This window comes from Myxocyprinus asiaticus, chromosome 27 (assembly GCF_019703515.2).
Source record: "Myxocyprinus asiaticus isolate MX2 ecotype Aquarium Trade chromosome 27, UBuf_Myxa_2, whole genome shotgun sequence".
In the NCBI taxonomy this organism is placed as follows: domain Eukaryota; kingdom Metazoa; phylum Chordata; class Actinopteri; order Cypriniformes; family Catostomidae; genus Myxocyprinus; species Myxocyprinus asiaticus.
The window spans coordinates 36,242,779-36,386,158 of record NC_059370.1 but is presented as its reverse complement, the minus strand read 5'-3'; the positions used below and the strand labels follow the sequence as shown (position 1 = coordinate 36,386,158).

General features: G+C 38.2%; 8 protein-coding genes across 16 annotated transcripts; 3 read left to right on the top strand and 5 right to left on the bottom strand.

Annotated features, from left to right (window-relative positions):
- Positions 1-4,090: 4,090 nt before the first annotated feature.
- Positions 4,091-18,677, bottom strand: LOC127417926 (lysine-specific demethylase 2A-like). Of its 2 annotated transcripts, none has more exons than XM_051658191.1 (23): positions 18,516-18,677; positions 17,579-17,617; positions 16,924-17,062; positions 16,029-16,107; positions 15,851-15,897; positions 15,562-15,740; positions 15,380-15,486; positions 15,121-15,214; positions 14,551-14,704; positions 13,397-13,512; positions 13,181-13,307; positions 12,798-13,066; positions 11,448-11,525; positions 11,100-11,366; positions 10,891-11,022; positions 10,734-10,814; positions 10,006-10,269; positions 9,067-9,099; positions 8,066-8,949; positions 6,307-6,470; positions 6,078-6,224; positions 5,735-5,947; positions 4,091-5,044 (listed from the first exon to the last, which is right to left on the bottom strand). In XM_051658191.1, the coding sequence occupies exons 2-23, from the start codon at positions 17,612-17,614 to the stop codon at positions 4,863-4,865; spliced, it is 3,792 nt and encodes a 1,263-aa protein (XP_051514151.1). In that variant the 5' UTR covers positions 17,615-17,617; positions 18,516-18,677; the 3' UTR covers positions 4,091-4,862. The 2 variants fall into 2 exon arrangements, with proteins under 2 accessions (XP_051514151.1, XP_051514152.1); XM_051658192.1 differs by having other exon boundaries at positions 8,066-8,919.
- Positions 18,678-19,103: 426 nt separating this feature from the next.
- LOC127417931 (syntaxin-3-like) lies at positions 19,104-43,860 on the bottom strand. 2 transcript variants are annotated; one of them, XM_051658206.1, is made up of 12 exons: positions 43,427-43,860; positions 36,312-36,386; positions 36,098-36,197; positions 34,375-34,449; positions 34,134-34,204; positions 33,941-34,049; positions 32,977-33,050; positions 30,524-30,658; positions 28,706-28,816; positions 27,605-27,684; positions 21,496-25,773; positions 19,104-20,439 (listed from the first exon to the last, which is right to left on the bottom strand). In XM_051658206.1, the coding sequence occupies exons 1-11, from the start codon at positions 43,454-43,456 to the stop codon at positions 25,767-25,769; spliced, it is 867 nt and encodes a 288-aa protein (XP_051514166.1). In that variant the 5' UTR covers positions 43,457-43,860; the 3' UTR covers positions 19,104-20,439; positions 21,496-25,766. The 2 variants fall into 2 exon arrangements, with proteins under 2 accessions (XP_051514166.1, XP_051514167.1); XM_051658207.1 differs by lacking the exon at positions 27,605-27,684.
- A 4,687-nt stretch (positions 43,861-48,547) lies between these two features.
- LOC127418228 (GTP-binding nuclear protein Ran) lies at positions 48,548-52,048 on the bottom strand. Its single transcript, XM_051658696.1, has 7 exons — positions 51,950-52,048; positions 51,119-51,183; positions 49,906-49,990; positions 49,643-49,768; positions 49,349-49,536; positions 49,024-49,194; positions 48,548-48,910 (listed from the first exon to the last, which is right to left on the bottom strand). The coding sequence occupies exons 2-7, from the start codon at positions 51,149-51,151 to the stop codon at positions 48,866-48,868; spliced, it is 648 nt and encodes a 215-aa protein (XP_051514656.1). The 5' UTR covers positions 51,152-51,183; positions 51,950-52,048; the 3' UTR covers positions 48,548-48,865.
- Positions 52,049-53,225: 1,177 nt separating this feature from the next.
- On the top strand, positions 53,226-64,140 carry LOC127417928 (uncharacterized). The gene is made up of 10 exons (XM_051658199.1): positions 53,226-53,262; positions 53,611-53,723; positions 56,066-56,162; positions 56,357-56,464; positions 56,559-56,725; positions 56,857-56,971; positions 57,743-57,808; positions 58,200-58,389; positions 60,032-60,192; positions 60,276-64,140. The coding sequence occupies exons 2-10, from the start codon at positions 53,611-53,613 to the stop codon at positions 63,435-63,437; spliced, it is 4,179 nt and encodes a 1,392-aa protein (XP_051514159.1). The 5' UTR covers positions 53,226-53,262; the 3' UTR covers positions 63,438-64,140.
- Positions 64,141-64,277: 137 nt separating this feature from the next.
- LOC127417929 (uncharacterized) lies at positions 64,278-84,471 on the top strand. Of its 2 annotated transcripts, XM_051658201.1 has the most exons (6): positions 64,278-69,737; positions 69,838-70,630; positions 72,162-72,298; positions 72,585-73,143; positions 74,580-74,816; positions 84,264-84,471. In XM_051658201.1, the coding sequence occupies exons 2-6, from the start codon at positions 69,848-69,850 to the stop codon at positions 84,450-84,452; spliced, it is 1,905 nt and encodes a 634-aa protein (XP_051514161.1). In that variant the 5' UTR covers positions 64,278-69,737; positions 69,838-69,847; the 3' UTR covers positions 84,453-84,471. The 2 variants fall into 2 exon arrangements, with proteins under 2 accessions (XP_051514161.1, XP_051514160.1); XM_051658200.1 differs by having other exon boundaries at positions 64,278-70,630.
- Positions 84,472-85,000: 529 nt separating this feature from the next.
- LOC127417930 (P2X purinoceptor 3-like) lies at positions 85,001-90,749 on the bottom strand. Of its 3 annotated transcripts, none has more exons than XM_051658204.1 (13): positions 90,495-90,749; positions 89,061-89,196; positions 88,903-88,974; positions 88,736-88,805; positions 88,545-88,653; positions 88,141-88,218; positions 87,827-87,968; positions 86,952-87,088; positions 86,778-86,871; positions 86,632-86,697; positions 86,398-86,475; positions 86,157-86,273; positions 85,001-85,123 (listed from the first exon to the last, which is right to left on the bottom strand). In XM_051658204.1, exons 1-12 carry the CDS (start codon positions 90,626-90,628, stop codon positions 86,190-86,192), a joined length of 1,200 nt encoding a protein of 399 aa, XP_051514164.1. In that variant the 5' UTR covers positions 90,629-90,749; the 3' UTR covers positions 85,001-85,123; positions 86,157-86,189. The 3 variants fall into 3 exon arrangements, with proteins under 3 accessions (XP_051514164.1, XP_051514165.1, XP_051514163.1); XM_051658205.1 differs by having other exon boundaries at positions 85,014-85,123; positions 86,119-86,273; positions 86,349-86,475; XM_051658203.1 differs by having other exon boundaries at positions 85,014-85,123; positions 86,119-86,273.
- A 5,651-nt stretch (positions 90,750-96,400) lies between these two features.
- Positions 96,401-112,013, bottom strand: LOC127418135 (FACT complex subunit SSRP1-like). Of its 3 annotated transcripts, none has more exons than XM_051658528.1 (18): positions 111,967-112,013; positions 111,155-111,210; positions 110,500-110,685; positions 109,500-109,605; positions 108,974-109,167; positions 108,789-108,889; positions 107,487-107,616; positions 107,026-107,129; positions 106,778-106,906; positions 104,555-104,776; positions 104,306-104,378; positions 103,852-103,981; positions 103,689-103,734; positions 102,737-102,872; positions 99,930-100,097; positions 97,370-97,464; positions 97,123-97,282; positions 96,401-96,907 (listed from the first exon to the last, which is right to left on the bottom strand). In XM_051658528.1, exons 2-18 carry the CDS (start codon positions 111,206-111,208, stop codon positions 96,833-96,835), a joined length of 2,109 nt encoding a protein of 702 aa, XP_051514488.1. In that variant the 5' UTR covers positions 111,209-111,210; positions 111,967-112,013; the 3' UTR covers positions 96,401-96,832. The 3 variants fall into 3 exon arrangements, with proteins under 3 accessions (XP_051514488.1, XP_051514487.1, XP_051514489.1); XM_051658527.1 differs by having other exon boundaries at positions 111,870-112,007; XM_051658529.1 differs by lacking the exon at positions 96,401-96,907 and adding an exon at positions 97,577-97,632 and having other exon boundaries at positions 97,135-97,282; positions 111,870-112,007.
- A 2,284-nt stretch (positions 112,014-114,297) lies between these two features.
- On the top strand, positions 114,298-137,208 carry LOC127418232 (uncharacterized). Of its 2 annotated transcripts, XM_051658700.1 has the most exons (4): positions 114,298-114,637; positions 125,308-125,468; positions 126,492-127,531; positions 128,967-137,208. In XM_051658700.1, the coding sequence occupies exons 1-3, from the start codon at positions 114,622-114,624 to the stop codon at positions 127,494-127,496; spliced, it is 1,182 nt and encodes a 393-aa protein (XP_051514660.1). In that variant the 5' UTR covers positions 114,298-114,621; the 3' UTR covers positions 127,497-127,531; positions 128,967-137,208. The 2 variants fall into 2 exon arrangements, with proteins under 2 accessions (XP_051514660.1, XP_051514659.1); XM_051658699.1 differs by having other exon boundaries at positions 126,492-137,208.
- Positions 137,209-143,380: the final 6,172 nt, after the last annotated feature.

The following is a 143,380-nucleotide window of genomic DNA, read 5'->3' as shown; positions in this document are numbered from 1 at the left end:
TGCTGAATGTCTAAACTCATCTGAGATCAATCAGCATCATGTGCTGAATTTATGAACTCATCTGAGATCAATCAGCATCATGTGCTGAATTTATGAACTCATCTGAGATCAATCAGCATCATGTGCTGAATTTATGAACTCATCTGAAATCATTCAGCATCCTGAGCTGAATTTATGAACTCATCTGAGATCAGACAGCATCCTGAGCTGAATTTATGAACTCATCTGAGATCAGACAGCATCATGAGCTGAATGTATAATCTCACCTGAGATCAGACAGCATCATGTGCTGAATTTATGAACTCATCTGAGATCAGCCAGCATCCTGAGCTGAATTTATGAACTCATCTGAGATCAGACAGCATCATTTGCTGAATGTCTAAACTCATCTGAGATCAATCAGCATCATGTGCTGAATTTATGAACTCATCTGAGATCAATCAGCATCATGTGCTGAATTTATGAACTCATCTGAGATCAATCAGCATCCTGAGCTGAATTTATGAACTCATCTGAGATCAGACAGCATCCTGAGCTGAATTTATGAACTCATCTGAGATCAGACAGCATCATTTGCTGAATGTCTAAACTCATCTGAGATCAATCAGCATCATTTGCTGAAGTTATGAACTCATCTGAGATCAATCAGCATCATGTGCTGAATTTATGAACTCATCTGAGATCAGACAGCATCCTGAGCTGAATTTATGAACTCATCTGAGATCAGACAGCATCATGAGCTGAATTTATAAACTCACCTGAGATCAATCAGCATCATATGCTGAAATTATGAACTCATCTGAGATCAGACAGCATCATGAGCTGAATTTATGAACTCATCTGAGATCAGACAGCATCATGTGCTGAATTTATGAACTCACCTGAGATCAATCAGCATCATGTGCTGAATTTATGAACTCACCTGAGATCAGACAGCATCATTTGCTGAATGTCTAAACTCACCTGAGATCAGACAGCATCATGAGCTGAATGTATAATCTCACCTGAGATCAGAGAGCATCATGAGCTGAATGTATAAACTCACCTGAGATCAGACAGCATCCTGAGCTGAAGTTATGAACTCATCTGAGATCAGACAGCATCATTTGCTGAATGTCTAAACTCATCTGAGATTAATCAGCATCATGTGCTGAATTTATGAACTCATCTGAGATCAATCAGCATCCTGAGCTGAATTTTTGAACTCATCTGAGATCAGACAGCATCCTGAGCTGAATTTATGAACTCATCTGAGATCAGACAGCATCATGAGCTGAATTTATGAACTCATCTGAGATCAGACAGCATCATGTGCTGAATTTATGAACTCATCTGAGATCAGACAGCATCCTGAGCTGAATTTATGAACTCATCTGAGATCAGACAGCATCCTGAGCTGAATTTATGAACTCACCTGAGATCAGACAGCATCATTTGCTGAATGTATAAACTCACCTGAGATCAGACAGCATCATGATCTGAATGTATAATCTCACCTGAGATCAGACAGCAGCATGAGCTGAATTTATGAACTCACCTGAGATCAGACAGCATCATTTGCTGAATGTATAAACTCACCTGAGATCAGACAGCATCATGAGCTGAATGTATAATCTCACCTGAGATCAGACAGCATCATGAGCTGAATGTATAAACTCACCTGAGATCAGACAGCATCCTGAGCTGAATTTATGAACTCACCTGAGATCAGACAGCATCATTTGCTGAATGTATAAACTCACCTGAGATCAGACAGCATCATGAGCTGAATGTATAATCTCACCTGAGATCAGACAGCATCATGAGCTGAATGTATAAACTCACCTGAGATCAGACAGCATCCTGAGCTGAATTTATGAACTCACCTGAGATCAGACAGCATCATTTGCTGAATGTATAAACTCACCTGAGATCAGACAGCATCATGAGCTGAATGTATAATCTCACCTGAGATCAGACAGCAGCATGAGCTGAATTTATAAACTCAACTGAGATCAGACAGAATCATGTACTGAATTTATAAACTCACCTAAGATCAATCAGCATCATGTGCTGAATTTATGAACTCATCTGAGATCAGACAGCATCCTGAGCTGAATTTATGAACTCACCTGAGATCAGACAGCATCATGAGCTGAATTTATGAACTCATCTGAGATCAGACAGCATTATGTGCTGAATTTATGAACTCATCTGAGATCAGACAGCATCATGAGCTGAATTTATCAACTCACCTGATATCAGACAGCATCATGAGCTGAATTTATAAACTCACCTGAGATCAATCAGCATCATGTGCTGAATTTATGAACTCATCTGAGATCAGACAGCATTATGTGCTGAATTTATGAACTCATCTGAGATCAGACAGCATCATGAGCTGAATTTATCAACTCACCTGATATCAGACAGCATCATGAGCTGAATTTATAAACTCACCTGAGATCAATCAGCATCATGTGCTGAATTTATGAACTCATCTGAGATCAGACAGCATCATGAGCTGAATTTAAAAACTCACCTGAGATAAGACAGCATCATGTGCTGAATTTATGAACTCATCTGAGATCAATCAGCATCATGAGCTGAATTTATCAACTCACCTGATATCAGACAGCATCATGAGCTGAATTTATAAACTCACCTGAGATCAATCAGCACCATGAGCTTAATTTATGAACTCATCTGAGATCAGACAGCATCATGAGCTGAATGTGTAATCTCACTTTAGATCAATCAGCATCATGTGCTGAATTTATGAACTCATCTGAGATCAATCAGCATCATGAGCTGAATTTATAAACTCACCTGAGATCAAACAGCATCCTGAGCTGAATGTATAAACTCACCTGAAATCAAACAGCATCATGAACTGAATTTATTAACTCACCTGGACCAGACAGCATCATGAGCTGAATTTATGATCTCACCTGAAATCAGACAGCATAGTGAGCTGAATGTATAAACTCACCTGAGATCAGACAGCATCATGTGCTGAATTTATTAACTCACCTGGACCAGACAGCATCATTTGCTGAATTTATGAACTCATCTGAGATTAGACAGCATCATGAGCTGAATTTATAAACTCACCTGAGATCAGACGGCATCATGTGCTGAAATTATAAACTCGCCTGAGATCAGACAGAATTATGTGCTGAATTTTTAAAATCATCTGTGATCAGACAGCATCATGAGCTGAATTTATGAACTCATCTGAGACCAGACAGCATCATGTGCTGAATTTATGAACTCACCTGAGATCAAACAGCATCCTGAGCTGAATTTATAAACTCACCTGAAATCAAACAGCAGCATGTGCTGAATTTATGAACTCACCTGAGATCAAACAGCATCATGTGCTGAATTTATAAACTCAACTGAGATCAGAGAGCATCATGTGCTGAATTTATGAACTCATCTGAGATCAGACAGAATCATGTGCTGAATTTATAAACTCACCTGAGATCAAACAGCATCATGTGCTGAATTTATGAACTCACCTGAGATCAGACAGCAGCATGTGCTGAATTTATGAACTCATCCGAGATCAGACAGTATCATGAGCTGAATTTATAAACTCACCTGAGATCAAACAGCATCATGTGCTGAATTTATGAACTCACCTGAGATCAGACAGCAGCATGTGCTGAATTTATGAACTCACCTGAGATCAGAGAGCATCAGGTGCTGAATTTATGAACTCACCTGAGATCAGAGAGCATCAGGTGCTGAATTTATGAACTCATCCGAGATCAGACAGTATCATGAGCTGAATTTATAAACTCACCTGAGTTCAGACAATTATGTGCTGAATTTATGAACTCATCTGAGATCAGACAGCATCATGAGCTGAATTTATAACCTGATACATCCAAATCAAATATGATTACATGATTGTCAAATGACTTTTCTCAGTGTAGACTGGATAGCTACCCACCATACTAACCCAGGGCAGCTTGGTCTTGAAAGTCACTAAACAAATTAACTTGTATCTAATCGATAAGAATCCAATTAAACAACTGCATATCTTAACATCTTCACAAGCCTAAAAACAAGCTAACTCAATTCAAATGATCTCAAGCTCATATTTGTGTTATAATTTGTTTTATTATTTTCTTGGAAAAACAAAAACAAAACAAAAAGTGAAAAAGGTTCTGAAAATAATTATAATGCTACAGATCTTTTTTCTGCCGTACTACAGGAGAGGAATACATTTACACAACGGTGTTTATATATTTATATATCTATATTCTTCAGATATTAAGGAGGGAGAGGAATCAAAAATAAAAAGGTATTCCTCTTTTTAAATAATGTTTTAGGTAAGGGGATGAGTGAATTTGAATGAAATGCAATGCAACACCTCTGCACTTCTGAGGATAAATGAATCTGTGTCAGGATTTGGAGAATGGATTAGAGTACTGGACAAGAGTAGGAGCACAGAGAGGGCAAAGGTTTTTTAAAGGCAGACATTAGGCTGCTCCGAAATAGAAAACAACTGTAGAGGAATAGCACCTGTTGATCTCATAATAGAAGAGCCAATGGCATTACAAGCCTGAGAACTGATCTGATTGCCAATTGCAGTGTATTTAGGTGTACATAAAAAAAGGGAAATGGTTATCTACAAAAAAAAAAAAAAAAAAGGATACTCCTCACCCAGACCTATTTATACATAAGCCCCAACCTGTATGCTTTGAGCTCCTCCCTCCTAGTCTTCTATACATGAAACCTGGTTCTCTGTCAAACAAAGAATCTCACTACAGACAGAACCCATCACACACTTATGGACTCTGCATTCTCTCTCAGACACACGTCACACTAATATTCACAACGTCTCTTTCTCTCCCTGAGGAGGGTGGGTTTTACGATATCCTCTGGATGAGCTTGTCATCCGATAGGCAGTAGAGGGCATTAACAGACAGCTCAGAGATAAAGCTTTCGCATGCCTGCCGTGAAACCCCTTTGCAGTCACGGAGGTCCAGTACAGAAAGACAGGACAAACGCCGTAAATACACCAAACATTTGTCTGAAAGGCGACTGCAACCTGAAAAAGACATGAAACAAGGAAACAATTTTAGGACTTAGGTATTTTAAAAATGTTTAAGAACAAAATACATTCATGAACAAAAGAGAACATGTATGTGTTTAAGTCACTTCAAAACAGCATTCACATCCGATTTTACATTTTCCTAAATGAATCCATTTCAACATGAGAAAATAGGGCAGGACTTGCTTTTATCCATTGGGAATTTATTGGACTGTGAAAAGTGGCCGTTCCATACCAGAACAGAATATGTTCTGAATGTGTTCAGAATATTATAATTTTTAATCTTTTATTTATGTCTTTAGCAAGGTTTGAAATTAACTTTTTTTTCACCAGCCACTGTGGCAAGTAGTGTTACAAGGTCACTAGCCACTCAGCATTTTCACTAGCCAAAATCCCCCACTCCACAAAAGCTGATTAAAAAAAAAAAAAATGGAGACTGTAACTGCATGCATTTGTTTGGACATTTTATTTGAATGAGAATTATATTCATTCAGCTGGACACAAGCCTAGTGATTAAAGTCACATTTAGTATATCTGAAGGCAAACAGGAGTAGGATAGAACAGGAGGATACATTTGTCAATAATTTGTTCCTAATTCATGGAAGTTTAAAATGTGATTCTGGGTCAATGCGACTCTAAATGATGGAGCAAATCACACATTTTATTTCCAGGATTGTGTTTGCTTACCTGCCAAGTTGAGGTGTGTGAGTGTGTTGCGTGTGGAGGACCCCACAGCACTGAGGAGGTTTAGAGCACCATCAGTGATGGGACAATGCGAGAGCTCCAGGCGTGTTAGCAGAGGCATGTGTCTGATGATCAGCCTCAGTGTGGCTTCAGTCACCTCCAGTCCACACAGCCACAAACACTGCATGTTCTTTAGCTGGGAACGGTTATCACTGCCTACAGACACAAACACATTGGTACAGGATACAAATAATACAGAGAAAAGATTTACAATCAAAACCAGAATAACATCAGTCTTTAGAGTATCACTACATTAAGACACAGTTCACAATGATGTGCATAATACCAGGTGGATTCAGCAGCTCCCTGATTTGTGAGTCTTTGACGCCATCAGCCCAGCGCAGATCTAAAGAGCGCAGTAAAGGACAGCTGGGAGAGCTCAGTGCTGACACTGTTGACCAACTGCACCCTGATAGCACCAGATCTTTAAGCCCTGTCAGAGAACCCCCAGTACGTAATATTATGTATTGTACTTTCTATTAAAACAGAAAGAGTGGTAATGTGAGAAGACGCACCTGGTAGCCGGTTGATGAGCCAGCTGAGCTGTTTCTTAGAAATTTTGGCCCAGGAGAGGTCCAATGTGACAGGCTGCCGTTTGATGATGCCTGTGAGGGCCTGTGGACTTATAGAACGACATCGGCTCAAACTGATCCGCGTCCATAAACGCTTGTCGCAGCCCCTATAACATGAGCAAATTAGAATAAACACAAATTCTTCATTCCAACACCTAGTGTGCTATATCTATAGACATCACTTTACAACATCATAGGCATGATTCTGAGGCAACAACATATGTATCCTTTGTGCTGAAGACAATCCCATAATTTATTGCTGTGACATACACTCACTGAGCACTTTATTAGGAACACTATATTAATACTTAAAACAGCCTCAAATCTTTGAGACATGGATTCAAGATGTTGGAAACATTCCTTTGAGATTCTGGTCCATGTTGACATGACTGCATCACACAATTTCTGCAGATTTGTCAGCTGCACATTCATGCTGCAAATCTTCCGTTCTACCACATCCAAAAGGTTTTCTATCAGATTCAGATCCGGTGACTGGGAAGGCCACTGAAGAAAAGTGAACTCATTGTCATGTTCATGAAACCAGTTTGAGATGACTTTTGCTTTGTGACATGGTGCATTATCATGCTGGAAGTACCTATTAGATGATGGGTAAATTGTGGCCATGAAGGGATGCACATGGTCAGCAACAATCCTCAAATAGGCTGTGGCATTCAAGTGATGATTGCTTGGTAATAATGGGCCCAAAGTGAGCCATGAAAACATTCCCCGCACCATTACACCACCGCCACCAGGCAGGTTGGGTCCATGGATTCATGCTGTTGGTGCCAAATTCTGATCCTGCCATCTGTGTGCCTCAGTAGATATCGAGATTCATTAGACCAGGCTACATTTTTCCAGTCTTAAACAGTCCAGTTTTGGTGAGCCTGTGCCCACTGTAGCCTCAGTTTCTGTTCTTGGCTGACAGAACCCGACATGGTCTTCTGCTGTTCTAGACCATCCTCGTCAAGGTTAGACCTGTTTTGCATTCGGAGATGCTATTCTGCACACTACAATTGTACAGAGGGGTTATCTGAACTACCATAGCCTTTCTGTCAGCTTGAACCAGTCTGGCCATTCTCCGTTGACCTCTCTCATCAACAAAGCATTTCCATCCACAGAACTGCTGCTCACTGGATGTTTTTGGCACCATTCCGAGTAAACTCTAGAGACTGTTGTGCGGGAAAATCCCAGGAGATAAGCAGTTACAGAAATACTCAAACCAGCCTGTCTGGCACCAACAATCATGCCACAGTCGAAATCACTGAGATCACATTTATACAGTATATATATATATATATATATATATATATATATATATATATATATATATATATATATATATATATCTCATTCAATACCAAATGGTAATTTAGATATACATATATTTCATTCAATACTAAAAGGAAAGCGATAAGAAAAGTTCAATCCAATTTAAAATGAATAATTATGCCCATTATTGTGTGTGCCATACAGCTTTTTGCTTAGAGTACAATGCCAAAATCTATTGGAACCACGTGTGGAACACAACACACTTTATACAGCTTATGACCTTTATACAGCGTATGACCTTTCATTTCAGTTAGGATGCTGCCTTAAAAGGCAGCCACCTATGTAGGCAGTAGACAGCTCACTAGGTTTCAGAACAGAGCCACAGTATGATGTAGCCAAGGAACTAGCAAATGTGTGGTTATCATGCACTCACCATTTGTACCAGCTCTTGCAAACTGCCATGCAAACGCATAGCTCTGAACGAGTCAAGTAGCGGAAAACAGACACCCACACCTCTCTCTCCCAGCCTGGCTCGTTCCCTCCATTCAGCTCGGTTGAGGTATGTAAGGTGGAACTGGTGCAGGAATTTGAGGATTTCTTGCTCTCAGATCGAGTCTTTTTCCCAAATCTCTCTTGTGTTAGGAGATGAGGGGAATCTTTTAAGTTAGATCTCAGAGTCTGAACCACGTCTGAGTGTTTGGAAGTACTCCTTGTCAGTATCTGTGACTTGTTCAAGTGTGATCTCTCTGCATTCGGATTAGCACTGTCTGTGTGAGGGGCGCCGTTTCGCAGTGGGGGACGGAGCAGGGATTTGTGGTTTTGGGGAAGGCTTCTAGAGGACAAGTTGGCTTCCAATTTAGGTACAATGGCACTGGGGTCGCGCCTACCCCTTGATGGCTGTAAAGTCACTGTGATGCATGACCCCTGGCCTCTGACGTCATTGTTTAGTACCACAGAAGTCTCCGACTGAGTCGTTTCACCAAACTCACTGCCGCCCTCACTCTCCCCGTTTTGCTGACCATCACCGTTCTCTTCTTCCCCTGCTTTCCCCCCTCGTCTCTGCGGACGGTTCTCTTTGCCATCACATTGTCCATTCTCCTTCCTCTCCTCCTGTTCTTCTTCCATGGAGTCATCCCTTTCTACCTCAGTCTCCATCCTTTCTCTTAGACCTCCACCTCTCCCACCACCTCGGAGTCGTACTCCTCTTCCTCGACAGGAGGACGTGCCTCTGCCACGGAAGATGCTTCTGTCGGGCTCTGCTCTCTTCTTCAGACCAGAACGCAGAAGCTTTGGAGAAAAAGTGACAGGTGCACGAGTCTGAGAATCAGAAACAGACAGATAGACAGAAGCAAAAATACAGGCGAGCATGATGACAGCATGGTTACAGAAGCGCTGAGATGAGGGAAGCAGATGTTATAGGATGAAATCACTCACTGACTGGAGGATTTTGTTCCTCTCCAATTTTATCTGCAACAGAAAATAACAGTACATCAGTCTGGCAAGAAACAGTATATTAGTATAAAGTCTGTTCCACACTGCAGCTTATTCTGACCAAGAACTGCACACTTAAAGGAATAGTCCCCCCAATAATTATGTTTCTCATCATTTACTCACACTCATTCCGTTCCAAACTCAAATGACTTTCTTTTGCAGAACAAAAACTGAGATTTTTTGAATAATGTTTTTTGTTTTGTTTGGGGGTTTCCCCCCCATTGAATGCAAGTCAATGGGGTCCAAAATAACTGGGCTCCATAAAGCACATAAAGGCAGCATAAAGTAATCCATCCAATCTGAGTGGTTTACTCCACATCTTCTGAAGCAATACAATCAACTGTGGTTTGAAACAGACCAACATTTAAGTCCTTAATATAAATCTTGACATCCGATCCAATTGGAACACAGCGCAAGCTTCAAGAAAGGAATGCTTTAACGCTGCACACAGGTGCCAGGTACTCAATCCCGGTATTGTTATACATCAATAAGCAAAAATGTTTCATTTTGTGTTTAACGTGAACCCTGATTAGTGGACCACTAATATGGAATTTTTAATGAGCAATGCAGGGTGGCAGATGTGTAATTCCAATATGTATGATAAAGTGATGGCGAATAAAATGTAGACAAAATTGCTCAATTAAAACAAACATTTCTTTTACAATATTTAATGAAAATCGCACCAATAATGCTTGAAAATATGTGATCAACTGACAAGGCTGTCAACAGATTTTGAAACTGACACTATGGCGGAATGACCACTTCAGTTTATCAGCTAATCTCAAAATAGCCAAATTTCAGCAGATTAATCAGCATGGCCAATAAATAGTGTTTTATTACCAACCTCGACTTCATCAGATTGGAACATCTAAAATGCTTTACCCTTTTCCTGAGCTGTAACTCCAGTGCTCCTGCTCTCTTTCTGTTCTGCTGGTGTTGCAGCAGGAGTTTCTGGGAAGGGGGTGGCTGGCGTCTGGAGCGGGTCAGAAGCGGGGAATGGGGGGAAAGGGGTGGCCGACCTCTGCGCCGTATACGAAAGCCCCCTACTCCAATCCCCTCTCTGTGCGCTCGCTTAGCTGGAGTGCCAGAAGAGAGACTGCTGTTGGACACGATGCTCTCTGTCTCCTCCTCACTACTACAGGAAGACTTTAGGAAAAAGCACAAAATCATCAAATTATTAATCACCAGATCCAATTATAAGCTGAGGGGTGGCTCATCATGTGGTACACAGTGTAATAGATTTTAAAAGACAACATTACGAAGCATTTACAATGGATTTAACATGCATAATGAGACATTATCAAGTGAAACTGAACGCTCAGCTGTAAATAAATTAGGGCGAGACTCAATTTCATTGGCTCACAAGTAGGCTACAATATTATTGGCTAATATTATTTGTACCTGGCCACAAGGCATTGGTTAAGCCAAGAGAAAAGTAATTTAATAGACACAGAAAGTCCCCATTTTGATGAAAAATTATAAACAATGTTTTTAAGAATAAATGTGCACTTATTAATGGTGCACAATAAGACATTAAGAAAATAAACAGGGTCACATCTGATTTCATGTTGTCTTTATATGGACAGCTGTAGGGTGAAAAGGGTGCATACCTCAGTTTTCTTGCCCTGGACACAATTTGGACACTCCCAACAACTAGGAAGGTCTTTATTGATAACACCTTCACCTGGCACCTACAATATACACATATGGCATTACTAACAGTACTATAACAGCTAATTCCACTGGTAGTTAGACACATACATGTACCTTTATACATTCTGGATGAGTGATCTGAGCACATTCAGAGCATTCCATAAGCGTTTGGACGGTCTTAGAGTCTTCAGACTCCTGATAGCCTTCCTTGCATATGGCACATACTGCAGTGAGAGGTAGCGCCGGCTAGGTACAGAACATGCGAGTGAGATACATTGTGCACAAAAACGTAAACGCGCACAGACACAGTTGAAGACACTTACTGCAAGACACTGGCGGAGAACACAGCTCTTCTTGAGCCTGCCTGGTCCTCCAAACTTCCTCATGTCCCTACAGTAGTTGCAGTCACCACACTCAGTACGCAGACAGGCCTCGCAGCGCTTGCAGCGCACACGCCTGCGTCTCAGAGCTGAGATGGAGGAAGAAGGCTTCACAGGCCGAGGGACCGGCGGCAAAATGGGGGCTGAGCCGGGACTGCGGGGGCGGTACAGCAGGGACGGGGAAGGAGGTGGTGGCTGATACCACGAGGGCTGCAGAGAGAAGTGCACGTGTGTTTACATGCTAAACATCAATGCTAGTAAGGATGGAGGTCACAGAACATGTGTGCTTACCCTTTTAGGCCATTTGACAATTGGTTTTCCAGTGTAAGACAATTTGGGGTTATCGTTGGCATGCTCCTCTAGCAAATTCTATTGGGGCACATAGAAAGAAAGAGAAAATTAGCACTTACATATTATTGACTGATGGTACATTTTCTAATAACATCCTCTATTCCATTACAACTGCCTACAAGTTAAGGATTACTTATAGCAAAATGCACTAAATATAGCATTGTACTAATGCGATAAAAGTAAAAAAAAAAAAAATTTGGTTTCTGCTTGCCTGTGCAAACTGGTCACCATGTTGCTATGGAGTTCTGAGTGTTTTTAACATGTTGCTTTGTGGTTGCTATGGTGTTCTGGATGCTTGCTTACTGGCAAGTCAAAAGAGCTCTCAATAGATTTTTTTTTGTCAGATGAAAACCATAAGATCTATAATTTAAAGTAATAGCAATCCTACCCTTGAGCCTCAAAATGTAAAGTTTCATTCATGTCTGTAGCACAAACGTTGCTGAGAGTTACACGCTGACGTTTAATACTTAGGATTAGGGGTTTGTTTAAATCACTAACATTTTGTGTAAGCAATAGTAAAAGTGATGCTTGTTTTAGCAAGCACCACTAATATTTTGCATTGACATTAAAGGGTTAGTTCACCCAAAAATGAAAATTCTCTTATCACTTACTCACCCTCATGCCATCCAAGATGTGTATGACTTTTTTGGTCATCTGCTGAACTCAAATTAAGATTTTTAGAAAAAAAATGTATAGCTCTGTAGGTCCATACAACACAAGTTAATGGGTGCCAACATTTTGAAGCTCCAAAATCCACACATGGGCAACATAAAAGTAATCCAGATGATTCTGGTGGTTAAATCCATGTCTTCAGAAGATATGATAGGTGTGGGGGAGAAACAGATCAATATTTAAGTACTTTTTTACTATAAATTCTCCTCCCTGCTCAGTCAATTTCCACTTCACTGTCACTTTTCCATTCTTCTTCTTGTGTTTTTGGTGATTCACATTCTTTGTGCACATCGGTCATTACTGGGCAGGTAGGAGAATTTATGATAAAAATGACTGTGGATTTTGGCACCCATTCACTTGCATTGTGAGGACCTACAGAGCTTAAATATTCTTCTAAAAATCTTAATTTGTGTTCTGCAGAAAAAATAACGTCATACACATCTTGAGAAATGAGAATTTTCATTTTTGGGTGAATTATACCTTTAATGTCAATGATGGGTACATTTTGCAAATGGCATTCCCATTCCATAATAAAATTAAAAACAGAAGTGTTTCATAAATAAAATTAATTCAATGAGCTCACACAAACAAAATAATGTAATTATATAACTATTATACCCTTATATCGCTGAGCAGTGCTGGAGCATTTCTGATGCCAGCAGGAACACATTTCTTGTGAGCTGGCAGATCCTCCAACTTCCACACTAATGCCCAAAGTCCCTCCAGCTCAAAGGGGGTCAGGTGAACTTTCACCCCTGGATGGGCAGGAGGGGTGGGTGCTGCCTCTTCCTCAGCCTCATCCTTCACCTCTTCATCCTCCTCATCTTCTCCATTGCTTGTATGGCCATTGAATCCTTCTTGTTTCATCACATCCTCTTTCGTCAGCCCTGTGAATAACAAATAACAAATCAGAAGTGATGATGTGATTATGGTTGTACTGATGTTACTGTTCATGTACAGATTCACGGTTATATGTGAATACAGTGTTCATGTGCACTGACCAATGCCCAGCGAGTGCTTCTGGAACTCCGGTGTGAGGTGAGAGGTGTTGGTCAGACAGTACAGGTAACGCTCCAACACATACCAGCACATTTCAAAGTAAAAAGGGTAGCGGAACTTCGCAGGGACCTGCACAGATAAACCATAGAGAGCAAAAAAAACGTTTGTAACAAATGGACAGCAGTGGAAAATCAAAGTGTTTGTATGAGTGCACTCACCCGTGTGCGGTCCTCAATGTTGTAAATGTTGAGCTGCATGGGAATGTTAAAGCTGTGCAGAAAATTACCTCCAAACACCAAAGTATCCTGTGGAGTGTACACAGCGTGGATCCACCCTACACACACACACACACACACACACACACACACACACACCTCTTTAACACAAGAAAACTGGCTATTTTACCCAAAATGTGTGTGTGTCATGCATATTTATGCTCATTAGAGTATCGCATCATTCCTCTCACATCACCTGTATTGAACTCAGTTGTGCGTCGAGTCTCCCGTGTGCTGCACGTGAGGAGTGCTATTTGAATTATGCACGAAGATGCCGCCTATTTTACATAGGCGGCATACATTCCAAATCGCTCTCTTATTAGGCATCATTTCAGTAAGGATGCTGCCATAGAAGACAGCTGCCTATGTAGGCAGGAGACAGCGAGGCAGCTCACTACGTTTTGGAACAGACCCAATATGTTCTGTTTAAGTGTCGAAGTAGGAAATATACATTTTAGATTTCAACATTCACTTTGCAAATAGAATTGAATAGAAGAACAAGGAGCCCTACAACAGATGGTATGGCCCCCACAGAGACCGGATCTCATCATTATTGAGTCAGTCTCGGATTACAAGAAGAGACAGAAGCAATTAAGACAGCCTATGAGATAGAAGAACAGTGGCAAGTTCTCCAAGAAGCTTGGAACATCCTATCTGCCAACAACCATGACTGCGCAGCAACCATCCAACCAACAGGCCAACTATTATTCTTAACTGACATGTCAGGTACTATATTTTCTGGGAGAAGGATGCCACTTAATAAAAGCGTTTACTAAAATAATGGTTTAATGAAGAAAGATTGTGTTCTAATATTTTTAAGTAGTTACAGTTATGTAGTTAAAGCAATAAGACACTTGAGGTTGTGCTATATTGAGTACAGTCATGGGTAAAGGGTTTGCTGTGCATCATTGCTAACACCAGACGTTAACTATGATTACATTCACAGTATAGCACGGCTTATTCCGCATTTATATATGATGCATAAACACATTATAATGACAAATAACCTTCCTCTCCAGATATCAGTCTTCGCCACAGCAAAACTCATATGGGCTGAACACTAAAAATGCCATCATTACTAATAAATACATGCATACCTGAGGGGATCATGAATGTGTAGCCATCCTTCAGTTCAATCCGTTGGCACGCGGTGGCTTTATCACCGAGAAAGATGTCACCCTGTTTCCCTGACAACACCCAGTTCTCATAGAGCTCCAGGTTCTGAGGAGTGGGCGGGATCAGCCAGAACACCTTAGAACATTCAGCACAAAGACAGGTAATTATCAAATACCAAAGGGACAGATCAGTACAAAGGCTCAGAACGTTTATTAATCTCTCAATTACAGATATCAACAGGATTTGAGAGGGAGTGGCTGATCCTAAACCTCACTCTTACAGCAATTACAGTTCAGCTAGTGAAAGATCATGAAAATGAGAATGTTGATCTGAAGTTTAAAGATTTAAGAAAGCATAAATCTCCGGCTATGCTCGCAGCTTACTGCCGTTAGAAACGTTTTTTGCTGCCTAATGCATTCCGTTTCATTTACTATTTTTAATAACAGTTTTAAGTAGGAAATAAACTAGTATTCCATTCCAAACAAAGCCTCACACTACACTGTCAGCACACACTAGGCTACATAGTTCTGTATCTTTAAGACAGCACTCACCTTTCCTCCCTTGAGGATGTGATACCAGACTGATGTGCCACCAAAGTCTATGTGGAAATCTGTGAAGCATCCCTCGACACTCATCAGACAATACCTGAAAACACACACACACGACTGGTTTTAACTTGATAGGCCAAGCTTACATTGCCTTAGCATTTGTAAAAAAAAATAAAAAATAATAAAAAAAAAAAAAAAACACCCCAAAAAATTAAGCAAACGAAAGTTTAAAAATGCATACAAAAGAAAACATGCAACTCACTTCTGTACTTTTGGGTACTTCATATCAATGATGGCATTGGTGGAGTCTCTCTGTCTTTCTTTAAGATGCCTTGGCCACATGTTGTCTACCCAGTCAATCATATCAACCTACCACAAACGCAAACCAATACATAAATAAACTCTCCTTTGCAGACACAAAAATACTTATGTGTTTGTACGTACCGAGGCTGGTCTCTTGACTAGATGCTCTAGTTTTGTGTGGCTGAACTCAAGGCTAATGACATTATACAGCTTCTCCCTCTCCGATGCGGGCGTCTCGTAGTATCGTCTCCACTGTCCCATTGACATCTCGATGCCTTTTTGAGTGTTCACATCCATCACGTCAATCATCCTGCGACTGCCTATCAAAAGAGGGGAATATTAGTAGCCATCACAGATCATGAAACTGAGAATTGGCAGCAACGTACAAAGCGTGAGAATGAGACAGAGGAACTGAAATTGTTCTTCTTACCCACAAACAATTTCACATCACTGACACTGAAGTCTGGGTCAGGCATCCTAAAAGACACAGAGAGATCATGCAAAGAAAGATAAGTTTTAGTTAAGGTAAATGTAGTCTGATAAAGGGGAACAAACAGTAGTAGGAAATGGCATAATGAAAGGAAATGGCATAATGAAAGGGGCCATACTTAATGCCAAGCCCGTCTGTTTTCTTAAAGATAATGGGGTCCCGGAGTCCCTCCTGTTGAATGTACTCCAAGGTAAAGTCTGCAGAGAAAGCCATACGCAGTCAACTTGTATCTCTGAATAGGTCAGTCAGGACTACTTTTTTGCAATGCAAATTGTTTTAAAGCAACTTTACAGAAAAGTGTGTTGCAACCTCCATTAAGCAAGCTAAAGTGACAGTGGCTGACACTAACTAAGAAAAACTCTGCAAGATATTTAGTTTGGATGAGGAAGAAACCTTGGGAGGAACCAAAACTCAGCATGGGAGTACTATGGCTGGCACGTTTAAATAAATGCCCATATGTCAAATATTAAGTGCATGGAGGCCTGAACTTTGAAGCTCCAAAAATCACTTAAAGGCAGCATAAAAGTAATCCATATGACCCCAGTGGTTAAATCCATGTCTTCAGAAGTGATATGATAGGTGATGGTGAGAAACTGATCAATATTTAAGTCCTTTTTTACTGTAAATCTCCATTTTCACATTCTTCGAGCATTTCACCACCAAGTATTAAAAAAAAAAGAAAAAAGACTCAAATATTGATCTCTTTCTCACCCACACCTATCATATAGCTTCTGAAGACATGGATTAAACCACTGGAGTCAAATGGATTACTTTTAGGCTGCCTTTAGGCCCTTTTTGGAGCTTGAAAGTTTTGGTCACCATTCACTTACATTGTGAGGACCAACAGAGCTGAAATATCCTTCTAAAAATCTTCATTTGTGTTCTGCAGAAGAAAGTAAGTCATACACATCTGGGATGGCATGAGGGTGAGTAAATGATGAGAGAATTTTCATTTTTGGGTGAACTATCCCTTTAAGTCAGTGCTGGACTTGAACAGCAGGTTTCACACAAACCTTTTCCATCCATAATTTTGACCAGATCTGAACTGTATCGATCACTTTGGAGTTTCTCGTCAAGGTCAAAGGACCTCTTTCCCTCGATCTCATCATCAGAAATGCCATCATCCTGGTAACGTCGCCGTGTGCCGGTACGCTGAAAGCACAGCACAGGTTGAGCAAATGGGAAACTAGACGAACAATAACTTCTTTGGCATAGAATAGTATACTTAAGTATACCATGTGCACTGTTTTTGAGCTTGAAGAGCCTAACTTACATAAATGGGCAACCTGGGTTAAATGTACTATATGTCTGGTTCCACGCCTTATATAGCGACAACCACAGTATTAATTATAGTATTGCGGTGTTAAAGAACACTTTTGAAGTAAATATGAAAAGTCAACTTATTTTACAGCTGCTGTGGCACAGCCAGTCTGATAACGATGTACAAATACATGAGAAAAAGATTCTGAGTTTAGATAGCCTCTTCCCATACAGCCGTGTTCACTGAAATGTCAACAAACGACCCGCTGCGGTGTGACGTCATGACTAGATCGCCAGCTGTTGGCATTGTGGCGACATTACAGTTCCACTAAAAAAAATACTGGATTAAATCATCCTTCCACACCAGTTTGGTTTGCAAAATACGTGTTGTTTAAAATAGAAACTCACCAGGCGTTTGCTGTAACGGGAACTCTCCTCTTCCATGCCCTAAAAATTAAGGGATACATAAATGGTTCTTGCAGACTCTTGTGATAAGTGACATCAGGTTTAGAGATTATAGCGGCACTAATGAGACAGCTAAAATCAGCTTTATTTGACAGGGAGATCACTGAAGGACCACCAACCCTTGAGAACCATTAATATCTTAACTTAATAAAGTTTACATTTCCCACTGGGGTAAAATGGGTTATATAGAATACAGGGGAAATGTTATTTCTATCCAGTCTAAACAGACAAATATAGTCATCGAGACTACAACTGATACATAATAAAAGTATATTGGTTTAAATCAATTGACAGGCGCATTATAATACAGGCGCATCCCAATAAGCCCATGATAAAAATAAAAAAATAAAAGCTATGTAGGCAGCTGACGTGGTTTGAGAACACGATCAATTTGAACCGTTAGTAGAATGAAATCAGACAACAGAGCCCGTTTAAATGCTCCTTTCATCCCATTCCTATGACTATAAATCAGAAACAAACTACACATTTTAAATGCCAAACAGTCGAACATCTTTCTGCGTGATAAAAATTAATTACCGATTAAGTAAATAAACACTGAAGGAGTGCGTAACTGACAGATAAGTGACATTTATTGCAGTTAAAGCTCCTCTGGTCTGATGCTGCTCGCCTGAGTGAACGCTGAGCTACTTTGGGCCTGTGAACCAATCAAATTAACGTATTTAATTTTACATTTAGGTTTACATTCACCACAAGAGTCAGTTTGAACTGTTCAGTTAGTAGAATGAATTCAGGGGGTTTAAAGTACAAAATACAAGCCCCTGACAGTGGAGGCTAACCTGCTAATCCACTAGCATTTCCATTGACAACCACTAACCCGTTGGCCTGCTAGAAACAAAACAAAAAGACCTTTAAACAATACCTAGGCTTAAACTTTCGCTCTCTTCTGATAGTGTCGCGTCGCTGAGGTATTAGACTTAAAAATCCCTATTGAACTGAAAATTCATCCTTTGCAATGGTGCCGCTCCTCACTTGATATTCTTATTTTTGTACGTTAAAGTTAAATCAATCCGCTTTCATCCGCCATTTTCAGATTGTCATGATACACACACACACACCACTACGATCTACTCCTAAGACACGCCCCTGAATGGAGCACCCAATGAGTGAGCGGGAATTCAAATTAGATGGGCGTTGATTGGATCGAAGCGATGCCGCTCAAAAGGGAGGTTTTTTTTTTTTTTTTTATCGTTCACGCCTCTTCTTCGTTCATTATGATATGGGATCCAATAATGTTCGGATTGTTGCTTTTAACGGGCAGTTTGTTGGCTGTCTATGACAGCCTATTACAGGCAAGAATATTTTTTATTAAACTATAAACCTATCAACGTACACAACTGAACTCAGAAAACTCATTATTGGTTTATTATTCAAGGACGCTCTCTGAAAACAGAATTTAAAAGACTAAACTGACTCAAAATGTACAAATTAGCAGGTTGAACAGCAAAAGGAAAAAAGAAAAGTTTTCTGATTTTAATGTCTGATTTTAATACATTACATAACACACGAAAACCTGATAAAGCCACACAAACTACACTACGCAAACATCCTTTCTGAAACGATTTGTAATTTACTACAATTAAAAACACTGCTTACAAATGAATAGCAACACCAGAACATACACATCATACAAACAGCATTACATCCGAAAATAATAAAAAAAAATTACGCATTTCAATTTCATAACAAAATTCCATCAAATTGAATTGAGTAACCTTTAATAAAATAAAATTAAATAAAAAACTAAATATTTTAAGTTCAATTAAAATTTAATGTTGTTAACTATTACACAATTACACTATATGAGTTATGAAACTGTAATGCGTAAATCTTAAAAATAGGCTAAAATATTTTTTTTGAGTGTACAACCAAACAATATTTTTTATTAGATAGCCTACGTAATATCAATAGAGAAATACGAGTGAGTGGTACAGAAATACGTCTAAGAGAAAAACTATCCCAGAAGGAAGAAAAAGACATAAAAAATTAATAATAATAATAATAATAATAATAAAAACATGGGTCTTCACTCCTGTTTTTAATAAATGCCCAGAATTTGAGATCCTTGAGAAATAAACACCATTACTGTAAGTGCTGATGTGCAGCTGTGGTTGTGCGGTAGGGGGTGCTGGTCTTCAGATTCAGTCATGTAGAAGAGGGTCTGTGTAGGGGGTCTGTCTGGTTAAAGGTGCACTCAGTAATTCTAATCCAATACACTTTTTGTCAGATTCTGCAAATATCTCCTCACAGTCTGCTAGCTGTCTATTCTGTGGGTGGGCTGAAAAAAAAAATCTAATATTTGTACACAGCCCTGGCTCTGTAAATGGGACAAAAACAAAGTGGAACAGACCGATCCATACAAGTCAAGGGCTAGGAGCCGTGACAACATTGGCGAGGGTTTTCAGCGGTGGAGAGACCTCCGAGAGGTAAAAGGCTTGAAGACGGATGCAGAAGTTGCTATTTTTCTTCTCGATAGGTGAGTAACATAAATTTTGCTATGTTTCACAGAACCCATATATGCTGTTGTTTTGAAGTTAGATTTAGTAGCAGGAGAGATGTGAGTGTCTGGAGCTGGTGTGCGTAAAACCGCCTCGCGTGCATGAATTTGGGGAGCAGAGCTTCCAAAGGAGCACTGAAGGGAGGGGAGTGTTTGTTTTGGCAGCTGAGTTAGTGTTTCTCAGGAATCGCTGAGTGCACCTTTAAAGCACACAAACAAAAATAAATAAAAAACTCTTTTGAAGATGGAACCAAAGGAGAACGCGGGGTGGCCTTGGGGTCATTTCAACCTGAAAGACAGTAGAACAGTGAACATTTGAGGTGAAAATACAGAGCACACCAAAATATTTGCAGGGTTCCCACACTTTCTGACAAATACAGTTACATGATTTTTCCATATCCTCTCCTTCATCATTTATAATTACTAGATGAGCAAATAGTAATAATCTCATATACGCTGCTGGGTTAACTTTAACTCTACAAAAGCACTTACAAAGGGCAATAGCAAGAAAATTATATACTGTATTTTAGAGTGAAACAAAAATAGAAAAATGTATATTTGCTATATACATTTCCATGAAGATTTTACACAATCTCTTGAATTTTCCAGCTGTGGCAGGCAAAAACGTACAATTTCCTAATATTTCCAGGATTGCCATTTGCGAACCCTACATTTTTAAAGGGACAGTTCACCCAAAAATTGAAAATTCTCTCATCATTTACTCACCCTCATGCCATCCCAGATGTGTATGACTTTCTTTCTTCTGCAGAACACAAATGAAGATTTTTAGAAGGATATTTCAGCTCTGTTGGTCCATACAATGCAAGTCAACAGGGTCCAAAACTTTGAAGCTCAAAAAGTACATAAAGGCAGCACAAAAGGAATCCATATAACGACTCCAGTGGTTAAATCCATGTCTTCAGAAGCGATATGATAGGTGTGGTTGAGAAACAGATCAATATTTAAGTCATTTTTTTACTATAAAACTCCACTTTCAAACAGCCCTCCTAAGTGCGCTTCTCTCCTAAGCATTCTTCTTTGTGTATATCGCCACCTACTGGACAGGGAGGAGAATTTATTGTGAACAAGGTGTCAGGACCTTAATATTGATCTGTTTCTCACCCACACCTATCATATCGCTTCTGATGACATGGATTTAACCACTGGAGGTTTACGTCCTTTTTTGAGCTTCAAAGGTTTGGACTATACATCTGGGATGGCATGAGGGTGAGTAAATTATGCGAGAATTTTCATTTTGGGTGAACTATCCCTTTAATATCATGATTCAAAATGTAAAAAATAAAAAATGTAAATACTACATACTGTATTTCACTTGAATGCTTACCATTAAGAAAAGAAGCTGTAAAGGTAAGAAAAGACAACAATCCCCAGAACTGCACAGCAAAGCATGATCATCATTTTCTTCTACAGAGGGAAAGAGGGAATAATGGAGAGAGTGGCGATATAAATATCAAGAAAGAGCAGGAAAAATTTAGAGATTGCACATAGGAAAGAGACAGAAATACATGCAAGTAAATGTAACTGTTAGTGGACCAACAATCTCTATAATTTTATTATCTCTTGTGATTAGTTTCTCATGCAGCACATCTAAGACGATCATGCATAACTCCTTCAAACTGACAAAAGGGGGAAAGAGGAATAAAACAAAGCAAAAGTCTGGGTTTAAGGACTGTGTGTATGTGTTTCTGTGTTTAAGACAAAGAGAGGACTCACTTACCATCGGTACCGCACATGGTCAAGGATTCAGATTCTACATGTTTGTCTGTCATCATGTTTGTCATTGACTAAAAATGCAAACTTAACAAGTTCTACTGTTAGTTGTTCCTCATAACAAAATTCTGCTTTTCAAGTAGAGAAACATGTACAGATTCCAAGCCTGCTGAAATTATCTCAATGTGACAATATTTTTAACTCACACTGTGTGAGTATAGGACCGTTCAAGACCAAACAAGTTATAAGTGCTTATGTAAGAATTGTCAACACCTGGGCCTACTGTCTTAAACTACCCTCACATTAAACAGTTGCTTTGTGTACAGGGTCAATAATGTAATGTCATCCAGAAAAGATGGCAAAAGCCACAGCAAAATGCCAGAGTTAAAAATTCTGCCCTTCGTCAATTCCAAAACATCCATTCATGATTAATTCTCAGAAAACAGTGCCATTTGTGTGATGAGTGTCTACATGACTTAGTATATGATTAACAGGATAATGAAAAGTTCAGAATCCAATCAAAATTACTATATTATTACAGTATCCTTAAAATGACTTGCTGTTCACTCTGTTCAGTGTCTAAAGCAAAATGACTTTTTTAAAAATGTTTTTCTAGGAACTATCTTGCAATGTGCATTTTCCCTTTCATCACCATTTTATTTCAATGATTTATATAGTATAAAAAATCTAATTCTAACATAATTTGGTTTTTATTGCAATTTAAATATATATACAGTGGTGGCCAAAAATATTGGCATCCTTGGTAAATATGAGAAAAGAAGGCTGTGAAAAATATATCCTTATTGTTTATCATTTTGGTCTTTCATTCAAAATATTCACAAAAAGCTACCCTCAAATAGATATCAAACAATTCCAAACACAACACAAGTTTTATCACAAAACAAATATTTTTGTCAAATATATGTGTGGCACAATTGTTGGCACCCTTTTATTCAATACTTTGTGCAACCTCCTGTTGCCAAGATAACTGAGTCTTCTCCTATAATGCCTAATGAGGTTGGAGAACACCTGGCAAGGGATCTGAGACCATTCCTCCGTACAGAATCTCTCCAGATCCTTCAAATTCAGAGGTCCATGTTGGTGGACTCTCCTCTTCAGTTAACCACACAGGTTTTCTATGGGGTTCAGGTCAGGGGACTGGGATGGCCATGGCAGAACCTTGATTTTAGGTCAATCAACTATTTTTGTGTTGATTTCGATATGTGTCTTGGATCATTGTCCTGCTGGAATATCCAACCACAGGCCATTTAAGCTTTCTGGCTAAGGTTTTAATTTTTTTATCTGTTGGTGTTTGATAGAGTCCATGATGCCATGTATCCGAACAAGATGTCCAAGATGTCTGGCTTAAAAACAGCCCCACAACATTAAAGATCCACCACCATATTTAACCATGGGCATGAGGTACTTTTCCATATAGCTACCTCTCTGTGTGCACCAAACTCATCTCTGGTGTTTACTGCCAAAAAGCTCTATTTTTGTTTCGTCTGACCATAGAACCTGGTCCCATTTGAAGTTCTAGTAGTGTCTTGCAAACTGAAGATGCTTGAGTTTGTTTTTGGATGAGAGCCCTCCCAAACAACTTGTTGTGAAGTAGGAGATGTCCGATTGTAGTTTTGGAGACTTTCTGACCCCAAGACCCAACTAATTCCTGCAATTCTCCAGCTGTGATCCTTGGAGAATTTTTGGCCACTCAAACCATCCTCCTCACCGTGCATGGAAACTATATAGACACATGTCCTCTTTCAGGCTGATTCGTAATATCTCCAGTTGATTGGCACTTCTTAATTCTTAATGCTTTAGCTGTTTTCTTATAGCCACTTCCCATTTTGTGAAGCTCAACAACCTTTTTCTTCACATCATAACTTTATTCTTTGGTCATACCCATTGTGATGAATGACTAAGAGAATTTGGCCTGTGTGTTACCTCATATTTATTTCCATGTGAAACAGGAAGTCACGGCTGAACAATTTCATGTTCCTTGTCACCCAGGTGTACTAAAAAAATATAAAATATGAATGGGAATATACTTCAGATATATTTTACTCGTAAGAATTTCTAGGGGTGCCAATAATTGTGGCAAACATGTTTTGAAAAAAATATTTATTTAATTATGAGATTTTCCCCCCCTTTCTTCAATTAAAGATTAGATTTTTGTGAATATTTTGAATTAAAGATCAAAAGGATAAACAATAAAGACATTTTTCACAGCCTTCTTTGCTCATATTTACCAAGGGTGCCAATATTTTTGGCCACAACTGTAAAATATGTATTTTATGAGAAACTGCAAAATTAGTTTTTGTACCTTCATGTTTAACCCAGTTATGCTTTGACATTTCCCTTTTGAAAAGTTGGTTTGATCTTTATGACATCATATTTAAAGGAGTGACAACATAATTTGTTTGACCACATAGTTCAAATAGTGTTAAGTTTCTCTTAAAGTATTTATCAGTATTTGATTCTGTTTACACATTGGGCTTGTCAAGCTCAATAGGTTCAATTGTTATGCAAAAAATCATAGTGGTCGATTTTTTTACAGAAAAAAATATTGTTCTTGGCACAAAGCATGTTTTGCAAGAGATGGGTCATGAGTCGTAACTGTATATTTTTTCCAATGGCAATATGTGATTTATTGCAAGGCATGCCGAAACTGAGCGATAATGCGAAAATGTTGTCAGTTAGCAAATTCAAAATACAAGCGTACTGTTATAGGGTTGAAATAATGTAGTATTTTAGGGGTAGTAACACCAAATAACTGTTGGTATTCGCAAGGCTGTAACCACATATTTGGTATTAGGGGTAATGGTTAAAAATGGCCATTGAAAAACCCAAATACTGTGTGACAAGGAGGGTGTGGCGGGTGTCCATCGTCACAGCCCAGCCACGCCCTCCTCCTCGTCACATACTGTAAATTGACATCCAATCTGAATATGTGGCGGATGAGTCCCCCTATGGTGGTCCCCAATGTCTACGATTATTACGATCCTAATACAAAAGAAATTATAATTCATAAAGTTACTATTTTAGCACAGATGGCACCATAGCTAAGAATAGCGATCCATCCTTCCATCCATTTCACTTATATTTAAAACATATTTACAAAATATAAAATTTTATTTATTAATTTGGTTAAATCTGGTTTTCACATACAGTGGTTTATCACATTAAAAAAAAACATAAATCCATCATTACTCTGAAATCAGTCTCAGTCTTCCATTCTGGATGACCCATCAATGCTTAGCTTACTCCATTCGGTTCATTTCACAGGGTCTCAGAATAAAAGCTGAAATCATCAGTCTCTGAGCTCTTTTGATCAAAAACAGTTCAGTATAGCTCAACCTGCAGATGTTGCCATGTGTCTTAATAGACTACTGTACAGCACAAAAAAAAAAAAAAAAACAACAACAAAAAAAACACTTATGCATGAAATATTTCCCTTTGTAAGTCTTCAGTTGTTATTCTGTGCTCATTCATTTGTCTGTTTATTTAAAATGTTCCCTTCAAACGCCCTTTCTGGCATGTAGTACAAGTTCCTTAAATATTCCCGTTACATCCTTAGAAAAAAACAGTAGCCATTTCCTTAACCATCACTAAGGTTCCAATAGAGTGGTTTCCCATTGGTTTATGCTGATGAGGGGAGGAGCCACAGATGTATGGGGTGGAGCATTTGTCGTCTTCTTGATTCCAAGGAAAAAGGAGGAGGATGCCAAAGACAGAGGAAGATGATAAATCGTAATAATGGAGAGTTTGTGTGTAGTCACAGAGGAGATGGAGTGCTGATGGAGAGGTTATTATCTTATATAACCTGCGTGATGATGATAATAATGATGATGACGAGTACAATGACACCAATCACACCCAGTATGATCAACTTCTGCAAGAGGCAAAACAGAACAAGAGTTTAAAGAAAATCTCCCCCAAGAAAGGAATATCCATCATCATCCACTCACCGCCATGTTGTTCCAAACCCATACGGTTTGTTTTCTTCACATTATCAGTGAATATGACTTAAATTTTGGACACAAAGTTATGTAATGGCTTTGGAAGACTTGGAATGTAGCACATGAGTCACATGAATTATAATGGTAATTTTATTGACAGCCACTAGTCCCTGTTTATTTTCAATGGCAAAGTAGCCTGTAAATATCTAAATAATAAGCTAAATATCTTCTTTTGTGTTCGGTTGGAATGACATGAGTGTGATTAAATTATTTTTAATTTGTAGGTGAATTATTCTTGTAAAGGGGTCATGACATGAGTAATTAAATTGTCCTTGATCTGATGACATATAAGAGGTCTTTGTACTATAAAAATCTATTTCAAGTTTCAGAACTCAAAACTTCCTCCTCACTGCAAGAAGAGCATTTGTTGTAACCAAGCTGCCAAAATGACTCATTCGCTACTTCCTCCACATTGTGATGTCACACTGCGGTAGATATTTGCATCTGATCGCCTCCACAACAATACATCAATGCCTACTTTAACTTATCACCTCTGTAGCCCCACCCAGTTTCAGTGAGCAGTGAGATGGCAATGAGAGAACAGGGGCATGTTCAATCTCAAAACGGTGTGCACCGTTTTGCTACGGTTTCCGGGTTGAACGACACGTTTCCTCGAAATGGTGTGAAACGGTGTGCAATGGTGAGAAACGGTGTGCAACGGGCTTTGAGGTATGTTTTCTCTCATTTGGTGGGTGTGTCAGAGGTGTTACCCAATCAGCAGCGACGTGTACATAAAACCCGCCGTATTAAAAATGCAATGTGCACAATGGATCCAACTAAAGTCCTTTACAAATGTGTCCACTGCAGCTTGGTGTATGCAACAATTGAAGACATTAGAAGAAATGTTTGCCTTGTCATCCTGAAATGCGAGGCAAATGTTGGATCACCATAATTAGGAACCACAGTTTCCACATATCCCTTCACTCGATTGGGATATTCTCTGCTATTCTGGACGGCAAGGGCAGTGACTGTAACATCGAGCGTATTTTGTAGTATTAAACACGTATTTAAACCGATTTCATCAGGCCCTGAATATTCTTCGAAAAGAAGAATGCAAAGAGTGGCCTTCTCAGCTGCCAAAGTTGCAACGCTTGCGTGACACAAAAGGGTGTTCAACGCACCACTGTTTCCATTTAAATAAACATTTTGCTATGTTTTGTCGGGGCTGAACGTGCCCCAAGTCAGTCAAGAGCAGAGAGCCAATCGTAACAGTGGGTGTTTACTGTCAAGTCTTAAAGGAGAAGCACCAAAACCGAGTGTTTCTGACAAGAGGGTCAGAACGAAGGTGGAAAATGATCATGTTTTACCAATCAATACATGACTGTTTTTTGTGCAAAAACAAATATTAGAAGTGAACCTCACAGAACGTTATAATATAATAAAAAAGACATGTCATGACCTCTTTAACTAAAGCCCTTTACCATAAGAACAAACAGAGAAACAGAGCCCGACAGAACTATTAAAGCCTGAAAGAACACAGAGAACATTAAACATTAAAATTAAACCTACAACTGAACCAATAGATCAAAATAGTGATACGGAAATCCCAAATCCCCAACCAAAACCAGGCTTTGCGACCGAGAAGATGTACAGGAGAGGTAAACAAAAAGCCCAGTCACCAAAACTATATATCTGCATAATAAACACCCAGTTCCCGAACCGTGCACACTTTCTTCTGAAATGTACCCACCAGAGACTCCTTACCTTAGACCTACAGATAAACCCACTATCAAAGCAATAATTGCCAAAATCACCAAAACCACAGACACTATAATAATTGTTTTCTGTGAAGAAACAAACATAAACACAGTTATTAGCATCTACTATAACATTCCACTGACAAATAAATAACCTACTCCAGAGAGAGAAAAAAAAAAAGACACAAGCCTAGTGCAAGAAAATATTTTTCATTTTTATCCATCTTTCAAAACTATACATGATATTGCATTTCTAGAATAGATTTACTTTTCTACAAAAGTAGTGCTGAATATTTGGAAAGAAAGAAAGAAAGAAAGATAGATAGATAGATAGATAGATATACTGCACTATCGTCAAAATTATGTTCATCAGGCGTTCATTAAAGTCATCAAGAAACGGGATTTCCAACCCAAGCCACTTCTGTATTGTAATGGATTTACCATTTGAAATTGACTGGATAAATATTATTTTATATTATTTTTATTTTGGGAAGCTCAGGCCTAATGGTTAGAGCACATGATTTGACACATAGTCAGGGTGCTCATGTGGCTACAGTGGTTTGAATCCAACTCACACCATTACCCATTCCCCTCTCTTCTCTCCATCATTTCCTGTCCTTTTTCTACTATATGCATCATTACAAGAGGCAAAAGGCCAAATATGGAGGCTGGCTGTCGAAAACTCTAAAGTTTCAGGGATTAGTAATAATGACTACGTTTGTTTGGTGTATGCATGCCACTGTGTGATGTCATCAGGTTTGGACAGTAAAAGGAGAGGCTGTAGGAATGGGTTGGGGCAGAGGGGTGTGGCCTGACATTTATCATGAACTCACACGCCGGGCTTCTTGTTGATATTTAGCAGCCTTTTTAGTGTCAGCTACCGCCCGCTCCACAAAACCCACAGATTGGTCCATGTTGCTCTCAATCCTCTCAATTATACCACCCTAAAAATGGGTTTTTGGGTGAAGTATGGTTGAATAGAGAGAGAAAGAGAACGAAAGAAGAGAGAGAGAGAGAGAGGCAGGTAGGGGAGGGGAAAAAAAGAAACAGCAGAAGCCAGAGACAGTGTTATAGTGATATCAGATTGAATGGCTTGAGAGGTCCATACCTTCCGGGCTTTGCTCTGATACCTGACTGCTTTCTTGGTTTCAGTCTTAGCTGCTTCAATGTGATCAACTGCTTTGCCCACATTCACCTCAATGTTATCAACCATGTTCCCCTGAAACAAACAAACATGCAAGTCCTAGATGAGTAAAAACCTTTTAAACTCAAACAATGAAAACGCAGAAATATAAATCTCTACAAAATAAATGTACATGTACACCCAAGCACATCGTCTACACACACATATACAGAATTCAGATGCTCTATAGAACAGAGAATCGTTTAAAAAGGAGTTTAAAATAAAAATACCACAATCTTACCTCTCAGTTTTTCCCCATAGCAAGCAGTTTATGAACAAAATAATGGTGGGTTGGTCAGTAATGTATAGTGTGATCATTCAGGTGGAATTATTTATCAGGTCACGTGATCATTTTAGCTCTGTTCAGAAACCTAAAGAGCTGCCTCGCTGTTGTCTACTTAGGCAGCTACCTTCTAAGGAACCATCCTAACTGAACTAGAACCTCAAGAGACTTATCTGAATGCTCTACATGGGATGCAACTCCATGAGGCTCCATACAGGAAGCGCACTAGAGACTCAATGTGGGCTAACTGTTCCAAAGGCATCTGATGTTAGCATGTTGCTAAGCTAACGACCTGATACTATCAAATAAGGATAAAAAACAAGATAGTCCTCCTATTATATGATTACATTTAACCTTTCGCTTGACACTGCCAACCATCTTAAATGAAAATGTCTACTGAATTAAAGTCACTTACAATTCAGGGATTACTTTTTACACAAAGAATACATATAATGCTACCTTAGATTTTAACCACAATTTTGCTGCATAGTTTTGTTTGGAACAACCTATGCTTTGGGAGAATACTTAAAATGTTGCCTAATGGGGGCCTGGGTAGCTCAGTGGTAAAAACGCTGGCTACCACCCCTGGAGTTCACTAGTTCTCTAGTTCAAATCCCAGGGCGTGCTGAGTGACTACAGCCAGGTCTCCTAAGCAACAAAATTGGCCCGGTTGCTAGGGAGGGTAGAGTCACATGGGTAACCTGCTCGTGGTTGCTATAATGTGGTTCGTTCTCGGTGGTGTGCGTGGTGAGTTGAGCGTGGATGCCGCAGTGGGTAGCATGAAGCCTCCACACGTGCTATGTCTCCGTGGCAATGCACTCAACAAGCCAGGTGATAAGATGCGTGGGTTGACGATCTCAGACATGGAGGCAGCTGGGATTCCTCCTCCACCACCCAGATTGAGGCAAATCACTATGCCACCACGAGGACTTAAAAGCACACTGGGAATTGGGCATTCCAGATTGAAAAAAAAAAAAAAAAAAAAATTGCCTAATGATGCTTAAAACATAGCATAGGTAAGCAGCTCACTAGGTTTTGGAAGAGAGTTATTATGTTTTATTTCTTCTAGATAAAATTTGAAATGGAGTGGGTGTAGTCGGTGACCAAATAATGCAAATGAATGGAAAAAGAAAATGAGGCAGATAGGGAGATGAAAAGGTCAGAGAGGGAAAACAATATGGTACATTACAGAGCACTCACATGTGAAAACCAGGGCCTGATAGGAAGCCACTCCGACAACTTGCACATGGTTTAGCAACCAAGGGCCAATAGAATGAGTTTGAACAAAGAGAGGTGGCTATGGGCCAAAGAAAAAGAGAGACAGAGAAAGAGAAGAAAAGGCAGAAAGACAATGAGGGGGAAAGGTTAGAAAATACTGACAGCATGAAAACACTGATGGAGCTTTAAAGGATGGAGTAAATATGGACAAACAGATGAGTGTGATGGAAGGTGGAGTGTACCTGGCTCTCCACCAGCATGGCGATGTCCACAAACATGTCATGCAGCTCCTTTATGCTGCTCTCCAGACGGACAATGTCTTTGTGACGTGCTTCAATCTCACTCAACGCTTGTTTAGAGATCCCTGAATCCACAATCTACAACAAAAAACAAAATTTTTATGATAACTACCAATATGCAGGATGCTTCTTTCATATTCAGCTAAGATTTGGGGACTCTGAGGTGTATTGCTCCAATAAGGTAGGACAGACATGTTCACAAGTCTCTGGTGTGGAGTCCAAGCCAGATCTTAAATTTCTTTTGCAAATAATTTTCTACTTAGATGCATGTTAGTTTTACAAGTCTTGTTTCAGGACAATTAAATTAATCTATTCTACAGGGGTCATCATTTCACAGAGTCTTTTTTGTCAAAATAATCCATACTGAAATGTGCTGCACAAAGTGCTGAGGTTGGACTAAAAAGATCAAGGGGCAGCTTTGTTTCAATAAATGGCCTTTATGGACTAAGAAGGAAGTTTTCAGTTCTAAAACCTACTGTACAGTATGTTTACATGGCACACTGAACACTTTTATTTCATTAAAAAGGGAAGTATAATTTTTTATGATTTCCTTGTTTTTATATCATATTATGTGGATTTCCTTGTCGTATTTCAATCGAAACCTGATTCAACATAAAAAAAAGGTTTTTAGGTAGGTAAAGATAGGTTGGTAAAGGTAAAGACACAATGCAAAGTGTAATTTACTGGGGGCACTTATTATAAAGAAAATAAGGTAACACTTTCCAAAAAGGTTATATTCGTTAACATTAGTTAACTACATTATTTAACATGAACTAACAATAAACAGTACTTTTAAAACACTTTTTAATCTTAATTAACGTTAATTTCGTTTTTTTTTTTTTTTTTCCTTTTTCACCCAATTTGGAATGCCTAATTCCCAATGCGCTTTTAAGACCTCGAGGTCGCGTAGTGATTTGCCTCAATCCGGATGGTGGAGGACAAATCCCAGCTGCCTCCGCGTCTGAGACCGCCAACCCGCACATCTTATCACATAGCTTGTTGAGCATGTCGCCAGGAGGCTTCACGCCATCCACCGCGGCATCCATGCTCAACTCACCACATGCCCCACCGAGAACAAACCACATTATAGTGACCATGAGGAGGTTACCCTCCTTAGCAACCGGGCTAATTTGGTTGCTTAGGAAACCTGGCTGGAGTTACTCAGCACGCCCTGGGATTTGAACTATTGAACTCCAGGGGTGGTAGCCAGCGTCTTTTACCACTGAGCTACCCAGGCCCCCTGATTAATGTTAATATCTAAATTTGGTAATACATTTTTTACATTAACTAATGTTAATATACACAAACTTTAATGTACTATAAACTAACCTTAACTAACAATGAACAATAGAATATTTAGAAATGAACATAAACCAAGATTAATTAATAGTGTAAAAATATTGTGCATTGTTAGTTCGTGATACCTAATAGATTTACTAATGCTTACAAATAGAACCTAATTGTAAAGTGTTACTGAAATTATGATGGTTTTGCTTTTGATTGGCCATAGATGTCATGATGCATGCTGTACTTGTCCAGACGTGAATATCTTTATTAAAACTGCTTTGGAGTTCATTCGCAAAGGAAAGTGTATCAAAAAGTGCTTGAGAAACTGAACAGACATCTGAACAGTGTAGCTATATACTGAGCAAGTATTTCTCCTTGGAAATCTACTGACTTCTCGAAACTCAGTGAAGTCTCCAGTCTGAATGTCAAGTCAAATATTACGTCATGTTAAGTGAACCTTGGACTTACACTCACCGACCACTTTATTAGGAACACTATGGTCTTAATAAAGTGCCTGACATGATCTTCTGCTAGTCTAGTCAATGATCCGCCTCAAGGTTCGACGTGTTTTGCATTCTGAGATACTATTCTACTCACTACAATTGTACAGAGTGATTATCTGAGTTACCGTAGCCTTTCTGTCAGCTTGAACCAGTCTGACCATTCTCTGTTGACCTCTCATCAACAAGGCATTGCCGTCCGCAGAACTACACTCACTGGATGTTTTTTGGTTTTGGCACCATTCGAAGTAAATTCTAGAGACTGTTGCGCATGAAAATCCCAGGAGATCAGCAGTTACAGAAATACTCAAACCAGCACGTCTGGTACCAACAATCATGCCACGCTCCAAATCATTGAGATCACATTTTTCCCCATTCTGATGGTTGATGTGAACATTAACTGAAGCTCCTGACCTGTATCTGCATGATTTTATGCACTGCACTGCTGCCACACGACTGGCTGATTAGATAATCACATGAATAAATAGGTGTACAGGTGTTCCTAATAAAGTGCTCGTTGAGTGTAAGTTTCTATGTATGGCTTAGGATACTGTGGCCACACACACACACACACACACACACACACATACACACAGACAGACACATTACCCCTGCTGTGAAAACGGCAGCGTTCCCTCCCTCCAGCATCTCCTCCAGCTCTTCATCAGTTGTGGCTTTACCAGCTAGAGAGAGAAGCAGAAAAGGTCAAAAACAGAAAAGGGGAATAGTACAGCGACTGTTTAACATGCTTCAACCGCAAGCCTGAGAAAGAAATGTGTTACTATGCACACTGTAGGAGGCTGGCACATTGTGTCGCATGTCATTCAGAAATGAATTAAGAATGCCTTTTAAATTCCAATTCAATTCATGAATTGAGATAGTAAAAGGATGCTGAATCGCACTTTGAATTTATACTTAAGGAAGTACAAAATTCAAAGAAATTAATATATAGGCTTTACCGCTGCAAGAGTCATTTTTAATAATACACACTACATACAGTTTACTACATACATATATTAATAATAATGATCAATATTTGAAATGGCAATTTATTTATATATTTACACATTTTATAAATTATTTTATAAATTATTAATATGTACTTATATATAATATTTTCTTATATTTCATAATATTTAATTAATTAATGTAATATCATTTAATACATTTCTTTTTTTAATAAATTAAACAAAATGTCAGATTTTTTTTTTTTTTTTTTTGGACTATGGTAAAAGAATATATTTCCCAGAATGCTCAAATTTACCTAAAAATCGTCAAAAGTGAGCTAATCAACTTGTGTTCTACATACAGTATCAGGAAGGGAATAAAGATAATTAGTCAAGAATGAATGACGTACTTATGCTTTGTCATTTATACACCACACACGGTTGTACTGGACTAATAAAATTCCTCTGTTGTGACAGTGTTGAATAAATATAAATCATCTTCCTGTCATTCCAATTTAAATTCCATTTCATCCTGCAGGGCGTTGCCAATTGAATTCAAATTCCAGCTTATGAATTTCAAATGCCAGAAGTGAGTGTGCGGGTGTGTATATTTATCAGACACTTACTGATCTCTAATTGTCTCTGAATGCGACCTTTGCTTTTCTCTCTGAAGTCCACCTGAGCTTCATTGTATTTGGTCATCACATCAACAAACTTCCTTGAAAGAACAGCATGCTGGCGGGGGACAACATGAGGGCAGAGTTAATAGAGCGTCTAAGTGCGTGTGCGTGTAAGTGACCAGCTAGGATGTTGACTCACCTGTGATTTGCGTATTCTCATGTCAGCTGATACTCTTTCCATTTCTTCAGTCTCAAGATTTCTTTCAATGGCTAAAAGTACACAATGTAAACATTGCTTTAATAAAGGTGGATATGGAAGATATGTAAATCACACCATTCTGGGTCAGCAGTATTTGAACAGCAGTAACTTTGTGTCCTATTTTATTGACCTACATTGAGAAAACTACAAAGCAGCCATGTTTATGAGTAAGGAAACTTACTCTTCAGTTTGTTCCGAGCATTGTTGGCCATTTTCTTGATTTCATTAGTTAGTGCCTCCAAATCATCCTGGGTTTCTGTTAACAGAGAAGAAAACAGAAGCTGAGAAAATGTATAACAGTGAATAAAGGAAGAAGAGATTAGAATAGCACTATTTTGTATGTGTTGAAGTCAACATGAAAAGGCATTCACAACCCATTTCAATATAACTCTTTTTTCAACTGTACATCTTTGCCATTGCAGACTCTAGGCACAATCATGATTTCAAGCTCGATTACACTTCCTAGTACTTGACGTATACGCAGAGCTCTAGATGGTGCTAGGAATCAAGCTTAAAATCATGACCTCCAAAGAGACTGCTTATGTCAATATTTATAGTGAAAAAAATAGTTATATTTTGGACTGTTCTCACTCAAAATTGATTGGATCGCTTCAGAAGACATGGATTACAATGGATATCTCCATTAAATTATATTCGTGTGTGTTCCACGGAAGAAAGTCAAGTTTGAGATGACATGAGAGTGAGTAAATGATGAGAGAATTATTATTTCTGGGCAAACTCTTCCTTTAAAGGTGCAGTATGTAAGATTCAGAAACTCTTGTTATTAATGACACCTGTGGCCGTTAAGTGAGCTGCAGCCAGCTGTTGCTCGTGCTCACGCTCATGCACACACTCCATAGGGACGCGAGCGCGCGAGCATCGGTCAAAACAATGACGTAACGTACAAAGAGACTGAACGTGATTCACCGGCATCATGCTGACAGATGAGGTAGCATAATTACAATTACACAGTTATGATTGTTTTACTACAAACTTTGAGATTAAACTAAAACTACTTATCAGCTAACATAGCATACTGATACACACAGCTACATACTACCGAACTATACCAGTCAGTTTACTGTTGCACTGTTATGTTGCACTATTGTATGTTTTGTATGTCATATGTTGTACTACGATCAAGAAACCAGCGTATTTGCTTAAATTTATCCTGTATACATGACTTTTAGTATAAAGAGAAGATCGTTGAAATTATTTGGAAGTTACAAAGCAAGGTAGTTTGCAATTCGTCAGTGTTAGCAGGCAAGATAAAGTTAGATAAAATTACACAGATCAATCCTTATGGTACTATATCTCACATGCTTTGCAGTTATGTAAGCTTACCTGTCTAATAATAAGAACGCCAATTCAGGGTCGGTTTTGAACGAATGTCCCTCCAGGAATCAAATGCCCTGCAGATGTTCACTCTAGTTTTCGCTCGACCATGATCACGTTCCCGCTTAGCCAGACGGAATTCAGTAGAAGGCTCTCAGGAACGTGCATAAACGTCACATCCTTTGGATTTTCCCGGCAAAACCGACCCGCTCCCTTCGCATGAAAATGAGTCTACAGGCTTTAATAGGCAACCTAGGAAGTCCGGGAAGGACTCATTTTTTAAGTTGCATTACAAGCCATTCACACATTGGCAAAAAAAAAAAGGATATTACATGAAAATTGTTACATACTGCACCTTTAAGCAGAAGTCAAAATTACGACATGACTCTCAGCTTGTCAACTTCACCCGTTACTCAGCCCATACTCTGGTATTAGAGTTAGACCAGTCAGTAGAAATGAATTAAAATGGTATGTTGTAAACTGGGTTACACAATGTGCAATATGCCCACAATTAGTGTACATCTGCATGTGTGTGTGTGTGTGTGTGTGTGTGTGTGTGTGTGTCTTACTCTGGTCTGATGTTGGGGCAGACAGAATAACTGAGTAAAGTTTCTTCACTTCGGCCACATTCTCATCAATCTTATCAATGCTGTTCCTGATGTCTTCAATCTGAAACAAAGAAACAAAGTCACTCGAACATGCACAAACATGACAATGACACATTCATTCAAAGCACATCAGATGTATTGACACAAACACATTGTGATATATTATAGGGCGTGCCTGGGTGAAGAACTCGTCCATGAAAGCAGGGTTGTCCACGGCAAGTTCGACATCATCATCATCATGATCGCATGTCTGCAAGACACAATGAAAAGCGTGCTGTATATCAGAATTTTTTTTGTAGACCAGATGCAAGTAGAGGAACCCTGAAGAGCAACAAACAGGGGCTATGACGTCATTAATGTGATGTAGTACATTGACTACTTGATTTTGAATGAAAAATTAAATAATAAGGTTGTAAAGACTTTTAAACCCTTGTGATTACACAATGGTAACTGATACATTGACTGGTTATATAGTTGCGAATTACTGCCTTCCTCTTCCAGCTACAGAACTGGCTGGCCTCTGCTGACAAGGCAGAATGTAAGCTGCCCTGAAACGGTTGTAAATACTGGTGTATTTGCAGACTGTCAAATTAGGTTTGTCTTATAATGTATGTATGGTCCTAGAAAGTGGATCTATCTGAGGTGTTTAATTGGAAATGTTACAAATGCCAACCTGGCTTGCACAGCATGAATAGTGGCAAGCACACACAGAGGTTTGCCCTGTGATGTTTTATAAGGAACATGTGGAGACCAGTGGCCTGTTTTCCCTTTCAGTAATTGTTTTACTGTTAAATGATGGATATTTGACGCACTAGCACTCAAACACAGAAACACTCTATCATAAAGCATAGCTTTGCGCGTGACAACTTTATAACTCAAATTCGAGTTTGGAGATACAAGGGTTGAAGTCAAGGATTTCACTAGAGTCATCAGACTTGTGGTTCTGTCACTCTCACACACAATGCACTGGAGTGCCAGATACACACAAGCACACAACCACCAACATACATAAACACACTTTTATCACTGTGAAACGCTATATGTAGCCTGAGGGCAAAGCATTTTCTCTCATTCAGCATTTCTGAGGAATCAAATGACACATTAAACCCTGTGAACATTTTTTACCATGGTAACCATAGTTTCCACCACAATGCCATATTTACTACAGTTAAATGTGTCATGTTTAATGTATTTGCTTTGATGACAGTTTTACTGTAGTAACAACAAAATGTTTACATTTCTGAAGAAAATGTAAGTGGTGCTTGGTCGTGCATAAGTCGACTTCACAATGCTAGGGTGTTGTGGGTGGTTGCCAGGGCGTTTCTATGCAGTGCTAGTGTTCTGAGTGGTTGTATGCATACTGTAGATATACATACGTAGAAGCCTCATTTGGCTGGTAAGGATACATCAACCGTGGCACCATCTTGGAACAGTCAACAAGGAGAGCTGTTTAAATGCAAATGAATGAAGAAGACTGCTGCATAAACTGCTTATGTGTGGAAAAACGTCATCATGTAATGAACTGACTGACTGGGTGCTAATATTCAGTATGTTTGCCATGATATGTTCATTTTTAGAGGATTTTATTTGCAGTTTGCTATTAATGATGGTATTTTGGTGGAATTTATGGCTATTGGCTACCATGGTAAATGTTTGAAAGGGACAGTCAGCTAAGGAAGACAACATGAATTGAGGCTGCATAGAGTAAACAAGCAAATTTTCTTTGAATGACAAAGGTTGAACTGTTCCAGGCAAAATGTAATATTACCCATCCAGCTAACAAAGAGTTCTGGTCTCTTTTCAAGTTTATTTGAAGACTTAACAATGTGTTGCCAACTCAACAGGTTTTTTGTGAATGTCAAAGGCACTAGCTGTGAGCTGAGGTAAGGAGATGAGCCTACAAGAGACTTCCAGCCAAGTTTGGAAACATGAGTTCAAGAGAGAGAGAGTGTGTGTGTCTCACACTGGGCATAAGTGTAGTGAATCCATGTTAATGGATAGACCTTTTGTGAGCTCAGAGGTTGTAAATCAATGGTTTATACTTCTTTTGAAGCCATAAGTCTACATTTTTTCAGCCTTATTATATAATATTCTTAGCAGAATATGATGCACAGCGAATGAAAGAATCGAGTCAGTTTCCCTACCCTCTCAAAGTACTTATATGTTTGTATATAACTGAATATTTGGCAATACAATTTTGATATAGTGTGCCCTACTTCCATATATCAACTTCAAATAAATAGTTTAATATTTTTCCATTATTGTGAATTACAATGCTTCATAGTAAAGCACTGAGTATGCAGACTGGTCCCTTTAAAAAGGATAAAAAAAAGAAAATAATGGAATACACACAATATAAACATGCATATCAAAACAGTATTAATAATAAAGCAAGATACAAAAGTAAAATGTATCATCTCAATAATTTTCTGAAGTAACATGTTTTAAGATTGGTTTTAAAAATACTAATAGTTGGTGCTGCCTCTCTAATATCAAAAGGTAGCGAGTTCTGCAATTTTGGAGCAAAAGAACAAGAAAACCTGTCCCCCATAGAATGAAAACAAGTCTGAGGGACAGCTGAGAGACAGGATTTGGAGAAGCAGAGATCTTGTTTTGTGGAACAAAAAAATAAAAAGCTCAGACAGATACTGAATTGGAAAATGAATGGGGAAAATACTGCCGGAACCAAGAAGGCTGAAAAAGTGGACGGGCACTGTTGTGCTCTATTGTTACTATCGACTGTAAAATCATTGTTCAATATCATGTGCTTCATCTCATGTACATTTCAATTAAAAATGTACAGGTCAGGGAGAGCAAAGTGCTTGTTGTCTTAAACCAATGACAACATCGCATGCACATTCAGCAAAATTCATGAGACAACAAACACTCATTAAATACCTTAAGATGTCACATACATGCCTCTACACTTAGTATATGATACACAACAACGATAACAATCAACTAACTGCTATTTGTTTGTTTACTTACCAAAAAAAAAAAAAAAAATATATATATATATATATATATATATATATATATATATATATATATATATAATAATAGAAAAGCTGCTTTGAGATGCATATTTGTGTTCCTGAAATATGTAAGTTGTTAGAACTTCAGAATAGTAAGTAAGCCAAAAGTACATTTTTGGTTGTTTTTCAGCATTATATAATTGAAAAAGAATATTTTTTTACAATATAGAAACTGACAGCTATTAGATATCTACACTGTTTTTCAATGTGTAGCTAATATGAAATGTCCTTTGATTAAGTAAGAGCCATAATGGATGACAAATGTGTTTTAAATGGTGAAAAAAGGTCTTGAAAATCAATTACAAGGGAATTTTGACACTAGTGATTGGTAGTACATGGTTAAAGGGATAGTTCACCCAAAAATTCTCTCATCATTTACTCACCCTCATGCCATCCCAGATGTGTATGACATACTTTCTTCAGCAGAATACAAACAAAGATTTTTAAAAGAATATCTCAGCTCTGTAGGTCCTCACAATGCAAGTGAATGGTGATCAGACCTTTGTAGCTCCAAAAATCACATAAAAGAAACAGAAGTAATCCATATGACTTTTTAAATCCATGTCTTCTGAAGAGATATAATAAGTGTGGGTAAGAAACAGATAAAAATGTAAGTCCTTTTTTTTTCTCTCTCTCTCTAAATCTCCACTTTCACTTTTACATCTGCAAGTCACATATGGTGCCTGTTTAGTTTCACTTTCACACATGAAAGTGAAATTTAATGTGAGATTCAGGGTAAAAAAGGACTTAAATATTGTTTTTCACACACACCTATTATATAGATATAGATATAGATATGGATTTAACCACTGGAGGCTTATGGATTACTTTTATGTTTCCGTTTTTGGAGCTACAAAGGTCTGATCACCATTCATGTGCATTGTATGGACCTACAGAGCTGAGATATTTTTCTAAAGTCTTTTTGTGTTCTGTTGAAGAAAGGAAGTCATACACATCTGGGACGGCATGAAGTTGAGCAAATGATAGGAGAACTACTATGAGAACTTTGATGTTGTTACCATAATCATAGTAACTGGGATGGTCACCATGGTTAATATTTGTAACAGGAGTTCCCAGAAAGGGTAAAATTTTTTTTTTTTAAATAAATACATTTTAAAGTGTCGCACTCACACAGTTCCCTCTCAGCTGTTCCATGTCCCACAGTTCCTTTAGCGCTCCAAGAAGAGCACTGTGTGTGTGTGTGTGTGTGTGCGTGCTTACCCTGTACTACTCTATATACACAGAAAGAAGTGTAGAACAGCAGCCACACCAAGTTAAACATTACAGAGGATACAGAGAGAGATAGAAACAACTAATTTATTTGAGGGATTCACACGGAAGATGTATTTCTCTTAAAAGGATTTCCTACACTGAATTGGGTCACATGCGGACATGTTCCAAGCAACTATTATTAGTGTTTGCTGAGGCAGGCATCACTTTTCCTATTGCTTACACTAAGGGTTTGGGATTTGAACAAAGTCCTCACCCTAAGTATACTTCATTGTGTAATTCATCCATTTGTGCTGCAGACATGAAAAATAAGATTTTTCACCTAGCATACAAATAAATAGCTTACAAAATCCCATAGGCTTACATTAAATGCGGGACCTGAACCATATAGGGACCAGAACATCATAAACTGGGTTTCCATCCACGTACCTTTTTGTGCAATTGGGGATATCGCATAAAAACTGCTGAATGGAAACACCAAGATGCAAATACAATTTCCAAAATGTGCATAAAAAAATATTAGGAATACAAGAAGTGCATCAAAAAAGTAATGTGACTGAGTAATTTATTTATAACTGGACTAACCAGCGGACCAATCATCGCATCTGAAATGTTGCTCTGGTCATCCTGAAATAACGGTTTTCCTGAAAAGCCAAAGCCAGCAAAGAGTTTACAACTTGGATGGAAACATAGCTGCAGAGTCTTGGGGTGAGCTCTTTTGACTTGGACCAGCAAGCAAACCCCTAGCAACCACCCAGAACATCATACCAACCACCTAGCAATACCCTAACAATCACCCAAACATCCCAACATTTTGGCGACACACGAAGCTTTGCACATGAAAGCATAATTCACAATTTCTTCAGAAAATGTAAAAATCTAGTCTTATTTCCGTTACTCTACAATAACGAAGATTAAAGGAGCACGCAGAGGACACAGAAACCGAGCTAGTAAGAGCGATTTTTTTGTATGCAAAACAGCACGGAAACACGACTCTGACAAATGTAAATAAGGTTCAGTCATGAACACACACGCTCCCAAGTTCCTCTTACCAACCCATAGTTGCCTGCCAGGGTGCCTCAGGTGACAGAATCAACAAAGGAAATATTTGACTGGGACAGAGTCATCACCACAGCAACAAATCCTCACTGATGACCCTGCCCATATGAGCTGACACCACTGCAAACACACCCGAATAAACTGTGGGAGACTTCAAACGGCACACCCGTTATCTCACCCGTCGCCCACTAACCTTACAGTACTGCTGTGGTCCCATGATACAGTGATGTTATCTGATGGTAATTTTATAGTGCTTTGATATATACTCATGAACCATGGTATTTACTTGGTACTACAAGGTACTTCAAAGAATACCATGGTAGTGCCATGGTACACGTCCAAAACACATGGAAATGGTAATTTTTGGTGCTTTTTAGTTACAAAATGAACTTTTGTATTTGAAGAATACCATGTTACTTCCATGGAACATGTCCAAAAAGCATGGTCATACCCTGGTGCTTTTTGTTCGTATACAGAATGAATGGCAAAGTCCACTTTGATCTGTTATGAAGTTACTATATTCCATGGTACTACCATGGTAACATTAAAGTACCATGGTGTGTTTTTGTTAGTGTGGCTACAGCATGACTAGCAAAGTCTACCAGTACTTTAAAGGAATATTCTGGGTTCAGTACAAGTTAAGCTCAATCGAGAACATTTGTTGCATAATGTTGATTTTCATTTCGACTAGTCTCTCCTTTACTTCAAAAAAGCAAAACTCTTGGTTACAGTGAGACACTTACAATGGAAGTGAATGGGGCCAGTTTTTGGAGAATTTAAAGGCAGAAATATGAGGCTCATCATTTTATAAAAGCACTGGCATTAATTTTTCTGTTAAAACTAGTGTATTATTTGAGCTGTAAAATTGTTTAAATCGCTGTTTACCAGGGTTACAGGGTTTACGGTGTTATGCCGTCACTGCAACGACTTGTAAAATTGGATATAAATAGACACAGAAATGCTTAGCAAGCAATTTTATCACACTAAAATCATGTTAACACACATACTGTTTACGTCTTATGGCTATACTTTTGAAACAGCAAGTATTTTAACATTTATGGATTGGCCCCATTCACTTCCACTGTAAGTGCCTCAATGTAACCCAGATTTGTGTTTTTTGGGGGTTTTTTTGGAAAAGGAGGGACAAATCGAAATTACTTTTTTTGTGGTAATCAACATTATGCCACAAATGCTATCGACTGAGCTTGACTTGTATTGAACCCAGAATATTTCTTTAATCTATTATATCAATACTAATTTGTATTCCATGGTACTTCAGAGAATACTCTGATAATACCACTGTACATTTCCAAGAAAAAAAAAACATAGTAGTACCATGGTAGCTTTTTGTTAGTGTAGCAACAGAAAAATCTAGCAAATTTGGTCTACTTCAGTCTACATTTGAGTCGTGAGCATATACAGTATGTTGTCACATGATGTAAGATATAGATCAACATCTTCATCATACTCTCACCCCCATCACCCAACTGTCCAGTGGCTTGAGGCCCTAGTCAGGTGACCACATCAGCTGTGCACTCTCCCCTCTTCACTCCTCGAGAGGTGATACCATATCTAATATAGCACTGTTGGATATTCATTAACAGACTTCTGCTATTTTAACTTTACCAGTAGACTATTATTATTCACCTGGGGTGTAACTCTAATAGTTGTGAGCAGAAGTGTTAGGTGTAAAAGTTACAAGTGTGTTTTTGTTAGATAAACTCTATTACGTACTGTCCTTCCCATACACCTCGACTCCAAACTGGGTTGAATACACGCTCATTCCAGACCGAACTCGTCTTGCGTTAAACAAAATACATTTAAAAAAAAAAGAGCTAGACGCAGCGCGACGGATAGAACGGAACGCAGGATGCGTCTAAAAACGCAAAAGAACAATCGAAATACGCGTTCTGTGTGAACGGCCCCTTATGCGTTTCCAAAACAAGAAATATAACCCCACACTTACCGCTTTTAGTTGTTCCAATCGGTCCTTCATCTTAAAATATGATCGTTGACACTATCTAACAATAAAATAAATAGCAAATATGAAGAAAAAAAAACTCTAGTTGAATTAGGATTTGTTCTGTAAAAGTATCAAGCCCGGCTGGGCAGCGGATCCCGCAGTCGTGAGGTCGTCTGGATGTGCTCTCCCAAACTCTAAGATCGGCGAATTCCTGCTCAAACGAGACCTGTTATTCCCCGAATGGTCCATGCAATATGGCTGCTCTTCGCCAAACCAGTAGTTTTTTTTCTCTCCCCTAAATCTATCCGCTCAGAGGATTAAAACTACAGTTGTGTTCAGTCTGTTTAATCTGTCTTCCTCCCTCTCCCTTCTGGTTATAATCGGTTTGAAAAGAGCTGTTCCCACAAGCGTGCTCTCGGGCTGGCTCTCTCTCTCACTCTCACTCTCTCTCTCTCTCTCTCTCTCTCTCTCTCTCTCTCTCCTTGAGCTACCCACCGTCACGCCCTGGGTGTGTGACTTACACATATTTATTCGTCTGAACTTAATAATAACTTTTTTTTTTTTTAAGTTACCTGTTGAACTTGCATCCAACTAGTAATAACTGTCTTTGCTTGTAACTATTCATTATTCCAAATGTTCAGTTTTACTGATGCATACTGTACATGCATACATAAATACTCTTATACAACTTTTATACAGTCACTTCAATCACCTAAGTAATATATATATATATATATATATATATATATATATATATATATATATATATATATATATATATATATACATACATATACAGGGTTGGGGAGTAACGGAATACATGTAACGGGATTACGTATTTAAAATACAAAATATAAGTAACTATTCCACTACAGTTACAGTTTAAATCATTGGTATTTAGAATACAGTTACATTCAAAAAGTATTTTGATTACTGAAGAGATTACTTTGCATTTTATTGTGATTTGTTTCATTTAATATTTAGTCCTTTCAGATGGAAAACATTTATACATATAAATGATGCGATCCAAAGTGCATTTGAACAGCGGTGAAACACTTTCTTATGATGTGTTACATTCATACGAGCAGACAGAGAAGTAAGTTTGAAGTCTGGAGCAGAAGAAATAGAAATAAACCTTGTATAAATTGTCAGCTTTACGCTAAGCTAAAATGCTATTTCTAGCCATTTTACATGCACATTACCAGGCACGATCACATTTTGTTTATTGAGAAAATTCACATGGATCATAATTAATTTTTTTCTTGTAAGACCTTTGATATTAGGGCAAAAATTGTTTTCTTGATAATAATTTTTGTATTGTTTTCCTGTAAAAAATATTTAAAAATCCTTAAAACAAGAACAGTTTGATTTATCTTGTTTTAGAAACAACACTGCATAAGATATTTAGGTTTTTCAGAGAATGTATTTTCAACATGTGTATTTTGTCTTAATGTACTGGCAGAGTTTTTATAGTCAAAACAAGTGAAAAAATCTACCAGTGCTGAAGAAGTAATCCAAAGTATTGGGTTTGGTACTTGAGTAATCTAACAGAATACGTTACAAATTACATTTTACAGCATGTATTCTGTAATCTGTAGTGGAATACATTCCAAAAGTAACACTCCCAACCCTGTATATATATATATATATATATATATATATATATATATATATATATATATATATAATACTCTCATTATATATATATATATATATATATATATATATATATATATATATATATATATATATATAATACATTTTCATTTTTGGGTGAACCAATCCTTTCAGAATTAAAGATAAAATAAACCTACCAATAAAAAAACAGAAATAAATTAAAAGTTAGTTGTTTTCTTTTTAACATTATTGTCTGAATAATAGGCTATTATCAATATTAATATTGATGCACACAGCTTAGAGGAAACATTGCTAGTAACTATTTATTAGATATTAGATAATTTTTCTTTGGATACTTACTATTGTTAACGTCAACATATAGCTAATTTGCCAATAATCCTATGGGACCCTGTGGTTCAGATATCACCTGCTTCTGATTGCTGTTGTCACTTATATATTTTCCAATTATACTAGTAACTGTGCAATATATGTTCGTGCTTGCTGTATTCTTTAGTCACTAGTAATACCCCCAATCAAATAAAGTCTTTTGGATAAAAACTGCTGCTTTTGTAACTCACACACAGTGAAAGTCAAAGATCAATGAATATAGCCCACTTCACCACACATGAAGCACGAGAGCTGATATTCATTAACCCTCTCTCCTCTATGAACACTAAGCAAATAAGGAAGCAGCGTAATGATGCAACATCAGGTTTGTGTGCGAGTCGAGAGAGAGAGAGAATTGTCATTGACGAGAAGAGTTATCATTCTTATCACCAGTGAAGTCGCTCGAAATGTGACGGGTCTAAAACAAAAACGACACAATGTTTTTAGAGAATGACACTGGGGTTTGTGTAACACTGACTGAAGCCCTTCCTCTCAGAGTAATGTAATATGAGATAAATTACTATGCTCTGCCCTCTGGTGACTGCAATTCAGTATTAGTCAGAGGGAATTGCTCTTTGTCTGAAATGGTGTGAAAATGTCAGTTATCACATTACTGTCAATGAGGAAAATCTAAATTAATAATAATATCTATGTATCTATCTAACTATCTATCTACAGTTGAAGTCAGAAGTTTACATACACCTTATCCAGATAAATTTTGTCACAATTCCTGACATTTAATTGTAGAAAACATTCCCTGTCTTTGGTCAGTTAGGATCACTACTTCATTTTAAGAATGTGAAATGTCAGAATAGTAGAGAGAATTATTTATTTCAGCTTTAGTTTCTTTCATCACATTCCCAGTGGGTCAGAAGTTTACATACACTTTGTTAGTATTTGGTAGCATTGCCTTTAAATTGTTTAACTTGGGTCAAATGTTTTGGGTAGCCTTCCACAAGCTTCTCGCAAGAAGTTGTGATGTAACGGAGTCAGGTTTGTAGGCCTCCTTGCTTGCACATGCTTTTTCAATTCTGGCCACAAATTTTCTATCAGATTGAGGTCAGGGCTTTGTGATGGCCACTCCAATACCTAGACTTTGTTGTCCTTAAGCCATTTTGCCACAACTTTGGAGGTATGCTTTGGGTCATTGTCCATTTGGAAGACCCATTTGCGACCGAGCTTCAACTTCCTGGCTGATGTCTTGAGATGTTGCTTCAATATATCCACATGAGTTTCCTTCCTCATGATGCCATCTATTTTGTGAAATGCACCAGTCCCTCCTGCAGAAAAGCACCCCCACAACATGATGCTGCCACCCCCATGCGTCACGGTTGGGATGATGTTCTTCGGCTTGCAAGCCTCACCCTTTTTCCTCCAAACATAATGATGGTCATAATGGCCAAAAAGTTATCTTTTTTGTTTCATCACACCAGAGGACATTTCTCCAAAAAGTAAGAGCTTTGCTCCCATGTGCACTTGCAAACTGTAGTCTGGCTTTTTTATGGCAGTTTTGGAGCATTGGCTTCTTCCTTGCTGAGTAGCCTTTCAGGTTATGTCGAAATAGGACTCGTTTTACTGTGGATATAGATACTTGCCTACCCGTTTCCTCCAGCATGAAGGTAGCCCTTAAAATACATCCACAGGTACACCACAAATTCAGTACACCTCCTATCAGAAGCTAACTGGCTAATTGTGTAAAGGCTTGACATCATTTTCTGGAATTTTCCAAGCTGCTTAAAGGCACAATTAACTTAGTGTATGGAAACTTCTGACCCAATGAAATTGTGATATAGTCAACTAAAAGTGAAACAATCTGTCTGTAAACAATTGCTGGAAAAATTAATGGTGTCATACACAAAGCAGATGTCCTAAACAATTTGACAAAACTATAGTTTGCTAATATTAAATATGTGGAACGGTTAAAAAAATGAGTTTTAATGACTAAGTGTATGTAAACTTCTGACTTCAACTGTATATGTATATATATATATATATATATATATTTTATGGTATATCTAGTTAATTTAGTATAATTAAAGGGTTAGTTCACCCAAAATTTAAAATTCTCTAATAATTCACTCACCCTCATTCCATCCCAGATGTGTATGACTTTTTTTCATCTGCTGAACACAAAGATTTTTAGAAGAATATTTCAGCTCTGTAGGTTCATACAAGGCAAGTAAGTGGGTGCCAACATTTTGAAGCTCCAAAATCCACAGAGCCAGATATAAAAGTACTTCAGATGACTCTGGTGGTTAAATCCATATCTTCTGAAGCAATATGTAGGTGTGAGAGAAACTGATCAATATTTAAATCCTTTTCCTTCACTTTCTCCTCCTGTTTTTGGTGATTCACATTCTTTGTGCATTCCACCCCTACTGGGCTGGGAGAATTTATGATAAAAAAAAAAAATGACTTAAATATTAATCTGTTTCTCACCCATACCTATCATATTGTGTCTGCACACGTGGATTTAACCACTGGAGTCATATGGATTACTTTTATGCTCCCTTTATGTGGATTTCTGAGCATCAAAATTTTGGCATCCATTCACTTGCATTGTATGGACCTACAGAGCTGAAATATTCTTCTAAAAATCTTCATTTGTGTTCTGCAGAAGAAAGACAGACACGTCTAGGATGCGAGTAAATCGAGAGAATTTTCATTTTTGGGTGAACTAAATAAAATCAGGCTAAAAAAAAATTAACACAATTAATCATGCCCCCTGATGCATACGTAAATTCCGTAATAAAAGTATGGATTTTCCTACCAGCAATTCAAGCTTTAAGTACGTGTGTTTTTACAAGCTGCGTTAAGTTTTTTTTTGTGACATTTTAATCTAGTGGTTAAATCCTTGTCTTTTTAAGCAATATTGTAGGTATTACTATAGGTGTAGTTGAGAAACAGATAAGTCCTTTTTACTATAAATATCCACCTTTGACAAATTTTTGGGTGAACTATCCCTTTTAGTTTAAATTCGAGGCAAAGCATTAACAATAGAAACACTTGCAGTAAAATAATCATTGAGTAGCCAACCACAAAGCTTTAAATCACTTTCAACCATATAGCACTATAACAGTTATTCAAGGTGCATGTTGGGATGAAAAAGGCTGAGCAAGGTTTGTTATATTGACAATGTTTTTATTCCAAGAATTTCTCTAAGCACTTAAAGCCTTACATAGAGAAGTAAGCACTGGGACACTCAACCTGCTCTCACACCTTTGAGTGAGAGTCAAAGTGTAGTCATGAATGTGTTTGGTGGCAATATTTAGCATGTCTACAATGAAATGAACCACACAACTTTACTCAAATTCAAACACAAAACCAAAATTGAAAAATAAAAATATTCTGTTGGAGTTTACAGTAAAAGGGGTAGGGGAGGAACTATCACCAGGAAACCCCAGTGACATTAACATAAGGAGGTCAGAGGCTAACAGGTTAAAGGTCGTCATCTTCATCTGGGAGAGCTGTTTCTGATGCCACCTAGAAGAGGAAAAACCAACTCAGCACAGATGCAATAGCAGCAATTGAGAACAGTTAAACAATAGCACTATGTATGGAATCTCTGACTGTGCACATAAAGACAATGCACTTACTTTCAGGTCGTGCTCATACTGTGCAGCAAGCGTCGGGTCCATAGCAATTTCAGGTGGGGCAAGGGCAGGCATCTCAACAAACTCCAGGTTTGGATCACCAATCAGCTTCCGTGCAAGCCACAGGAAGGGTTTCTCGAAGTTATAATTACTCTTTGCAGAGATGTCATAGTACTGAGAAAGTGAGGGAAAGACCAATAGAAATGTCACAACACCGGAGCATGAGGGGCGATTCAAGCGCCAATCTAAGCAGCAGATGAAATGCAATTTGGTTTTTGGAAATTGTTTCTTCACTCTTGATTTATCTATGAATTTAAGTCTAACATACCTGTAAATTCTTCTTACGATGGAACACAATGCTCTTTGCTTTCACCTTCCTGTCCTTGATGTCCACTTTATTACCACACAGCACAATGGGAATGTTCTCGCACACACGAACCAAGTCACGATGCCAGTTGGGCACATTTTTATAGGTCACTCGAGAAGTTACATCAAACATGATGATTGCACACTGAGCTAGAGAGAGAGACAAACTTATGTCACACTACTGCAGTAAGGAGAGACCCACTGAAGAAAAGATTATGCACAATTAGGCCCACAAGTGTATGAAAAACCAGCATACCCTGGATGTAGTATCCATCTCTCAGGCCTCCGAACTTCTCCTGTCCAGCTGTGTCCCATACATTATATTTGATGGCACCTCTGTTGGTGTGGAAGACCAGTGGATGTACCTCAACTCCAAGTGTGGCTAAGAAAGAAAAACATTTTCAAAGGTGCTTTGTGCTCGTTGTGGTGACAGATGCACCAAAGCCACACATTCCTTGTGCCAATGTGGCATCAAAAAATGCTCTATAATTCTAAGCAAGGCTCCAAAATAAAACTTACCAACATATTTCTTTTCAAACTCTCCAGTCAAGTGTCTCTTTACAAAGGTGGTTTTCCCCGTACCTCCATCTCCTACCAGGACCAGCTGTGGACAGAAAGGACAGCTTGCATGAGTGCATAAACACTTGACAATGACTATCAAATAACCAGTATTATTGTGGTAAAAGTAGTAGTTCACCCAAAAATTATAAATCTCATCTTTTACTCACCTTTACGCCATCTCAAACCCGTTTGACTTTATTCTGCAGATCACAAACAAAGATTTTTTTAAGGACATATGATGCGTTTTTGTCCATTCAATGCAAGTCAAGGGAGTCCAAAACTTTCAAGCTCAAAAAAGGACAAAGCATAAAAGAAAATCCATATGACTCAAGTGGTTAAATCCATGTCTTCTGAAGTGATACGGTTTTGGTTGAGTGATACCAAAACATCACTCCTTTTTAGTACGAATCTTGACATCTGTACACTGCTCAGCGCATTCATGAGGAGTTTCATTTAGGTCTGATCACCACCCAAAACTGATCGTTCACTTCAAAAGGCATGGATTAAACCACTGGAGTCGTATGAATTACTTTTATACTGCCTTAATGTACTTTAGGAGCTTAAAAGAGTTGGACCCCATTGTCTTGCATTGTATGGACAAAAACGCCTCATATCTCCGTCAAAACGTATTTCTTTGCAATGCGATGAAGATTTAGACGATGTTAGTGTTAGTAAATGAGGAGAATTTTCATTTTTGGGTGAACTATCCCTTTAACAAGACATGTCAAGCAATGTAATGTAGCATGACATTATTTATACTTCTTGTCTACATTTTTCTTAATATTGTAATGTATTCCATAGTTTACCATAGATGCTATTGGAGTATTCATACTTATGTAATAGAGCAAAAAAGGCATCTCAAATGGTGAACAATAAATCATGACCAGGTACTAAAGATAAAAATATTCTCCCTTTACATATAAATTCTAAGCTAAAATGCTGACATAAAGTTAATGTCCTTGTAGTTTCGTTAATTACCCAACAATCATGCCCACATAATGTTGCTATGTATTTGTCAATGAAAACAATTCACTTATCTAACCAGGAAAGTCTGTTTGTTCACTTCCAAACAATTCAGCAGGCAAATTCCTTGTACAAAATAAATCTGTATGTGCATGCTGACATTAAACAGTATACTCTGAATTTTATTTTAAGAGACAGTGACTCTTACCTTAAACTGAACTTGTGGTTCGTTCTCTGCCATTGCTGTGTGTTTGTCTTTGTGCTGCAGTCACTCTGCGGGAAGAGATGGCGGGACGGTTAGTAACATCACAAAAAGGCCGCACCACTTCCTAATAAAGGCCGTGTTTATAAAACCCATCTGAAAACGTTAATTTTCACCAACACAAACACTCAAAATAGCTTATAAACCTCTAAACAAACAGAGTTGTTCGTGAATGAAAGACTAAGGAGTCCAAATAAAAAGGATGCGCGCGAACACACGAGGCCGCTGCTTCCGAAAGAATCTTCAACTTCTTCAAAACACTAATTAAGACACTAGAGTGATAGCAGCAGTTAGAAGCGTCGTCACAATTACACAGCGCGCCAATTATTATGATGTCGCGTGCCCACTTTTCCAGTTCAGACTGGAACAAAACCCGTTCAGAACTCAAAGCTAGCTTGCGCTAACAGGCTCAACTGATGTAAACCATCACAAGGCCTCAAACAGGCCTAATCGCGTGTAAATAAATGGATCATATAACAGGCTGGGAGAAATCACGAAAAAACAACGGAAGTACACCGAGAGTGAAACAATGAGTAAGGGCTTTCCCGCGACCACCGCGCGCCAGCTAGCTCACAAGCAATCCAACTCTCCATGGCGCTGCGACAGAGCCATGCCATGATGAAAACAGTCATAACACATCGACTCTAAATAAAGCCTGCTTAACTTACAACTTCAACAGTATATAACAGTTTTAAGATGGGTTTCGCCCCCCTCTAAAGAGTATATCTTTGTAAAATGAGTTTAAGAATGTGATGTGCAGACTCGCTGCGTACACACCGGTGTTGTAATGAAAGAGGAAAAGAGCAAATGGCTGCGCCCGCGCGGGACTCAGCATGTGTCACATAAACGCTTCCGCCCCTACCACGTGACCCACAGAGCGCCACGCGAGAAGTGCGCCACGTGTGGCAGTATGTCACAATTTACAGTTATCTAGGTATGAAATATTACCGGCGTATGAAATGTTTCTATTCGTTTCTTTTTTGTATTCTCTCTTCAGTCATTATTAGTTATTTGTTTTATTAGATTCAAACGGTGTGCCGCTATTTTACATGACATGTTTAATTAAATATGACAAGCAATTTAAACACAAGCAGTACAAATGCAAACTAAAAGTAAGAAATAAAAGGGCACGACGAACATATCTTACATTAATTTAACAATGGCACCGTTTTTCTGGCTTTTTTGAAAATTTAATAGTCTCAAAATAAAACAAGGGATGTTTGGAAATGAGCAAAATTGGGATTTTTTTATATAAATCTTTCTTTTTGAAATGTCATATTAATCTGAGTAAAGTAAAGCAGTGTGGCATGCTATATATCATCCAAAACCATCTTATGTTTTATAATTACTGTATAATTGTACATGTATTTTCGTGACCTTTTATATTAATTGAGAGATAACATGTATACAATCCATGTCACACTGCACATAGTTGAACTGAAAAGTTGATTAAAAAATTGTGAAAAACTAGGAAAATGGTGACCAGTTCCAGCACCTAAAATATATACTTTCCCATACACATACAGTACATTTAAATTAACCTAAAAAATATTGATGTTGAAAACAATATCCCATGTTTGTGAGTCTCTTTTACTCTTAGTTCCTCATGATTGGTTAATGGTTAAGTAATGATTAAGTAATGATTATCAAAATTTTCATAATAAAAAAGGATCTGCCCAGCCCATTCCTCCACACACACACACACACACACACACACACAGGTTTGTTTCACTATATAAATGAGGACATCTCATAGACTTCTATTGATTTCATAGCAGGCTAATTATATTTTCTATCCCCTAAACCTAACCCTCACAGAAACCTATGCACATCAGTAGATTTAAAGCTAAACAATATTTGACCGATTAATGGGCCTTTTTTACTAGTGAGGACCACCTAAAATGTCCTCACTAGTGGGTTTTCAACAAGTTTCACAATATAAGTGAGGACATTTTCAAAAGTTTGGCACTCCCAAATATAGTGAAACCTGTATACACACACACACACACACACACTTTACAGCGGAAGTCATTTTCTCAGTTGTCGTCCCTCCCATCATAGGACAACTGCACCTTTCAGTTGGTGTGAAGGTAACTTTCGCTGTATTGACCTCTATCTCACAATTTATGATGTTTTATTTTTTTTTATATATATCTGATAAATATATAATGCTAAATCTGTGATTAATGTGTATTTGCACACAGGTTTGGGGCCAGCTCATTGTCAATTTGATACATTCTACACATTGTGCCCAAACTGTGTCAAGCGTATTGTGTCATGTAAAACACTAGCCTGAATTTTCAGTTAAAATGTAATTGTTTCTGGTATTGAAATGAGAAGGATGTAAAAGTCCATTTATTTACCAACATGTTTATGGATGTTGGTAAATAAATATGACATCATGCTTATAGATGTATCTCTTTCTCTCATACATATAGATGTCTGATAAGACAGACCATAGTGAGGATGAAGAAAGGAAATCTGTGTTGGGAGTCACAGTTGTAGAGACCAACCGTTTTGGGTTCATTCTTGGGAATGGTGAAATTGACAGGTCAGTGTCCATTCATTCACATCATCCATCACACTGTATGTGCTCAAGAGTTAGTTTGGAAGATGTAATCAGTGTTTGTGACACTATTTGTGTCCTGTAAGCATCAGTTGAACTGATTTGTCTGACCATCTGTTGTCAAAAAATCTTTATAAGACATATTGGACCACATTATGTGATCTATTAATTAGTAATACAGATATCTACAGTATACTTTCTAGTATACATAACTGTTACCTTCCATACCTCTGACTCTCAATTTTTTAGTCTCAACATCCTGTCGTGTAACCATAGTGATATCTGAGCTGTCACAGTGTGGTTTCCTGTTTTCTGCATGTTTGCCTCTTATGACACCCATGCATTGCACTCATATGGAGACTCTTTTAACAAAAGTGAATTAGGAAGTAGAGTAGAGGTGTGTGATTCTCTGCTTCATTGGAAAATATTAATGTCACTGACAGTTACCATCACTTTGCACTACCTACTATAGTAGCAGTAATATACTGTAGTGCAGGGTCAGAAATTAAGGGGGCTCAGGGCAAAAATTCCACAAAATATGACAAAAATGCCCCCCAAATTCAAAATGTGGGGTCAAAAAATGCCCTCCTTATGAATTTTTTATTTTTATTTTTTTAACATCTGATATAGTTCTAATTTGACCTAATTATGCATATCATGGCATAATATATGAATTGATTTAATTCTTAGTGTAAGAGTTAATTAATTCTCAATTCATATTATTAATTAGTGTAATTTGCATTACTGCATAATTTAAATTGGAGTATTTGACATAAACGGATGAGGGACAGTTTATTTTAAATGGCTAGAAAAAATATGCCCTCATAAAGGAAAAAATGCCCCTGAAAATCAAATCCAGGGGGCAAATATTGCTCCTTATTCTAAAAAGTAATTTCTGACACTGCTGTAGTATGCAACAGTATTATGGCTATCCAGAGGAAAATTTTAGTTCTCAGAAGTTGCTACTTCAGAGCTCAGGAGACTCAATAGAGGTCTCAGTTATGTTTCACTGAAGGATCAACTTTTTCTTAGATGGTTCTCCTACAATTTCTTTAGAGAAATAATAATAGAGACAAATGAGATGATTGTTGACATACACTAAGAAGAGTATATATGCAAGTGAATGAAAAGTAGAGTAGGGTATAACAGGGCTAAAGGCTCTGCAGGGTAAAAGGCTTCATTGACTTTATTTTCTCACAAAACACTAAATAGCAACAAATGTACCACAGCACTTTCCTAAAAACCTGTTTTTCACTATACACTGGGAAATTTTCCTGTTCCATGAGATCATTGCGTGTGGTGTATATAGGTTGATTTTGAGGCAATTTGATTTAATTTTTTATTATTTTTTTAAATGTTGCAAATTTATGTAGCTATTGTAAATTCCTGAAATTAACATTTCTTTTGAGACAAAATACCTATTTATCATTTTCACTTTTGTTTGTGGTCATTAACTAATTTTTCAATAACTGTCCAATAAGTGAAAGATAGTATTTGGGGTAAAAAGCCCCCCATTGCAGGGGCTAAAGGCCCCTATTAAACACATTGTTTTTCTTAAGTGAGGGGAATAGATCTGTTATGAAAAATGTTCAAAGTGGGCTCACATTGACTCATCCATTCATAATAAACATTAGTTTGTTTATAGAATACTTGAGATGTAATAAAGTGCCAACTGTGTTTGAAATTAACAGGAAATGGTTGAGTTTTTTTCTGAAGTAGTTATTTTGAGTAAGCATCATCTTAATTTGTTACTCAAAAAAGCATCTTGCTGTCTCAAAATTGTTTGCATTTGTTGACAAATTGTGCACTATAACTATTGCCCTGGTATCTACACGATATCACTTTAAACCCCCTAGGGGCATTTTACCCCAAGTGTGGGGTAAAAGGCTCCCTCACCACCTTTTTTTTTTTTTTTACTGAATTTTAATCGAAACAACCTTCTGTTGTTATTTCTTTTCACACAAATCATGTTGCTCCATCCATTTTAAAAAAGAATATATAAATTTTTTTTGTCCTTGATACATTTTGTGACCAGAAAAAGCCAAATTTCCTTATATATTTGAGATAAAATACAAATAATTGTTTCCGTTTATTCATGCAATTGCAGACTTTGGTATATTGGCAGATCTGAGCACATTTAAAGACATTGTTGAAATCTCTTTTAAAATGCTAGAGGAGACATGAAAGTCTTCATTTGCTTTCCATTTAATCTTATCAATGTCTAACTGAAACTCAAATTAAATATTAAACAGTTCTCATTTGTGATTTTTCTTTCCTTTATGAGTAAATAAAGTAATGTAGTATTGCTGGTTGTGTGTTGTTGACAGTGATGGTCCCTGTCCTGAGTTAGTGAGACATCGAGAGACGAAATGGCTTAGCCTCATAAAACAATGGGAGCAGGTGATGGAGAAAAAAAGCAGCAAGGTGTGTACATGCATGTAAAATTGCATATTGTTTTGCATTTAGGGCTAAGTAATTGTTTTAGAAATGGCAAATTAAATAAATCCTTATTCTTTAATCTCATCATTTTTTGTTTTCCAGAAGGCCAGAGGAGGTTATAAATACGTAATATCTGAAAGAATTGGGGAACATTGCTCATCTCTCTTCTTATGTCTCAGGTCAAAAGTCAGTGCCAGAAGGGCATCCCAGCATCGGTCAGGGCTAAGTGCTGGCCACTGCTCTGCGGTGCTATGGACAGAATGAAGAAAAATGTAAAACTGTACGAAGTGAGTGAATAACAATAGGCCATTGCAGCATGCTTTTTTTTTATTTATTTTTTTTTACATTCTTACATTATGTACTGTGTCCCTTCTGTTTTAGCGTCTAGTTGAAGCTCCAGATCAGCAAGGATGGACTGACATCATCAAAAGGGACACAGACAGACAATTTCCCTTCCATGAGATGTTCCATTCCAAAGATGGCCATGGGTACCCGAAGCTCTTCTTTCCTTTAGAGATCCTGTTTTGGTCTTTCCTCCTCTCTTTGCAGTGAGATTTGACATTAAACAGAATAATTTGTGTTGTTGAGGAATACAATAAGCTTTGTAACATTATAATTCAAGAATACATCACGAAGCCGCATATACTGCTAACTGTCTCGTCTGTTTTCTGATGCACAGTCAGAAGGACCTGCTGCAGGTTCTAAAAGCATACACGCAGTACCGACCAGAAGAGGGCTACTGTCAGGCACAGGGTCCAGTAGCAGCTGTACTCCTGATGAACATGCCCGCTGAGGTACCTGTCTATAATAATGACTAAAGTAAATAGATCTATTATAACACAGGTTAAACAACTGAATAATACCCCAAAAAGTGGCTGTGATTTTTCGTGGATCTGCCTCATTTTTGGTCCTGGAACAATATTCTTATCAACCAATCAAGTTTAAGGGTTAGGGTTGGAGCTTGAACAACATTCTTATGAACCTATCATTTCCATCTGATTTCAGGGTTAGTTAATGGTTAGGAATAGGGTAAGGACTATGTTTGAAATGATGTTGATACAGGAACACGTCCTTATTGGCCAAGTCATGGTCACTGAATCTTAGCATATTGTTTAATGCACAGTGAACACTGAATACTACCTGCTTTTTTTTTTTTTGCAAGTAGTTTTACACATATGTGAAACCACATGCATTGTGTAATGATAAACATTTAAAACAGTAGTATGTTATATTGTTGTTGTGTGAGCTCTTGGTCATGGCGTCTAGTTAAATTGGCTTTTTAAATTAAATTTAGCAAAAAATGTCTTTACTCTTGGCAGTCTGATCAAGTAATGAAAATGGTAAAATCACAACCGATAACGCTACATGTTAATTTGTCACACACTGGAAATAAAAAGCCAAGTTGAGCATATTGCATTGTTGGATGTAAGCAGTTTTCTGTGTATTATACGTTCAGAAAATTTGCAAAGAGTACATAGTATACATAATGTTGAAATAGTAAGAGTACAATGGAAGTATGATATTCTGAACATAGCCTAATGCTGGATATTCCTTTTCTATTTTAGGAGGCGTTCTGGTGTTTGGTGCAGATTAGTGAACTCTACCTTCCTGGCTACTACAGCCCTCTTCTGGTAGGGCATCTTCACTATATTCATGGAAAAGTTTGCTAAAGCTGAAGTGTGTAATTTCTGTGCCACCAAATGGCACTGCAAAAATAAACATTGTTTTCAAACAGCTTTCCTGAAAAACTCCTCCCATCTGTCATTGATAGAACAAACAGATAGTCCCGTCTCAAATTCCTACTACTGGTTCAGCCAGTGTTGCTGTGTTGGCCTGGATGAGCAAATGGAGCAATTTTTGTAGTGCCACAGAGATAGTGTGTACAGTTTTTATGGAAATCAACCTACGAATGGCTTACTAATAGCCATCTCTGCATAATAAGCTAGGATAACAGAAAGTATTTTAACATGGAAAGGTTACACACTTTAAGTCAAAACTCCCTCTGGTTTTCTTTCTTTTTAGGAAGGTGTTCTATTCGATGCTGCTGTTCTCTCAAGCGTATTAAAAAAACTGTGTCCAGCTGCACACAAACACCTACAGAATCAGGGGGTGGAGCCTCTCATGTTTGCCACTGATTGGTTGATGTGTCTATACAGCCGCCACTTACCTTTCAACACTTTGCTCAGAGTCTGGGATCTCTTCTTCTGCTATGGTGAGTCTTAAATGATATGTATTTGCAAGCATTAAAGGTGCACTAAGTATTTTTTTGAATGTTTCATCGGACGACTTGAAAGTGGACTCTTGGACGTTACACTGACACCTGTCCATGTGGATGCAGTATCACGCAAAATATTTAACTTACCGGATGGCATGTAGAAATATTCACAGGTGTATTAGTCACCTGTGAGTTTCCCACTTGTAAATATGACTTCGCTGGGTCATTTATGCACTCAGAACTCGTAATTCTTATATTTTCATTAGTCAACGATAATTGCTATATTTAACTTGATGCAAAAGAAAACAAGGCTGCGAAGGATAGAATTGCAGTCCGTTAAGTAGGCTGTACGGTCTTATTGTCTTAGCTCACACCAAAAAATAATAAAGTTCTGTCATCATTTACTCACCCTTCCGTGGAATACAAACGGAGATATTTTAAAGAGATAGTTCACCCAAAAATGTAAATTCTCCCATTATTCACCCTCATGATATCCCAGGTGTGTATGAATTTCTTTCTTCACCAGAACACATATGAAAAAAAAAAAAATAGAAAAAATCTTAGCTCAGTAGTGAATGGAGATTTCTCTTTTGAAGCTCCAAAAATCACAGTAAGCATAAACGTCATCGATACAACTCCAGCGGTTAATGTCTTCTAAAGCGATATAATTACTTTTGGTGTGAAAAAAGATCAATATTGAAGTACTTTTTAACTATAAAAGATATATTCTATATTAGGCTTCACGAGAGTGTGGAGTCCAAGCGGTCTCTCGTGTGACGTATATGCGTTGCCATGATACAGACGTAATCTCACATTCTCCTCTCAGTTGAGTCATCCAGGATGAGCACGCAAATGCACCATTGTGAGTAAAGAAACAGATAAATACAGACCTAAACCAAAACCAACCAACCTACTGTACATATTTTGGTCTGTTCTCACCCCAAATCTATTGGATCACTTCAGGGGACATGGATTAAACCACTGGAGTCTTCTTGATTGCTTTGAGGCTTCTGTTATGTCCTTTGTGGAAATTTAAAATCTGGTCTCCATTCACTTTCATTGTATGGACAAACAGACACCATATCTCCATTAAAATATATTTATGTGCGTTTCACGGAAGAAAGAAAATCATATGATTTTGAGACGACATAAGGTGAGTAAATGATTCAATTATAATTGTTATATTGAAAGTAAACAAGATGTACTTTAAATGTTTTGTCCACTGAATAATTTACACCATGGTACAAAACAGTAAAACCCATTGAATGCACTATAATTAAATTCCCCGCAGCCTAGTTTTCATTTGTGTCTTAAATATAACATCTACCCTTACTAATGGTTCATGGGCTGACCAGTTACTTAAAAATAAATTAACAGGTAAATTAAAAGATGAATTATGTAGAATTTGGCAGAGAATGGGATCTCAAAACGGTGGCCTCAATGAGGGGATTGCCCATAATTTGGAGAATAAAATATTTTCTCTGATATGAATGATACTCAATTCATTCTAAACATATAAATTAAAATGACTAATTTCTAAAGGTTTTTAACTTTTTCAGTGAGGAAAAACTAACTTAGTACACCTTTAAGACTCCGCTTGACATGTCTTAGTAGTGACAAAAGCTTGTGTGTATTGCAGGTGTGCGTGTTTTGTTCCAGGTTGCTGTAGTACTGGTGCGCCGTTGTCTTGGACAGGGACGACTGCGAAAAGAGTGCGATGGACAGATGGAAACTCTGGAGCGACTGCGAGGTGTTAAAGAGCGTGTCCAAAATGATCAGGCTGACACCTTCATTCATGAGGTAGAATCATTGCTTGTGTATTTAAACTAATCTGAATATGTGTTGCTAGATTTCTTCACTCAAAAACACTGTTGCACCCACAGGTGTGTTCTGTGCCCCTTTCCTTGGCAGACCTGCAAAAACAAACAGAGAAAGAGACAGAGAAGTGGAAAGTAGAAAGACCGGACTCGACTTTTGACCTGCGAGGGCGCTGTCATGGATACCGAATGGCATGGGAGAGAGGGCAGGTGAAACAAAAAGAAAATGAGAAGGAACGGCAAAGAGGGAACCTGACTCTTCCTCTAATGCGATCACATTCCTCTCTCTCTCCCTCCATTTTGCAAAAGAAATGGAGAAAGAGGAGTAGTCGGACTGAGACGGAGGAGTGGGACGGAGGAGGAAGAACATTCTCCCAAGGTTTAACTGAAGAGAGTGATGATGGAGACGTAAGGAGGAGGAGTGTGTGTGGTGTCATTGGGGAGCAGAAGGCAAAGCAAGACAGGCTAGCACATGAACTCTATACACACAAACAAAAAGATCACAACACACATACAACTATTTCGCCACAAAAACCGAAGGGGCTGCTGGTGGTCTCTTCTAGCATTGAGTCTCATGTTTTAGAGGATGGGCATAAAGACACAATTTGCAGGTCACAGTTACAGAGTGTTACAGAGAGAGATTCTGTTGAACAGGAGGACACATTACATACAGATACTGGTCATCGCAAGGAAGAAACAAAAGTATCTTTAAACCAACACAATGACACTTTAGACACAGAACAATGTAAATGTGATGATAAAGAAAGGATTGCTGCAGGTTTGGTGGAGGAGGATATACAGACACATGAACATCATGAACACAATGTAGAAAGAGAGACATGTCAAGGTATACAAAATACAGAGAATAAGACACATCAAAATGAACAGAGTACAAAAGAGTGTACAAATCAGGACAAACAGAATACAGAAGAACTGACAAATCAAAATGAACAGAGCACAAAAGAGCAGAAAAATCAAGATAAACAGACATGTCAAGATGAACAGTACGTGGAAATTAAGATAACTTCAGAGTCATGTGAAGAGTGCATACAAACAAACTATGATCCACAGGAAGTGTACATGCAGACTAACACTGGTAAACAGGAAGAGCAAATACAGTCAGACAGCATAATTCAGGAAGACATAACACAAACAGTGAGCTGTAAATGTGACGGAACAGGAACAGATAATTTGCAAAAAGTCACAATACATGAAGACAACCAGCAAGATGAGGAAAATATTCAAAATCTGGAAAATATCACAGAGGGAGAAGTACAGACACCAGTTGTCCAAGAATACCAGAGGTCTCACACATCCAGAGATCAATATGAAGAACAAACCACTGGTGAAAACCATACTTATGTAGGTAAGGAGGAAGCAGGGTTTCAGCATGAAGTGGTCGGTGATGGAGAGATCCTTGAAAAGAGAGAAAAAGGGAAGGAGGAAGAAAGAAAAGTGAGCAACAGTGATGACCATATTGGTGAAAAAGAGACACTGCAAACATCTGAAGAAGTACCATCATCTTCTTTAGAAACTAAAGAAACAGCAATTGAGCATCCAGACATATCAGTCTCTGCTCATGGCTTGGCTGATCCTGTACATCAATCCCAATCCAGTGATCCAGAACAAAATGACATGGATGCTACTGTTATATCTAGTGACTCAGACCATAGTCCAGTGGATTCCAAAAAAGTGGAAGTTATATTAGGATGTGGCAACCCAGAACAGAGTGAAGTGGGTGCTTCTGGTGAGACTGATTTCCATGAAACTTGGGAGGAGGATGTAGCAGTGGCATCTAAAAACTCTAAGGACATAAACATGAATGCTGCTCCTGCTGCTATGTGTGGTAACATAAAAACCAGTGAGATTAACACAGAACACTGTGGAGTAAATAAAACAGCTGGATCTGAAAATATAAAGTGTTGTGAAATGTATGCTTCTGAAAAATCAAGCAACCTTGGCCACGATGAAGAGGATGATATCTGTAGATCTGGTGACACGGACAGCGAAGAAATGCATGTTAAAATGGGATCTGGCGACCCAGAGAACAAAAAGTTGCAGGGTGCAACTGGATCTGCCAACACAAAGTGCATTCAAATTATAACTGGATCTGGCAACCATGAAAGTGAAGTAGTGGATTCCTTTGTTGGATCTGGAAACCCAGAGTGTAAAGACGTGCATGCTGGTGTTCGATATGGCAACCCAGATTGTATTCAGATTACAACTGAATCTGGTATCCATGAGAGCAATGTTGTGGATTCTGCTGTTGGATCTGCCAACCCAGAGAATGATACTGTGGAGTCTGCTGATGGATCTGGCAACCCGGAGTGTAAATTCATGCATGTTATGATTGAATCTAGCAACCCAGAAAGCAATGAAGTGCATGTTGGAACGGGATCTAGCAACACAGCGTGTAAAGAAGTGCAGTTCGCGACTGGATCTGGCAACCCTGAAAGCAACGATGTGCATGTCGGAGTTGGATATGGCAACTCAGAGGGCATTCAGATTTCAGCTGCATCTAGTAATTATGAAGGCCCTATAGTGGATTCTGCTGTTAGATCTGGCAACCCAGAGTGCAACATGGTGGACACTGCTAATGGATCTGGCAACCCTCTGCATAACATTGCATGTACAAAACCAGACAAAAGCCAGGATTTGGAGTCCACCTCTTCAAAAACAGCTTCCAAATCTTCAACGGCAAATGTCCTGCCAACTCAGCACTGTGTGGGCAGAACCTCCAGCTCACGGTCATTCTATCCCACAATCCTCTCTGAGGACACCTTCAGAGTCCCAAAGCAGGCTCTCACACCCAAGGAAGACAGCACACAAGAGACACACACTCAGCCCATCTCAGGCTCGCCAACAAAGACAGGCGCTCAGAAATGTCTTGGTCTCTTCCGCCGTCTCCGGGGGGAGACCAATAAAATCCCCGTCCCCAAAATCCTCATTCAAGACTTTAGCGAGAAAGAGGAAAAGTTGACTGCAAAAGAGCGGAGGCGGAGGAAAAGAGAGAGGGAGAGGAAAGAAAGTGAGAAGGACAGAAAGAAACAAGAAAAGGAGATGGAAAAGGACACAGAAAAGGAGAGAAAAAAGCCTCAGACAAGAGGGAAGAGCTTCCAGGTGCTCAACAGGAAGTGTAGCAACAAAGACATGTCCACTGAAAACAGGGACTCTCAGACGTGTCGCCCTAGGAGAAATTCTGCCCCTTTTTCTGACAGTTATTTTTGAGACAAAGATCAAACATTCATATTTAGCAGTGAGAGTGAGATGGTTAAATGGGGATTCTGTGCAATGATTAGACATGGCTTGTTATTTTCACTGCTTTGGTTTAAAACCATTATTATTTTAATAGAAAAATTAAATCAGGAGACGTGTGTAAATGTATTCAGAAAGTCTTTGCGAAGTTGTATGTGGTTTCTTTCCACGTCGCTCACTTTGACAGTTCTTTCTGATTATAGGCACTAGTTTGATTGATGGATGTTGTTTATTCTGTCTAATGTTCATCATCACTGTCACTTGCGAGCACTTTCTGGCTGTGTACCATCTGATTGGTCAGCTGAGAGGAAGTGGGCAGAACTGAACCAAAGAAAAGGGAACAAAACTGAAAGAGAAAACAAGGACTAAATATTAGTGAGAACTGCTGATTAGATTTTATATTTTTAAGTTAAATATTCATTTAAATGATTAATGTACCTTTTTATTAGGAGGTCTATTTGAAAGTGCTTCCTCCTGCTCTTCATCCTCCTCTTCTTCACTGGATGGGTGCTTTCTGTTATTGGTGGTACGAAGTTGGGTGGTGGGTGCATGTGATGGCCCAGGAAGTTCACTGGTCTCCATGGCGATGAGAAATGTGTCCATGTCATCGGACATGAAGTCATCTGGTGGTTGCTTGGTCTCAGGACTACTGGAATAAAAGTATTGAAGTACCAAATATAGGTCATCATTATAACCAAATTTAATATTTCATAGTTGTACAGCTTCACCTTTTTGTGTTGCCGTTGACATGGTTCTTCAGATGCGAGTCCTCTGATAGAGTAGCGAGTGCAAAATTAGCCTCCAGAACACTGTCAGACACACTCAGGGTAACTGGACTTAAAACAGACATAACAGGTACACACAGATTAGATTACTCAATGGCATCATTTTAAAACAAATATATTCAATTCAATAAATCAACATGGACTGGTTCACAAGAATACAAATAATATATAAACAAGCAAACCCTGACAACAAGCAGAGAGAAAGAAAAAAGCCAACATGAAATAATAACTAGCTATTCACTTTCTTAATAAACATCCCTGATCTATCTACCTCATAGAACAGGGGTTTTCAAACTAGGATCTGGGGACCACCAGCGGGCCGCAAAGCGGTGTTAGGGGGTCCGTGGAAAATTTCAAAGAAACATTTTATAATTTTTTTTTTTAACAATGAAATTTGACCGAAATCATCAGATTAATCACTATCATTTTATTATATTGACAGCAATAGTTTTTAACCGTAAGAAATAAAAACAAAACTGCATATATTTTTGTAATTAAAATATTTCCATAACCTACAGCTTGCTCACTGGAGGTTGTGAGGCCATATTCTCTGTAAAGCTTCTTTGGAACAATATTTATTGTAACTTATTTAAATGTAATTGAGAACATTTCTCTTCAGGTTTATACAAGTATTTCTGGTTTACATTAACATGGTCTAATGAAGAAAATAAGATAATAAAAAGATACATTGCAAACTTAATAAAAAGTACATATTTTTTAGAGATAATATTTCAGATATACTATATTAATAATTTCTTTTGGCTTTAGTACAATGATGATATAAAAACAATTATTTAATTTTGTCTTTACAAGGTCATGCATACTATTTTTCTGACAGTAAAATTGGGTCTTTATAAATTACAAGAAACTATGAAGCTGCCTTTATATTTTAAGAAGAGGCTCCCTCAGAAAGTTAGCGTCATATTTGGGGGTTCTTGGCATCAATAAGTTTGAAAACCCCTGACCTAGAATATTCTTTTTCACCTGGGGAGACATAGTCATTATATTTTAAGAGTTTTGCTTTGCTTGGCTGCAGTGCCCATGCTTTATGACCATGCAGAAGCCTCTTATTTTGAAGCTGTTAGGTTTCATACTGACACCGTTTACACCTGGTATTAAGATGCGTATTTGATGATCCAATTACATGTGATCAGTGCTAAATACTGGTCTAAACAGGGTCTAAAACGTTTTGTGATCAGATCACAAAAACCACATCCAGAGGTAGTCAAAAACGCATGTGACCACATCACATTTGAAGTGTAAATGATAATCCGTCCTGTATGCGTCCCGGCAGCAGTGAAGCTCCACCCCTCACCTGTCAAGTCAACCTGCCGGTTACAAGCAGTTTAAAAGGAAATAACCGTGTGTAAGAACTGAAATGGGAAGGTTTAAATAAAGTTAGTTTGTATGCGAGATATCGCGAGCATAGGAAAAAAGAGAGAGAGAGTTGGGAAGAGAGGAGGGAACGCTCAATGTAATCGGGTGGAACGAAGCAGAGTTAATGTTAAGAAATGTCGAAATAAACTCTCACAGCCCGTCACAGCACCTGCAGAGAGAACGACGACAACAACCTTATGATGACTACAGCCCCTCACGACGCTGCCATTCTGCTCACGATCATACTACATTTATGAAGACCCCCATCATCGGAGCCATTGCAGCTATCCCCCCCCCCCCCCACCCATCCTGTGCTCATAGGATGGGATTTCATGGTCAAACATGCAATTATGGTTGACATCCCACACGCACAACTACGACTGTATGACACTGCAGTATTTCTCTCTCCGCCACAGTCGTTCATTCAAGTACAGAGCGCCGCGATCACTATTGCACAGGTAACGGTGCCACCTATGTCAGAAATGGCAATCTCAGTTTCTATTAGAGACAGTGCTGACTTAGCACAACACCTAAAACAATTGCGCGAAGACTTCGGACACTGTCGTTCGGCCGGACTTAAACTCAAGCCATCTAAATGTCATCTGGCACGCCCCTCGGTTACGTTCCTGGGCCATCATGTCTCCAGCGCCGGAGTTGAGCCTGACCCATCAAACGTTGAGAAAGTTAAGACGTGGCCAATTCCAACGTCCGCCACGCAGGTCAGGGCTTTCTTAGGCTTATGTTCGTATTACCGAAGGTTTATCAGAAACTTCGCTCAGACGGCAGAACCCTTACGCCGGTTAACACACAAGGGTGTTACATTCACTTGGTCAGTTGAGGCGGATGAATCGTTTCGTGTCCTAAAGGAAGCATTGACGTCACGGCCTATTATGGCGTTTCTAAACCTTTCGATCCCCTTTTTACTTGACACAGACGCGTCCCTGTATTCGATTGGCTCTATCCTCTCGCAACAAGTGGACGGCAAGGAACATGTTATTGCATACGCCAACCACGTGCTATCAGCGTAGGAAAGGAAACGGTCCACTTTCGATTGAGAATTATTTGCCATTGTGTGGTCGGTGTGCCATTTCCACTACTACCTTGCGTGCCATCCATTTACTATCATCACCGACCACAAGCCTTTGGTCGGACTCAAAAAGCTCCTTTTGGACCATGATCCAACGGGCAGACGTGCACGTTGGGCAGTCGAATTAGATCTTTATGATTGGTGTGTGCGCCACCGTGAGGGTGCCAAACACTTGAATGCAGACGCTATGTCTCGACGGCCACATGTTGAGGTCGTTCAACATGATAATTGTGCCGAGAGGGAGTCCGCCGTGTCTTTGGTCGCAACGCAGACCCCATTGTTCGAGCCGCAGTTAAACCCGGCATCGACACCTGCGCAAACATCAAAGAAGCATGTTATTCTCTCGTAGTCGTGCCTGTTCCAAACTATGTCACAGCGAACCACATCCAAATTCAAAGTGACTGGAAAGTTGCGGAACAACAACGTTCTGACTCTGAGTTAGCCACCGTCCTCTCATGGGTAGAAGTGGGACAGAAGCCTCCTTTGTGGAGGCTCCGAAACACGTCACCATACGTTAGGAAACTGTGGTCACAATTTGGTCGTTTAAACATACATGAAGACGTCTTGTGTAGACTGTAGTGCAACTCTCCTGCTGATGACGTCTTCCAAATTATCATTCCGACGTCCTTGTTTCCAGACGTACTGACCCATGTTCACGGCGATCCTTCAGTTGGCCACTACGGCCATGCTAAAACCCTGAATAGGGCTAGACGATTCTTTTATTGGCCCTACATGTCTGCGGACATTTCCAAACATTGTTCTCGATGTGCAGCCTGTCAATCACAACGTTCGCCTGTGCACCGACCACAGGCTCCGCTCATTTCCATAACTCCCGATCGTCCATTCTAAATCGTCGTCGTGGACATAACCGAGCTACCTCATTCAACTAAAGGCAACCGTTATGTCTTAGTGATGATGGACCTGTACACTAAATTCGTGAATCTATATCCTATGAAGGATCAGACAGCTATCTCTGTGGCAGGTTGCATCTTTGACCATTATATATCGCAACATGGGGTTCCGGATGCCGGATGCCGGATGCCAAGGCAGACAATTCGAATCTGACCTCATTAAACATCTTTGTAAGTTAATGGACATTAAAAAGCTCCGCACATCTCCCTATCACGCCCAATGCAATGGTGCTGTGGAGCGCTTTAATCGCACCTTGAAAGATGAGCTTGCCAAATACCTCTTTGAGTCTGGTAGAGAATGGGATGAACACCTCCCAAACGGCATAGATGGTTTATAAAGACCAACAGTTTCAAACAAAAAAATAACTCCAGTTGTTACACGACAACAAATGCCATATCAAACATATGTAACCTGATTTGTCTTGATTAAGGTTTGCAAACCCTTAAATAAATAATAAATGTATTATTCATCTATATAGCAACAGAGAAAGCATTAAAAGCATAAGATTACATGTTTACTGATAGTGGCATCTGGTGTCCAAAGTTGGTACTGCATGCATTTTTTTGAAGAGAGAAAAAAAAAAGTTTGAAGAGAGAAAGTTTTTTTTTTTTTTTTTTTTTTTTGAAGAGAGAAAAAACAAATTTTTTTTTGAAGAGAGAAGAAAAAATTTTGGAAGAGAGAAAAAAAATGTAAGACTTAGGCTCAGGAAGGAACTGAGACACAATTTTTATTTTTTATTTTTTTACCTTGCGGTTCAGGGCTTCCATAATTAGCTTCTCCAGAGACAATTTAAAGAGAATATGATACAAAATTAATAGTTTATGTCACAATTTAACATATTATACAAAACAATTTAGTCATAAAAGTTAAATAAAAATATTAAATGAACACTTATTTTATAATAGACTAAGGTACTTGATACGTTGATTTTTCAGAATAATAATGAAGGTTATTAGTTTCATTATTCTGCATCACGAATGTGGTATCTGATATAGTTTTGATTTTACAACCATTATAATCAGGGTTTAATTGTGCTATTTGCAGTCAGAGACCATATCCACAGGTAAAACCTTTGATGGCCCCTCATTACCACAGTTAGATAAAAAATAATTATGGTAACAACAAACTATGGAATTTCTTAAGATAAACTAGCTGCTTAAGCACATTTAGAAATTATAACCAGTAGTGTAGTCTAGGGCATATGCCCACCTATCACCCACACCTATTAATTGAAATACATATTTAACATCAAGTTGCCATACCATGGTTCTTAGTAGTGTAGCCTACTGTACACCATACCAGCAAGAAACTTACTCTGATATACATTTTGTAAGTTTATGTGGGACTATATTTACAACAGTCATTTTTTTAATGAGGGGGTGGGGGTTGGGTCTTTCATAAATTCACAGTATGTCCACCTCTTCAGACACTACAACACCACTGATATATAACTACCACTGCCATGGGTTTAATCAGATTGAATTGATGCTGATCCCCTCACAGATACTGTAGATCAACTCCCCTAACTGATTATTTCATATACAACATATCTACCAAAATAACATTGTCACTACTACCATTATTATTTTTCAAATAAACCACAGTGAATTTTCATAAGAGGACTGCTGTTTGTTACTGCTTTAAATGAATGGATGACTAAAATCACTGCACTTTTTAAAAGAAAAAATAAATAATTCATATAAACAGGTTTTCATGAATTTTAAGACACATGGTCTCATCTACGCAGCAGCTGGAGAGAGGGAATGACAAAGATGAAAGAGGTGTCATCCAGACACACTTGTCTTACCTGTCAATCTGGGTGTTGGACACACCTCTTTCTCTTTCTATTTTTCATAATACTCCTTCCTTCTGCAACGTTTCAGAAATTGACATAAGATCAAATAATACTGAGAGCTTACAAGAGAGATGGAAATACAGGTTAAATGACAATTTCACGGAAATAAGGGACAGCTGGAGTACTATGAGGACATGACCACAGATTTCTGATGGAAATAAATACTCGTAGTTTGGATTGCAGCTCTTCCTGTAACTAGCATGAGTAAAACTTGAACATCAAGAGTGAATGTGCTTGTATGTGTGCATGCATCTCTGGTATGTAATTCTGTCTTTGTCAGTGTTGCATGATTGCCTGTGTCTATGTGAATGTATATGTTTATGTGAGTACAGGTCATGTAACATAGTCTTTCTACAGTTGAGTGTCAATGGCGGAGAACCCTGTCTCAGACCCTCAAGCCTTGCTGGAATCTATGCTTCAAAAATTATGGCTAAACACTCAAACCAACATTAGCTCATGCAGTTCGCCTGTTGAGTATAATGCTGAAACAGTGGAGGATTCATCCAAAGCAACAGCTTTTCAGATTGGATTTTCCCCCAGCAACAAAGAGCAAAACAGACACTCCTCCATTCGGAATAAGTTGGGGAATCCATGGACTCAACAATCAGCTCATTTTGGGGGTATGCAGGCCCCTTTTGGTAATCAACCTCCCAAAAGGATCAAGGGAGTCTCTTCTAAACCTAAACGTTCACCATTAATTTGGGGAGAACACAACCATTTTACATCTGAGAGGAGTAATGATGCCATTTCTGGTGTTGGAGAACAAGAGATGCCCAGACACAAGAAATGGAAACAATTTTCTCTGGAAGGGGAGACCAAAGGTGTCTCAAGTGTGCCACCTTTATACAAAACAGAGCCCTACCAAAACTCCCTTGACCTTTTAGCCCCGACATCAGCAACATCCACATTAGTGTTGGATAAACCAGAGGTCAAGGGTCAAAGGGGCATATGTAAATGGGATGTTGGGAAGGGGAAAAGTGAAGGCACCAGCATTTATGAGGAATCAGGGAAAACTACAAAGACAAGTAAGAAGTGGGGGGAGGCTAAAAGATGGGCCCAGAAGGTAAAGGAGAGATGGAGAGAAAGACACAGAAACACAGAGACCAGACAAAGAGATGACGAGAAAAGACAAGTACAGAATGTAGTACAAGTAAGTATTTGCACTTTTAGGTTTGATACAGTCATACATAATAAACACTACTATAGTAACTGTCAAAGCCAATTTTATAATTAGTGGTGTTTACTTGCCAAGGCAAAAATGACTATTAATATTGCTCATACATAGGGTTTGGCTGAACAAACCCTTTACCCTAAGTATTTAACTTCTGCATTAAACTCATCTGCACAGTTTGTGCTACAGACATAAATAATAGCTCAAATTGTGCTGCTTTTTAAAGAGAGGTGTGCTATTACTTTTTGAAGTGATCAGGCTTGCGATTTTCGACTGATGGATGATAAAATGGGTGAAAAATCCCAGAGATTTATGTTGAAGGGGGGACCTGACTCATATCTGAGGGACTGAAATATCACAGAGACTTGGGTGGTGGGCTCTTTTGACTTGGGCCAGTAATCAACCGCCTAGCATCATCCGGAACACTCTAGCAATTACCAAGCAACCACATAGCAATGTGCTAGAAAACACTCAGATCACCATAGCAACCGCATAGCAAGCCCTTGCCAACCACACTAGCATTGTGGCAGTGAGATTTGTAAGCTAATTTTTCACACCTAGCAACCACCCAGAACACCCAATGACCTACCAACTACATATCAATGTGCTAAAACACTCAGAACACTACAGTAACTGCATAGCAACCTATTGGCAACCATCCTAGCATTGTGGAGTGAGTTTAGCAAGTTAGATTTGCCACCCAGCAACCCCCCAGAACACCCATGCAACAACCTAGCAACTACATAGCAATATGCTAAAAAAAAAAAAAAAAAAAAAAACTCAGAACACAATAGTATCTGCATAACAACCCCTTGGTAACCACCCTAGCATTGTGGAAGTAAGTTTTTCCAGTTCGATCTGAGAGGATTCTGGCAACCACATAGCAATGTGCTAAAAATACCGAACAGCTTAGTAACTGCCTAGCAGCTGCTTGGCAAACATCGTAGCATAGTGACAATGAGTTTTGCAAGCTTGATTTGCCATCTAACAACCACCCAGAACACCCATGCAAAGACTATATAGATATTAGTTTAATTTTTTTTTAATGCATGATTTCTTGTAAAAGCGCTATACAAATAAAAATGACTAGACTTGACTTGACCTGGCAACCACATAGCAATGTGCTAAAAACACCCAACACCTTAGCAACTGCCTAGCAACCCCTTGGCAGCAATCTTAGCATTGTGACAATGAGATTGGCAAGATTGATTTGACACCTAGCAACCACCCAGAACACCCAAGCAATGACCTAGCAACCACATAGCAATGTGCTAAAAGCAGTTAACAAAATAGCAACTGCACTGCAACCTCTTGGCAACCACTCTATCATTGTGGCAGAGGACTGGTACTAAGATGCGACCCCTCCCCCACACTCAACCATGTTGTGGCAGTGAGTTTTACAAGCTAGATTTGCATGCACCACACACTATGTATCTAGTATTTGCTTAAAAAATATGTCTCTTTCTGTAATGCTTTTATAAAATCATGTGTCCTCATGTCTTTTATTCAGAGTAATCTCTCTCCAATATTGGTGCCTACTGATGTGAACAACACAACTACAGCAGTCACTGAGGATCCAAATATCCACGATGAACCTAACAACACAGAATTGGATGAATCTGCCCTCTGTTCACTCAGCCACATAAGGTAACCTCATCAGCCAATGACATTAGCACAAGAGAAATATGTGTAGAAATATGTATTAGACATAGTCATCAAACCACAGGTGTGATCCATGAGAACATATTAATCACTTTCTCTCTCAAGTAAAACTGCAGATAGAAAGAATGTGGACACCACCATGGTTTTGAAATGAAATGCTCAACAAGTACATATGGGTGTGGTATTTGGGTGTCCATATACTTTTGGCCTTATAGTGTATATTAAAATTTAATTCATAAACATTTTCCCATTCTTTCATCCTCTCTGTCAGAGAAAATCTTTTCTCCTTTGGCACTTCTAATTTGATATTCAATGGAACGGAGTGGGCTCAGTTTAACAGCAGCACACAGGAGGACCAATCACAGGAGTCACCAAGTAGTATTGACCAATCATGTAAAGAAGAATGGAATGGCAAATGGAATCATTCAAGAGTGACTCAACCAGAAATGTTGCTCCCTGAGAGCTTTACACAAGACGTGGCCTTCAATAAGCATGTTTACAACGAAATGGAGATGTCCAAGATCAGTTTTCTTCCTTCAGATGTTCAAGATCTCACTGCAAATCAATCACAAATGTATGATTTATTTACAAACCAGTTACAAACCACCAATCAGAGCTTCAACAAGTCTCAAAACAGTGAGCAAACAAGTGAACAATCACAGTTTTCTCACCAACCCTCATACGAATCAATGGCAAATGAGCATAGTGTTCCGCATTTGATAAGTATTCAACAAAGTCGGTCCCAACCACAAGTGTACAACCCCAGCTATAACCAGCCTCAAAGTGGGAAAGAAGATTCCATCCCTATTTTGGACTTGTCACATGTTAAGGTATGAATTAAAGCCGTAAGAAACAAAAGTGATTTATATTGTTAATAGTAATCAGCATTTAAAGGAGTGATGATATACAATTTTTATTATTTTAATGGTCTTTGTGGTTCACTTATAATGTTAGTAAAGATTTGTGCACTAAAAACAGTCATGTATTTGAAAAACTTGATAATTTTCCACCATCATTCTGACCCTCTGTCAGAAATACTTTGTTTTGGTGCTGCTTCTCCTTTAAGACTTGACAGCAAATGCCCAAGTCTAATGTTCTCTGCTCTTGACCGACGTGCTCTCACTCTTTGCCATCTCACTGCTCACCGCTACTGGGCGGAGCTGTGGTAGTGAAAAGGTAAAGTATAGGTGGTTTTGGCAGCTTGGTTTCAACAAATGCTCTTTTTGCAGTGAGGAGGAAGTTTTGAGTTCTGAAACATACAGTGTATTTTTGTAGTACAATGACCTCTTATATATCAAAAGATCAAGGAAAATGTTATTCCTCAAGTCATGACTCCTTTAATAAAAATAGTATAATGGATGGATGGATCATTTAACCTGTCTGTAAAAATTAGTAATGTGTCAGTTCATTTTTTTTCAGGCTCCATGAATTACTCTATGCTACTCCTGAGTATGTTTTGGTAATTAAAAAAAAAAAAGATTTTTAGAGGCACTTGCACTTAAAGAAAGCATCACTGTATTAATTGCTCATTAATTTAAAAACAATTTTTTTAACAGTTAGCAACACTCTAGCAGCCACCTAGAACACAATGAGTTTTGCATGGGCAAGCACCACTCACATTTTCTTAATATGTACAGTTGAAAATTATAGTTTATTAGTTATTACTATGAAGGTACCATGCATGCTTTTTATAAAAAAAAAAAAAAAACATTTCTCTCGTTTTCTCCCCAATTTGGAATGCCCAATTCCCAATGCACTCTAAGTCCTCGTGGTGGCATAGTGTGTCTGAGTCCGTCAATCCACACATCTTATCACGTGGCTTGTTGAGCACGTTACCGCAGAGACATAGCGTGTGTGAAGGCTTCACGCTATTCTCCGCGGCATCCACGCACAACTCACCACGCGCCCCACTGAGAGCGAGAACCACATTATAGCAACCACAAGGAGGTTACCCCATGTGACTCTACCCTCCCTAGCAATCGAGCCAATTTGGTTGCTTAGGAGACCTGGCTGGAGTCACTCAGCACGCCCTGGATTCGAACTCGTGACTCCAGGGGTGGTAGTCAGTGCCTTTACTCACTGAGCTACCCAGGGCCCGTTTCAGCCCATTTCAGCCCAACCATGTGTGCTTTCTAAGTAACAGAGGGTGTGTGAAAATATAACATGACAAATATTATATTTGATTTCTTTTTTTAATAGAAACTCATTTATCATTTCTTATTTTGTAATCTTTTCTTTGCATTATTGCTTTCTTTCGATCTCTCAGCCAATGAACAGTTCCTCCATAAAATCACGCATATCTCTGGGTCGTAAAAGAGAGCACTGGACTAAAAGAAGAAATCCATTTGAAGACACAAGACAAGACATGGAGGACGAGGACCACGGAAACTCTTTCATGGCCGCCTACTCTTCAAACTCCACCCACAGCAACTCACCCACGACTTCTCTCCAGAACTCTGAAGATTCTGATTTTTCCAAAACTATGGAGACAGTGGTTAAAAAGGTATGGTGTTACTGTATTTTTCTTCAATTAAGTCCATTTTATCAACTTATATTTATGAAGATTAAAGCAGACATTTGGTGTGGACACATAATTTTGACTCCAAAAACCACAATCTGGCTAAAATACTGCCAATTGAACCCTTGGATTGGCTCTTTGATGCTGAAAACAAAGCTTTGGGTCAGAACAATGTGGGTTTGTTACCTCATAGCCACATGTTAGTGTTATTGTTTGGAGGTGGTTGTTGTTTAATGCTTTTATTAGATTGTAGACTGGGTTGTGCTGAATTTGTAGCACTTGTCATGTGAGGCCACAGACAACAGATATTTAAAAACAATAACCTTCTGTGATGTGTCACTAAAATTCCTTACGCTGACAGATACAACATTCTGTAATTAACATTAATCAAGAACCTGCACTGCTACAGAAAAAGTGTTAAGAAATAACATAGGTCCTCTCAGTGTACAGACCTTAGCAGGGACGGGGTAAAGGTAAACAAAAAAGGCATTGATTGTTTTTTTGTTTTTTGAATGAGTAGTAATTATAAATTCTTAACTAATTTCTTAGCTTTCTGAGTATTTAACCATTTACTTGTATATACAGTATATATCGTACATAATTTTTTTAATGTTTCCTTTATCACAAATAATAGCCTATTCTGTTATATTTCTCACAAAATGCACCATGGTATTACACTTGTTTATTTATTTATTTTCAGACATGGTCTGTGATAACCCCATGTTTATGACATGCATCATAGTAAAACCATGGTATTTTTTAAAGTACCTTGCAGTACCATGACAGTATCTTGAACATGATCAATCATTCAGTACCATGACATTACCCTGGTAACGTAGTGCATGGTGCGAAGGCGTGATGAGAAAGTGTGAGCACTAGGCGATCGACCGTGTTCCACGAATGCTACAGGGCTTTGAATAACGTATAACATGCGATTAAGGGCAGTCGGTGGAGTTTCTGGTGCCCCCCTATAATGGTGCCCCCCTAGGGAGTTGGTGCCCTACACAGGCTGCATAATATGTGTATAGTGAGCTGCGGTACTGTGGAAGCCTAATGGTATTTTTCTGAAAATGATTAGCCTAATGGCTTATTAGTTTCTACAAAACCAAACTGGCTTTGGCTGAACCTGGATTTTTGCTTCCTTGAAGGGCACTGCTGCAGGAGGGGATGCCACTCAAAAGCTCTTTCAAAACAAAAGTGAGAAAATGAATCTTTTCTCAGAGGGACCTTCCACAAGACTGTTAGTGAAGGTTACATTCATACAGTAATGCCATGTTTTCATGAGTACCCACTTCAATGGTTCTGCAGTTTGGAGGGATTATAGGGCATAGAGAAGATCACTTGCAATTGGTATCCGCCCCCGATCTGCTGTAGCGCGCTATTAAAGCCACCTCCACTTAATTTTCTTTAATACACCCACGATTTACAAATAAATCTCATAATCTCTTACTGTTATTGTGAGATTATGATAAAATTTTAATTTTGTTTTAACTATTTTAATGTAATTTTTTAAATATCTCCCCTTGCGCCCCTGCTGCCCCCATTCTGTGCACGTCAGTGGGTCCTATCAAGCTTTGACACCAGTGATAGGGCCGATATTTGTAATATATTCAACTAGTAATTCATCAATATTTTTTTATTTTTTTTAGTCCTTATGACTTTTGTGCTTTATTCCAAGTATTCTGAAGTCATATGATAGTTTTGTGTGTGGATCAAGCAGTTAGTTGAACTTTTTAGCCAGTTCTTTTTAAAGACCGAGTTGAACCGGTTCATAAATCAGACTGAATAATTACACCTGAACAACTGATCCTGTTCTTTTTTTTTTGTAATAAAATTTTTTATTAAATCATACATGAGCAATGAAATATAAACATATATATATAAAATCAACATTTAAACCCCATATATATATATATATATATATATATATATATATATATATATATATACATACATATATACACATACATATATACATACATACATATACAAACATATATATATATATATATATATATATATATATATATATATATATATATATATATATATATATATATATATCTACACATACACACATACATACACACACATAATAATCATACTAACTATATTACACTACTCTCTCCACACCCCACCCGAGAGCCCTCCAAAAATTCCAAATAATTGCCCCATTTCCGAATAAACTTATCCAAGCCACCCCGTCTTCCCGATGACACCTCCTCATAAGCTGCCACCCTCCCCACCTCCGTGCACCACTCCGGATATGGGGGTGCACCAGCTGACCTCCAACCCCTCAAAATAACCTGCCTGGCGATCATCACACATGTCAGAACCCAGTTCTCTATATAGCCATCCCCCACATTGATGACCGCCCCATCGCCCAGAACACAAAGTCTGGGGCAAAACAAAACCTGAGTGCCCACCACGTCGCACACAAAATTCTGAACTTTTGACCAGAATTTCTGGATCTTGACACACCACCAAAAAACATGGGACATGTCTCCATCCTCCGATTGGCATCTCCAGCAGGTGGGTGTGTCTTTAAGACCAAGCCTATACAGTCTAGAGGGGGTCAAAATTTTGAATTGTAAAAGAGGCACCCTTGGATCACTAGACGCAGACTCTTAGCCCACACTCCTTCCTCCAATGCCAAATTGAAATCTTTCTCCCATACTCTCTTGAGAGAAGTTAAGGCTCCGTCCCCCATACTCTGAATTAACGGGGAGCAGTACACTGATGCCTCATGACCTTTTTCAAAAGCCGCAATCACCTCTCCCAAAGCATCTGCCTCCTTAGGTGGATGTGTGCTACTCCCAAAAATAGTACAAAGCAGGTGGCGTAGTTGTAAATACCTATAAAACTGAGGTCTGGGGATCCCAAAATGTTGGATCAAGTTTTCAAATGATCTCAACACACCACTTTCATATAGGTCACCGAGTGTAGCCACAATCCACTCCGGCCAGCAGAAAGGAGACTTGCCAATACACAGTCTTGGGTTCTGCCGTATGCTCAAGGCAACATTTAAATAAGTGTCCAATTTAAACAATCTGGACACTTTAGTCCATACCGAGTGTAAATATGAAATAACGGGGTGTAACTTAACTTTTCCGATTAGTTTGATAGAGATGCTTTGTAATGGCGAAATAGGGGCAAGAGCTGCCTGTTCAATAACAAACCAGGGAGGGGCTCTCTCAGGTGGAAGTGACCAATGAGCCAAATGTCTGAGACTGAACGCATATTAATAAAACAAAATCTTTGGTAGGCCGAGCCCTCCTTTGTCTATCGGCCTATGTAACTTATTAAAATGCAATCTGGGACGTTTACCATTCCAAATTAAGGACTTCGCTATGCTATTTTTATTTCTTGAAATAAGAGAGGGAGACATCTACAGGGAGAGATTGTAGCAGGTAGTTAAATTTTGGAATACAATTCATTTTAATAACATTAACCTTCCCAATCATAGATAAATGTAATGAAGCCCACCTGCTCACATCGCTCGAAAACCTTTTTATTAAAGGGTCAAAATTAACACTAACTAAATCAGACAAATTTGCTGGGAATAAAATCCCCAAATACTTAATGCCCTGTTTGGGCCACTGGAAGGCACCCGGCTTAAAAGCCGTTACTGGGCAGTGCGCTGTCAGAGACAAAGCTTCGGATTTAGCCCAATTGACTTTGTATCCTGAGAACTTGGAAAAGGAATTAATAATTCTGTGGAGGCAAGGCATAGATCTAATGGGGTCAGAGACAAATAATAAAATATCATCTGCATAAAACTAAAGCTTATGCGCCACTCCTCCTGCCATTACCCCTGGAAAATCATCCTTCTTTCTTATCGCGGCTGCTAATGGTTCCAGGGCAAGACAGAACAACGAGGAAAGAGGGCAGCCCTGCCGAGTGCCCCTATTCAGAGTAAAATAATCTGAAATTAATCCATTTGCTTGTACTGCTGCTACAGGGTGTCTATAAAGTAACTTAATCCAACCAATAAATGTACTCCCGAACTCATACATTTCCAAAATCTTTAAAAGATAATCCCATTCTACCATATCAAACGCCTTTTTGGCATCAAGTGAGATGGCAGCGATCGGAGATCGATCATTCGCTACTGACCATATGATATTGATGAGACGCCTGATGTTATCAGAAGAGCTGCGGCCCCGAATAAACCCCACCCGATCTATATGTATAAGAGATGTCATAACTTTACTTAATCGATTAGCCAAAATTTTGTACAATATTTTTACATCTAGTTGGATCAGGGAGATTGGATGGTAACTTTTACACTCGCTTGGATCTTTGTCCTTTTTAAGAATCAGACTGATCCGGGCTTGTGTCCTGGTTGGAGGAAGCTTTCCATTCTTTAATGATTCAGTATAAACTTCTAACAAAAGTGGAGCCAGTTCTGTAGCATACAATTCTGCGGCAAAACCATTTGGCCCCAGAACTTTGCCAGATGGTAGGGACTTAATTACCTCGTCAAGCTCCTCCAAGGTTATCTCAGAATCAAGAGAGTTTTTTTGCTCAGTCGTCAGTTTAGGAAGATCTAATGGTTCCACAAAGTTTCTAATATCTTCATCAGTAGACGAAGACATGGAACTATAGAGATCAAGATAGAATTCTTTAAAAGCATTATTAATATCAATGGCTGAAGTAAAAATTTCACCACCAGAAGATTTCACTGAGGGAATGGTAAAAAAAGACTCTCTCTGCTTTATATATCTAGCTGAAAGCTTCCCTGCTTTGTCACCCGACTCAGAGTCTGACTGTCTTGCCTTGAAAAACCAAAACTCCACTTTCCGTGACAAAATAGTATTATATCTGTACTTCAATCGGGTCAATTCTCTGAGGCCATCAGCTGACATACGGCACTTCAGCTCTGTCTCGGCACTTTTAATATTTCCTTCCAACTCCATAAGTTCTTGTGCTTTGGATTTTTTGATGAATGAGGCATACTGTATGATCTGACCCCTAAGAACCGCCTTAAGTGCCTCCCAAGCCACGCCCACAGAGGATACTGAGGACCAGTTGGTCTCCATATAAATATTGATTTCAGTCTTTAACATTTGTTGGAAATCAGGATTTCGCAGAAGGGATACATTAAGGCACCAACTATATGATTTATTTTTCTCTATATGTGGCAACACCTCTAAACTCACCAGGGCATGATTCGAGACTAAAATGTTTCCAATTGAGCAATCAACAACAGATGAAATGAGGGATTTGGATATTAAAAAAAAATCTGTTCTAGAATAAATTTTATGGACTGATGAAAAAATGTATAGTCCCTACCAGATGGTTCAAAAGTCTCCAAATATCTGTAAGACCAAGATTTTTTACACATCCTGTGAAGCGTCAATGTTGCTCTAGGGGGCTTGCACACTTTTGCTTCACTATGATCAAGGACAGAGTCCATCAAAAGATTAAAGTCTCCTCCCAATATTATATCATGAGGGGTGCCAGCGGTTTGCAACATCCCTTCAAGATCTATAAAAAAGCCCTGATCATCAGCGTTAGGTGCGTAAATATTAGCCAAAATCAACCTTTGTCCTTGAATTTCTGCTAAAACAATAATGACTGTTCCTAATTTATCTTTAGTCTGTCTGAGACATTTGAATTGTAGATGTTTATTTACCAATATAATGACTCCCTTGCTCTTACTTGAGCCAGCACTAAAGAAAACATGTCCACCCCATATCTTCCCAAATTTTTCAGCTTCCTGCGGGGAAAGATGCGTTTCTTTAAGAAACACTACATCATGTTTCTTACGTTTAAGAAAAGCAATAACCTTCCTTCTTTTTATGGGGTGCCCCAACCCATTTACATTCCATGTGGAGAGAGATAGTACACTCATATTAACATTTGACATTTTGATATAGCAGAAAAAATACATTGTGTGTCAAAAACAAAATTATACAGACCACATTCCCCATTAGTGAAACAATCAAACCCCGAACTTCCCCCCAAACAAAACAAACAGAAAAAAGAAAAATGTGCGCATTAACCCCGCGCACGAAAGCGCCAACCGGCGACAATCCCTTTAAACTCAAAAGGTCCATGAACGCCCACGAGTCCCCACGACAACTTTGCCATCGGATTGCTCAATTTTGCCTCACAAATTTGTGAGGCAAAATTACATAACAGAAAATACTTTGTAAAATAAACCCAGCAAATAGGAAGAATGAACACAAAGAACATGTAGATTCATTCACAGAACTGTCTCAAAGGTGTGGTCTTCCACAAAACAAATACCAGCCGATATAAAACCGTTCAGATTCCTCAGACAGACAAACGAATATTCAGTGAGCCAGCTGTTATGAGTTCAGCGGATGACGTAATCATTCCAATGTCCCGTAAAAAACTCAAAACAAACTACAGCCAGCAGGAGGAATAAGCACGAAGAACGAACAGATTAATCCACAGCTGTTCCAAAGGAGTGATATTCAATAGAACCAGCTCCAGCCGCTAGGCGGAACCAATACAAAAAGAAACAAAACCAGCATCCCGGTTCCATGCCGGATGGTCGAGTCAATTCACTCGGAGGCCGCATAAATGTATATAACATGACTTACACAATCCGTTAACTTCATAAAAGACATCCTTTGTGTGAGCATGTAGATATTTTGCGGTCATCCGTAGTGTCCACTCTCAAACTGGCCGGGAACTTCCATGCAAAATTTCTTTAAGGAAAAATGTTATTCACAAAACAAGCTCCGACCGCTAGGCAGAGCCAACGTAAAAGGAAAAAAAGAAACCAAAATGACGCCCAGCTTCCTCAAGAGTAAGTACAGCGAGTCGACCCACTCACATGAGAAACATCCAATGGTTTACTCAGACATTGATTCAATAAAAGACATTGCCTGATTTTTACATGTAAATACTTTGAGACCGTTTTTCGTTTCTATTCTCAGTTTAGCTGGAAACATCAGAGCAAACGAGATCTTTTTCTGATGTAAGAGTTTCTTACATTCCTTGAACCGATCGCGTTTCTCTCTTGTTGAACTTGCAAAGTCAAGAAAACATTATGGTTCTTCCAAGAAAGCTTCCCTTTGCTCCTCACCTGGCGCAACACAAGATCTTTATCGGATGATCTGGTTGGCCAGAATCGGTTGGGGCCTATCTCCCTCAGCAGATCTGTGAGCTGGGACTCTGTGAGCTCGCTTGATTTCCAGCTTGTGGCCTGTTATGTCGAGTAGACTTGGGAAAAGCTCGTCTAGGAATTTCACCATATCTCTGCCCTCCTCATGCTCAGGAATTCCAACAATTCGAACGTTATTCCTGCGGCTTCTATTCTCAAGATCTTCAAGCTTTTCAAGGAGATGTTCCAAATCAGCTTTGGTCACGGGCGGATTAGCGGTTAATTCCTTCTCCGAAGATTCCAGAAATCGATTCGTTTTTCAACATCAGTCACTCTTGTATACAACATATTACAGCGAGATCCTCCAAGTCAGCAAGAATCTTCATCAAAATCACCAACATGTTGGACAACTGATGCTGGATTCCTTCTCCCGCCGCGCCATCCAAATTGAGTCCCCAGTCTGTAGGTCTGTCGGGGCTTTCATCCTGAACACGTAAGTGTCTTATAATGTCTCCAGAGCCCGAGGATTTTGACTTCTTTGCCATGTTTTGCATCAAAGAGCAAATGTGTAACTGGGTGTATCAAAATTCACCAGATTATAACATGAAAATAATTAAAAACTTAGCAAAGTGCGCAGAGCTCGTTGCTCACACGTCTGCCTCTTGCATCACATCACGTTGCGACCCGTAATTCATCAATATTTGAGATTATCAGTACACTACAAAAATTTATTTTAAGATTTATGCATTTCAATTTGAATCCAATTTCAATTTCATAGCAAAATTCCATAAAATTGAATCGAGTAATCTTTAATAAAAAATAAAAAATAAAAATATTTTAAGTTGTATTAATTTAATTTTGTTGGAATTTGATTGAATTTAGATATGAAACTGAAATGCGTACATTTTAAAAATTGGCTCAAATATTTTTTGGAGTGTACTGGCTGATAACTGTGCCTCTTAGAACAGAAGTTGTTCTGTTACAATTATTTGAATTTTGAGTTAAGACTGCAAAATAAGATTATTTAATTCCCTATTTTTTTTTTTTTTTTTTTTTTGTGTGTGTCATTTACCATTATTAATCTGCAGTATGTATCAGTAAAAGCCTACTGTCTAAATCAGCCACACTGCTATCCAGGGCAGTTTCTGGGCACATGTGGACCCTAAGTGAAATCGGACTAGTGTATATTCTTACATTCTCCCTTCCCTTTCGGGCCACAAGGGTGTCCCTTGTCTAATTGAGCCATAGCAGCTGCCTGAGTCTTACATGTAGCTTTAAATATACAGTATTTTATATACAGTATATATACAAAACTGAAGATTTCATACAAAGGTGTACACTACAGTCTTTAAAGACAAAGGACAACTGGCTCTAGCAAGGACAGAAAGAGATGTGGAAGGTCAGATGTACAACTAAACAAGAGGATAAGTTCATCAGAGTCTCTAGTTTGAGAAATAGACGCCTCACATGTCCTCAGCTGACAGCTTCATTGAATTCTACCTGCTCAACACCAGTTTCATGTACAACAGTAAAGAGAAGACTCAGGGGTGCAGGCCTTATGGGAAGAATTGCAAAGAAAAAGCCACTTTTGAAACAGAAATGAAAAGGTTAGAATGGGCAAAGAAACACAAACATTGGACAACAGATAATTGGAAAAGAGTGTTAAGGATCTTAACCCCATTGAACTTTTGTGGGATCAGCTACACTGTAAGGTGCATGAGAAGTGCCCGACAAGACAGCCACATCTAGGGCAAGTGCTACAGGAAGCGTGGGGTGAAATGTCACCTGAGTATCTGGACAAACTGACAGCTAGAATGCCAAGGATTTGCAAAGTTGTCATTGCTGCACGTGAAGGATTTTTTGATGAGAACTCTTTGAAGTAGTTTAAGAAGTTCTGAATATTTTTTTCAAATTGTAATAGTAATTTTTCACATTATTAATGTCCTGACTATACTTAGTGATCAGTTGAATGCCAATTTGGTGAATAAAAGTAACAATTTCTTTCCATAAGAGCAAAATCTGTACATTATTCCAAACTTTTGGCCGCTTGTGTGTGTATGTCTATCTATCTATCTATCTATCGCTAGAAACTGCACTGCTGCTATCTAGCTGTCGGTATCAGCATCGGCCATTGAAAGCCCCTGAATGGTTTACCAGTGACACTGTTGTTTTGATAGTGTGCATAATACATGGACATATTAGTTGTGATGTAAGATACTAAAATATAACAAATGTTTTTAATTCACATGTCTATCATAAAAAATCGATATGTATACAGAATGAATAAACTGTAATCATATTTGTGTTCACAATTAAAATAGATAATGCCATTGTTTATTTTCTTCTTCCAGAGGAGAATGGAAGATTCTCGTTGTGTTCGATTCGCTGAGGAGGTGGTCATCTTCCCACCTAGCTTCATCTCTAAGGATGACGATGATTGTTTAGAAGACGATTGTCCAGAGGAACCTTCTCCCCACTCCTCTTTCCCTAAGTGGATTAGGTCTTTAAAACCCAAACCGACTAGAAAACACAAATTTTAACTTCCTTCTGGGTGGGGCTGCACCCTTGAAATTCTGCAGCTAAAAGAAACAGTGTCTGAATGACCAAGGCAAGATGTGGACATGGCACATATTAGCAGGGCAACTTAAACTATCACTGCAATAGCGATCTGAGTAGATTATTGTTAATTATGAAAATATATAGCTCTCCTACAGAGCTACTACACCTGATAGGAAAACTGCCATAACTGAATGTGAGGGTGCGTGATAGAGCTGTAGTGCGGTTTGTCAGCTGCGTACAATGGCATTCTAACATTTTTAGTCAAATCAGTTTTATTTATATAGCACTTATTTTTTCACAATACATACAGTTTCAAAGCAGCTTTACTCCAAACAGTGACTTAATACCTCTAGTGAGCAAGCCAAAGGCGACTGTGGCAAGGAAAAACACTGATGTTTAGGTAGAACATGGAGAAACACATTGGGAGGAATCAGACACAACTGGGGGAGCCCATCCTCCTCTAGCATTGCATACATTACATAAATATACATATGCCAAATATCTAGATACATAACATGTGAAATACTGATATGACTTTATATGTTGCTGTGTGGTGATTGTACTGGTGCACTATGGCTGCCGTCGCAATATCCAGGTGGATGCTTCACACTGGTGGTGGTTGAGGAAGTAGCCTGTTCACTGTGTAAAGCACCTTGAGAGTAGTGTCAGAAAAAAGCGCTATATGAATGTAACATACATTCATTCATTCACATTCATGTTACTGTATGAAAACAGTGAATAAATTGTAAAAAATAATGTTTACGTTTTAAAAATGGTGATTAATTTATAAGTCTGTCCTAAAGTTACTGGAGTGATGCAAGCTGTGGTCAGTAAGCGTCCCTCGCTGTCTGGCTAGTATGGGTTTTACCTTAACAGTTTCAAGCCAGTTTGATTAACACAAGTGGCGATTCCCACAGTGATTTATGAATCTTGTGCTGTCACAGTGTGTTATGGGATTAAATGTTGATTAATCCCTCCCAAATAATGGTTACACATTCTCAACTAATAGAAATACAGATATTGGCAAATAAAGTTTACCTTATGGCTCTGCTCTGAGCATCTTGTACATCACGTATTACACGTTACATTTAAAATATGACAGTATTTGTTTCTATGATTGAAATGGGGGGGGGGGGGGGGGGTTGTGGTACAATACAGTATCAGGTGCTAGTACAAGTAATGGAAAAACACTTGCAGGCATTGGATGTAAAGGAAACACAATTTAAAGGATGGAGGCAAGTCAATGGGAGGGAGTTTGTGAGGTTGTGTTAAAATTCAAAATTCAAAATGTCCACAGGTATCTAGAGTACATTTAGATTTTGGAAAGTAGGAGGACAAACTCAAATGTTATCAACCTTTTTAGTTATGTTGAAAAGAAAAGTTATGTTGAAGAGAATGGTTCTAATGACAATGACATCATCTGTTACTTAATTATTCATTAACCATTAATAATTTAGTTAATAATGATTTATTATTTACATAGTTTACACTTAATTAATTATTGTTTATATGCGTGTGTGTTTTTAGGATTTGGAGTTGTTTGAACAGTATCAGTATCATTAACAAATACAGCCCTATGTGTTGACAGATTTTAAACACAGATTATGGCTGAACAATTAAATATTTTATACAATAACGTGAACAAACTTTGGATGTCTCAATGGTTGACGTCTCGTGTCACTCACTCCTGGCGTCCAATAGAAAAGGTCCCTGAGTCATCAAAGTTCTTTCCCATCGCTTTGGTTGACTTTTGGCTGCCCAGGTAGAGTCTTTTTTTCACTGACTGTCTGAACGCTTGATACCTATTTAGTGTAGAGGAGAGAAAGATAAGGCATTCTTATTCCAGATACTTGCTCTTTACCTTTGCATATACTTACATGAGTAATCTAGAGTCAGATAAACATTAAGAACTGGAACATGTGGCACCTCCTCAAATTTCTTTGCTTTGTACTGTTCTGCCCCTTGAAGGAAGTTGAGAAGGATGATGTCGCAGAACACCGATGCCTATAAAAATGCATGCCAGTCAGATTATGCATGACAAAAGCATGGATGGATGGATAGGACTACAGTGACAGACAGACAGACAGACAGACAGACAGACAGACAGATAGATAGATAGATAGATAGATAGATAGATAGATGGACAGACAGATATCTTACCAGTCCCACTGAAGTGAACGCTGCCACAAGATTAATCAGAAATGGCACAGCACTAAACTTTCCTGCCTAGAAAAAGATAAGCAAAGTTAGCACATGCGTAATCTGTTTAATAATCTATACACAAGTCACTCACACACACTACTCACATTCCCAGACACGATTATCTCAAAGCGGATGGCATAGGCTTTATGAAGTTTTCGATACTCAGTCCCACCTGGCGACTGGAAGTATTTAGCAAACCTGAAAGAATCAAAAGAAAAAACATCCAGTAACAGACAGAATGCATAATGAATGGAATTAAGAGTGTGTAAGTGAGCTACCTGAAGTTATATCCTTTGGAGACACTGCTCTGCTCAAACACAGCATCCAAGCGAGTGAAGGTGTATTGGGGGTTGCACATGTCCACAGAATGGTCCAGATCACACTTCCAGCCTATGTTAATTCCAATCTCTCCTCCCTGAAAAACACATACACATATGTTTATAACAAAGACAGCCCAATCAAAACCAGCTGACAACCAGACCAATTACCAATAAAGCCAGCCCCATACCAAAACTCCAAATATGTTACAGATTTTAGAGTAGGTCTATCTATAATGCATTTTCAGATTTCTTTTCATTTGTAGGCCTACTGTGCAATGCAATTTTGTTACGCAATTTGAGTCTGTTGGTTTGTCCAAAATTATTACATTCAAATCTAATTTGTATAATGAGATTTACATCTAATTTGTTGCCCTAATCAGTAGGAAAACTGTGGACTCGACAACCCTGCCATAGACTTCTATTGTTTTTTATGAATTATAATTACTTAAGACTGAACCTGCCGCTTTTAAAATTGAAAAAATAAAAAATACATTATTTATTTTAAACATTTTAATCATAATTAAAAATAATCAGGTTTAGCTTAAATACATGCCCCAAAGGAGGTTTTGTCAGATTTAGCTCATTCCTGGATCCCCAAAGCTTAGCCGGCTAAACCAACATGAGTACAAAGAGTAAATTTGCCTACAGAAAAGACTATATTAAAACACGTCAATCAATACATATTAACTTTTGCTCTAACAATGCTGGACCAGTCATCTGAGAGATATAATGGATAGATTCAGGACACAGAGCCCTGAATGAATGAATATCATCTCTCTGGTCAAATGAAAACAGGATGTTAGTTGAGAGTTAAAGCTGAGTGGTGGACTCACTTTGCTGGCAATTTTGCTGAGATTTTGATTCATGAGTTTCAGGATATCTCCCACTTTAAAGATTGGACAGAATGGATGGTGTATTGGATCATGATTACAGTGTGTAATGTACGACTTGTTTATGCTGGAAGGGAAATTGCCCCTGTGAAAGAAAAAGAACAAAGGACATCAATCATTTTTGTAAAATTCTCTTCGGCTGTTTAAATTTCTCTGATTTAAGAAGGGAATTTAATGAGCTATAAAGTGAAGTCATATAAAAATGGTTTCTCACAACATTATAGTTTTTGATTTTTGTGCAGAGGTCAGAAACTCACCTGGTGACATTAAATAGAGGGAAGCGAACGCTGTTCTTGATGAAGATCGTAAAGTTCTCAACTCCCTCCATTACAGACCTGACAGTGAGCAGATAAGTCTCATAAAACAAAGAGTTCACCCATAAATGAAAATTCTGCCATCATTTACTCAGCTTCATGTTTTTTCAAGCATGCATGACTTTCTTTCAGGCAGAAGTTCATTTAATCTTTTTTTTTTCCATGCAATGAAGTGTGACTGAGGCTAACATTTTGCCTGACACCTCCTTTTGTGTTTCATGAAAGAAAGTAAGTTATACAGGATTAGAGAAACATAAGCGTGAGTAAATGACAGAATATTTCTTTAATATAAACATTGGATGCCAGTTTCAAAAGGCAGCATATATATATTCATGTATGTTTCTTACACATTAACTTGATCGTTTTCTGCAGGGCACCATCCTTGAATTTCACACTGTCCTTTAGTATTTGTTATATTAGAGGAATTATTGATTAAACAGGTGCCTGTTACAATACCTGTGGAGAAAAAGGAGAGACATACAGTATCTGAAGAAACCTTTGAAAGAAAGAAAGAAAGAAAGAAAGAAAGAGAACCCACCATTCCCTAAATGGGAGCCAGTTATGTTCATACAGTCATCATCAGTAGTGCATGTAAATGTATCATCAGTCTAACATTGGGGAAGAGAAATAGAAGAAAGAAAGAGTGTGTTAAAATAAATGAAATGGGATATTTGATTAGCAAGTCTTTTCAGGTTTGAGTCTGACCTCAGGGCATCGTCCTTGCGTCTGATTGTCTGTGACGATCAATTTGGTGATGATGGAGAACGCTGAAGAGCCCTGACAGAGGGACAGGGATCTTTAAGCCTATTATATAATTGCAGATTTCAGTGAAGATTTCAGCTTTTCAATGTAAATTTCCTGACCTGTGGTGGAGCTACATAGTCTGCCACATCCATCACACGACTGGGATAGCTGCCCAAGCCCTTCACTTTAGTCATGACCGCAGACTCAATTCCTGTGTCCCGAACCTGATAAGCCTTTTCATGCAGAAACACCCAACTGAAAATACAGTACACAGCATAAATGAGTATACCCCCTTGAAACCTAACAAATTCAGCTTTCTCTTTACACATAAGACATACTTGGTGTTCATGTATAATGTAATGTTTAAGCAACTCTAGTTTATCAGATACTAATGAAACATGTCAATACTAAACAAGAAAAAAGTGACTTTCTTATCAAAATGATAGAAGTGGAATGGATGGTGTCATCCGCGCATGAAGGCACTGCTGAACCCAAGGCATAAAAAAGCTTGTTTAACCTTTGCCAAAGCCCATACTGATAAAGGCGCAGACCTTTGAATTGTAATAGTAATAATTTAGGAACAGAAATATTCCTAAATCTTTATGTTCAGAGGGGGTGTACTCATTTATGTACACGCATGCACATACAAACTTCACAAAACAGTGAACAAAGACCTTCAAAAATAAAGTTATTGATTTTTTTTCTAACAATCATATACCTAGAATGATAGCAAGTCACTGAAGTTGATATTAAACAGTCTAATAAGCCAAATAATTAAAATGACCCACTGACAGCGCAGTAAAGGTAAATTACACCGTATGCGTATTGTTTGGATTATTTATACAGTACATTTAATTTAAATATTAACAATATTTTTTTTTATTAATTTATTTTTAAATGATCAATTCGTGTTTTCTCTAAGTCGGTGTCATTTATTAATTAATGTACAATCTTACACCCAATTTTCAAAATAAATCAAAACATTTATAAGTTCAAAACATTTATATTTCCAAAACTTAAAATATGTTTGAAATATTTTTGAAAGAATATTTTTAGCTGATTTTAAATAATTTCAATCAGTTCATTTTTAATGATCAATTCATGTTTTCTTTAATCAGTGTCATTGATTAATTGATGTACACCCGGTTTGCAAAACAAATAAATACATATAAAAGTTCAAAACATTTATATTTAACACAACAAAATACAAGAATATTTAAAAAAATTACAATTATTTGAATGCAGGGCTTTCAACATTAAAATATCTAATGAAATTAATGGAAAGCAAATGTATTTAGAAGGGAAAAGGTATTTAAAAAAAGGAAAAGTTATTTAAAATATTTTTTAAATACCTTTTCCCTTCTAAATACATTTGCTTTCCATTAATTTCATTAGATATTTTAATGTTGAAAGCCCTGCATTCAAATAATTATATTAATACTCTTGTCATTTTTTTTTATTTTTTATTTTTTACAAGCTCTTAAAAACAAAACTCTGAGTCAATTACCCTAAAGTAGTCATTAAAGTATCATATATCAGTTTACAGTTCTTACCAGATGAAGTACAGAATAATTAGCAGCTGGACGACGCGGTTGATGATTCCAACAGACCAGCTCTTCACCACTACTGATTTGGTTGTTTCATAGACAAAGAAATCTGTGAAAAACCGCAACACTATGGGAGCCATTGTAGATGTGTGTGTTATGTGACTGCTAAGTGTAAGATGAAGAAAATCCTACTTGGGCCGGAAAAAACAGTCAAGGAGGCAGGAAAAAACCACTGTGAACCAGACAATTTAGCATCTGCTGAATTTTGGATCCCGTCTCTTTCTTTTACATAGTGAACTGAAAATTACTTTTGGCCACATTTTTCCCACCCCTTTTTATTTGCATGCCTCTCCCTCTATCTGGCCCCCAGGGGCCACATGTTCTCCATTTCCTTAATAGCCTGCTCATTTGCTCATCTCTTTTCAGCTTTATATGAGAAAAACATACTTAATATCTTCCATTTATAGACTCATATCTGTTGATTTTTGACACATTATAAATGTTAATTAATGAAAGATCTTTGGGCATGCGAAAAGGAACACATGCTGTCATTTTTTTTTTTTTTTAAACATGTGGGTTAAATATGAAGTACGTATATTCACATATTAACACATTCACATTGTTTGGTTTTAGTAGATTTTTTATTTTCTTTAAAATGATCCCGTATCAAGTGAAGATCAGATTTCCTCATCACTAAAGTGGGCCCATTATGTTTGTGGTCAGTTACATTGTAACCTCATCTCCATCTGCTGCAGGAAAGCTTTCAGAGAGCCATCTTTGTTTGGACGCAAATTCCCATAAATTACAGTGGCCAGAAACATGAACACAGCTAAGAACATTGATAATACTGACTCTCACACATGGCACAAAATGGATTAGGCCTCAAAGAGGAAGTACAATGACACCCATGGGACAAAACAAGAGTTTCAGAGAGCGAGAGGAAGAGGCCAAGAGGGCGGGATAATTTTTAAAGTTAAAATTACTAGAAAAAAATCTTATATTTACAGTAATTTATATTTATTACAAATATTTAAACTTTTTTAATACATCTTTTATTAACATATTAAGCTACTATTATTATTAGAATACCAATTTATTAATAAAAAATATATTAAATTAAAATAAATACAATTTAAACATTTTATTAAAATATTAGTAACAATAATTATTATTGTAATTATTAAGAGAAATATTATATTAGGACTAATATTATATTAATAATAATATAAGGTAGCACTTTCCAGTAAGGTTCCATTTGTTAACAACATTAGTTAACTTGAACTAACAATTAACAATACTTTTATAGCATTTGTTAATCTTAGTTACATTTAATTAAAACATTTAATACATTTTTTAAATCAAAAGTTGTATTAGTTAACATTCGTTAATGCACTTTGAACTAACATGAACTAACATACACTAAGATTAATACATTCTGTAAAAAATATATTAAGTTAATAGTTAATAGTTTGTTCATGATACCTAATGCATTAACTAATGTTAACAAATGGAAATGTATTGTTACCTAATACAGTATAATCATATTAAATAAACATTTTATTACATAGATAAAATAACAAAGAATCTGACATTATTTATACATTTTCACTAAATGGAATTAATAAATTATAAATTTCAATGGAAAAAGTTCCATTAAGTAGAAAAACAAAGTTCCATCTTTTTCAAATATTCCTCTTTCCTATTCCTAATTTTAAAAAGTAGAAACGATTTAAAAATCTTATTTTTTTAATAAACATTCAATATTATTGTATGAATATTTTACTACAAAATAATTATTGTTACTGTAATATAATACTAATTACAATTAAATAACATTCAGTGACATTATTTATACATTTTCACTTTACCATTGAGTAGAACAAAAAAGCTCCATCCTTCTCTCTTATTCCTCTATCAAATTAAAAACCACATGCTTTTTTCTACTTTGTGCTTTAAACCAGATACTTTCATCATGATGGTTTAATGCTATATTAAAAGCCACAAACTCACTTTCTAGGCCATTAGTGTATTTACCAGGCTTTCATTGCTAACAAAACCATTTTGCTGGAACTAGGCAAGAAAAGCTGATTGCCAGGCATAAATGGTTACTCAGTAGAAATTTTAGGTTTAACAGACACTTTCATCTTGGTTGCCATAGGAAAGATGCTTTAGACAATGCCTCAGGGGTCACTTACATAGGCTCATTATGATCATGGTGGTGCAGTAGTCAGCTTAATGACCCTGGATTAAACAGATTTGGCGCCAAACCTACTTCCTTGAGGGAGACAGACCAGCAGACGCTTGTTAGAAACACCTTACGTTAAGAAATCCCTTATTGACAACATCCTTGCAATTATAACTACGTTTGCTTAACTTTAGGTTTTAACCAAACTACCATAGCAACCATAGCATCAATGAATATTTCTCTGAATACACTCAAGGCTATTTTCCAAGGAATATTCCTCATTAAACTCAAGTTAAGCTCTATAATATATATATATATATATATATATATATATATATATATATATATATATATATATATATATACACTCATTGACCACTTTATTACTTACTCCTGTACAACTACTTATTCATGTGATTATCTCAGCCAATCGTGTAACAGCAGTGCAATACAAAAAATCATGCAAATTCCACTTCAATTCACCACAACTGGACAGTTAAGACTGGAAAAACATTGCCTGGTCTGATGAATCTCGATTTCTGCTGAGGTACACAGATGGTAGGCCCACTGCAGCTTTCTGTTCTTAGTTTCGACATGCTGTGCATTCTGAGATGCTATTCTGCTCACTACAATTGTACAGAGTGGTTATCTGAGTTACCGTAGCTTTTCTGTCAGCTCGAACCAGTCTGGCCATTCTCCGTTGACCTCTCTCATCAACAAGGTATTTCCATCCACAGAACTGCCACTCACTGGATGTTTTTTTTGTTTTTGGCACCATTCTGAGTAAACTTGAGAGACTGTTGTGTGTGAAAATCGCAGGAGATGAGCAGTTACAGAAATACTCAAACCAGCCCGTCTGGCACCAACAATCATGCCACACTCCAAATCACTGAGATCACATTTTTTCCTCATTCTGATGGTTGATATGAACTATAGTTGAAGCTCCTGACCCATATCTGCATCATTTTAAGCATTGCACTGCACTACTGCCACACAATTGGCTAATTTGATAACTGCATGAATAAGTAGGTGTACATGTGTATCTAATAAAGTGGGTGTGTGTACTTGTATATATATATATATATATATATATATATATATATACACACAGGTGCATCTCAATAAATTAGAATGTTGTGGAAAAGTTCATTTATTTCAGTAATTCAACTCAAATTGTGAAACTCGTGTATTAAATAAATTCAATGCACACAGACTGAAGTAGTTTAAGTCTTTGGTTCTTTTAATTGTAATGATTTTGGCTCACATTTAACAAAAACCCACAAATTCACTATCTCAAAAAATTAGAATATGGTGACATGCCAATCAGCTAATCAACTCAAAACACCTGCAAAGGTTTCCTGAGCCTTCAAAATGGTCTCTCAGTTTGGTTCACTAGGCTACACAATCATGGGGAAGACTGTCTTCTGGACAACTGTCAGACCAGCAATCAATGACACCCTTCACAAGGAGGGTAAGCCACAAACATTCATTGCCAAAGAAGCTGGCTGTTCACAGAGTGCTGTATCCAAGCATGTTAACAGAAAGTTGAGTGGAAGGAAAAGTGTGGAAGAAAAAGATGCACAACCAACCGAGAGAACCGCAGCCTTATGAGGATTGTCAAGAAAAATCGATTCAAGAATTTGGGTGAACTTCACAAGTAATGGACTGAGGCTGGGGTCAAGGCATCAAGAGCCACCACACACAGACGTGTCAAGGAATTTGGCTACAGTTGTCATATTCCTCTTGTTAAGCCACTCCTGAACCACAGACAACATCAGAGGCGTCTTACCTAGGCTAAGGAGAAGAAGAACTGGACTGTTGCCCAGTGGTCCAAAGTCCTCCTTTCAGATGAGAGCAAGTTTTGTATTTCATTTGGAAACCAAGGTCCTAGAGTCTGGAGGAAGGGTGGAGAAGCTCATGGCCCAAGTTGCTTGAAGTCCAGTGTTAAGTTTCCACAGTCTGTGATGATTTGGGGTGCAATGTCATCTGCTGGTGTTGGTCCATTGTGTTTTTTTAAAACCAAAGTCACTGCACCCGTTTACCAAGACAGTTTGGAGCACTTCATGCTTCCTTCTGCTGACCAGCTTTTAAAGATGCTGATTTCATTTTCCAGCAGGATTTGGCACCTGCCCACACTGCCAAAAGCACCAAAAGTTGGTTAAATGACCATGGTGTTGGTGTGCTTGACTGGCCAGCAAACTCACCAGACCCGAACCCCATAGAGAATCTATGGGGTATTGTCAAGAGGAAAATGAGAAACAAGAGACCAAAAAACGCAGATGAGCTGAAGGCCACTGTCAAAGAAACCTGGGCTTCCATACCACCTCAGCAGTGCCACAAACTGATCACCAGCATGCCACGCCGAATTGATGCAGTAATTAAAGCAAAAGGAGCCCCTACCGAGTATTGAGTACATATACAGTAAATGAACATACTTTCCAGAAGGCCAACAATTCACTAAAAATGTTTTTTTATTGGTCTTATGATGTATTCTAATTTTTTGAGATAGTGAATTGGTGGGTTTTTGTTAAATGTGAGCCAAAATCATCACAATTAAAAGAACCAAAGACTTAAACTACTTCAGTCTGTGTGCATTGAATTTATTTAATACACGAGTTTCACAATTTGAGTTGAATTACTGAAATAAATGAACTTTTCCATGACATTCTAATTTACTGAGATGCACCTGTATTTATATGAGATAGATAGATACACACACACTGAGTGTATATATATATAGATAGAGAGAGAGAGATACACACACTCTGTGTGTGTGTGTTTATATTATATATATATATATATATATATATATATATACATACATACATACATACATACACACACACACACACACACACACACACACACACACACACACACACAGTACTGTGCAAAAGTTTTAGGCACTTGTGAAAAACAAAAAGTGAGGATTTCTTAAATTATGACAGTTTTCATTAATCAATTAATGTCACACAAAGTCCAGTAAATAGAAAAAGAGCTAAATCAATAGCTGGTGTGAACACTCAATTACTTCTTTCTCTTCTTGTAATGTCAGACTGACTCAATATTCAGTGGGGGGCTCTGTGGGGACCATGACATCTGTTGCAGGGCTCCCTGTTCTTCTATTCGCAAAAGGAATGTTTGGGAGTCCAAAATGTATATTTCCTAGTTTACCAATATGCAAAGTGTCTTGGCTTGTCTATAATCACAGTGCCCATTACTGAAGTTCTGATTACTGATCTCCTCTCTCACACACATGTCTGTTTTATTATATAATTGAGGACATTTCATAGACTTCCATTGATTTCATAGAAGGCTAATGATATTTTCTATCCCCTAACCATACCCCTAAGCCTATCCCTCACAGAAACATGTGCACATCAGTACATTTAAAGCTAAACAAGATTTGGCCAATTTATGAGCCTTTATTACTAGTGAGGACCACCTAAAATGTCCTCACTAGTGGGTTTTCACAAGTTTTACAATATTAGTGAGGACATTTTCAAAAATGTGGCACTCACAAATATAATGAAACCTGTATATACACACACATTTTAAATTGACTTTTTTTTAAATGAGCTAATGATATTTTAAACCTAACCCTCATGCAGACCTCATAGCATTTTTAGATTTTAATTAAGACATTATGTATATTAAGCTGTTTTCCATGTTGGGACTGTTGGCTGATACCCACCATGTGGGCAAAATCTGATCCCCCCCCTAAACACACACAGAGAGAATGAGTCACTCATTGAATTTTTATTTCAAAACAGTGATTAACATTTGGATAACTTAAAGTACAAAATTGGTGTTATCCAAACAACTAAGACATTTAATGAAGTGCAGTTTCTCTATATTGAAATTAGCAAAAAATAAAAACAGAGGGAAACCCCCTCTATCCACACTTCCCTGAATTATGTCTGTTTCTATCAAACCTGGAAAAAGTATCAGAGAGCTTTGCAGATGTTGCTCTCAAGAGATGGGGAAATAATGTTACCCATCTATTTCCAAGTTCGAATGAAAAAGATTGGAATAGGTGTAAAATGTGCTTGGGATGTACATTAAGAGGAAGCAGGAGGTCTTGGTCCAAGTAACCATCATACATTTGTTTGTGTAACCTGAGATGTTGTGGAAATGTCTTTATGCTGTCAGTGTGATATCAGTCGGACCCTGACTCCTCCTCTGAGCTGGGAGGTGTGGAAGCAGCTTCCTCCTCCTCCTCATCATCAGATGCCTGAGAGAGACAATGGTTAAAGGGATAGCTCACCAAAAATCTAATATTCTGTCATCATTTAGTTGTCATTCCAAACCCATATGACTGACTTAACTATTCCATTAAATTACATAAATCTAAAAAACTCCTAAAGAGCTGCTTCCATGGAATCCATGGCTTTTAGAACGATGAACTAAACAGCTCTACAAATCCAAGGGCAATCGAGCGTCACACACCTTGCGTTTTCTGCCTTTGCCGTAGTCAGATTCAGCCGAGCTCTCCTCACTGGAGATGAACTCTTTGCTCTTAAAGCTGTCGTTGCCGCTTTCCTTTTTCTCATTTTCTCCTCCACCCTTCTTCTTACCTTCCACCTTCCCTCCTTTCTTTTTCTTCTCTCTGGGCAAAACACAAGGAGATAACAATTAAGACTCAATTGAGTGCATGTTCGAGAGGGAGATTGAGTGTGTTGATGTGGTTTCTCACTTAGTAACAGCGGACGCTCCTCCTCCACTCTCTTTGTACTCTTTCATGGCTTTCTCATATTGTTTCTTGGCCTCTTGTGCCTTTCTGTCCCACTCCTTGAGACAGACAAGAGACATTTTGAAATAAACAAGTAATTTTACTCTGTAAAACATCATAGCATTGAGAGTTTATGGCTGAACTATTAGTCTGCAGCACAATAGTACAAACCACAGACAAATAGCATGTGGCTGATAAATGTATTCAGTGGTAGAGTCACTCTGCAACTGCAGGAAAGGAAAAGAAACCATGCATAAAATATTGAACTTGGGGGGGGGGGGGGTTGTCTAAACAACTATTTGTTCTTAAAGGGATACTTCAACCAAAAATGAAAATTCTCAAAATCCCAGATATGTACGACTTTCTTTCTTCTGCTGAACATAAAGATCTTTAGAAGAATATCTCAACTGTGTAGGTCCATACAATGCAAGTGAATGGTGTCCAAATGCATATAAAGGCAGCATTAAAGTAATCCAGAAAGACTCCAGTGGTTTAATTGAAAAGTGTTTCAATTTAAAAAATATTTAACAATAAGAAAGTGTAGATTTATAGTTAAAAATGACTTAAATATTAATCTGTTTCTCACCCACACCTATCATATCACTTCTGAAGACATGGATGTAACTACTGGAGTCTTATGGATTACTTTCAAGCTGCCTTTATGTCCTTTTTGGAGCTTTAAAGTTCTGGTCAACATTCACTTGCATTGTATGGACCAAGAGAGCTGAGATATAGAGTTGTGCTCAAAAGTTTGCACACCCTGGAAGAAATTGTGAAATTTTGGCATTGATTTTGAAAATATGACTGATCATGCAAAAAAAAAAAAAAAAAAAAAAAAAAACTGTCTTTTATTTAAGGATAGTGATCATATGAAGCCATTTACCATCACATAGTTGTTTGTCTCCTTTTTAAATCATAATAACAGAAATCACCCAAATGGCCCTGATCAAAAGTTTACATACCCTTGAATGTTTGGCCTTGTACAGACACACAAGGTGACACACAGGTTTAAATGGCAATTAAAGGTTAACTTCCAACACCTGTGGCTTTTGAAATTGCAATTTGTGCCTGTGTATAAATAGTCAATGAGTTTGTTAGCTCTCACGTGGATGCACTGAGCAGGCTAGATACTGAGCCATGGGGAGCAGAAAAGAACTGTCAAAAGACCTGCGTAACAAGGTAATGGAACTTTATAAAGATGGAAAAGGATATACAAAGATATCCAAAGCCTTGAAAATGCCAGTCAGTACTGTTCAATCATTTATTAAGAAGTGGAAAATTCGGGGATCGCTTGATACCAAGCCAAGGTCAGGTAGACCAAGAAAGATTTCAGCCACAACTGCCAGAAGAATTGTTCGGGATACAAAGAAAAACCCACAGGTAACTTCAGGAGAAATACAGGCTGCTCTGGAAAAAGACGGTGTGGTTGTTACAAGGAGTACAATACGATAATACTTGAGCAAAAATGAGCTGCATGGTCGAGTTGACAGAAAGAAGCCTTTACTGCGCCAATGACACAAAAAAGCCCGGTTACAATATGACCAACAACACCTTGACATGCTGTAATTTGGAGTGACGAGACCAAAATAGAGCTTTATGGTCACAACCATAAGCGCTTTGTTTGGAGAGGGGTCAACAAGGCCTATAGTGAAAAGAATACCATCCCCACTGTGAAGCATGGTGGTGGCTCACTGATGTTTTGGGGGTGTGTGAGCTCTAAAGTCACAGGGAATCTTGTGAAAATTGATGGCAAGATGAATGCAGCATGTTATCAGAAAATACTGGCAGACAATTGGCATTCTTCTGCACGAAAGCTACGCATGGGACGCTATTGGACTTTCCAGCACGACAATGACCCCAAGCACAAGTCCAAGTTGACCCTCCAGTGGTTACAGCAGAAAAAGGTGAAGGTTCTGGAGTGGCCATCACAGTCTCCTGACCTTAATATCATCGAGCGGTTCATGCAAGATGACCAAAGACTTTGCATGACCTGGAGGCATTTTGCCAAGACGAATGGGCAGCTATACCACCTGCAAGAATTTGGGGCCTTATGGACAACTTTTACAAAAGACTGCACGCTGTCATTGATGCTAAAGGGGGTAATACACAGTATTAAGAACTAAGGGTATGCAGACTTTTGAACAAGGGTCATTTAATTTTTTTCTTTATTGCCATGTTTTGTTTTATGATTGTGCCATTCTGTTATAACCTGCAGTTGAATATGAATCCCATAAGAAATAAAAGAAATGTGTTTTGCCTGCTCACTCATGTTTTCTTTAAAAATTGTACAATTCTCCGAGGGAATGCAAACTTTTGAGCACAACTGTGTATAAAGATCTTCAATTGTGTTCAGCAGAAGAAATACAGTCATACACATCTGAGATGGCATGAGGGTGAGTAAATGATGATAGAATTTACATTTTTTTGGGTGAACTATTTCTTTAAGGAAGCCATTTATAATTAGGTCTTTGAAGACTTTCAGGTTATTGGGGTGCATGTGATTTGAGGCTTGTGTGTAGCAGACCTCTTTCTGGTCTCTGCCTAGTTGTTTCCACATCTCTCCAGCCTTCTTGGAGATCTCAGTAATCGATATCCCAGGATTCGCCTTCTTGATGCGCTCTCTGTTGCCGTTGAGCCACAGCATGTAAGCACTCATCGGCCTCTTAGGAGCACCTGCGTCCTTTACCTTCTTCTGTTTAACGCAGAGAGAGGAAGAGAGGTTAAATAAAGTGCAGCAGAGTAAATTTGACAATTTGACAAATATTTTAGTTAGTGTGTGGTGTTTTTTTTTTTTTTAACAGGCAAAAACAAACTCATCAGCATGGTGGACACATTAAAGCATGACTGCATTGTAGAACAATGTTGTTTTTGGTATCTGCAAATTCAAGTATGGAACTGAAACCTAAGGGTTACAGAAACTAGCAAATTCTAAAATTACTTGAGTGTTTAGAATATTTTTTCATCCTACTTTTTTTTTTTTTTTTTTTTTTTTTTGCCTTTTTGAAGCTTTACAGCCTTTCGCTGTCATCATATAGACTGTTTCATGATGATATTCATTGGTTTAGGAAGTGACGTCTTTGTTCTTAGAACATTTCGGTTAGTTATCAAACACATTCAAAACAACAGCGGTAGGTGCTTCATTCAGAGAGAAAACATGATTGTCATACAAAGTCAACATTAAAATTTGGACCAGGTTATTTGGTGGCTGGATGCTCCCTAGATGCCTGGAACTAATAAAAATTCAAGTGTTTAGATTTCCAAAAAAGAAACAACAAATGGATGGCTGGATTGCAGCAGTGAAGCTAGTAGATATACACTGCAGCCAAAAGTTTGGAATAATGTACAGATTTTGCTGTTTCGGAAGGAAATTAGTAATTTTATTCACCAAAGTGGCATTCAACTGATCACAAAATATAGTCAGGACATTACTGATGTAAAAAAAAGCACCATCACTTCAACACCTTATTCTTGAGTAATCATGCTAACAGTCGACCAAAGGTTAGTCGATGAGAAGAGTCTTGGTCGACCAAGTTTTTATTGGTCGGTTGGTCGCAGAATAAAACTCCACATAAAAACGAGGAACACCGGTATTAGCGCTGGTTGGACGCTAGGTGGTACTATAGTGTAATTTTCGTTAAGTAGGGTTAGGGTTAAGCCTACACAATAAAGCAAGACACCTTGATTTCAAACTTTGAACTTTATTTTTATTTTAACTAAAAATTCAAATGAAACTGGAAAAAAAAATAAGTGCAATTAAAATGTGTGTTCTTCAACTTTTTGAAAGATGGTTTTACAACAGTTGTGAAGGGCAACATCTCTTTGGCAATGAACCTACTTCATCTGTGCATTCTCTACCGGTCGGGTATTTCTTTGTCCTGGAAAATACATCATGTGTGTGAATACATTCGTTTTGTTCCCTCCTTCACGATTATATATATATATATATCGTGAAGGAGGGAACAAAATGAATTTATTCACACACATGAACATATATATATATATTGCAATATCAAATTACATTGGCAACCCCTGAGCTGAGGGATCGGTGAATATTCTTGCTTTAGTGATTTTGCATTGAAAATTACATTAATTTAAAAAACTTAAATCAAATACATTTCTAAATTCAAATTGCACTCCAAACGAAGTCTCCGTCTAAACATGCAGGTGGAAAATTACTTACATAAATGAAGACAAAAACAATTATAAATGTAAAAATAATAATTAATAATAATCACTGAAATATAAATCATGGTTGGAGGTGTTTTTGTATAATTTTGTTTTAATCACAGATGTATAGGCAGAGTTGCGCTCACAATAAACTGCTCTGTGGAAATAAGGCAAACTGAACTCCTGAGCTGAGATGTCTGAGGTCATTTGCAGCACTCACAGATGATACTGTTCTTGCCAAAAAAAATTCAGAAGACAGAAACGAGTGAGAACCTTTTACATGCGCGTGTTCTACGAGACTGCATGCCTCCGTACAAACATACATGCGCATAGACGGCTTTTCTGTCATCTGTTCTTAATAATATAATAAAATGTGTTTCTTAAAGTGCATGTCTGTCTCTCTACAGGCAAATTATTTGTAATATTAATTGATAGTCTAATAATAATAATAATAATTTAATACATGGGAAAACGAGCCAAATATCATCTTGACATGGTCAAAGGCATCAGCTATTGGTGATCACTCCATCGTCGATCCACGAGATCATCGTCTGTTGGCACAACCCTAATGCGCATTTCTCTCTGTAAATTAACAAAATGTTCAGACAGTCTCCTTGCTGGTTTTTCAGACACATTCAGAATCATTACAGCTTTTGCGGGTGTCGCTGTGGCTCGCATTTGTAATATTTAAATTTTAAAGGCTCATTATTACGGTTTAGTATTTCTCTGTAATGTAGAACAGTGTTAGCAATGTTACTTATAACATTCTAAGCCCTGGAACTCAAACCATTTTCTGATGCCCCCTCCAAAAATATATTCAAGTAATTAAATTAATATCATAAATGTGCGACAAGTTGACAAATGGCTTAAATTAACTCCTACTAGTCGACTAGGAAAATCTTTGGTCGGAGCTCTAAAAGTTAAAAGTGACCTTATTTATCACTCCCATAATAATGAACGAAACTCTGAAAGTCACATGCTTGCAGTGTTAACAGCTTTGTTAATTATTATGGGAGCGATCAAATATTCCCGACCTTTTCCCTATAATTCTAAGTATTTCAACTACAAAATGCTTCCATTGTCTCTCGTGTATACCTTGAGTTTACTTCATAATGTAAGAGATTTGAATGATATTACAGATATTAGTGCATATAGTGTAAAGACCTCTTTCCGTGGTTTCCTCTCTTTCTTCTCCTTGACCACTTTCTTGGGCTTTTTTTCAGGTTTCTTCTTCTTGCCTTCATCCTCACTGTCTCCATCGTCCGCCTCGCTATCACTCTCTGAGGCATTGCTGTCAAACCTGCACAGAGACATAATACCATCAGACACAGAGTGAAAGACATGGTTCTCAAACTTAAATCAATTTCCCTGACTTCATTCATGTGTGATCACTTGATAACAAGAAATAATTCTGATTCACTAATAAATCATTCAGACTGATTTGTGAACCGTTCGATCTATTCAATGACCAGAAATTATTTGTATTCACAAAGATTCATTAATGAATCATTCAGATTGATTTGTGAAACAGTCAACCTATTCAATAAAAAGAAATCGTGATTTACAAAGAATCAGTAATGAATGATTCACTCAAATCGAACATCACTATGACTTGTGAACAAGTTTCTCCGTACAAGAGCAATATCTATCTGATAAAAGCAGAGAATGACTAGAAAAATGTAGATTTGCTATAGAAATTTCTAGTGCTGGGTATTGATAAATTTCCCGATTCGATTTCACAAGCTCTTGATTCGATTTGATTCGATATTGATTCATATGGGTATATTTCAGTTATAATATCCCTTTTCCTTACATATGAAAGAAAATCTCCCAGCTAATTATTTAGGGGACCTTCTAAAAAGATATGTTACAAAAATATTAATTTGACTAATTTTTATTAAAAACGTATTTTTAGTTTTCCATTGATTTGTTGAACATGTGCTAAAACCAGTACTGTCTCTTTAACAAACCCAAGCATCTGTAGATGAGCGCATGTTAACGAGCGAGGCTCGAACAGCTATATCTCATCCGTGCTATGCATGATTAGATGTAAATGTTTATTTTTTGGTTGTTTTTGTTCAACGCCTGATCAACAAGAGGATCAAATAAGACTTACTCTTCTGCAACTTCATCCTCCTCTTCTCCAGGGTTGAAAGACTCATCTACAGAAAGACAGAAATAAATATTGGCATCAAACGAAACTCCAAAAGCTCTGGAGTATTCTTTGAGATTAATATACAGTTTGCATCGTGTCTTGTAGTTAAACATGCGTCAGTTACCGCTGTCGCCCTCTGATTCATCGCTGCCATCTCCCTCCTCTCTGATCTTGCCTTCCTGTTTCATTCTCTCCAGGTAAGCATCATGCTGGTCTTCATCAGAGTCACTGTAGCCATCTGCACCCTTCATGCCCTACAACAAACACAGTTCAATAAATGAAAAAACATCAACTTAACACTTCTGTATATGCTGCTGCTGTCCACAGTAAGTTAATGTAGTCAAAACTTGTCACCATCAGGGGCACTTACTGCAAATATAAACACTCACACAGTCTGAATCACAGAATTAGAGGGTCAAAAGCACTTCCTTCTTATTACCAGGAGTGCAAACCCATCAGCAAAATGGATTATGTAGTTAAAACCCTCAAATTGCACTCATACACCAGTGTGTGTAAATGTGAGTGCAGCTAGAGAAAGAATTAGTCATTAGTATTAAAGATGTGGTAACAACAATTACCTCTTTAAATCCTCTGTTCTTGATGTTCAGTTTCTTGGCATTGACAAAGTCAAAGAGTTTTCCATACTCCTCCCTACATAAGAAAGAAGAGAGAACAACATACAGCAGTTAATACAGCAGATGTCCCTCTACTTCACATCATGTCCTAACCAGGCATGGTTAACCTGTGGCAGTGTTTCCCCATCCTAGTTCTGGAGTACCCCTAACCCTGCACATTTTGGATTGGGGATTGTAGTTAACGTATTTTACCTCTCAATGTTGCTGAAGGTGTACTGGTTATTCTGTTTGGTCTCTATTTCAAAGTCAAAGGAGCGGGTGGTGGTGGTTCCTCGAGCAAAGTTGACGCAGGAGATCTCCTCAAAGCGCAGGTGAACCGGAGGCTTGTGCACGTAGATAAAGCCCCTCTCCAGAGGATACAACAGCCCTGAGCTCGCCTTATACGCACATGTGATGCACTGCGATCCTGAGTGACTACACACAAGGAGAGAAAGACTATTACTTGATTTAGAACCAAAGGAAGTCATTCTGATAAGTCAAACTAAATGTATCAAGACAAAATTTCATCTTGAGACAAAAAGATGTTGTGTAATGAGAAGTTTGAAACAAAGTGGATTTTGCCAATACCGATAACTAAGGTGATGGAAAAGGCAGATATCCAACTAATTGTCTGGTAGTTTATATATATATATATATATATATATATATATATATATATATTAGTCTTTCCTTACTATGATGGGCACAGACATAGAGGCTACAAGAGTATCCCAGGTGCAGTTTAACCAAATTACCAATTACAACCAGGGAGAAGAAAAAAAAAAAAAAAAAAAAAAAAAAAACAATTTAGTTCATAGAATGGGACTTTTAAATATAAACAAGCCCAAAAATACACAAAGGACTCTTATTTTAAAATGACGGAAACTTGGCTCTGTTACAATGCTCTATATGTAAGTATTTACCAAATTAAGCTTTTATAGCCTAAATATTCACCAGATGATGGGTTTAATCAATAAATATTTCACCAGATGAGGTTTTATGAGGATGAGGTTTTTATTATTCACAAGATATGAAATTGGAGACATGATGTATGTGCTGACGAGGTACATTTCCATACACCGATCAGACACAACATTAAAAACCACCTGCCTAATATCATGTAGGTCCCCCTCGTGCCACCAAAGCTCTGACCCATCGAGGCATGGACTCCACAAGACCCCTGAAGGTGTCCTGTGGTATCTGGCACCAAGACGTTAGCAGCAGATCCTTCAAGTCCTGTAAGTTGCGAGGTGGGGCCTCCATGGATTGGACTTGTTGGTCCAGCACATCCCATAGATGCTCAATCGATTGAGATCTGGGGAATTTGGAGGCCAAGTCAACACCTTGAACTCTTTGTCATGTTCCTCAAACCATTCCTGAACAATTTTTCCAGTGTGGCAGGGCGCATTATCCTGCTGAAAGAGGCCACTGCCATCAGGGAATACTGTTGCCATGAAGAGGTATACGTGGTCTGCAACAATCTTTAGGTAGGTGGTACATGTCAATGTAACATCCACATGAATGCCAGGACCCAAGGTTTCCCAGCAGAACATTGCCAGAGCATCACACTGCCTCTGCCGGCCTGCTTTCTTCCCATAGTTCATGCTACCCTGTTGCCATCTCTTCCCCAGGTAAATGACGCATACGCACCTGGGCGTCCACATGATCTAAAGGAAAATGTTCATCAGAACAGGCCTCCGTCTTCCATTGCTCCATGGTCCAGTTCTGTCTCTAGTGTGCCCATTGTAGGTGCTTTCGGTGGTGGACAGGGATCAGCATGGGCACTCTGACCAGTCTGCGGCTACGCAGCCCTATATGCAGCAAGCTGCGATGCACTGTGTGTTCTGACACCTTTCTATCATGGCCAGCATTAAATTTTTCAGCAATTTGTGCTACAGTAGCTCTTCTGTGGGATCGGACCAGATGGGCTAGCCTTCGCTCCCTGCGAGCATCAATGAGCCTTGGGCGCCCATAACCCTGTCGCCAGTTGTTCTTCCTTGGACCACTTTTGGTTGGTACTAACCACTGCATACTGGGAACACCCCACAAGACCTGCCGTTTTGGAGATGCTCTGACCCAGCCGTCTAGCCATCATAATTTGGCCCTTGTCAAAGTCGCTTCGATCCTTAAGCTTGCCCATTTTTCCTGCTTCCAACACATGAAATTTAAGAACTGACTGTTCACTTGCTGACACATCCCACCCCTTGACAAGTGCCATTGTAATGAGATAATCGATGTTATTCACTTCACCTGTCAGTGGTTTTAATGTTGTGGCTGATCAGTGTATATATACTGTATATATCAAACTATAGGCATTGATTAATCAATTAATCAGTACCGATTAATCAGTAAAAACGATATACTGGTCTACCTCTATTTGTAACTGGATATTTTTTAAACATATAACCTTATTAAAGGAGTATTTGTGCATGTTACCCCTGGAAATTTCCAGGTACGGTGATCTTCCTGTTGACCAAAGCTTTCATGACCCTGCTGACAATCTCATAGAGTGGACCAGACATGTTCTTACTGAGCTTCCCTTCAAAACGCTTCTCCACCTCATCCCTAAAGACAATGAAAGACAGACAGAACAGACTGTTAATATTTCCCAGCTAGAAAAAAATTTGAAAATTAGAGAAAAGTGCATTAGTAAGGAAGACTGCCAGGGATCAAAGTGTACTCACTCGCTCATGTTGAGATTGAGGCTGATATCTTCATCTTTGGAGAAGAGGAGAATGAGGAAATGATAACGTGTCTGACCCTGTTTAATCGGCGGATCTAGACTGATCTGGGGTGGGAGGGGGAAACAGACGGTTTTACTCTCTTAAAAACTGTGCACGCTGAGCCTTGAGTAACCCCGAGAATACAACCACTGATTTTGCATTTAACCAGCAGGGGGCAGCAACAACAATAAAATTCAATGTGTCAATGTGACTATAATTTTAATGCTTCAGTGATGTCACATGGAGTCTTTTAAGATGCCCTTAACAATGCTGTCTTTGTTATACAGTTGCTGATGATGTGATAGATTCATTAAGCATGATTCTGATAATTGTGAGAACACACAATTTTCTACATTTAAACAGATAAGATTGTCTTTGGTAGGTTTTAAACACACACACACACACACACACACACAACTCACCACAAAGAACATCTGCCTCTGGTCCTTGTGTGGCAGCAGGAAAAGGCGCAGTACGGTGGTGTAGGGGATCTTATAGTCAAATGTTTTACCATGCAGGTGCAGAAACGTGGGGTAGATACGAATATCATACCTGAAAGACAAACACTAACTCAAGCCAAACATGACAATACTAAAGCTGAGGTCAAATCAGTCATGTTGCTTCTCCTGAAGACACACAGAAAGGAAAGACAGGGCTCCAGACTGCAAGTGAGTTTGTGACAAACATTTTAAATCTAGCGGGCATTAAACACACACACTAAAACTTAGTGCTGAGTGATATTTGGCTGTCAAATTACATCCAGTTATGAAGCATCAATTGTTTACAAACTTGGAGTGCTTTTTTTCAATACACGGCAATAAGAAGCTGCACACTAATCTGATCTGCTAACAAATGTGATGCATAAAATTACTCATATTTTTAAAGAGTTCAATGAATCTTCAACCACTGCAAAGAATCCTCATAATCACCCAGAAAACTTAGCACAAGTGTCACCAGTCTTACTCAACCCGCCCCGAGCGGGATTCGAACCAGCGATCACCGGCATGGGAGTCGGACACGTTAGCAAGGAGGCTAGAAAAGCCATGGCTCTAGCCCCGGTTGCTAGTGCATCTCTCAAGGCCAGGAGAGTGAGGTTTTACACACTGCACAGCTATCACATACCAGCTGGCTACCATTACACCCACCCCCTAAACCTCACTCCCATCCTGGTCACGGCACCAGGGTTAGGGGTTAGGGTTAGTCAGCCCTACTCTGAGTGGGATTCGAACCAGTGATCCCCGGCATGGGAGTCAGACGAGCTAGCAAGGAGCCTATAAAAGCCATGGCCCTAACCTCTGTCGCTAGTGCATCTCTTAAGGCCAGGAGAGTGAGGTTTTACACACTACATCGATCATGTACCAGCTGGCTAACATTACACAAGCATGGATGACATTGCATCTGAAGAACTGTCAAAATCAAACGATTCATTCATTTTAACTACAAATGAATTTGATTCAGCAAGTTGCTGACTACAGTAACAATTTGGCTCCCAAATGTTGAGTATTTTGAGAATTATGAGTATGAGTATTGTATGAGTATTTTAGGAGTAGGAATGTCTCCCAAGTTATTTATTTTTATTTTGAAGCCCTAAAGCATTCAATTTTGTCAACTGCTTGGTTGTGCTCCACGATAGATTTTTGTCTATATGACAATACGTCTACTTGTGTATTGTGGTATAAAAAGAAGAGAAGCCAAAGTTGTTTGTTTGCATTTTATAAGTGTACCTTCCTCTTGGCGTAAGGCACTGAAGCTCTTTAAAGATACACACAGCATCTCCGGTGGCTTGGATAACATCTGCCTTTGACAGAATATTCTGAGCAAATGCCTATGAGAGAATGCAAGAGAGATTTTCAGTATCAGCACAGGTTCATGCTCACGCACCCGCACCCGCACTCACATACACACTCACCTCCACAGGGTCTGAGCCATCATCTCCAGTGTTGGGTGGGACATAGAAGCGGACCTCCATGAGCGACACCTCCGCATCATCATTCTGATGAAACTCCACCGTCACCTCGTTCTTTGCTGTTGCACACTGGGAAACGCTGGCCAGTGGGATCTCAAAGACAGGATTGTCACTCACCTCGAATGACAGCAGCGGCCCTGAGCGCAAACATTTTAGGAACGCACAATCGGTCAATATCAACTTTTTTTCTTTTTCTTTTTAGATATGGGTGATATTGGATGTTGATCTAATTCCCCCTAATTCAGACAATATATTCTAGCTCTATGACAAGTTAAAAGAGTGCTACAGTTATTCATTAGTTCTATTGTACATTATAATGCCTGATTTCAATTGAAGCATGTAAAATGCAAGCTTGGATCGTTATTGCAAATGCTCAAAAAAAAGTGTGTGGTGCTTGCCCATGCAAAACTCGATTTGTGAAGGCCTTCAGTGGCAGCATGTGCAGAGTAGACTGAGCTTATGTATTTACCTGTGAAATTGGCTGTGCCCCAATTCCAGCCTTTCACACACATGTCCTTCTCAGTCAACTCGACCTTGAAGTTTGCTTTAAAAAATGCAGAAATCTTCTCAAAATCCTTCGTGGGGCGGGGAGACAAGCAAAAAAAGGAAGGAGATGTAGACAGAAAGAGAAGAAAGAAAAGGTAAACAGAATTAATTCTTCACTTCCCCTGACTCTCTCTCATCCAGGACTGAGTTCATTAATAAAGCGAGTTGGCAGCACAGCACGACCCTCTGGGACAGCGGAGGTGTGTGTAATCCGGCCAGAGGCTGATACGGAGTGCGTTCAATCAGTCTGTTTATTTATCCAGCGCACCACAATGGCTTCCACATGTCACTCTACCAGGTGTGAGTGTCCATCTGTGCACTAATGAGTTTGGCGCCAAGTTACTGAATCCCTCACAGTCATTTTAAGATTATACAAACCAGCAACACCCCCCCCCCCCCCACCACACACACACACACACACACACACACACACACACACACACACACACTCCTCTGATCCTTAAAATGTTTCCTTTTTCGTAATGTAAAGAAAAAAAAATGATGACACTGGTTTACAGTTAGCCATAAGCAACATATATAGAGTGGACAACACATGCACACATCAGCTTTGTCTATGTTACATGTAACAGACTCTTCCGGATTTGCGGAACAGTGCCTAATAATAAACACTCCACACAATGACATCATACAAACACACACATACACACATGCACTGAGCAAATCCATTACTGGAGGCAATTGATTAACCCCTGGAGAAAGGCATTCCTGTAACATCTTAAATTACACATACAGTATATACAAACATGCATGCACGCACACTGCATTGCCAGTCGCCAGTTCTTTCTTGTTCACCAAATAACCATGTTCTTGTGTAGGACACTTTTAAGCAGAAAGTGTTTCTTTACATTTCATGGATATGCAAGTCTTGATGGTCAGTTTAACAATATGATCAACACACTCACTGTGTCTTTGAAGCCGTCGTATTTGTAGACGTGTCCAGTGCTGGTGGCCAGTTTGATTCCATGACCCAGGCAGACTCGACGCCACTGGGCCACAGAGAGTTCAGGGGCTGGGATACTGTCCACCTTCCCGGTCTTACTGCTTTTATAGACCACAGACTGCTTGCTGAACCTCAGCCGGCCATCATTCTGAGAAAAAATAAAACAGAAACACATGGTGATCATTTATGGTTTGGTATTTCTGTGTTGTGCTGGAACTTTTGGCATAGTTGCATATATTAAGAATATTTTTCTTTCTTTGCTTTCTACAATAGGAATAAATGCTGTTTACTCTATAAATACACAACTCAAAACCCAACAGGCTACTGAATATGTATAACGGGCGTTGAGTGTGTGAAATGCTCCATAGAATGTTCCATGTTCAATACAACTTGTTTTACATATTTAATTTAAAGGGATAGTATCTCCCCCCCACCCCAAAACAAAAACAAACAAAAAATGGATTACTTTTATGCTGCCTTTTGTGTGCTTTTCGGAGCTTCAAAGTTCTAGCCACCATTCACTTGCACTGTATGGGTGGGGGGGACTCTCTCTTTAAAACAACAGTACACTGCGATATCCAGTGGTCATAATATAATGTAATGTGTGTGTCACTCACCCACGATCCCTTCACCTCTTGATAAATCTCATTAAACTCCAGAGTGTCTCCCATTCCTAGAAAATATAAATACTCAAATCAACACAGTTACAGAAATACAGCAACTTTTGTAAACAGTCGAGCTTTAATTCTTAATGAGTTTTTGTTTTCAAATGTACTTCTTGAACATTCACGTAATATGTATTATCAGTGATAATCGTCAGAATTATCGTTCCAGAAAGAACACGTATTCATTAGTCATCTTTGTGTCTGCGTGTGTCTCAAAACCTAGTGTGCTCCCTACATAGACAGCATTTTTGGGGCATAGATAGACGCGGTTTTTATAAGTGCGGAGTGAATTGTGATTAATTTACTTATTATTATTATTATTGTAGAATACATAATTAATCATGATTAAATATACATTTATTAATTTATGTATTTATTAAATATTTATAATATTGCCTAAATTAAAAATAATAATACAATTACTATGCTGAAAATTTAGTTATACAAACATTTATACATACATATTCTATCTAAATCTAGGCGGCACATTTGGGAATCATAGGCTGCCACGAAAACGCTCGAAAATGCTGTCTTGGTAGGCAACACACTAGATTTTGAGACACAGCCACTGTTCTCGCGCTGCCGTACATGTGGAGCAGATGAGATTCCTTTAACCGGCTTGATTTAAACTCTTCTGTCAGTGACATAAACGGTTTTTATCACTTACTTTGGGTGAATACTGGCTTTACAAATGCACAGTTGTGGTTCCCAGCGTTGGAGATATTTTATAAAACAAACAAACAGATGATAAAGTGATCAAGTACCTCTATTCTCCCGTTTCCCGCGTTAAACCTCCGGGTTCTGAACGCAGTCACCCGGAAGAAATTCTGAAAGGTCACGTGTTTCCATGACACCGCGCTGATGCTACGTTCCATTCAACTCGGAAAGTCGGATTTTCCAACTTCCTAGTGGGAAAAGTGCAATGAAACGCCACTTGAAGTCGTAATTCCAACTTGGAAAGTCGTGCGGAAATTTTAAACTCCGATTTCGCAGAGATGCAGGTGCGTGACGTCACACAATCATGTCGGCACCCAGGAAGATGTACAAAATAAGTGATAAACATGCACTTGCATTAAAAAATATCGATAAATGAGTCAAAGTACCTACATTACATGATATTAAAGCGTGTTTAACAAATGTCTGCAGACTCTCTTTTGTTAGCACAGCAATTGATCAGTGGATAAAACAATATTTGAATTACTCAAAATGAATTGGTCCTCAACCTAGGCTCAAGCACCACTCTTCACCGTAATGGTAAAACTAACATAACAGCAATTCATCTACATCTCAACACAACACATTAAACACAACATAATATCTCAGCTCTGTTGGTCCATACAATGCAAGTGAATGGGTACCAAAATTGGAGGCTCCAAAAAGCATTTAAAGGCAGCATAATACTAATCCATACAACTCCAGTGGTTAAGTCCATATCTTCAGAAATGATATAATAGGTGTGGGTGTCCTTTTTTACTATAAATTATCCTCCTTGCCTAATAGGTGGCGATATGCAAGAAGAATGCGAATCAACAAAAACAGTGGAGATTTATAGTAAAAAAAAATGACTTAAATATTGATCTGTTTTTCACCCACACCTATTATATCACTTCAGAAGATATGGATTTCACCACTGGAGTCGTATGGGTTACTTTTATGCTGCCTTTATGTACTTTTTGGAGCTTCAAAGTTCTGGTCACCATTCACTTGCACTGTACGGACCAACAGAACTGAGATATTCTTCTAAAAGTCTTTGTGTTCAGCAGAAGAAAGAAAGTCATACACATCTGGGATATCATTAGGGTGAGTAAGTGATTAGAGAAATTTCATTTTTGGACTATTCCTTGAATTTTTTATATTTATGCTCCCGGTCGAGTCCCATGCAAAGCATGCTGGGAACTAGAAATCCTCTGCCAAGTTTCAGTAAATCAACCAAAATGTATTAATGTTGTCCCAGTGCACATGGATTGAGTAAAGCTGACAAGACTTTTTTTTATTATTATTATTTGTATTGACTTAGGTAATTTAAGTTTCCTTGATTACATGAATATTGGAGGATTGAGTAAAACTGACAATAGTGAAAGTTTTTTTTTTTAAGTGTACCTGCTGATTATATACCTCCATACATAAATGTTATGTATGTTAATAAATGAACATGTATAAAATGACCATTCATATATTTAAGCATAAATGCACATATTCAAATTCCACTAGTATTTGGGTAAATATATGTTGCATATATGTACAAGTATGTGACTTTTTTTACATCAGTGAAAACCATATATGAATATTTATTCATTATATGTGTTTTGAATTGCCATGTATCAAATTTCTGTATGGTCTATAATATTGTTTTACATAAACGCATTCAGTTACGATAAAGCTTTTATCAGTGGGCTTAATGTAATTAATTCTTACTTAGGTGGAACACCAGGGGGCGTCAGACTCACGGACCATCAAATGTAACACCAAGCGACAGCAAAATCACATCAGTTAAACATCACAAGCAAAGAGCAGACAGACGGGTTGTTTAGTCAAAGTGTTAATCCGTTCCTGCTCTTTTAAAATCATACTTTGAAACGATCCTCTCGTCACCGCCACTTACACACTTCCGAAATAACCCACGCACGTGTTAAATATACAGTACAAGCGCGCTTTGAGTGGCGCGTGAGGGCGAACAATCTGAATAATCTGACTGTCAATAAAGGTAATACCAGAGGCATGAGACATTTGATAAACACGAGACTCGGTCACAATATCCACCAATCTAAACACTGTCCCTTACAAGAATTCTCAACGAATTATCCAATGCCAAATTATAATTGAGTCACTGAACCTGAAAGGAAAAGGCTGTTCGGTGAGTAAATAAATACACCAATTATGAAATAGCTGTCAAATGTGTAATTCCTCCCAGCTTTGTGGTTTTAGAGTCTCGTGGCAGGGTCAGTGCCTTCACTTTTGAAAAGATCAATCAACAGTGAATCACTGAGGAGAGAATGAGAGGAGGAGGAGGAGAGAGGGATTGTGTGGAAGGAGCAAAGGGGGACAGAACTTTCTCTCAGGCATGTGTATAAAATCACTTCACATCGTCAGTTAGTTTCATCCACAGTCGCGCAGAGAGTCAGAATTCACCTGGATACCGGAGCGCGCGCACGGGTCACTCAGCAGCTGTCAATCACTGCAGACGCTCAGAGTTTAATTACACAGGACAGACATTTTTTTCGTGGATGTTTCGCCTGTTTGTATTGCTCCAGGCATACGTGCACTAATACAAGTTTGGGAAAAAGTTTCGGGAGAGTTGACTAAAGCACCGGACAGCGCAGGACACTAACGGGGCTCCCTTTATTTGATCTAAAATTGTTTCATAATCTCATAAATAGCTGACTGATCGGAACGGAAACGGCTGGTTCGGTCCAGTTAAAATGAATCACTGGAAAGGTAAGTGATGAGCGACTTTGGTTTTTATAAGTGCGGAGAGAATTATGATTAATTTACTTATTATTATTATTATTATTATTATTATTATTGTTATTGTAGAATACATAATCATAATTAAATATACATTTATTCATTTATGTATTTATTTATTAAAGATTTATAATATAGCCTAAATTAAAAATAATAATACGATTATTATGCTGAAAATTTAGTTATACAAACATTTATACATAAATATACATATATATACATACATATATATATATATATATATATATATATATATGCTCATAAATCTTTATATTTGAGACAGCATCCATTTATTTGCTGCTTACTGCATTTTAATCTTCTAAAGTAACATTTTAGATGAAATTTCGTTTGTCAGGACACATGAATGAGAAAATATGGTGATTAAATTCGTAGTTCTCTAGTTCATGACGTAAAACTGTTTCAAAAGGTTTTTAAAATCAATTAAAGATCAATTATTCACTGAAAATGCATTCGTTTGAAAGGCCTCGATGGATTAAAAGAGCTGCAAGTTCTTGAATTTAGTTAAAGTTGTCATAAATGTTTCGTTCGGATAACACAACAATTAAATTGCTACCAAATGGGTTCAATTACTCTTATCAGCATGTATTAAACCCGCCTATTTAACATATGACATTGGCGCGAGACTGAACATTGAGGATGTGTATTTAGAACGATTGGTAACTTTATTAAACCTATAGTAAACTTTTTAAAATGAGCTTTTTAAAATGACCAGTGGAAATTTAAGTTTATCCAATTTCTTTACTAATTAATAAACTAATGAATTAACTTTCATGATGGTTTCTGATATAGGCCCTTCTTGAAAATGGATTATTTAAATAGAACATGATATATAGAGAATGGATTGTTCTAATAACTAATAAGTACATTTTTCTTTTCTTTTTTAAATTAAACAAAAGTTAAGTGTACTTGAAATTTCCACACAATAAAATAACTTTATACACCAAGACAAGGTAGTTCCAACAATATAAAAGCAGGAAACATCTCTCTCTCTCTCTCGCTCTCTCTCTCTCACTCACTCACTCTCTCACTCACTCACTCACTCTCTCTCACACACACACACACACACACACACACAAATAGTGGTTATGCTTCTATTCTTGTTCTCAAGTGCATTAAGGCAAGGCATGTGGTTGGCAAGTTCACCCCTGTCTTGTTAACCGACATTGATATGAGAAAGTACATGATTCATATTAGTCAGGGTATAAACACAAGCCAACCTACACACATACATACCACCTGTCTTTTGGGACCCATGTCTGTGAAAAGGAGGAAGAGTGTGTGACGAAATGATGCGATTTATGCCTGAACAAAACAGCAGAACAGTCTGTCACGTTCACACACACACACACACACACACACACACACACACACACATACATTTTCCTTATTCTCCTTTACAGATCAGTTTGTCCCACATGCATGCTGCCCCACATACATATACACATGCATCTATCATTCCAGTCATACACAGACCAAACTGCCAAATACACTCAAACTCATGCAGATGGTTTCAGAAGAATCAAAACCCAACTCATTAGCATGTCACAGTGCCCCGTGCATTTGCATTTTAATCCATGCAAAGATGGGAAGAAGACAGTCTGGGAAAGACGGTTGGTTTTGGGAGGAAAGGGGGAAAGAGCCTGAAGAGAAGAGAGAGTGTGTATAATAGAGGTAGAAGGATGAGGAGGTTTAGGAAGTGCAAAATTGAAGGAGAAAGAGAGATGGAGAAAGAGATGGAGGGAAGGAAAGAGGGTTAACGCAGCCCAGATTCCCTCTAAAAAGAAAAAGAGAGAAGGAGAGAGCACAGGGGAATGATATAAAATGAGCTGGTCACGGTTTGAACAGTTACACATGCTGTTTACATTTTTCCCAAATTAACATGGCCCCTTACTCCACCAAGCCCCTGTCTCTTTCTTTCTTTCTTTCTTTCTTTCTTTCTTTCCTTCTTTCTGTTATGCAGTTCCACATTTTATCATTCAGATTGGGCGAGCAGATAGTTGCTCTTTATTTTGTTATATTTATTTTCAAGAGAGGGCCCTTAAATGAGAAACTTGAGTAAAAGAGATGGGAAGAAATGGCAAGGGGGAAGGGAGGAGATAATTAAAAAAAGCAAGAGGGAAAAAAAGAAAGGTAATTATAGTGGTAGAGGAGCCTTGGAGAGGAACAGAGATATAGTGCTTTGGTTAGAGAGCAGTTGGACAGAAGAAACGAAAAGCATGAGAAAAAATGAGCAGAGATGGAGAACAAGGAAGAAAGGGTCGGGTGGAAAAAAAAGAGATTGGTTGTAAATGCAGGTTTTATTGTCCAGTCCTTCTTTGTTCTGAAGGTCCTTGGCAAAGCCGACAACGTTTCAGGCCAACTTCCATCAATTTAAATTTCAAACTAAATATCCTCAGGGAGGTTGAGTATGCCCCCTCGTAGAGATCACAGAGGGCAAGTGTGTGGATGAGTGAGTGAAACACAGAATTAATGAGTGTGTGTGATGGTGAGTTGGTGTAATGTACCTCGAATGGCAACATATATCATCCTTGAACATGTTAACATGCATGTGAAGATGTTGGTGGATGCATTTATATTCCAACATCATTGCGAGTGCCCTTTAAAGGGATGGTTCACAAAACAAACAAAAAAATCATAATTTACTCACTCTCATGTTGTTCCAAACCCCTGTGACTTTCTTTATTCCGTTGAACACAATATGAGATATTTGGCAGAATGTTAGTCTCAGTCACCATTCAATTTCATTGCATTTTATTACCATACAATGAAAGTGAATGTTGACTGAGGCTGTCTTTCTGCCTCCTTTTGTGGTCCATTAAAGAATGAAATCATACCGGTTTGGAACAACAAGAGGATGAGTAAATAATGACAGAAGTTTTATTTTTGGGTGATCTATCCCTTTAATGTTGGATGTCTATAATGTATTTTGCATGTTACTCAATAGTGCAACATGCACGTGAACATGTTAGTTGATGCATTAATATTCAAACATCCATGTGAGTGCCCCTTCGTGTTAGCACGCGTGCGTGTGTGTGTGTGTGCACGTATGTATCTAGTCGGTAAAGGAATGCACATTTGATTGAGTGCAGACTGCACATAAATCTCTACTTTAACTGTACACAGACCCACAACATGACCCTGACCTCCCCCCCGAACCCCATACACACAAACACACACACACTCACAAAACACAAGCCTCTTTGTGCGTGGAACTGACCGACCCATCATATGGGCAATAGAACTTTATATGATGTGATAGGAGGGAACATGTTTTATGATATTGCACCATAACGTCAAATTCTTGGTATTGTTGACTGGAGCCTGCGAGACTCGTCTGTTTAGTGTTAACACAACAGCAACAAATCAGTCAGAGAATGAAAGGCAAGAGGCTACGTGTGCATATGTGTGTGTAAGAGAGAGAGTCAGACACAGAGAAAGACAGCACTTATGGGATCTGATATACCGATTTGACATCATAACATTGCTGCCAGCTGTTGAGTCAAGCAAAGACTTGGGCACACATATACGCATATACACACACAAACCCTTCCTAATGAAACCCATTGTTTTTCAATAAAGTTGTGGGGGATATGTTGCAGGGGTTATGTAAATATGCCAGAGCTCTGTTTTTAGAGGCTGTTGTGCTTTCATCCTAACCATAAGACAGAATCGTGTTCTCCAAGTGATTCATGATATCCATGATACTTATCTACTAATACAATGACAAAATGTAACATTTCTCTAATCAATGTACTGACCAACAGAGAGTTCTTCAGTGAATGCTAACCTCAATTAGCCTAAAAAATAAATAAATAAAAAAGTAATTGCTCACTTCTCCTCAATGAGGTATCATTCATGTCTGTAGCACAAACGGTAGCCAAGGACGAGTTATTCACCATAGTTTAATACTTAGAATGAGGAGTTTGTTCAAATACCTAACCGTAAGTATGAACGATTGTAATAGTGAGTCTTGCCTTAGCAAAATATTGCTGTTGCATGAGGTGACTTGAAAGAAATAACACAGATGTCTTTAAAGGAATATTCCGGGTTTAATTCAAGTTAAGCTCAATTGACAGCACTTGTGGCATAATATTGATTACCACAAAAATTCATTTCTTTTCTTTAAAAAAAGCAAAAACCTGGGTTACAATGAGGCACTTACATTGGAAGTGAATGGAGGCCAATTTTTGAAGGTTAAAATACTCACTGTTTCAAAAGTATAGCCACAAGACATAAACAATATGCATGTAAACATGATTTTAGTGTGATAAAATTGCTTACTAACCTTTTCTGTGTAAAGTTATAGCCAATTTTACAACTTCGTCGCCATGATGATGTCATGATAATGTCAGCAAACCTTAAACCCTAAAATGACTGTAAAATTATGATTTAAACAACTTTACAGCTCAAATAATACATGAGTTTTAACAGAAGAATTAATTTAAGTGCTTTTATAAAATTTTAAGCTTCACATTTCTGTTTAAACCCTCCAAAAATTGGCCCCATTCACTTCCATTGTAAGTGCCTCATTGTAACTTGATTTTTTAGAGAAAATGAGGGACGAGTCAAAATTAATTTTTGTAGTAATCAACATTATGCAACAAATGCTGTCAATTGAGCTTAACTTGTATTGAACAAGGAATATTCCTTTAAAGGCAGAAATGTGAAGTTTATAATTTTATAATAGCACACTTTAATTCTTCTGATAAACTTGTATATTATTTGAGCTGTAAAGTTAAAATTATTATTTTTATGGTCATTTTAGGATTTATGGCACTACGTTGTCATGGCAACAAAGTTTTAAAATTAGATATAACTTTACTCAGAAAAGGTTAGTAAGTGATTTTATCATACTAAAATCATTTAAACAGGGTATATTGTTTATGTTGTTTATTGTCTTGTGGCTGTAATTTTAAAACATACTTTAATGTTTACAGATTAGCCCCATTCACTTCCATTGTAAGTGCCTCACTGTAACCAATAATTTTTTATTTTTTGGTCGAAATAATTTTTTGTGGTAATCAACATTGTGCCATAAATTCTGTCGATTGTGTTTAACTTGTATTGAACCCGGAACATTCCTTTAAGTCTCCTACTTCTTAGATTTAAAGACCCAAGTAATCTGACATGTCTGAGTTCCAGAAGAGATCTCAACAATGTCTCACTCTGTGCTTAAATTTACCAAGATCCCAAAGTCAAACATCACACTTCTTTCAAGTCTTAATCATTTGAGCTATACTATCCATATTCATTTTTATAACCATGTACTCATACTGTCCTGTGGGTCAACAATTGCCTTATTGGTTTAAACTGTTATTTAACATAAGGAATATTAAGAGAAACAGAGAAAAGGCTGATACTTCATTGAAATATAACACCATTGACTCCCTTGAGCTCTAAAAGAGCAACCTTTGAGAAATACAATTCCTCTGCTATTTTTAACCAGCTGTTTTTTGAGAATCATTTATTAAAGGATAAAACATTTCAGTGGTTATAAGAGATGATCCATTTTTGTGTGTTCGTTACTATGATACAAATACACACAGAAACGTTATTTAATCAGAATCTGACATTTTTAATCTATCGGACAATTTGTTTAGATTATGATTTTGGATCCCTCGGAGATGCACTGCTGAACGTTTCCACTCCCTGCCGCTAAGCTAACAGAAAGATTTTGATAATTATTCTGACCTCGGGTTGGGGAAAAGGTGTGTCTGTGTGATTTTGTGTTGCTGAAGGAGTGTGTGTATGTTTCAGGTAGCATTTTAGAAGTTCTACTGAGAGTATATCATGAGAATTCCTCCCGCTTAAAGGAGAATGAGTGAATTAGAGGAGAAAGAACAGGAGAAAAAAAAAAGAGAAACAAGACTTGAAAAGAAAAACTGGCAGGGCTAATCGAGGTTAATAAGCTGTTGTTATTTTGGCCGGGGGCATGGAGGAGATAAACCACTTAAAAAGAAGGGGAGCGAAAAGAGGCGTGTGTGAGAAGATTAAAAACAACTTGGAAAACTTGACAGGGAGACAATGTGTGCCAGCGAGAAAACGTGTGACGAGAATGAAAAGGCGGGAGGGAAAAAAGGACAGAGAAAAGTAAGAAGGACACGAGGAGGATGGAGGGTTCAAGAAGAGGAGACAAACAGATAAAAAGAAAAAAGGGGAGGAGGTGCACATATTTCACACCTGTTGAAAACACAATGCCTCCAACAAGTAATTACACATCTCTGCCATGTACCTCTGAATGCTTGACACAAGAAAAGGAGAGAAAAAAGACATTGGGTGGGATGTGTTTGTGCCGGAGGACACCCTGAGGCTCACACACGCAGACAAATAGACATACACCTACACTATAATGAGAGTACTGTGTGACCCTCTCTGAAGTTCGAAGGTTCATGCTCATTTACCATGATTATCCCGGTGTGACTTTTGAAGAGATGGGTCTAAAAGGGTCCCTAGATGGGCCCCTTTACACGCACACACACACACACACACACACACAAAATACAAAGTATAAAAAAATTATCTGGCTATGTACAGGCACGTACACTTAATCCAAAAGGAAAACTACAAATACACACCACACAAACTCTGAATAATAATAATAAGAAAAACCTTCCAAGATGCAGAAGACCACACACACACCAACATGCTTATATTTGCAAAAATATGCAAATTTGGACACTTAGGTCACACTTAAAAATGTGTGAATGTCATTGCATTAGATAACAAAATATCAAACCAAGTGGTATTTAATTTAAAGAAAGACAGTGCAAGCAGAGTTTTTAAATGACAATACAATAGATATAATGTTCAAAATGACGACAAAATATTTTGACACTTTCTGGTTGTAAAACATTATTTTAAAATGTCCATAATGTGATGAAATACACCTCTCTGTGTGAACTTGAGGAGAAATAACTTCATACATCAACTAAAAATGATCATGGAACCAGTTGGGTAAAAGTAATGGCAAAAGGAAAGTGAGGAAAGTGAAGTTAGTTCAGCATTATTTGTTTGCAGATGCCAACTGATCCAAAATGTTAAAATGTTGGATTTTTATTTTTAAAACTACAGGGACGTAGTGTCCAAAATATTTTTGGGGCAAGTGTATTTAAATGGATTGTTATCATAAATTTAGCTAATTTTATTCTTTAAATTCATTAAAAGTAATATATATATATATATATATATATATATATATATACAGTACTGTGCAAAAGTTTTAGGCACTGGTGAAAAATGTTGCATAGTAAGGATGTCTTAAAAAATAATACCATAAATAGTTTTTACTTATCAATTAATGTCATGCAAAGTCCAGTAAATTAAAAAAAAAGCTAAATCAATAAACCTTTGCCTTCAAAACAGCACCAATTTTCCTAGGTACACCTGGACACAGTTTATCTTGGTTGTTGGCAGATAGGATGTTCCAAGCTTCTTGGAGAATTTTCCACAGTTCTTCTATCTATTTAGGCTGTCTCAATTGCTTCCATCTCTTTATTTAATCCTAGACTGACTCGATGTTCAGTGGGGGGGGGGGGTTTCTGTGGGGAACATGCCATCTGTTGCAGGGCTCCCTGTTCTTCTATTCTATTTACAAAAGTAATGTTTGGGAGTATAACATTTATATTTCCTCTTGACACACTAAAGCTGAAGATATACATAACCATCTTAAGATAAATGTTTTTGTGAAACATCTTATGTGCCTAAGACTTTTGCACAGTACTGTATATATATACAGTTATATCAAAAGTTTGCATACCCTGGCAGAAATTGTGAAATTTTGGCATTGATTTTGAAAATATTCTTTTATTTAAGGATAGTGATCATATGAAGCCATTTATTATTACATAGCTCCTTTTTAAATCATAATGATAACAGAAATCACCCAAATGAACCTGATCAAAAGTTTACGTACCCTTGAATGTTTGGCCTTGTTACAGACACACAAGGTGACACTCACAGGTTTAAATGGCAATTAAAGGTTTATTTCCCACACCTGTGGCTTTTTAAATTGCAATTAGTGTTTGTGTATAAATAGTCAATGAGTTTGTTAGCTCTGACGTGGATGCACTGAGCAGGCTAGTTACTGAGCCATGGGGAGCAGAAAAGAACTGTCAAAAGACCTGCGTAACAAGGTAATGGAACTTTATAAAGATGGAAAAGGATATAAAAAGATCTCCAAAGCCTTGAAAATGCTAGTCAGTACTGTTCAATCACTTATTAAGAAGTCGAAAATTCAGGGATCTCTTGATACCAAGCCAAGGTCAGGTAGACCAAGAAAGAATTGTTTGGGATACAAAGAAAAACCCACAGGTAACCTCAGGAGAAATACAGGCTGCTCTGGAAAAAGACGGTGTGGTTGTTTCAAGGAGCACAATACGACAATACTTGAACAAAAATGAGCTGCATGGTCGAGTTGCCAGAAAGAAGCCTTTACTGCGCCAATGCCACAAAAAAGCCCGGTTACAATATGCCCGACAACACCTTGACATGCCTCACAGCTTCTGGCACACTGTAATTTGGAGTGACGAGACCAAAATAGAGCTTTATGGTCACAACCATAAGCACTATGTTTGGAGAGGGGTCAACAAGGCCTATAGTGAAAAGAATACCATTCCCACTGTGAAGCATGGTGGTGGCTCACTGATGTTTTGGGGGTGTGTGAGCTCTAAAGGCACGGGGAATCTTGTGAAAATTGATGGCAAGATGAATGCAGCATGTTATCAGAAAATATTGGCAGACAATTTGCATTCTTCTGCACGAAAGCTACGCATAGGACGCTCTTGGACTTTCCAGCACGACAATAACCCTAAGCACAAGTCCAAGTTGACCCTCCAGTGGTTACAGCAGAAAAAGGTGAAGGTTCTGGAATGGCCATCACAGTCTCCTGACCTTAAGATCATCGATACACTCTGGGGAAATTTCAAATGTGCGGTTCATGCAAGACAACCAAAGACTTTGCATGACCTGGAGGCATTTTGCCAAGATGAATGGGCAGCTATACCACCTGCAAGAATTTGGGGCCTCATGGACAACTATTACAAAAGACTGCACGCTGTCATTGATGCTAAAGGGGGCAATACACAGTATTAAGAACTAAGGGTATGCAAACTTTTGAACAGGGGTCATTTAATTTTTTTCTTTGTTGCCATGTTTTGTTTTATGATTGTGCCATTCAGTTATAACCTACAGTTGAATATGAATCCCATAAGAAATAAAAGAAATGTGTTTTGCCTGCTCACTCATGTAAAAATGGTACATATATTACCAATTCTCCAAGGGTATGCAAACTTTTGAGCACAACTGATATATATATATATATATATATATACACACACATACATATACAATTCTTTTTAACTCTCTGTTATCTAAAAATAATTTTCTTCTAGAAATCCTCTTTCTTTTCAAATGAACTTTGTGCTAGTAGCCGGTAGCAAAAACACTGCCAAACAGAACCTCATGAAATTGTCATCTCTATAATGAAAGCTTTAATATATAACCAACAGTATAATCTTTGATTACCTCAAAAGAATTACAACTAAACCTTCCATATTAAAAAATTCACAGAAATGATTCACCATAATCTCTGTGAGCTCCTATAAACCAATCCTTTTTTTCTGGGCCTCATAACAGACAGATTGCCAAGATCCTCTCCACTTGGTGTTGTCCCTGAAGCAATGTTTCATTTATTTGAAATGTTTTATTTGTGTTAGTTGAAAAAATAAAACAATTATTAAAGCATGTCACAGAATTGAAAGGCAGGCCACACCAAAACAAGCGAGTTATAAAATAATGTGTATTATATTGTCAATTGTGCATGTACAAAATATTTATTATGAACACAAGAGCAAACTATACACTGTATCTTGTCTTGTATGCTTAATAGAGTGCAACAGCCAGATTCCGGAAGTAAAAATCCCTTTCACCATAGATTAATTTATTTTTAACAATAGCTTAAAAACCTTTAAAAGGCTGACATACTGTGAGCTCCGAGGTTCTTGGTATATGCTTCTGAAGAAGCCATCAGTCCATGTTAATTTAACTTAATTTTTGTGTTTAATAGCATAATTCCTGGTGAAGAACTACACTGCCCGTGATCCAGCAGAGAACGATCCAATCGCATCAAACAAAGCTCACCAACAGAGCTCAGCAGCAACCACCCAAGCATGACGCACCATGAAAAACACAATCGAATCGGTCTCCTTGCACTCTCAAACTACATAAATATTCATATAAAATTATATTGTTTCTATGCTTAAAATCAAAAAGTTGCACTCTAAAAGGTGACGTGTAAGGTCATGGAAATACCTTAATTGACTTTCCTTCATCTGGGTTAGGTAATAAATGCTTTTAAGCTAAAAACAATCGACACACGTCGATTTCTTTTTCATCCCCTTATTGTAAACACTTTTATCGTTCTTATCGGCTTATCCAATGATCTCAAGTGTTGTGCATGACAGTTTTGGCGTAAGAGAATAACTAATGAACTATGATTTCAAATTTCACGTAAACGTTTTATATTTTTGACATTGTCGGATTTTTCAAAGAAGCTGATTTTTAGAAGTTACCATATTGGTGTGCAAGCATGAAAACACATTCATTATTGTTTTCCCTTTCAGTCCATGAAGTTTCCCTGATACTGTTATTGGCCGTTGCAGCTGGGTGTGGCCAGGTGCTGGACCGCTCGCTCAGTCTGTCCAATGAGAGGAGCTCTATAGAGAGAACATATGAGCTAACCAAATACCTGGACCACCAGCTGAAAGAAATCAGAGACACTTACGTAAGTTGTACTGTAGATAATCTGTTTGTGTGTGCACTTATGTGGGTGTGTATTTGCATGTGTGTGTGGGTGTTTTTTGTTTATAAATGTTTTCCTGTGGATGCTCTTCCCCCTTAATCTCTTAGTCTTGTCTGTATCTCTTTTCTTCTGCAACCAGCTGTATAGTGACATCTTCGACATATTTTAATTAGTCGTTGCTTCTGTCTTCTACATTGCCTTACTTTTTAAGGTAAAGGTGTATAAAGACCATAAAATGGTTTGATGGCAGTTTTATTTCCTGTGTTGTTAATCTATTGAAACAGATTAAATCAGGAAGTTGAGGCTGGCCATTTTATTTTAAAAGAGCTGTCCTTTTATTTTAAATAGCCAAAATTATTATTTTACATCACATCCTGGCAAAGTCAGACAAGGACACATCAATTATCCATGATTTGCTATTTGCTACACTGAATAAAAAGTGCTAACCTGCAATTGTAAACTCAAGGATCTATTTTTACTTGATCTAACCCATTAAAATAATTTGTCAGGTTGATTTAGTCAATTTTTGACTTGAATAAAACCAGTTACTTAGATGTTACTATTGGTACCACATTTTTAGTTGCCTGAAAAAGCATTTTTTACAATGTAGTCTGATGCAGGTGGTATTCATAATTTAAGCAGAGGGGACATGAGATGTCTTTTTAGGCAGAAGACGTCTCATTTTTGACAGCATTTTCTTGGGCCTAAATTGGAATACACCCCTGCAAACAAGATGAGTCATCAAAACTTTTAGTCTATTTTTCAAGAAGAGAAGACTGCAAGGCTTAAATGTATAGTATATCTGCAAAAAGTTTCTTTTGCCAGCGTCTAGGAGTACACTAATATATAGCTTAAAAGCCTGGAATAAAAACCACAAAACTATAATTTTATGAGGTCTTTAAGTATCTTGGTCTTATCAAAATAAGTGGATGTCTAAAATCTGAAGGTATCATAAATCATTTTAATTGCTTCCTAATGTTTCCTGTTCTCATCTCTGGTCCTCAGCTGTCGTATCTTGGACCTCCGTTCAATGATCCCGGCTTCTCCCCTCCACGTCCTAATAGCTCCTCTTTATCCGTGCCCAGTGCGGCCACACGGGTGGACTTATGGCGTGGGCTGGAGAATGGTGCCCGCCTGGCACAGAACCAGCGTGCGTACAGCATTCTTCTCTGTGCCGTGAGGGAGCTGGCGCGCTCCACCTTGTGCCCGTACCTCCAGAGCTCCCTCCTCCATTTCTGCTCTGGCCTCAGCGGGTTACTTGGCTCAATATCAGGGCTGATGAATGCCCTGGGCTACACCTCGCCTCCCTATGGCAATTTACTAATGTCCCCAGGATATGCCACGCCCGCTCAAGGATACACCCCACCCCTGTCATCACAGTATCAGGGAGTAGGCGAGAACAGCCCTGCCCCTCTATGGAGTCACATGCCTCGAAACCAAGGTGTTCAGTCCGCTTCGGGTGTAAGAGAGGGAATGAGTCGGGCAGACAATAAGAGAGACAGAGAGAGGGAGAGGGGGAGGAGAGGAAGGAGAAGAGAAGGAGAGAGCTGGGTAGCCAAAGAGGAGGGTGAGAAGGAAGAGGGAATGGAGAGATGGGGAAAGAGGAGAAGACTGCTAAGTGTTGAAGAGGAGACTTCAACAAAACTGAACTACAACAAAAATATCAATAACAACAATATGAACAACACAATTCTCAAATTCGGAGATGGAGATGGAGAAATGAGCCAGAAGCAGCCTGTACTCTTTACCTCGCTATCTCTCCATCCTCGTCGCTCTATGCGCTCTGTATCATCCTCTCATCCCGGTCTCTCTCCGCTCTCCCTCCTCTATCAGTATGGAGGGTCGGCTGATGTTCACACTTTGCTGGCGGCCCCTGTGCTTTCATCTCATCCAGCCCCTAACGACTTCTCACGGAAGGTGGAGGGATTCTGGGTGCTGCGAGAACTGCAGAGCTGGCTGTGGAGGTCAGCCAAAGACTTCACCCGATTGAAGAGACGACTACGTGTTTGAAAAAAAACAAAACAAAGGCTTTGTTCCAAAACCTAGTGAGCTGCCTTGCTGTCCACTGCCTACACACACAGCTGCCTTTTATTGCCAGGTTCACACTGTGGGATTTTAATGCCGCAATTTTGCTGTCTGAGACAAATTTTGGGATCATAAAAGATAGAGTATGACATTAGCATGTTGCTAAGCTAACAAGACAATGCTCTAAGAAGCAAAAAAAAAAAAATGCCCAGCACACACAAACACTAGGTGCACTTGTAATATGTTTTAATTAGATTGAACATTATTTAATAGTTTGCACATTTCAAAAAGTTTCTTACTGAAAATTATCAGTACTGAATAAGATTCTGAGTATATTTATAATCAACATTTTCACTGGGCTTGTTGAATTCAGGGATTTCTACATAAAGAATATATGTGATGATGTCCCAGATTTGGCAAAAACTAGGCATCTTAGGAGGTCACATAATTAAAGGTTCACCCCAAAATGAAAATTCTGTCATTTCTTATTTAGTCACCCTCATGTTGTTCCAAAACTGCATGTCTTTCGATCTATGGAACACAATAGGAGACGTGATCAGTGTTAATCTTGTCAACGAAATTACTGACCAAAATGTCCGTTCATGAAGGGCTTTTTGATTTCGTCAACAATAACGAAGGCAAAACTGGTCTAATAAAACAAGCCCCAAAAAACGTGACTGTATTCTGGAAATAATTACCAAAAAAACGCTTAATAAGCGGACATGGCAACACTAGTTACACGCTAGTCAGAATGCATAACTAGCGCTGTGAGTATACTGTTCCCGTAAATACGTGCTACACATAATGCAATATCCTAAACTGTCATAACACGTTATAGTCTCTAAAGAGTGACGAATTCACAACATAGAAACTTCTAAAAAGTTCAGGACAGTTTTCTCATGTTATGTTAAAAAATCTTTAATATGTTTGATACATTTAAATAAATGTTTGAACATTTATTTAAAGGATTATTCTTGGTTCAGTAAAAGTTAAACTCAGTCGACAGCATTTTGTGGCATAATGTTGATAACCACAAAAAATTTATTTTAACTAGTCCCTCCTTTTCTTAGAGAAAAGCAAATATTGTTATTGAGAGGCACTTGCATTGGAAGTAAATAGGGTCCATTTAAAAAAAAAACTATTTTAAGGCAGAAATGTGAAGCTTATAATTTTCTAAAAGCATTTAAATGAATTCTTCTGTTAAAACTCATATATTACTTGAGCTGCGCTGTTCGTCAGTAAATCGTTGTTTACTGGGAATACAGCGTTACCTCGTCATGGCAACGAAGTTGTAAAATTGGATATAACTTTACACAGAAAAGGTTAGTAAGCAATTTTATCACACTAAAATCATGTTAACACACATATTGTTTACATCTTGTGGCTATACTTTTGGAAAAGTGAGTATGGATTGGCTCCATTCACTTCCAGAATTGTGCTTTTTTTTTTTTATAGGAATGCCCAATTCCCAATGCGCTCTAAGTCCTTGTGGTGGCATAGTGACTCGCCTCAATCCGGGTGGCGGAGGACAAATCTCAGTTGCCTCTGCGTCTAAGACCATCAATCAGTGCATCTTATCACGTGGCTTGTTGAGCGTGTTACCACGGAGACCTAGCGCGTGTGGAGGCTTCACGCTATTGTCCACAGCATCCATGCATAACTCACCACGTGCCCCACTGAGAGCAAGAACCACATTATGGCTACCACGAGGAGGTTAACCCAATGTGACTCTACCCACCCTAGCAACAGGGCCAATTGGTTGCTTATGAAGCCTGACTGGAGTGACTCAGCACGCCCTGGATTCGAACTTGCGGCTCCAGGTGTGGTAATCAGCGTCTTTACTTGCTGAGCTACCCAGGCCCCCGAATTTTGCTTTTTTTTAAGATATGGAGGGACTAGTAGAAATTAATTATTGTGGCAATCATCATTATGTAACAAATGCACTCGAATGAGCTTAACTTGCATTGAACCCAGAAAATTACTTTAAGTTTGGTCAGTTAAAGTTTGATACATGTTTTTGACATTTTGCCCATTATCGTCAACTAAACTGTTATCAACTAAAATGATATGCCATTTTAGTCAGAGTAAAAGTCACTAAAATTAATGAATATCACATGATGAAATATTTAAAGGACATTTTCAGCAAAAGACAAATTTATTACTGAAATATAAAACCGAAAAAAAAAAAAAAAGAAAAAAAAATCAACACTGGATGTTCAGCAGAATGACTCAGTCACCATTCATTTCTAATGTATGGAAAAAGATGCAATGAAAGTGAACAGAGAGTGAGGCTGTCAGACCCTATCATTCTGCCAAACATCTCCTTTTGTGTTCCATGGTTTTGAACAACAAGAGAGTGAATTTTTGGGTGAACTATGCCTTTAATGATATCTTTTGGAACAGTCTTTACGTAAGAAGTGGGCCTAGGATGCCTTAAAATGCTGTCTTTATGGAGGAAGTTCAATAGGTTTTGGAACAGAGTAAAAATGTGTGAGAGAAACAGACTGCTTCACGCTCTATGGATGGAGATCTATGGACTTTCGATGGTCACACGCTTTGCACTAAATCACCAAACAAACAGGATGGCCAGGAGACGGGAATTACGTCCAAGGAAAAATGCGCTCATTGAGAGCGAGACATGATTCAGCAGAAGGAAAGTGAATCATGTTTGGAGTCATGCCGTATAGTGAAAGGGTGAATGGGGGAAAGTGGAGGAAGTGTGGCATCACCAAAGACACAATGGAGAGTTTTTGCTGCCTCAGAACTGACTCAGTAATGCCTCATTGGCATTCACTGTTCGTTTTCCACACACACACACACCTACGCATTTGAATGTTCAGACGGCATGTGAGGACAAATAGAAAGGAAAACATTCACCAAAAAGTACCATGGAGTTACCATGTTTTTATGGACAGGGTGCTATGGTAATACCATTGTTTATGGTCATGTTTACATGATAGTGCCATGGTATATACTGTAAATATGGTGCTCATTCAGAACCATGTTATATATCAAAATACCATGTTATTATCATGTATTTGGACATTTTACCATAATATATAAATACCATAATACTATATGAAAAACCATTGTAAATACAATGGTTTATTAATATCAAAGTACCATGGTATTACCATCTGATCTCCAACAAATTACTTTATGTCAAGACATAATGTCGAGGGGAGGGTGTATAAATATATATGAGTGTTTGTGTACAGTATGTACAGTAATTTCTGTATGTGTGTGTGTATATGTAGTTTTATGTCTGTTATATTTATTTAATGTTATTTATTTCTTTGGGGTTAGACTGTATGATATCATGTAGTTCTTGAGTACAAAAGACCTTTACTGGCTACACCGCGTGTGTGTGTGTGTGTGTGTGTATGTGTGTGTGTGTATACACTCTCACCCCTTGAGGAAAAACCAGAGGGACTGGGAGGATAGCGCAAGTTTTATTCGTCTGTCTGAGCGAAATTTATGACCACTCCGTCCTTTCATCTAATCCCACATCCTCTCATCCCTCTCTTTCCCTTTATCTCTCTCTCACGCCTCTCCTCTTCCCTGGCGCTCACCTACACACACACACACACACACACACACACACACACACACACACATGCAAACAACAGTCGTTAACAGTACTATACAGGACACAAACAAAATATCACATTTAACAAAACACACAGACATAAACATCACGGCACAAACAGATTATATTTTAGGTGAACGAACATTCCGGTGCTTAATGTCTCTTTCCTTCAGGCTATGTTTGGGGTAAAATTAAAGGATCAATGAGAATCTCTTTCCCTTTGAGCAACACACCTGCACTGGAGTTATCAACCACACCCACACACATTCACAAACACACACACTCACATTCACACAAAAGGGTGTGACACGTTCTTTATGTGCAATTATCACAAATTACGGGAAAAGATGTGTTTGGAGAGGGGGAATGGACTCACACACCGTCACACACACTCACACACACATGGCCAAAGACTCAATGCATAATGCAGAGTCCAGTCAGCTTCGGTCCCCTAAATGGATGACCACACATCGCCAACAAAGGCTGCATTGTACGCTTGTGAGTGTATTATCACGTGTGGCTCTTTTGAATCATTGCGAGTATTTTTGTGTAAGTACTTGTCTAGTTTGGGGACACATTTTACCCCAGAAAAAAACTTCCTTAGGGGAAATTTGGGGGTGTCCTCATTGGAAAAACAAATAATAAATGAAGTAATGATTGTTTTTACTCAAAAATGCATACTTTCTTTTAGGGATAGGGTTAGGTCTAATGCAGTGGTTCCCAAACTGGGTGCGACCACCGATTTTTACTGCCACCGATGTTAAATCTACAGAGTACAGACTCAGTTTGACAGGACTGCTTCTCAGACAAACTCAGACTGTATTGTATTAGTATTAATGTATATCTGATAATCACACAGTAAAGATTGTCAATAAGTACTTTTTAACATTTTTATATAACGATTTTTTTGAATGTTTATTTGCTGATGTTACTGAAAAACCTAAAGCAATATTTACTCTTTTATCTACAGTATTTCTGGCTCTTGAATAATTACTTTGAAAGCTTGAAGCAATGTTTACTTAAGAAATACTTCAAGGGTAGCCTACATTGTTTTAATTTAGTTTGTTAATATTAATATTAAAGGAATAGTTCACCCAAAAATGAAAATTCTCTCATTTACTCATCCTCTTGCCACCCCAGATTTGCATGAATTTCTCTTTTTAGAAGAATATCTCACTTCTGTCGGCCCATACAATGTTTCTGTTGGTACATTTGAAGCTCCATAAGGCACATAAAGGTGGCATAAAAGTTATCCATATGACTCCAGCGGTTTCCATACGATAGGTGTGGGTGTGAAACAGATCAATATTTATGTCCTTTTTTACTACATATTCTCCTCCCTGCCCAGTAGGTGGTGATATGCATGAAGAATGTGAATTGCCAAAAACAAAAGAAGAATGTGAAAGTGAAAGTGGACATTTATAGTATAAAAGGACTTAAATATTGATGTGTTTCTCACCCACACCTATAATATCACCACTGAATTACTTTCATGCTACCTTTATGTGCTTTTTGGAGCTTCAAAGTTCACTTGCATTGAATGGACCTACACAGTTGTGATATTCTTCTAAAAATCTTCATCTGAGTTCTGCAGAAGAAAGAAAGTTATACACATTAGGTATGGCATGAGGGTGAGTAAATGATGAGATTTTTTTTTTTTTTTTTTTTGGTTAACTATCCCTTTAAACATTTAAAAGTGTTTTCAATAGTAGGCCAACATATTTTTATTTTTCAGTGGTTGGGGTGCCTTGGAGGAAAAAACTAAAGGGAACCACTGTCCTTGTGATTATTATTTAAATGTAAAAATGCAGAAAGTTTTTTTTTTTTGAGGGTTAGGTTTAGGGGTAGGGTTAGGTTTAGGGGATAGAATCTATAGTTCGTACAGTATAAAATAATTATGTCTATGGAGAGTCCTCATAAGAACCAACATTAAATCTACATATATGCACAGGTTTCTGCGAGGGTTAGGTTTAGTGGATAGAAAATATCTTTAGTGGAAGTCTATGAGATGTCCTCAATAATATATTAAAACAAACCTGTGTGTGTGTGCGTGTGTGTATGTGTGTTGGTACTTATGAGATATTCTGTTTATGTATCACTGCCACCGTAAAGTAGTTTTATTTGTTTTAGTTTAAAAGCCCCCTTTCCGAAACCTCTCATCTCTTGCCATTGCGTCTCGCCGGGTCTTTTTGCCATATGTGCAGCAGAGTGTAACTCTTCCCCTGCCGATCACGCATTAAATCACGCGTCTGTCATCAGTTCATCAGCACCAGCCTATTTAGTGAGTCTTTATCGCTCCCTTATTTCCAAATCTTTTTCACCTTCTCCTGCTGCTCTTCGTCACTGTCTTTTACCATTTTTCCTATCCCGTCTTCGTCCAGCACCCCCCTCTTTCCCCGTCTCAAGCCCTGATCACCTGCAGCACATAAAAACTCCTGTTTTTTCTCTTTCCAGAGGAGTGCGCAGCTGCCTGGGGAGTTACTGCATTTTTGTTTCTCTCTCTCTCTTTCTGTCTCTGCCTCCTCAATTCTTCTATTTTTGCTTTGTCTTTCCCTCTCACTTCTCGCCCAACCCTTCCTATTACCTCACGGCACCCACCTGCAGCACCCCCGAACCCGCCGTTCCGTGCGATGGAATACACGCCGATTCTTTGGCTGCAGGGCTGGGCTGACTCTCCCAAACGCCCCGTGCGGGTGAAACATCGGGCACCGAGTGATTGATTTATTGCCTAATCAATTGATCCGCCCAGATAAGTGTCGGCAACCACAGTCACCGCGCATTTATGTACGTGAGTGATGACTTAACCCTCGAGGAAAAACAGACTTTCATGTACCGTGGCGTGTTTTAGTGTTATCCAACATGTTTTCAAAAAAGATAGTTTTGGATTGCCTACGGAGAGTTTTGTAGGCGTGTACAGTAGCTGTGGGTGTGTGTATATGTTTATACTACATTTGTGGGGACAGTAAAACCCGAGATCACCTACCTTGTGGGGCCCAGCCAGCGGTCCCTATGAGGGAAATGGCTTATTAAACATACTAAACTATGTTTTTTTTTGAAAATGTAAAAATGCAAAAAGGTTTCTGTGAGTGTTAGGTTTAGGGGTAGGGGTAGGGTTTGGAGATAGAAATTATCGTTAGATCATAATATGCATGGAAGTCTACGGAGAGTCCCCACAATGATATAAAAACATAAAGTGAAGTGACTGACCAATAAAGGCTTTTGGTCAATGACGATAGGCTACTACTGAAATCTAGAGACTAACAGTCTGGTTCTGTAAGTAAAAATCCCATTGTTTTTTTGTTTTGTTTTTTTCATAGGGGGATTGATTTTTAACGGTAACTTATAAACCTTTAAAAACCTACCATGTGTTCAGAGGTTGTAAAGAGATAGGATACTCCTGTTGAAGTCATCAGCACTTCATTTTTAAACAACCATGTTTAACTTCGGAATTCCTGGTGAAGAACACTATCCGTAAATCCTGATGAGAAAGATCCACCAATTAATGAATCGTGGCTGACTAACTGACAGCAAACGAGCTCTGCAGCGACCGCCCACTCTCATGATTAAAGTCCATTTCAAGGCAAGTCTGTCCAATCGGCGGCCATCTTTGTAATTCTCCCTTGCAGGCTGGGCAGCTATTTTCAATGTAAACAAGAAGGGTTGCCAACCATCCTGTATAATAGGGAATCGTCCCATGTTTAAGAGAACAAAATTGCATTCCGTATTGAATCCATACAGGATGCAATTTTTCTCATATTTTGGCACTTCAGACCCAAACTGCTGGGAACATTCGAGAGAAATAGATCTAAAACACAGACATCTTTCACGTGAGTTGTGTAAGATTTCAGCTTTTAAACCTTCCACAGACCCTACACTTGACAGAAGCTGCCGGGGGAAAGATCAGTGACTATCAGCGCTCGTCTTTTGTTGTGTTTTCTGTCAGAAGCAGGGGAATTTTTTCAAAAATATAGCATTTGAGTTCATGATAATTGTTTCCCACCACTGTGATTCCAAAATACCATGCACCTATTCATAACATGACATTGCATTGCATACTGTATGTCAGCGCTTGTTCTGTAAGAGAGAGAGAGAGACTCTGTCTTGGGTGAGGAAAAACTGCAGCACTTTTAATACAAAAATACAGGGCATGTGTAGTTTAAATGCTTTACATTTCATTGTGATAAACACTAAACTGCCAAAACTAAGACACTGTGATCTAAGGAGAAATAGCCTACACTATTTCATGTTAATTGTTTTCTCTACCATAAAAACCCATTATAATACATGGTTGCTTAATACAGACTTGTACTAAGACAGTGGTTATGAAAGGGCAAATTTACGTTTTAATGATATACTGTATATTTTAGTACATTAGTCATATACTATTTTCAAACTGATGAGCCTAATATTAAATGGAAAGCATGTTTTGTTGAGCGTTAAAAATGGAAAAGGCTGTGGCGAGAGGTGTGGCGCATAAGCTTTTGCTTTATGCAGATGATATTTTATTATTTGTCTCCGACACTTCTAGATCTATGCCTTGCCTCCACAGAATTATTCATTCCTTTTCTAAGTTCTCAGGATATAGAGTCAGTTGGTCTAAATCGAAGCTTTGGCTCTGACAGCGTACTGCCCAGTAACGGCTTTTCAGCCGGGCGTCTTCCAGTGGCCCAACAAGGTATTAAGTATTTGGGCATTTTATTCCCAGCAAATTTGTGTGATTTAGTTAGTTCATTTTGACCCCTTCATAAAAATGTTTTCGAGCGATGTGGGCAGGTGGGCTTCATTACATTTATCTATGATTGGGAAGGTTAATGTTATTAAAATGAATTGTATTCCAAAATTTAACTACCTGCTACAGTCTCTCCCTGTAGATGTCCCCTTCTCTTATTTCATGCAATTTGATAGCATAGCAAAGTCCTTCATTTGGAATGGTGAGTGTCCCAGATTACGTTTCAGTAAGTTACATAGGCCGATTGACAAAGGTGGGCTATACCCAAGATTTTATTTTATTATTATGCATTCGGTCTCAGACATTTGGCTCATTGGTCGCTTCCACCTGAGAGAGCCCCTCCCTGGTTTTGTATTGAACAGGAAGTTCTTGCCCCTATTTTGCCATCAAAAAGCCTTTCTATCAAACTAATCAGAGAAGTTAAGTTACACCCCGTTATCTTGCATTTGCACTCGGTATGGACAGAAGTGTCCAGAGTGTTTAATTCAGACATTTTATTTAAATGTTGCCTCGAGCATATGGCAGAACCCAAAATTATGTATTAATAAGTCCCTTTTCTGCTGGTTATAGTGGATTGTGAGGGGGGTTACTACACTCGGTGACCTATATGAGAGTGGAGTGTTGAGATCTTTTGAAAATTTGGTTCAACATTTTGAGATTCCCAGATCCCACGACTCCAATTCCCACAACACAATGCACTACCTCGATCTCAATCACCTGAACTCTGATCAGCCTCACCTGCACCTCGTCAACACAGTTATGACTGCACCCTTTATAAGAAACCCTTTCATTGTGTCTAAGACGTTACCAAGCCTTAATAGTCTGCCTGATCTCTTGTTAAAGTACCTTTACCTATTTTGACCACACGTTTGCCTCTAGCCCTGTTACCTCTGTTTGCCAATCGCCTGACCTTCTGCTTGTACTGATTATTGGATTTTGCCTGCTGTTTGAACTGTACTGTTGCCTGATTTACATTAAACTGCACTTGCATCCTACTCTCCTGGTGTATTTCCTGACAAATAGACACATAGAGAATTGGGTTCTGACCAGTGTGATGATCGCCAGGCAGATTATTTTGAGGGGTTGGAGGTCAGCTGGAGCGCCCACATTTCGGGAGTGGTGCACGGAGATGGGGAGGGTGGTGGCTTTTGAGGAGGTGTCATTTGGAAGACGGGGTAACTTGGATTTGTTTGTTGGGAAATGGGGCAACTATTTTGAGTTTTTGGAGGGCTCTCGGGGTAGGCCGGTGGAGAGAGTAGTATAGTGTTAAATGTGTATGATTATTATATATATATTTTTTTGGTTTGTGTGTTTGTTTGCTTTTTGTGTGTGTGTGTGTGTGTATATACACATGTGTGACCACAGGGATGTTTGTTGGGGGTCAGGGCAGGGTTGGGGATTGGGAAGGGGAGTGGTGGTTGTGGGGTTTAAATGTTGATTGTATGTATATATGTTTTTGCTTTTCTTTATTATTGTAAGAATTAAAAACAATTGTTAATAAAAAAATAAAATAAAAAAATTAAAAAAAGGCTATTATGGAGAAGACCTTTTTCAACGTTGGGCTGCATCTTGCTGTTTTTCTCAGAGTCTCACGTAGGAGCACTGTATATTTTAGACAGTTTGTCAAGTTTACTTTAACTGTTAAAAAAGCATTTCCAGACACCTGAGTACTGTGCTACATCTAGATTTCTAGATTAGCACAAGGACATGTTCGTTGTGAACGGCCCATTAGAATGTCCCGTCAATGCCGTTCATTGGCTGGTAGAAGTTGGCAACCTTAACAAGTGGCATACAAGTACAGCTCCTCTCTACCTGAATGGGGAAAGACCGAAATTTCCAAAATAGTTGGTCAAGATTACAATCAAAGAACATATTTTAAATCAGCAGTAAAAAATTAGAACATTAGTGTCATAAATTGTGCTTCGTTAGCTCAGATCATGCTAAAAAAATAGATTTTTCAGGCTGATTCAGCTAATGCGCATGTGCATTCTCGAGTTGACTGACAGGCAATGTCTGTATCTAAAAGGTGATTGGCTATTTTACCTATAAGGCGGGACTTCCTGTTCTATCCGTTGGACTTTTCAATTTCTCCCAGTGGTCCATCTCTGCTAAACTGTCTCTGGCATGATGCATGATGAATGATGCAGTCAAGTCAGTCTCCCTATAGGGAAAGGCATTATCGAGTAATTGTGTAGTCAAGAATCAATAAAAAACAAGAAAAATATCAGCTATGACACGTACGTAACATCCAACTGTTATATATCTAAAAACATTTTCTATAGCTTCAATGTATTTAGATGCTTTTTGTTAGAAGCTTATAGTGCGATAGATGAAAATAGTGGCAGATACTATTACACCCCTGTTTAAATACTAACCTACAGTATGGTGGCATCACTGCAGCGTATTTATTCCTACAGTCCTACAGACACCCTACTCCAACCCCTACCTCTAAACCTAACCCTAACCTTACCTTACAAAAATTAACCATGGTTTTACTAAAGTAACCATAGGATCACCATAGTATTTTGTAGTAAAATCATGGTAACCACAAAATTAAACATGGTTACTATATTAGCAACATATTACTGTAGTAACACCATGGTTAATTGCATCAAAACTATAGTTTCCACCAAAAAACTTGGTAATTACAATATTACTACAGTAAAACCATGGTTAATTTTATCTGGATCAAACCCTTCTCTCAACTCCTCGATCTTCACTGTGACCAAATCACTGCGAGGAATCACTTTTATTTATTATCATAAGTAGTATTGTAGGAAATATTAAAAGTGGAGACATGGGAAAAAGTATGGATCGTCAGCATGACAAAGCATTTTTACACCATCGTAACACTCTGAGCTACTACAGTGACACGTGAGTGCGCGGTATGTCGTAAACTTCTTTGTTTCCACCAGACTATTGAAGTGCAAACAGTCACTCTGTTGTACATTCTCTAACCCACTAAACGTCTAACCTGTTAACCAGTTCAACGTCTCTGCCCCATTGCGAAAAATTCAAATATGCCCGCCTTCATTTGACCAGAAGTTGACCCCTAAGAAATTTGTTGTGGCTGTCTTGAGCTTGGTCTCAGCAATGGTGGGCGGAGTTACTGTAAATAACCTTTGCCAACAGGAAGGGCTATTTGCACTTAGTGCGTTTTTTTTTATAATAGCCAAATTTCTCGCTCTGTCCACCATCTTGGATTATTTTTTTCACTGAGCTTGCCTCAATGCATTCTGTGATTGCCTTCTCTGTGAATTATACATGCATATCTTTTGAACTTTGCTAAAAGGAGTCTTAAAAATCAGCATTATGTTGCTGCCTACCTTTTGGAACAGCATTCGCATCAGGAATACACTTATGATGCCTCAAAATGCTGCTCGCTAGGTTTTGAACAGAGCTTAAGTGCTGAGTGAAGAAAAAATTGGATACAACATAACCTAATGGAAGGTCTGAAATACATGTTGGCAGTTTTTCAATTGCAAGATAGGAGTACATGTTTGTTTGAGTGAGTGAGTGAGAGAGTTAGGTGATCGTATTGGGCTGAGCCAGGGAAGCTGAACTTCATCGAACTGAGAAGGACACACATGGATCAGCTTCATGAACATACAGAAAGCATCTGTGTGTGTCTTTGAAGGGTAAATAAAAAGCTTTTAGTGTCAGAGATGGAAGGACAGAGATTACAAACCTCCCACACTGTCTTACTAATATGGCGTGCACACAAAAGCACACACACATGTATCCGATCTGATCTCTCTTTTCACACATACGTGGCTGGGCCTATTTTAAGAGGCTTTTAAAAGTTCCAAGAATCTTCAACATAAACTAATGAACTGCAACGGTTCCTTAAAATCCGGATGAGCGCTTGATGTTCTTCCATTCCGTTCTGCTTCTCTTCGCTCTCTCTCTTTCATTTCACTCTGTTGTTTCTCTGTGACCCAAACACAAGCTGACAGGTGAAGAATGGCTTTCTCACGCTGTGAGAGAGTGAGCGAGTGTTCACGCATCCAGCTCGACTCAGCAGAGGAGTTCGAGAGCAGTGCGCATGCCCTCGAGAGATTCCACTTTAACTGCAATTATATTTGGTTGGCAAAGTGCCACTGTTAGTCTTTGAAGCTTGCATCTATAACAGGAGTTCAGAAAGAAAGAAATCTTGTACTTCGATCCAAAAATGAAAATTCTGTCATCATTTACACACTTTCATGTTGTTCCAAACATGCATGACTTTTATCCTTCTGAAAGTCGCTGTTCACAGTAAATCTTCCCTGCGCTGTTACGGTTTAAATCTCATTTGTACTTGCGCACAATTAAATAAGCACAATTAGACATATCAAGCCAGGTTTGATGTCTATAATCCTGCATTTTGGTTCTTGCATGTTTGGTATCTGATGGCAATGCAACGTTCTTAAATATGCGGAATCATGAATAATGACTTACTGTAAATTGTGGTCTCCTTCTTAAACAAAGCTATTGTATGGCTTTAGAACACTTGGAATATGGCGTAAAAGTCACATGGACTACTTTTATGCTGCTTTTTTGTTCTTTTTGAAGCTTATCATTCCTTGTGGTCACTATTTGCATTTGCTACTGGTGTATGGACTAGAGAAGCGTAAACATTCCTCAGAAATTCTCCTTTAGTGTTACATGGAAGAAAGTCATACGGGTTTGGAATAACATGAGAATAATTAAATAATGGAAGATTTCATTTTTGGGTGACCTTTTCCTTTAAGATGTTTTATATGGGGAAATTCCCATTTTTTTCTGTGTATTTCCAGTCTAATATCTCTAAGCTTTCGCAGTCACATCTTCATTTCTGAAGGTTTTAGTAGCCTAGATGCTTCTGAATAGATGAAATGCAGTTTTCTGTGGTGACACCTGAAATGTGATTTATTTTGAATTTACAGAGAAAGATCTTGCCTAACACTCCCATTGTGTTCGGCCATTGAATTCAGTGAAGTGTAAGGAGAATGTTTTCGTTCCATTCATTGAGAACTGTCAAGGTGGAAACATGTTGAAAAGATGAAAGTCTGTGGAGCCTCCTTTAAATGCTTGAGCAAGACTGTTTAGAATCACACACCTGTTTTTGAAGCTAAGGGAATTGCACAGACACACACATACGTAGGGTTTGGGGAAGCAAGTGGGGTGAAATTACAGACATGTGTGGACTCTAAGGGTAAGAAGTCATTTATACGAACTCTGACACGGGACCACAACCTTTGATGATCTTTATGGATACAGACTTACAGGCACGAGTTAAGCTACTGAAACAGTGAATGTATGCATACAACTGTAAACTTATAACATTAGAATATTCCTTTGTTATGGAAACTAGACAAAACTTAGACTTGTTCCAAAACTTGTTTGAGAAAGACAATCTATGCTTTTTTAAGATAGCTCTTTCTACAAATAGGGTACAAATTGGTATCCCATTACTTTATTAAAGCAATAAAGGCACAAATCCCCTTTTCTTTAGACATAGGTTAATTATGAACCGGGCCAATGGGGCTAGTGCCCAGGGGCCCTTCACTATTGTGTGTGTGTGTGTGTGTGTGTGTGTGTGTGTGTGTGTGTGTGTGGGGGGGGGGGGGGCAGCCCAGCCCATCAACTTTGAAAACAAATGTTTACATGTGCTTAAATATGTGGGCCCTAGAGCTTATACAAGACCCCCTCAATAGGGCCCTGTGACACCAGCCCTTTTATACCCTTTTGCCTTCCTGTTTCTAATTTGAGCAACTCTGTAACCTTATAACGCCGGGTGTATCATATTTGATACATGACTTTCTAAAGCCTCTATATCATCATCATGATGTGTATGAGATGTCTACTGTCTCCTGGTGAAAGTTTTCATGCTGTACTGGAAGTAGAAGACCGTGTTATATAATTTTCCAAAATGGCTACCATCATGTTTTGAAGCACTCATCTTTTTTTTTTAATGTGAAATCTTTGCTGATTTGTATAAAGTAAAAATAACAATAACATTTATTCTGTTACTGATATTTCAAAATGAATATTTATTGAATTCAAGCAAAATGTGCTTAAAATTTCATTATTTTGTAGAAAATATAGGTTTAAAAATATAATTTTCTGACTATTATTTCATATGTTAGGCTTTATATGGTTAAGCTTTATTCTTTGTATAAAAGGACTGTCGAACAGAAACGTTTATTACTATTCATTGCTATAACTGCATGTTTGCCCTACATTACAAAAAATAATTTGGCTTAGGTGGTTGGGAAAAAGAAAATATTGATATTTTACTGTGTGGTTTAAAAGTACTGATTAAACAAGATACATAAAGTTTGTCGAGACAAACTATAATGTTGGTCAGACAAAACCTTGTCTGAAAGTTTAAAATAGTTTGAATTGCTTGAAGTTAGAAATCTTTACAGGTTTAAGAGTAAGAATGAAAGAAAGAAAGAAAGAAAGAAAAAGAAGAGAGCATCTTAAATCAGATTAAAGGGCTTGAGTGTAAGTTTTGACAGCTGAAGTTTGAAATCACGAACATTCCAAAACAGACTCGTAGCTCATTGAAATATTCTGTCAATGTAATGTAGTCTAGGGGATTTTTGGACATTTTGAAAATGCTTAAATGATGCCTTCGCAAGGCTTTTCGATGGAAGAATAATAATGTTAGCCAAGCTGTAAGGATTGTTCAAAACTGAATTTCCCCAAAAATGACCACTATTTTTGAGCCCCACACCTTTCAGCCCTTTAAAGCTGTCACAATGGAGGGTAAAGTCTTTGAAGGAAATAGGGTGTAGGGATGATCACTTCTGAATGGAACGCACCCCATGATTCAGATGAGCTTGAAAAGATATAGCAGCGCAAGCCAGAACCGCCTGAACTCTGCCGAATTTCACCAAATCCTTGCATAGATACTGTAGGAGCCTACTGTATTTGTTAAATTCATCAATATTGAAAGTGTTTGATGAAGTTAAAATATTTCATAATTTATTACGGCCTCTGTAAATATATGCATTTTGTATGCATTTTGAGTTTACATTATGTATAACAAACGTTAAAACGGTACTGTCTCTTTAAGAACAGTGGCTGTTCAGCGAACATCGGTTGAAAGGTTTCTTTACCACATCCATGCTGTGTGTTTGAATTAATCTGACTGTAAATAACAGAACAGGCATTAAAAGAGACTTAAATCAATGAAAATATATTGCGAAGATCTCAACTTTAAAAGAAAATCAGCCCTGGGGCCCTTTCTTGTCATAATCCTTCCCTGTCTTTAGAGAGAGATCTATTGGGAATAATAAAATAAATTATTATCATAACATGAAATTACAATAGTAATTTTTGCCTGTTCTACCTCACCTGTCTTGTCCTTCTTGACTTTATACAATCATTTAAATCATAAGTCATGATTATATTAAATGTTTATTTAATTAATTGTAGAATTTTGTAATTGAATATTAATAAAAGTAGCCTGAATATTATTATTCCATTTTATTTAATCAATATGTTTATTTTACATTCATGTTTTTTTTTTTTTTTTTTGCTGGAATTTAATAACATCACATAAATCAGGGTTTTAAACTGTAG

What these genes read in the sequence shown, in the direction of transcription:
- LOC127417926 (XM_051658191.1), bottom strand. Translation starts at nt 17,614, where the DNA reads ATGGAAGAGGAGAGTTCCCGTTACAGCAAACGCCTG. An exon ending in CCCGTTACAGCAAACGCCTG is followed by an intron (nt 17,063 to 17,578) that starts GTGAGTTTCTAT and finishes CTGTGCTTTCAG; the next exon opens with CGTACCGGCACACGGCGACG. An exon ending in ACAGACGGGCTTGGCATTAA is followed by an intron (nt 15,898 to 16,028) that starts GTATGGCCCCTT and finishes TGTGTCTTTTAG; the next exon opens with GATGCCTGACCCAGACTTCA.
- LOC127417931 (XM_051658206.1), bottom strand. Translation starts at nt 43,456, where the DNA reads ATGAAGGACCGATTGGAACAACTAAAAGCG. An exon ending in TGGACGAGTTCTTCACCCAG is followed by an intron (nt 36,198 to 36,311) that starts GCACGCCCTATA and finishes TCTTTGTTTCAG; the next exon opens with ATTGAAGACATCAGGAACAG. An exon ending in TGCTCGGAACAAACTGAAGA is followed by an intron (nt 34,205 to 34,374) that starts GTAAGTTTCCTT and finishes GTGTACTTTTAG; the next exon opens with CCATTGAAAGAAATCTTGAG.
- LOC127418228 (XM_051658696.1), bottom strand. Translation starts at nt 51,151, where the DNA reads ATGGCAGAGAACGAACCACAAGTTCAGTTTAAG. An exon ending in GTTTGAAAAGAAATATGTTG is followed by an intron (nt 49,769 to 49,905) that starts GTAAGTTTTATT and finishes TTTCTTTCTTAG; the next exon opens with CCACACTTGGAGTTGAGGTA. An exon ending in ATCGTAAGAAGAATTTACAG is followed by an intron (nt 49,195 to 49,348) that starts GTATGTTAGACT and finishes TCACTTTCTCAG; the next exon opens with TACTATGACATCTCTGCAAA.
- LOC127417928 (XM_051658199.1), top strand. Translation starts at nt 53,611, where the DNA reads ATGTCTGATAAGACAGACCATAGTGAGGATGAAGAAAGGAAATCTGTG. An exon ending in GGATCTCTTCTTCTGCTATG is followed by an intron (nt 58,390 to 60,031) that starts GTGAGTCTTAAA and finishes TGTGTATTGCAG; the next exon opens with GTGTGCGTGTTTTGTTCCAG. An exon ending in CTGACACCTTCATTCATGAG is followed by an intron (nt 60,193 to 60,275) that starts GTAGAATCATTG and finishes TTGCACCCACAG; the next exon opens with GTGTGTTCTGTGCCCCTTTC.
- LOC127417929 (XM_051658201.1), top strand. Translation starts at nt 69,848, where the DNA reads ATGGCGGAGAACCCTGTCTCAGACCCTCAAGCCTTGCTGGAATCTATG. An exon ending in AAGTACAGAATGTAGTACAA is followed by an intron (nt 70,631 to 72,161) that starts GTAAGTATTTGC and finishes TCTTTTATTCAG; the next exon opens with AGTAATCTCTCTCCAATATT. An exon ending in TGTTCACTCAGCCACATAAG is followed by an intron (nt 72,299 to 72,584) that starts GTAACCTCATCA and finishes CCTCTCTGTCAG; the next exon opens with AGAAAATCTTTTCTCCTTTG.
- LOC127417930 (XM_051658204.1), bottom strand. Translation starts at nt 90,628, where the DNA reads ATGGCTCCCATAGTGTTGCGGTTTTTCACAGATTTCTTTGTCTATGAA. An exon ending in ATTATTCTGTACTTCATCTG is followed by an intron (nt 89,197 to 90,494) that starts GTAAGAACTGTA and finishes CTGTATTTTCAG; the next exon opens with TTGGGTGTTTCTGCATGAAA. An exon ending in AAGCAAAGAAATTTGAGGAG is followed by an intron (nt 86,274 to 86,397) that starts GTGCCACATGTT and finishes TACACTAAATAG; the next exon opens with GTATCAAGCGTTCAGACAGT.
- LOC127418135 (XM_051658528.1), bottom strand. Translation starts at nt 111,208, where the DNA reads ATGGGAGACACTCTGGAGTTTAATGAGATTTATCAAGAGGTGAAGGGA. An exon ending in GGGCACAGCCAATTTCACAG is followed by an intron (nt 109,168 to 109,499) that starts GTAAATACATAA and finishes GTTTGCGCTCAG; the next exon opens with GGCCGCTGCTGTCATTCGAG. An exon ending in GAGGATGAAGTTGCAGAAGA is followed by an intron (nt 102,873 to 103,688) that starts GTAAGTCTTATT and finishes GTCTCTGTGCAG; the next exon opens with GTTTGACAGCAATGCCTCAG.
- LOC127418232 (XM_051658700.1), top strand. An exon ending in AAGAAATCAGAGACACTTAC is followed by an intron (nt 125,469 to 126,491) that starts GTAAGTTGTACT and finishes TCTGGTCCTCAG; the next exon opens with CTGTCGTATCTTGGACCTCC.